The 144,179-nt window shown below is 38.2% G+C and overlaps 1 protein-coding gene and 1 non-coding gene across 7 annotated transcripts; one reads left to right on the top strand and one right to left on the bottom strand.

Annotated features, from left to right (window-relative positions):
- Positions 1-16,121: 16,121 nt before the first annotated feature.
- LOC148871628 (small nucleolar RNA snoR86) lies at positions 16,122-16,241 on the bottom strand. Its single transcript, XR_016108363.1, has one exon. It is a non-coding gene; the product is annotated as a small nucleolar RNA snoR86 (small nucleolar RNA).
- Positions 16,242-43,707: 27,466 nt separating this feature from the next.
- On the top strand, positions 43,708-78,075 carry LOC148871627 (uncharacterized). Of its 6 annotated transcripts, none has more exons than XM_088971379.1 (9): positions 43,716-43,851; positions 43,944-44,126; positions 47,977-48,015; positions 68,052-68,110; positions 68,221-68,426; positions 74,907-75,259; positions 75,331-75,831; positions 76,823-77,323; positions 77,410-78,075. In XM_088971379.1, exons 3-9 carry the CDS (start codon positions 47,989-47,991, stop codon positions 77,956-77,958), a joined length of 2,196 nt encoding a protein of 731 aa, XP_088827505.1. In that variant the 5' UTR covers positions 43,716-43,851; positions 43,944-44,126; positions 47,977-47,988; the 3' UTR covers positions 77,959-78,075. The 6 variants fall into 6 exon arrangements, with proteins under 6 accessions (XP_088827509.1, XP_088827510.1, XP_088827505.1 ...); XM_088971381.1 differs by having other exon boundaries at positions 47,977-48,254; XM_088971380.1 differs by having other exon boundaries at positions 43,944-44,130.
- The last annotated feature ends 66,104 nt before the right edge of the window (positions 78,076-144,179 follow it).

Below are 144,179 nucleotides of genomic sequence, written 5' to 3'. Positions count from 1 at the left end.
AAAATGAGAGTACAGGAGCATAATCTTGAATAAAACCTTAAATATGAATTCATGCATCAGATACCCATTATGGTTAAAGTTTCTTGAGATTTTTATCATTTATTTTAGACCCTTGTCCTAGGCCACGTTTTGTCCTAGTCGGAAGTCCTCCTTGATCCTTGAGAAGTTGGTAATTGACACTAGAAAGACTAAGTGGGCTGGCAAAAAAAGAAAAAGGAAAAAAAGAATGAAGAGAAAAAGTCGAGTCTGGTGATCCTCTAAAACTAGCTCTCATACATTTATAGATCTCAATAATACGTTTTTATTAAGATGTTCACTAGTTCTATTATGTAAACAAAAGCAACAATCATGTTGCACACTTCTAGCTCAACATGATATGTTCCGAATTGGTTACAAGTGTGGTCAATGGTGGACCTATTAATGACTAATCTGGTTTTGGTTCAATTTTTCTTTATTTTTATGTATTTAATACTTACCATGGGTGCACTTAACACAAGTGGCAGCACAACATTGGACCTTATTATACAACCTCCCAGATGAGGCCACCCAAATATCCAATGGATATTTATAAATTGAGCCAACCTTTTCTTCATTTTCATTGTCCCATAACAACAACAAAGTCCAAGACTTCTTAAAAAGATGAGATTTGTTTTAATATTAAATCTTTCTCATTCTCATCACTAGATTAGGTTATTGTGTCACTACAACTTATTTTTATCTATTTTCTAATTACTTGACCTGGGTCTAGGTGGGTGCATGGTTGGAGTCTGAAAAAAAAAAGAGAGAATACAAGAATTATGCAATGGAGACAAGAAGAATAAGAAGCTAGAGAAATATGAGTAGTCCATTGAAGAAAAACATTTTGTTTTTGCAAGATCTAAAGCAAAGAAGGGATGAAGAAAATCAAAGATGCAATGGAACAGAAGCAAGCATCAATAGATCCAAAAAAGTAGAGGAAAAAATCAAAACATTAATCAAGCACCAAGTTTGCAGGAAAAAACAAATCCTACAACCATCTCAAACAAGACAATGGACAACAAATACAAAAGGAAAAATAAACCAGAAAGTATAGTGTTAGACAGCATATGCCCTTAGCTCCAATCAAATTGGTGTACAAATACATTTATTGTAAATGAATAAAGTACATAATTGTTTATTGTTACCATTGGTATGCTTTTGTGTAATAACCCCTTAAACTGGACACTTATGAAACTCGTATTAGTTTAGAATGTTCTCCGTTGTTGGATAGGCTTGGGGAGTTTATCCTGTCAAGACTAACATTAATGTGCTGCTAAAGAAGTTGAACCATCTTGTTTTGTCTACTAGGGTTAGTGGGTAATCATAGTGGTAGGATCTGCCCCTTTGTCGGACAAAGTGAATGATTGGAATTGCACTCTCTCTGATGGAAACCAAAACTTTCGATAGTCAATCTCAACCATGTGTGTGTGTGTGTGTGTGTGTGTGTGTGTGTATGTGTTCTAAGAAAAATCTTTGCAAAAGGTTTTAATTCCGATGACCCATATGAGCAGAGAGAGCAATACCGCACCTTACAGCCTGGGGAGAGGTCCTTTCCTGTCGGACAATGTTTGATCATTGTGGGATAAGAGGTTGAGCGTAAGAGACCATTAAGGGATGTTTACCTGATGGACTATATCATATTTAAGTGCATTATCCTTGGGCCTTCATACGATGGCTGGAGTTGGGAGTCATTTAACTGTAAATGTTGGGCCCATATTGAGCCCATAATGATGGACTCAGGGGTTCACTACATTTAGCAATGAATTCGGCCAGGCCTTTTTACAAAGGCTGGACCGAACCCATATGGGCTTATGTGAGGTCACTGTTGGAGTTCCACGCCATACAAATTGAAATTAAATGGGCCAATAACTATCTTGGGACGTGAGCCACTTGCTTAATGGGCCTAAAGCCCATGATTAATGAGATTATTCAATTTTGTCACATGACTGCTTAAGTTGTCATGTGACTTGTGCGAATATGGGTTTGGAGCACCAATTCTCATAAGAGGATAAGACTTATCCACTAATAGATTCCAGATCCAAATAATGGTTTGGATTATAAACCTCCTAATTCGATCAGGAGTGGTGCTTCTTAAGGTTTAAGAAAATAGATATTGAACTGCTTCAAATCACTCTCTGCTTTCAGTTCTCTCTCTCTGCTCTTGCTGCCCAGAAACCCTAGTTTGATCTCCAGTTTCTTGGACTGATTTTGATCAATTCTACCTCTGATTTTTGCAAGAAAAATTCAGATAATTTTTGTACTCACCTCCCTTGTTCGATCCATACAGTTGGATTGCAGTTTTGCTGAAAACTGCGTTGCTAAACCGGCTTCATTCCAAGCTGTGCCATCTTCAGTGGAAGCTGGTTTTGGGATTCAGTTTGGGCATGAACTACCACTTTGGGAGCTATATCTGTAGAATCCATATCAGGTATACATCTCCCTCCTTTTGGTTTCAAATCTAATTCAGTTTTGGTGCAAGAACAATCGTAAAAAAATGTAATTTTACTAAAACTAGAGAATGTGGTTCCCAAAAGGCTGAAGGAAATTTTTGAAATTCCAGCCAACCATCCTGCGTAGTTTGGCCATCCATATGATGGATCTCACCTTCCTTCATATAGCTCCACATGCCACTGTAAGACCATTTTGCTCTAAAATCGTCTTCTAGAAATGAAACCATTCCTGTTGTTTTCAGCTACTTTTGAACAATATGCACCATTAGATTTGGTAGGTTCTAATTTCCTTCCCCTAAGCTATGATGTCTATTATGCGGAGTCAAGATGTGGCCTCAAAATTTTCAGATTCTATGCAATCCCCAAAATTTATGGTCATCAAAGATCAAGAACTGAAGTGTTCCAATTTTGTTTCCATCCAAACCCAAGGTATGTGACATATCTAATAGAAATGAATGGTTTTCAAGAAGCTACCATAGCCTCATCCACAAAATAACTTTAGAAAGAATGAGGCAAAAGTTGTCACCATCACCAAGATATACCTAGAGATTTTTTTTTCTTTTTGATAAGTCACCAAATTATTCATATCCTAGAGACTTATCCATAAGTAGTTTAGATTAAGCTACAACTAGACCTTATAAAACACTATCAACTTCTTCCCAACACACCAAGAAGCTTCAACAAAATTGTTTTTAACCTACTAACAATATTTATTTTATGCTTGCTATAAAAAAATATTTATTCCATGTATAATTGTCTTTATGATAGAGACCTGGAAGAAAGAGGTAGGGTTGGCATCTTTAGCTCATCAGAACAAGAGAACCAGAAAATGTCCATATGTGGTAGACAAGGGTCACTAGGTGAGAATGAAAATAATCTCAAGCAGATACTCATACAAAGTCAATTGCTCCTTAATGCAGCAGAGGCACTTTACAAACTCCAAATTCCTCTTGGGATCCTACAAGATAGTCACCATAAATGTTGAGATGAAAATAGTAAGCTTGTTTTAGGTTGCAGCTATGAAGTGATGAGACGAAAAGGCAGAAGACGAGCTCACTTTTTATTCTAGCATGAAGATTTCTATTGGTTCCATGAAAAAATTCTTGGATGAACTTGTTCACGAGTAGGATTGGTTTTTTATTGACGTTTCAAAGTATAAAGGGTTTTACCATGTGTATTCTTGTAAAAAGAAGTTTCCTTTTTACTATGAAATTAATATAAATATAGTACTCAAGTTCCATTTTCATTGTGATACTTGACCTATCCCAGCATGAGAGATAATTCTTTTAATTAAGAGTCAACAAAGTGTATGATGATATATAAGGAGGCCCAAAGGCAAAGAATTTACAATATATTACCTCTATAGTCTACACCCAAGACAAACTGCTCTCTATAACCAAAATATGCCTTTCAACCCTTAAACTCATTGAAGACAAGAACCCAATCCATAAAAATAAAAATAAAAAAAAATAAAATATAGAGAATCAGCACATTACTCTTCAAATATTCTCCAATTTTACTCCTTCCACATAGCCCAACAAATAGTAAATGAAATAATAAACCACAAAATGGCCCTATAGAACTCACCAACAATGAAATCCATCATAAGATTGTTTTACACATCAAAACGGGATAAATCCAAAGAAATCTGGAGGGAATAGAAGAACACTAAAAAAAATAAGTGGATGGGCTATTGATTACTCAGATGATCTGCATATAGGACAACAATCTTTTGGGTGGATGAGGAGGGGGTGTTAAAGACCCTCATTGAATGCTATGATCTTATTAGGCTTCTTAAATTTCTTTGCATATTGGCATCCTTGCTGAATGTTGAATGTTGAGCTGACCTTGTAGACCCAGCTTTCAACTAAATTTGCTGCATATTAGCACCCTACTCATGGTTTTATATGATTTACTAGGAGCTTTCTTGTTCTCTTTTTATTGTCCTACCTCTAGAGGGAATTAGCTATGCTTTCTTATTGGGTTGAATGCATGTATTTGTGGTAATATGCATACCTAAACATCCAGCTTCCTTATAAAGGGATGTGAGCTCCAGGATGTTCATGGCCGACTCAAAGAGATGGAGTTTCCACCCATTTTTTTAAAGGAAATGGGCCCTCATTTTTAGACTTTTAACTTTAACTCTTTGACAATGACTCCATTTTCCCTGGGAAAGCACTAAACCGAAAGGTTTTGGGTTTCAGTGATTGGGAGAGGGAAGGTGTTAGGAACCCCTCTCCCCAAACTATTATAGCAGCCCACTACGGGAGTATTTCAGACTCAAACTCTAGTGAAGTACGAATTAATAGAATTACTCAAAGCTCTTGAAATCTGGCAAAAATGTTCCCAACTTCACCCAAAATTCATTTGAGGTGATGTTAATAGGTATTGGTTTTCCTAAGACCCTCGCTTCTCTACCTCTTTTTCTCAATCTGGAGGAAATTGGGAATGCAAATTTCCCAGGATTTGAGGGCTTTGAGCGATTTGAAACTAAACTAAAAGAAAAGAAATGCTGGAATGAGAGGCTTACCTCTCTCGTGGATGAACTTGAAACAAACTTTCCAACAACCAATAGGACTTCAAAAAGAAACTTGAGCAAGGCAGGAGCTGGGCTGAGCATTTCTGGTCTTAAGTTGGAAAACAGGGGATGAGGCTTGAGTTTGGCTTCAGGGATTTCGGGATTTCATGCAAAATAGGTGCATTACAGAAGTTGGGAAACTGCCTCCTTTTTCAAGCTTGAGTTGGGCCTTTATTTATAAGAGGAAAAGGGAGGTAGATGGGTCTAAAACTCACCTAGCTATAGTGTCTTTGATTCAACAGACCTCTTTCACTAAAATAGGCGAAGATTTTAACAAAAAGGGTTTGTAATTGATCGTTCCTTCTTTGTATAACAAAATTTCTCAAATTTGGAAGGCTTCTTATGGATTTTGTGCATTCAATGGGGTATTGGGGCATTCCAGATGTTGCAACCCCGTATTTAGGGCCGATAATGGCAAAAAACATAAATTTGACTAATTTTTAAATGAGGCTTTGTCCTTTCTTATTTCAGGCTTGTTTGGTATTTTTAGTTCTTTAAGCCTATTAGACTCAAATTCATTGGTCCACGTGTTTTGATGGGGTCAAATAAGGAGCTGACACCAATCCCCACTCTCTTAAGATCTTAGGTTGGATAGTTGAAGTGGTGGTTCAATCTGATGCATCAAAATGGTATCTCTCTAATTTAACGATCAAATGGATGAATTGGTCATGAAATTTGGCATGTTGGGTTTTTTAGGTCTCTGAACACAGCGGTGAGATCTGATCAGACAAATAGGGTGGGGATGGTTAAAATCTAGGGCTGACAAGTTCGAATCAATAAGATTTGCTGAAATAGAATATTTGTTTGATGAAGGTCAAACGAGAAAATTTTGGGATGAAATTTGGTGGGTAGGCATTTATCATCATCCCGAATATAATGGAAGTGATGGATCTTTCATCAGAGGTGTAGATCATTGATGAGACTAAAAAGTACCCTATTTTTATCCCTTAATATTCACTCTTTTACATTAATTTATCACTTAAATTGACTCATTACTCTTGTATTTTGATTCAAGGCAAAAAAGAAGGCAATTGGAAGAAAATAGGGCAATTCAGATGATTTTGCACAATTTTGGCAATAGTCAGTAATCTAGGAATAACTATCAGTTCCGGACTCCGAATTGGACAATTCAAGAGGCATCAGAAAGAGGAAAAAATGCCCACAACTTTTATGTTTTGGGTTTTGGCAGATTCATTCCGCATTGAATACAAAACCGAGCCCGAAGTCGGAGCAAGTTTGTAGCCAGGCCCATTTCACAGCTGAAGCCCAACTCGCAGAAGAGCCTTGTAGCAGCCCAAGTTTTTAAAGTAGCCCAACTCAAATTCAAGAGCCAAGAGCCCCAATTTCGAATGTAACCTCCAGAAAGAGAGTCTTATTAGTTTCTTGAATGTAATCCTATCAAGATAAGAAGAATGAATTAGATCACTAGATAAGATATAGGATAGGATTAGTTTAAAACATATCAGGACTTTCTAATTTGAGGTTAATCTCCTAAAGGAGTTGGAGAGAGCCCCTCCTCCTAAAGCTATATAAAGGGGGGGGGGGGGGGGGGGGGGGGGGGGGTGGACCAGCTTTAGGCATCATTGAAGCATCCAAGAAATCATCAAGCAACTCAAGCTACCAAGAAGAGCAGTTCATTCTACTGAAAAGCAAAGCATGGAGGGATCGAAATTCATGAGCAGCTAAGCTTTTCTTTTCTAGTTCAAGGGGGGAGGTTCGATTGTGTCATCATGAGGTTCTATACTTAATTCAAGTTCTTGCTTTTTATTTCAAGTATCCATTGGTTCTTGTGCATATTCTCATTGGATGTTAATGTTAATTAGTCTGACAAATTAATTAATGTTGATTTTCCTACTGCTATCCATAGTTCGGTGATCCGTAGTTGTCACAAATAATGGTACAAGTAGTAATTAGGTTAATATCTTTCTGGGTCAATTGTTCGTGATAGCCTTTGACCAATGTATTGACATGTTTTAACCTAAAGGGAATCGATGGAATAGAATTCGATAATTGCAGTTATCTCAATTATTGTTATTTTGGTTTAATTGTTTTCACAAAGCTTAATGCTATCACTAATTGATATGGAATGCTATCGTACCCAGTTGACTAGTGATAAGTGTTGATCAAATGTTGGGTTTGGTCAGCTAAATTAGGAAAACACAAGGTTTATTATGGCTATCCTAATAAATCTATGGTTAAATGCTTGAATTGCAAGACTATCGAAGTTTACCTATGATCGATGACCAATTGACTAACCCGAATCCTTGAATCAGAATTTGGTAAGACTGATTTTATCTTGTTAGTTGAATTTGCTATTGCTTTCTTGTTCTTTTAAATTTTAGTTATTTAATTTTCCCACTCGGTTATATTATTCATTCGGCTGAGAGATTATTGTTTAGCTCCCTGTGGGATTTGACCTAGTACCACTATTATTACAAAAATTTTATTGTGGGACTAGCATTATTTTTGAGGGCTTTGACAACCCGTCAAAATTTTGGCGCCGTTGCTGGGGAGCTACTTTAATTTCTTAGCTTGTTACCTTCTATTTGTGTTAACCTTGTTTGTTTTATGACTCGTGCTTCTCAAAGAGGTGAACTAGAATACAACCCCAAAATTGAGAAGACTACCCATCATTTAAGGAAGGAGACGAAGCAAAGTAAGGACCGTTCACCTAAAAGGGTGAATTCAGATTTCGATCTACCAACTTGTGATCAACCCATCTTCAAAGAGGAAGAAAGGATGGCTGACAGAGAGAGAACTCTAAGGGAGTTGGCTGCACCAATCATGAACCAACAGCCCCTACGCATAACATATCCCACTTTCGAGGTAGCCTTCGAACTAAAATCTGGTTTGATTCAATTACTTCCTATTTTTCATGGCTTTCTAGGTGAAGACCCTCATAAACATCTCAAAGAATTCTATGTTTTCTGCTCAAGCATGAAACCACAGGGTATGACTGAGGATCAAGTAGAATTAATAGCTTTTCCTTTTACTTTATGAGATAAAGCAAAGAATCGGTTATACATTCTTCCTCCCAGTTCAATACGTAGATGGGATGAGATGAATAGAATGTTTTTAGATAAATATTTTCCCGCATCACGAGTTGCAAATATTAGGAAAGAATTTTGTGGAGTTTGACAGTTTGGTGGTGAGACACTATACGAATATTGGAAAAGATTTAAACAACTTGTTGTTATCTGTCCACACCACCAAATACCCGAACATCTCTTGATTCAATACTTCTATGAAGGACTCTAACCTATGGATAGAAGTATGGTAGATGCAGCTAGTGGAGGAGTCTTGGTAAATAAAACACCTGAAGCGGCCAGGGAATTAATTTCCAACATGGCCAAAAATTCACAACATTTCGGAGCAAGAACAGATGGCACTACTAGGCGTGTTAATGAGGTAAGTCATGTTAATTTAGAAAATCAAATTTCAGATTTAACTGCTTTGGTAAGACAATTGGCTGTAGGGCAATTGTAAACAGCTAGGGTATGTGGTGTTTGTTCGATCCCTAGGCATCCTACGGATATGTGTCCATCACTACAGGATGGATCGATGCAGCAAGTTAGTGCCATAGGAGGATTTATGGGTCAGCCTCAACGCAAGTATGACCCCTACTCCAATTACTACAATCCGGGGTGGAGGGATCATCCAAATTTGAGCTACGGAAACCAAGGAGGACCACAGAGGTATCAGCCCCAATTTTTCAATAGATAGCCCCAATTTTCAACACCTATCACAGCGCAAGGCCAACCCTCAAGTTCAGGTATGTCATTAGATGAAATTTTTAAGGCTCTAGCTACTAACACTCAGCAATTTCAGCAAGAAACAAGAGCCAACATCCAGAACTTGGGGAACCAAATCAGCCAACTTGTTATTTCCATTAGCAAGTTGGAGGTGCAGAACTCCAAGAAACTACCATCACAGACGGTAGTCAACCCCAAGGAAAATGCAAGTGCAGTGGTACTGAAAAGCGGGAAGATGCCATTCGATATGCTCTATTGATACTATTGATTCGATTGTGTAGGAAGTTTTGGAGAAGAGGACATGGATGAGGAACTTGAATTCAGTGCACAATTGGATAGGGAGGAGGAGTTTGATACACCCCATGACACTCCGGAACCGATGCCAGAACAAAAGGTAATAAATTATGATCTTCCATCATCATTTTCTCACAAGAAATTGTTGCCATCTATTTTGAAGGCTTCGGAGTTGGAACTAAAGACCTTACCTGATCACCTTAAGTATGCGTACTGGGGCAAAAAAGAGACACTACCTGTGATCATTGCGAAAGGGTTGACCAAAGAGCAAGAAGAGATGCTCATCAAAGTCCTAAAGGAACATAAGGCGGCGATTGGTTGGACCTTAGCCGACATAAAGGGGATCAACCCCTCGATTTGCAAGATAGGATCCTTTTGGAAGATGGCGCCAAACCAGTTAAAGAACCACAAAGAAAACTCAACCCGGTAATGAAAGAAGTAGTGATGAAAGAAGTACTTAAGTTGTTAGATGAAGGGATAATCTACCCAATTTCGGATAGTAAATGGGTAAGTCCTATACATGTTGTACCCAAGAAAACTGGAATAACCATGGTAAAAAATCAAAATAATGAACTAATCCCAATGAGGGTACAAAGTGGCTGGTGTATTGTAATTGATTTTCGATAACTTAATTTGGCCACTCAAAATGACCATTTTCCCTTACCCTTCATCGATCAGATGTTAGAAAGATTAGCAGGTAAGGCCTTCTTCTGTTTTCTCGATGGATTCTCAGGATATTATCAGATAGTTATTGCCTAGGAGGACCAAGAGAAAATAACTTTCACTTTCCCATTCGGTACCTTTGCTTACAGACGGATGCCTTTCGGCCTGTGTAATGCTCCAGGCACTTTTCAAAGATGCATGATAAGTATATTTTTTTTATTTTATTGAGAAATGCATTGAAGTGTTCATGGACGATTTTACTATTTATGGTGATTCATTTGATGATTGCTTAAATAATTTAAGAAAAATTATGAATCGATGTATAAAGACAAACCTTGTTTTGAATTATGAAAAATGCCACTTTATGGTAAAGGAAGGCATTATGTTGGGACATGTTATTTCGGCTAGAGGAATAGAGGTCAACAAGGCCAAGATTGATTTAATTGTGAGCTTACCTCACCCTACAAATGTTAGGGAAGTTCGTTCCTTTCTTGGACATGCAGGTTTCTATCGTAGGTTCATCAGAGACTTTTCAAAAATCGCCCTGCCATTCTCCAACTTGCTTTAGAAGGATGTGCCTTTCGATTTCAGTGATGAGTGCAAGGAAGCATTTGACAAGCTCAAGAAACTATTAACAATTGCACCCATTATTCAAACCACCTGATTGGAACTTGCCCTTTGAGATCATGAGCGATGCTAGCAACTATGCGGTAGGGGCTCTTTTAGGTCAATGAGTTGATGGGAGGAGCCACGTCATCTACTATGCTTCGAAAACATTGAATGTTGCACAGTGTAATTACACAACTACTGAAAAGGAGCTATTAGCAATTGTGTTTGCTTTAGATAAATTTCAATCATATTTGCTTGGCTCTAAAGTAATTGTATTTTCTGATCATGTAGCTTTGAAATACCTGCTAGCGAAGAAGGAGTCAAAACCGAGGCTGATAAGGTGGATACTCTTGCTCCAAGAGTTTGATTTAGAGATTAAGGACCGAAGGGGAGCTGAAAACTTGGTGGCGGATCATCTAAGTAGGTTGGTGAAAGATGAGGACTCCTCGCCCATCTCTGAGCTATTTCCTGATGAGCAATTGTTTCACATAAAAGGTATGGTCCCTTGGTATGCTGATATTGTGAACTACTTGGTTACCGGAATTTTGCCTAACTACCTTAGCAAATCCATGAAAAATAAAATCAGGTATGAGGCAAAATATTATGTATGGGATGAACCCTATCTATGGAAATTTTGTTCTGATCAAATGATTAGGAGGTGTGTCCCTGAGAATGAACATATGTCTATTTTATGTTTTTGTCATAATTATGCTTGTAGTGGTCATTTTGGGCCAAAGAGAACTGCTCAAAAGGTTTTAGATACTGGGCTGTATTGGGCAACCCTATTTAGAGATGCATACTTATTTTGTAAAAATTGTGAAAGATGCCAACAAACAAGTGCATTATCTCGCAGGAATGAGATGCCCCAAACCCCCATTCTTGCCTGCGAAATCTTTGATGTTTGGGGTATTGATTTCATGGGACCCTTTCCTCCCTCTTATGGTTTTGCTTATATACTTTTGACAGTTGATTATGTCTCAAAATGGGTGGAAGCAAAGGCCACCAGGACTGATGATTCTAAGTGTGTTGTAGGGTTTATCAAATCTAACATTTTCAGTAGGTTTAGCATTCCTCGAGCCATCATAAGTGATCAAGGGACCCACTTTTGCAATAGAGCCATTGAAGTCTTGTTAAGGAAGTTTGGGGTGCATCACTGAATCGCCACTGCTTATCACCCCCAGACGAATGGACAAGCTGAAATTTCCAATAGAGAAGTAAAGTCCATTCTAGAGAAGACGGTGAATCCAGGAAGAAAGGATTGGAACCTACATCTAGATGACGCATTTTGGGCATATCGAACAGCACACAAAACACCAATAGGGATGTCCCCTTACAGGTTGATTTTCGGCAAATTTTGCCACTTGCCAGTCGAAATTGAACATAGAGCCTATTGGGCAATCAAACGCTGCAATATGAACATGGAAGAATCTGGCAAGGCAAGGAAGCTACAATTGCAAGAGCTGGAAGAGTTGTAGTTAGAAGCATATGAGAATTCAAAAATCTACAAAGAGAAGACCAAATTGTTCCATGATAATCTACTTTTGAGAAAACAATTTATAATTGGACAAAAGGTTTTATTGTACAATTCTCGACTCCAACTCATGCCAAGTAAGTTGCATTTTAGGTGGATGGGTCAATTTGTCGTTACTAATGTGTTTCCTTACAGTGCAGTAGAGATCAAAAGTCTCAATACAGGCAAGGTTTTCATGGTGAATGGGCATCGATTGAAGTTGTTCCATGAGGATGCAAATGTCTCCTCTATGATAGACATCTCGTTAGACCTTCCTCGTTATTCATCAAGTTAAAGAAGAAAATGAGGGCATCGAGCATAACGGCATTAAACAATTACGCTTGTGGGAAGCAACCCATTATGTTTAGTTAATTTTGTTATTTTGTTTGGTTTCATTTTTGTGTTTAGCAGTTGATTTTATATCTAAAGGAACCCAACAAGGCGCACAGGGAAGTTCCCCCAAATCCTTCTACTATATGCATAATCACATACATTGGGGACAATGTATAACTTAAGTGTGGGAGGATTAGAGAAATCTTGTGGAATTTGGGATAACCCTAGCATGCTTTGATCATCACTTCTTGACTTTGCCTTTTGAAATTTTTGTTCCCTGGAAACTTATCCTTGAATGATTTCGACTTATCAGGAATCATGTGCTTAGGCTGAATAGATAGGATAGGATGCAAGCATGAATAACTGAATTTTTTTTTTTTACTGCATATGGTACCTCATTATTTTAATCAATCAATAGGCAATATGCATATAAATTGTCCACATAAGGGCCTGATTGATTTTCACATAAATATCTGTCAAAAATGGTTTGATTATTCTAGAACTTGTTGTGTTAGGCATGTTGAGACAATGGTCAATGGGTTCATGGATCAGATGGTGATGCCTTGTGATTTGTTCTTGTGCATCAAAATATTATAATAATAATAATAATAACAATAATAATGATAATAATAATAATAATAATAATAATAATAATATCGTGACTAATGTGAAATCAAGCATAAAATGCACTCACATCTAGAAACGAAAGCAATGGTGAGATGGAGCATAAAATGCACTCACCCTAGAATCCCAACCCCATTCTCACCTTCAAACCCTTAGAATTCATACTAAGTGGTGGAGATGTGATATATAGCAAGCTTATGGCAATAACACACCTTATTTTGACCTAAGAAACAAAGAAAGATAATTGAATCTGGCTGAATTGGTTTGATAAAGCAATGGGAAATTGTTCAGTCCAAGAAGGTCCAACCGGTTGAAGGCTTGTTTCCTTTACTGTCGATTTAACTTGAGACCATGAGAAATGGAGATTTGAGATCACTCTCGAACAAGTTAAAAGGAAAAAAAGAAATGCAAAATGGGAAGGTTACCAAGTCTAGACCAAAGCATGCAGGCCTTATGTTGAGAGAAAGAAAGATTAAAAATCAGTGGGTAGTTTCTTTTGTTATGCTTGAATTTTGCCTTGCCCGAGGACGGGCAAAGTTTAAGTGTGGGGGGATTTGATTAAACTAAAAATGACCCTATTTTTATCCCCTAATATTCACTCTTTTACATTAATTTAGCACTTAAATGAACTCATTATTCTTGTATTTCGATTCAAAGCAAGAAAGAAAGCAATTGGAAGAAAACAAGGCAATTCGGATGATTTTGCACAATTTCGAAAACAGTAAGTAATCTGGGCATAACTCTCAATTTCAGACTCTGAATTGGATAATTCAAGAGGCATCAGAAAGATGAAAGAAATGCCCACAACTTTTATGTTTTGGGTTTTGACAAATTCGTTCGAATTGAATACGAAACCAGGCCCAAAGTCGGAGCAAGTTCGCTGCCAGGCCCATTTCACAACTGACGCCCAACTCGCAGAAGAGCCTTGTAGCAGCCCAAGTTTTTAAAGTAGCCCAACTCAAATTCAAGAGCCAAGTGCCACAATTTCAAATATAACCTCCAGAAAGAGAGTCTTATTAGATTTAAAATTCTTGAATATAATCCTATCAAGATAAGAAGAATGGATTAGATCACTAGATAAGATATAGGATAGGATTAGTTCAAAACAAATCAGAACTTTCTAATTTGAGGTTAATCTCCTAGAAGGAGTTGGAGAGAGCCCCTCCTCCTAAAGCTATATAAAGGGGGGCATACCAGCTTTAGGCATCACTGAAGCATCCAAGAAATCATCAAGCAACTCAAGCTACCAAGAAGAGAAGTTCGGCCTATTGAAAAGCAAAGAATGGAGGGATCGAAATTCATGAGCAGCTAAGCTTTTCTTTTCTAGTTCAAGGGGGGGGTTCGATTGTGTAATCGTGAGGTTCTGTATTTAATTCAAGTTCTTGCTTTTTAATTCAAGTATCCATTGGTTCTTGTGCATATCCTCATTAGATGTTAATGTTAATTAGTCTGACAAATTAATTAATGTTGATTTTTCTACTGCTATCCATAGTTCGGTGATCCGTAGTTGTCACGAATAATGGTACAAGTAGCAATTAGGTTAATATCTTTCTGGGTCAATTGTTCGTAATAGCCTTTGACCAATGTATTGACATGTTTTAACCTAAAGGGAATTGATGGAACAAAATTCGATAATTGCAGCTATCTCAATTATTGTTATTTTGGTTTAATTGTTTTCACAAAGCTTAATGCTATCATTAATTGATATGGAACGCTATCGTACCCAGTTGACTAGTGATAAGTGTTGATCGAATGTTGGGTTTGGTCAGCTGAATTAGGAAAACACAATGTTTATTATGGCTATCCTAATAAATTTATGGTTAAATGCTTGAATTGCAAGACTGCCGAAGTCTACCTATGATCGATGACCAATTGACTAACCCAAACCCTTGAATCAGAATTCGGTAAGACTGATTTCATCTTGTTAGTTGAATTTGCTATTGCTTTCTTGTTTTTTTTAATTTTAGTTATTTAATTTTCCCACTCAGTTATATTATTCATTCATCTAAGAGATTATTGTTTAGCTCCCTGTGGGATTCGACCTAGTACCACTATTACTACAAAAAATTTATTGTGGAACTAGCATTAATTTTGAGGGCTTCGACAACCCGTCTATCATGGTCCTAGCTTATGGTTTTCCAATTAACGAGAGAGCCTGAAATGAAAATTGATGTGTTGGAGTTCTTTGGGTCTCTGAACAAGGTAGCAGGGTCTGGTTGGTCAAATAAGGCTTGGATGATGGATGTTCGTGATAGGTGAGATTTTGATTAATAAGATTCGTTAAAATAGAATCAAAACTTGATATTAGGTCAAACAAGGGAATTTTGGGATAAAATTTGGTGGGTAGGTATGGATTGGGCTTATGAGGCTATTGAAAGGGTTTGATCATGTTAGGTATGTATAGATCATGGGTTTTAGGTTTGAGGAGCGTCGTAATGTTATATGCATCAAAATGGAATCTCTGATGGATGATTGGCTAAATCTAGGATTTTTAGGGTTGAAATTTTGTGTGATTGGTTATTTATGGATTTTGTTTCACGTGATGGAGTTTAGTCAGGGATAAAGTATGGTGATGTGGCATAGTTAAGACAATTGAAAGGAATCATGTAGATTTAACGATGGATTTATGAGCATTTGCGCTAAAATTTGGCTTATTAGCATTTTGGCATGTTTTAAAGTGGCTGGCATGGTCCTATCAAGCATCCAGAATGTAGGAGATGGGTTAAAGAAGGGATTGAGCAAAAATTGGGTGCTAACAAGGAATATAATATGTCAATTCGTGAGACTGCAACAACTAATCAGTGTATGATTACAAGAATTTTTTTATGCACCTGAAATCAATTAGTTCTATGATAACCATGAGGACATATATCAATTTATTTGTATTGTTGCCCATTAGTTTGTTATTTTTAACTATGTAGCTCTCATATGTAATGACAACCAATGATTCATTTTGCTTTTGAAGTACCAAAATTCTATGTTGGGCCATGGACCATCAAATTCCTAACTCCAGTATCAGCCATGGATACCAACAAAGTACTCAATCTCAAAGTTAAGTAGTAGATATGTAAAGGTATCAATGCACCGAACCTGTTTTTCCTTTACAATTTTCTTCTCAAAAGGATATGCTATTTTCATCAATTAATGCTTGTTCTTTTAAATTTTCCTTCATCCAAGAACAATTTCCCAATTCATTCATTTATGCAAAAGTTTACTATTAAATTTCAATTATATTGCATTGCAAATATATCATTTAAACATCTGTTATTGGAAAAAAAGTAACAATATTGAATGTAGCGACTTGTTCGAGGCTATTTTCAAAATGGAGTGGATTTGATAGGCATGGAGAATCGTTGACTGATATTGCCAACTGTAAGTGTCAAAAAATGGCTCATTTGCCACTTGGGCTAGAAATCGAGTCGCAACCCATCAATAATGGAAAAGGAGGTGATGGGATCTCCAATAATGGCATCAAAATCATTTTGGGTAAATAGTAACTCCATTTGCCCGAGGCATTGGCTAACCAGTTTGAGTAAGACTTGGATGGGATAGGAAAATAGTTAGGCACCCTCTCCCGGGTCCAAGAGGTGGGGTCCACATGGGGTCCAAACAAGCATAACAACAATCAATTAATCAAATGAAAACATGCTAATAATCCACTAACTCACACATTAGAAACAACAAGCATCTACACAGTATTTATTTAATTCAAATTCCAATGAACATAAAAACATAAACACGAAATAAGATCTACCTAATCGATTATCAACCTTCATAAGAATATTAACTTTCAATACAGTACAATTTTTATTAATTTAAATGTAATCATCAAAACAAATTGAAAAAAAAAATCAAACTAATTGAATAAAAATTCTAACAGCAAACATAAGAACAAAAGGAAAAAGAAAGGAAATTAGTTTAATCTTAGCAAATTCGACGATAGCTTTGAGAATGTTCATGATGGGAATGGGGAAATTAAGAGATTATAGGAAATTATAGAGTTGGTTATCTGTGGGTACTTTCCCTCTCAACCTCGATTACTCCATTGTGACAAATCAGGAAAACATAATATGTACAGGTTAAGCTTATCTCACCTGATGTTTACTTGAACACGGTTGTTGGGACGGGGGATCTGAGATGCACGTCTAACTTACTTCTCTGATGGAGAACGGTACTAAAGTCTGGCAAGCCGAAGAGGCTGTTTGGGTATGACCTTTGCCTAAAACCGAGAAGAACACAACTGATGATGGTTGCTATGTTCCAAGTTATTCAAGTGGTTGTGAATATGGAGAACTGGGGAGGTTGCGGTCTATCGCTGAATCTGCTAGAAGATGGATATGATACTGATGACCAGTGCTTCGCAGCTGCTACTGCTATACAGGTTTTAATTCACACAGGGAAAGAGTGGAGAGAAGTCAGTGGTGGGTCGTCGCCGCTTCCGGTTTGTACAAGGATGAGATCTGCCGCTTGCGGGGGCAGTGATGAAAACTGGAATAAATGGGAAAGTAGAGGGAAGAGAAGAATAAAAAGAAGGAAGAGAGATTGGCGGTGAGAGGTAGGAGAAGAGATGGCTACTGAGTTCGAATCCACCACTGCAACTAATTGCAACGGAAGAAATGGCATAGAGAAAGGAAAGAACAAGAACAAGAAACTGCTGAAGGGAGAGTTCTCTCGTCAAGTTGCCATCGCCTGATAACTCTATATTTTGATGCCTTAAGGGCATCATTTTAGGGGTATTTTAGACCTTAGACTGACTAATCTATACCCTTTTCTGGTTAATTTCAATGTTGTAACCTCTTATGGTCCCTGTGCAAATTCTAGGTAAAAACTAGGAAATTTATAGAGTTTTTTGCATATTTTGGGAAGATGGTGAGAATTCTAACTGAGAGAGGGGGTGTTTCTATGAATAACTGAGCACAAGAGGGCACCTCCTATCTGCTAAACCCAGAAAGGCGCCCCTCCTACTGTATTAGCATACTCCCCTCTCCTTAGCAAACCGTAGGGCGCCTCCCTACTCATTCTTTTCACCTCTAACAAACCCCAGCCGCCCCTAACAGCTAAATCTTCACCTTCTAGTCCTCCCTAACATATAATCTCTACCATCCAAGCCTTAGCAACCTCTCATACCCTTAGATCTTCACCTTGCAATCTCCACCCTCCATTCTACGGCACCATCTCTTTAGCATTCTAAACCTAGGGCACTACATAACTTCTAATCCCCACCATTCAACCCTAGGAGCTTAAATCCCAGCCCTCCATACTTATAGGCACCCTCTCCTTTTCACTCTAGCCATAGGATCCCTCTAGTTTAATCCAAACCCTCCATTCCTAAACCCTAGGGATGCCCATTTTTTGCGTAAACCCACTAGCCACCCCTCGCTTTTTCTCTAATCCCAGTTTTATCCACCCTTCTCTATAAAATGGACCCCAAGGGCTCTAGAGAAGGGGTTGGTTAGCCCAATTCACAAGGCCAATGCTTCTTAAGGGGTTCAAGGGTTACAGGAAGGAGGATGCCCAATTCTTGTTAGGAGGGATTCCTACAAGCAATTCGTCCAACCTGTAGCTGACGCCATTGGAGCTGATCCACCATTTGTATTTTGTTTTATTTTCTTTCCTTTTGCTATTCAATTTTTCTAACAATTTAATTTCTATAATTTTTTATTTTGGTTTGATTTAATTTCTGTTTTTCTTTGTCTTTTGCAGATCTAAATTCACCCAGTTCAAGGCAAAGGTGTCTCGAGGGGTTCGAGGGATGAGCGGAGGAGGAATAGCATGCAATTTGTCTTCTCGGAAAGCTATCGCCACTACATCCGAATTCAGCATATTTTTATTTATTTTCTTGTTAATTTCAGTTTTATTTAATTTCTGAATTTTATTTCTTGTCTTTTTCAACTCTAAATATTTAATTTCTGCTTTAATAAATTTTATTTTCTTATTTTCTGCAAATCCCAAATATGTTTTCCCTTTCTTATTTGTCCGGAACAAAATAATAATTTTTAACCTTGCTTCCTTGAGGATTCAACCCCTTCCTCACCACTAAACTATGTTCTTTATTAAGTTTCGAGGATTGGAAAAATATAAATTATTAAACAGGTGTCCCATGTGTTTGACGACACATCCCGGGCGCACCACTGCCTCTGTGCTTTTGTTCGAATGGAGGATAGAGTGAATAGTGGATTTGGATTCTTTTTTTATTAGGGTGAACGAAAATGTTTAGATTGAATTTATATGGGAATTAGGGGTATTTTTGTAATTTTAGGAAATCTAAGGGGTATTTTTGTAATTTTGGAAGCATCTAGTCAAATTGGGTCAAAGGGTGGTCGAACCGAGGTTCTAGATGGATGGCAGAGATTTTGGGTCAAAAATGGAGGGTTGAGATGGGTCTGACCGTGGAATAGGATTGTGCAAGTGTGAATCAGCGAGATTGGCCAAACGAAATCTTTTTAAATGAAAGGGTAAATGAGAGTATTTTTGGCTGAAATTTGGTAAGGTGGGGCTTTCGGACATTCTGGATTAATTGGTGTAGTCAAATTGGCCCAACTAGACCTGGATTGGGGTAGATTTGGAAAGGGGTGGATTCGAATAATCAAGGGGTCGAAATGGAACCTTTGTATAATGAATGGGAAAATAAAATAAAGGTGGTTTTGGGTGAAATTTCACAGAGTAGGATTGTTGGGTGGTCTGAGGTGATTGGTAGGGTTAGATTCAGTCTTAGAGTGTCAAGATTGTAGGAATTTGGGTCAATGGGATTTTTCAGAGCAGAATCTTTGTTTGATGGACGATCAAATGAGGGAATATAGTGTTGAAACTTTATCGGCAGGTGTTTTGGGAGGTTATGGGTCTCATGGAGGTGTAAGATCTAATGGTTTAAGAATAAGTTGGGATTAATTGGAGTCGTCAGATAGGTATAGGATAGGTTTAACAGTGGATCTAAGGGTTTTTAGGCTAGAAGTTGGGTTTTCTTGGTTTTTGGGTGTTTCAGAAGGATTAGAAGGGTTTGATTGGACGTTCAAGGTGAAATGGACGTTCAGGTGATGGACCAAGCAAAAATCAAGTGCTAACAACTACCCCTCTTTGTTATAAGGTAGGAAACTACAAAACAACAAATACCAAAAGAAGCACACAAAGATTTTTGCAAAGGGCTTGCTTGGAAGAGGGGCAGGACGAAGAAGGAGGATTAAGACGGAAAGGAGTTCCCATGAAGCATTATTTCATCATGTTCAGGACATTTTATTCTTTGCAAAGTGACCTCTCCTAGATATCAAGAACCTTCGGAATCAGGCTACATTTTCTGTTAGAGAAAACAATAAAAAACAAATGATAATATGAAAACTACTCACTTTGGAAAGAGAGAGAGAGAGAGACCCCTCCTAGGTATCAGAAACCTGGTAGAATCAGGGTACATTTGCTATAAAGGAAGGCAACAAAAGCCAATCACAACACAACATCGAAAGTAATTTAAGAGCAAAATACTTAATCTTATCGCAAAGTACAAACACATATATTGTTTAGAGAGCATTTTAAAACCCTTGGTAAAACATTTCAAAAGCTTGACAGGGGTCCTGTGGTTGATATAGCATAAATGTTGTTTCGATATGCGAGAAACATCCTTCCATATAAGAGCAGTCTATGCTTGAAAACTCGATAAAGCACTTGAAAAATCTAATAAGAGTGTGAAGTGTTGTGCTTTCAAGTGCGTGGCAGTATCCTGTATGATTTAGCACGATTAATATCATATCTTGAGTTATTATTTTCCTTTGCGCTCCTTAGGAAATGATAGAGAATTTCAACACATTAACAAAATCATCAAAGTTTATGAGATTGTTGAACATGCTACCATATGCCTAGAAATGAAGGAGAAGTTGTCATCAAGACTCTTGTTGCCAATTTTTTTCTCTTCTCTTTTTTTTTTCTTCTTTTTCTATTGTGATATGTTATGTTGCATTTTGATTGACAAAAATGTGTGTTATGCCATGGCTCAAATAGTAACTTGCTAAAAATCGGGAGAACAACAAGATTTATGCTATGCAATGACACGAAACAATGTTAATTTCTTTGCCACAAGGGACTTTGGTGTCATGAAGGACTTTAATACCGCAAGGGACTTTAGTACCACGAGGAACTTTGGTGCCACAAGAGACCGAAATGGATTTAACCCAAATGAATGATTTTAACAAAAGATTCTTAAATCTAATGTGCAATAAGCTGCGATGCAATTAGCAGATGTCATGCTATGCCATGATGCAATTATCCACAAAACTTTGATGTTCTACCTCGAGGGACTTTGGTGCTAATGTAGCGCGATCTAGTTGCTCCCCGCTGGAGGTGACCTGGCTTCCAGTCAGATGACGAACGAGGTTGATCAGCAAGGAGACGATTAGAGAACCCAGGGTGGCTAACCCGGTGAGGTCGCTATGATGCTTAAGTTAGTATACTTGTTGCGAGCTAAAATAGCTTGAGAATATGGAGAGCTAGAGAGCAAAGAAATCATGCGTGGAGCAGTTTCGGGATCCTCGTTATGACGAGATCCGTTCCCGCGTTAATTGGTGGATAACATTGCCCATCGATAAGGCTTATCTGTTCCACCTGAACGGGTGGGGAGGAAGATAAGGCTTGTCGTTACAAGGCATGATCCTGTAAGGTTCAAAATCTGATGGCGAGGATTTTGGAGTCGTCAAGTAGTGGTCTGAGTCGGTATCCATGAACCGATGCTCTCCAATCCCGAACTGGAGTGAACCCCGAAGTGCTTTGGGACCGAGATGGTCCTGATGCAGCCTTGTACCGAGGTGACCTCATCCTGAGGTGACCCATGCCGAGGTGGATTGATTATCCAAGTTTGATCTATTGCGGTCTTGGTATGCTGGGCTAAGCTATCATCTATTAGTCAAGTCGTGTCCACATGTCCCCCTATTAATAGGTCAGGCCAAATCGCCCTTCACCAATTTCTCCCCTCTCCAACCAGGGGGTCCCGACCTGGTGTGGGGAGTTCATGACGAGTCCAGGTGGATTTGGCACGAGGTCTAGGTGGTCTACCGAGCGGATCAGCCGGTCAGACTTGTTCGAACCTTCAGTTTAACCAACAGTAGCCCAAGCCGCGTTGGGTGTATGCGCAGACGTCACGCTGTTTATGGACTCCGCGGACGTCAAAAACGCGCTCAACCGATTTCGTCCTCAGGCGTCCTTCAACCAGTTTTCACGAGAATCGTTGGATCAAACAAATCTCAGTCGTTGATTGCCTTGCGATGAACTATAAATAGGGGGTCGAGGGCCCCCTCTTCTTTGCCAAAATATTTTGTGATTGAGCTCTCTCGAGGTCGCGTCAGAGTCTTTTCAGCTCGCTCTTTCTTTGTATTCCAAGGTCGTTCTTCTTTTGGTGAGTTCGTTTTTTCTTAGTTTGTTCTCCTTTGTTATTCTTGTTTTAATCATGTCTAGTGCTAGCATAGATAGGCTCCTAGGTGATTCTAGTGAGCTCGAGGGTGCCGAGGTGCAGTCCTCGGTTCTCGCTGGCGAGGTCAGCTCCTCGCTAGGTAGCTCTCCCCTTCGCCCCTCAGAGGAAACTTCCTTACCTGAAGTTGGGCCATCTCAGAGCACTTCAGCAACCAAGCCTTAGCTCCCAAAGGACAGTATAATGACCCCTCGGCTCGGGCTACTCAAGAGCAAGGATGTCATCTTTCCCACTGAGGTCGTGGAGTGGGCTGACATGCCTACAAGTCAGCTTGTAGGTCAGGCTGCTAGCTATTGCATGGTGGTGAGTACTTTTTACTTTACACTTCATTTCCTTGTCTGCCTTTAAGTATAATTACCTATGTTTCCTTTGTTAGGTGAACTCCGCCATTCATTCGCTGGTTTACCAATTTGAGATCCGCCTGAAGAAAGCTCTGGAGGCCGAAGATAAGGCATAAAAACTTTACCGCGAGATGGATATAGCTCGGGGTGAGGTTCTTCGGGCTAAAAAGGGTGCTCGGAGTCAACAGGAGCTGATCCTAGCGCTGACCGAGGAGAAAGGGAAGCTTCAACGGGAAAATGAGTACCTTGAAACAATGATTCATGAGCACACTGAGTTCTTCGAGACCGCCATACAAGAGGTGCGGGCTAAAGAGAAGAAGCATGCCATCAAAAGCTTCAAGGAGTCTCTGGAGTTCCACGACCTCCAGGTCAAGTACAAATCGAGCTCGTATCATTCTGGCTTCAAGCTATGGAAATATCTTATGCGGCTGAAGTTTCCCAAACTAGACCCCAGGGTTGTTTCCATGTCCGACCTTACTCCCGAGGTGGCGAAGGTGGCAAACGAAGAGTCTAGCTCCTCCGAAGAGGAAAGTGATAATGAAGTCTCGGAGGAGGGTCCGTCAAGTCGGGAGGACATGGAGGAGGATCATATGGAGACCGACCTACCTGGCAGTCTGGATGCTTGATCTTTTCTTTCTCCTTGGACTATTCTGATGTACTCCCCAAGCCTCTAAGCTCGGGTTATAGTGAAAGTTTTTTGCTTTTTCTTCTCTCTTGTACTTAACATCTTTGCATGAAATGATATGAGAACATTTTGACTTTCTATGCAAAATTTTCCAAGTGTGAGCAATTTCCGAACTGGAAAACTAAACCAGACAGAAGTAGGAAAATCTAAAAAGAATTTCTAAGTGTTGGTTACCCCAAACTATCGAGCTACCGAGTTGGACTACTAGTAGGGGTAACTTCGCATGATGTACGCCGAGGTGCGCGGACATTGTAGGGTATATACCCGACCTGTCTGCGCACGGGCTACTCAAATGTCGATTGTCCCTTAGAGCTAGCGGGTTTAACCTATTATTATATGCTGAGCTGGGCTACACATCGTAAGGTTTATACCCAAATTGTCTATGCCTTAGGCGTGGGGAGTGATTTGCCCATGACGAGGAGACGACTATGACTTATTTGTCCATGCCGAGGAGGCGGCTGGGACTTGTTTGCTCAAGCCGAGGAGGTGACTGGGACTCGTCTGCCCATGCCAAGGAGGCGACTAGGACTTATTGTGGTGCCGAGTTCTTGTGTCAGATCAGCATCATGGCCCTTGGGCTTCTAGGAGTGACTCGCAGTCCTCTCTCCAGTTCGGTGATCATAGGTAGCATCGCCTTAGGTTGTCGATGTTTCAAGTTCGAGGTACCTATTTTCCTTCTAAGGTTTCGAGCCCGTGCGTACCTTCCCCGAGTACCCACCTTACTCGGTACGAACCTTCCCAGTTCGATCCGAGCTTATCAACGCCGGGCTCAAGTACCATAACTTTCTGAAGAACCAGGTTGCCGACACGAAAATGTCATTTCTTGACCCGAGCGTTATAGTACCGAGTCACTCTCTACTGGTAGGCTGCGGTCCAAATGTATGCCAGGTCCCGTACTTCTTCCACCAGGTCAAGGTTGGTACGGAGCTCGTCGTCATTTGTTTCCTCATTATAGGTCTCTAAGCATAGTTTTGGCACCTCAATCTTTGTTGGGATCACTGCTTTTGTGCCGTATGTGAGGTTGAAGGGGGTCTCACCCGTGGCGGTCATGACGGTGGTTCGTTAGGCCCATAACATATTGGCCAGCTCGTCTACTAGCTCGGGCTAAGGGAGCCTTCAGTCGACGGAGTATGGCTCTATCCGTGACCTCTGCTTGCCTGTTTTCCTGAGGGTGTGACACCGAGGTGAAGTTCTGTTGTATCCCCATCTCGGCACACCAATTTTGGAACCTTATATCCTTGAACTGTTTTCCGTGATCGGAGATAAGTACCCGAGGTAGCCCGAAGCAACAGACTATATTTCTCCAAAAGAAATTTTGTGTGTTGTGAGCTAAAATCGTTGTTAGAGGTTCCGCCTCTACCCACTTTGTGAAGTAATCCACTGCTACCACCAGGAATCTCCTCTATCCTGTCGCTGATGGGAAAGGGCCAAGAATGTCGATTCCCCGCTGTGAGAAGGGCCACGGGCTGGTGAGATATTTGAGGTCAGCAGCAAGTCGGTGGTGGATGTTGGCATGCCTTTGACATTTATCGCACTTCTTGACGAGTTCAAGTGCATTTACCTTCATTGTGGACCAATAGTACCCCTATCGCAGCGCTTTCTGGGCGAGAGCCCTGCCCCCCAAGTGTCCACCACACAAGCATTCATTAGTGTCGCGGAGAATGAGTTCAGCCTCTGATGGTTGCAAGCAGCGCAAGTAGGGGAGCGTGAAAGACCTCCAGTACAGTTGTATGTCTATAATGGCATACTTCGTTGACTAGTGCTCTACCCTTCGGGCCGCATTGCGATCTGCAAGGAGGGTCCCGTGAAGAAGATAGCTCGCGAGTGGGTCAATCCAGCTCGGCTTTGCTTGTACTATAGGAGCGACCTCTCCTGCCCCCCCCCCCCCCGAGAATGCTAGGCTGAGGCAAGTCCTCTATATGCACGGTCCTCATTGTGTTACTGTTTGTGCTGGCTAACCAAAACTAGGCATCGGCTTCAGCATTCTCAAATCTCGGGATCTGCCTGATGAAGTAAGATAGGAACTGCGTAGAACTTCTCTGACCTTATCCAAATAAGCAACCATGGTGGGGTTGCGAGCTTCATACTTGCCATTGATCTGGTTGACCACGAGCTGGGAGTCACTGCAGATGATGAGATATTTGGCCTTTACTTCTTTTTCTAAGGCAAACTCAGCTATTAATGCCTCATACTCTGCTTCGTTGTTGGACGCTACAAATCCGAATCGGAGCGCATATTCCAGTTTCACCCCGCTTGGTCCGTACAAAAATATGCCCGCTTCGCTTCCTTGTTGGTTGGACGAGTCGTCAACATGGAGGATCCAGGGCTCCTCATCCCAGGTCGGGCTTGCTTGAACCGGGATTGGTGCCGCATTGGTTGATGCTTCCTTCGTGTGCCCGAGCTCGGCCAGTTCGAGGGTTGTGGTGTTGAACGTGCATTCTGCCACGAAATCATCCAAGGCTTGGGCCTTAATCATCGTTCGAGGTTCATACCGGATGTCGTACTCGCTGAGTTCGATGGCCCATTGTGTCAGTCTGCCAAACACTTCGGGCTTGAGTAGGATTTTCCTCAAAGGTTTGTTGGTGAGGATGACAACGGTGTGGGCTTGGAAGTATGGATGAAGCTTCCGAGATGCTATGACCAGTGCGTACGCCAGTTTCTCGATCTCTAGATACCTTGTATTAGCATCCTGGAAAATTTTATTAACATAATAGATGGGTCGTTGGACCCGATCTACTTCCTTTATCAGTACCGAGCTGACCGACTCATCATTCGCAGAGAGGTACAGCTTTAAAATATCCCCTTCCTTGGGTCGAGTCAAAATCGGGATACTAACTAGGTATTTTTTTAGCTCGTCAAAGGTGAGCTGGCACTCTGTGGTCCACTCAAAGTCTTTACTTTTCTTAATAGCCTTAAAGAAAGGCAGGCAGCGGTCCACCGATTTAGATGTGAAGCGGCTCAGAGCGGCTATACGACCGTTTAGCCTCTGAACCTCCTTCAATTTGTGAGGTGGCCTCATATCCAGGATGGACTTTATTTTTTCGGGGTTAGCTTCGATGCCACGTCGGTTGACTATGTAGCACAGGAATTTACCCGAAGTGACACCGAAGTCGCCCTTATTAGGATTTAGTTTCATGTTATACCTACACAAAATTTCAAAGACACTTTTCAAATCATTCATTAAAAATTTTGAAAATTGGGTCTTAATGACCATATCATCTACATAGCATTCAACCTTGTTGCCGATCAACGGCTCAAAAATTCTACTTACAAGTTTTTAGAAGGTCACCCCAGCATTTTTTAGTCCGAAGGGCATAACCATGTAACAGTACAGTCCAAGCTCGGTTATGAAGGCTATTTTTTCCTCATCGGCAGGGTCCATCCTGATGTGGTTGTATCCCAAGTATGCATCCAGAAAACTTAGCAACTTGTAACCTGAGGTTGAGTCCACAAGACAGTCAATCTTGGGCAGCGGGAAACAGTCCTTTGGACAAGCTCGATTCGGGTCGGTATAATCGATGCACATGTCCATTTACCATTGGTCTTTTTTACCAGGACTGGGTTAGCTACCCAGCTTGGGTAATGGACCTCCCTAATGAAATCGGCTACAAGGAGCTTCTAGACCTCCTCTTCGACTATCCTCCAGCGCTCCGAGGTGAGGTTGCATTTTTTTTCTTTTTTGTCTAACGGGCCTGACTAAGTAATCAGTGTTTAACATATGAGTTAAGATTTTGGAATCTATGTCGGGCATTTTCATCGCGGACCAAGAAAATACATCTAAATTTTTAATTAAAAAACTTACTAGCTAAGAGCAGATCAGTTCCTCAATTGAAGCACCGATTTGAAGAGTCTTAGTTGGATCATTTGCTGAGACCGGGATATGGATTGCCTCTTCCATTGGTGTAGCTCGCTCTTCGGTGTACTCCGCAGGTCACTCGAGCTTGATGTCAGTCGCTAGCTTGGCTTTTCCTTTGAGGGCGGCAACGTAGCACTTGCGAGACTCGAACTAGTCGCCTTGCACCCTACTCCATAGTCCATCGGGAACTTCATGGCCAAGTAGTAGGTGGAGACTACTGCGCGTAGTGCGTGGGTAATAAGCCGACCTACTATGGCGTTGTACGGGGAGGGAGTCGCGACTACTAGGAATGTGTGCTTGAACCTTGCAATGTTGGGTCGTGTTGACCTCTATGGGTTCTGAGATTTGCCCTAGAGGTCTGACCTCTTCGCCGCTGAAATCAACTAGGGAAGTATCTATCAACTTGAGATCGCTTTCTTGGAGCTGGAGCTTGTCGTAGGCGTCCTTGAACAGAATATCGGCCAAACTACCTGAATCCACTAAGATGCACTTGACTTCAAAGTTGTTTATCCTTAGCTTTATTACTAGTGCATCGTTGTGGGGATATTGGATCCCACGTGCATCATCTTCTGTGAAGCAAATGGGATCTTCAAGCCTGGGTCACTTTGGTGGATTCTGCTCTTCATGCTCTAGTTCGCGGACTGAAGCTTTACTCATTGCTGAGGTGCAGCCCGTGATAATGGACCTGCCAATAATCATGTTGATTACTCCATGGATCAGCCTTTCTTTCGGTAATAGCCTCTACGGCTGCTCATTCCACTTGCTACTAGACTTGGGAGCATTTCTTCTTTGCTCCTCCTGCCGATCTGCTTGGTTCTTATTTTCTTTTTGTATGAAATTTTTTAGGTATCCGTGACGGATGAGTTCTTCGATCTCGTCGCAGAGGTTTCTACAATTCTCGATACTATGACTGTGATCTTTGTGAAAGTGACAATACACGTTCCTGTTTCTGGTGGCAGGGTCCTCCCTCAATCGAGGTGGCTAATTGACGTAGGAGGAGTCTTTGATTGCCATAAGGATTTCTCCTCGCTTCGTGTTGAGATGTGTATAGCTTGTCCGTTCAACTGGCGGAGTTCAAGAATGCCGACCTAACCTATGAGATTGTGAAGGATATTGGCTCTCGAACTTGTTTCCTCCCCTAGTCGGGGACTTGCTCTTTCTTCGCTTGCTGCCATCGTTACCCACACTGTGACTTTCTCTTTTCCTCTTTTCTACTGGATTCTCGGTCTTTTGGTTCATCTCTTACTCGGTCCTAATGAACTAATTGGCAAGCTTGAGGAATTCCGTGATGTCCTTCGGCTTATTGGACACCACATGCCATTTAAATTCTGTGTGTGTTATACCTTTCTTCGTTGGCATGAGCCTCACTATTGAATCTAGATCGGGGATCTGCAAGCAGGTGTCATTGAAGCGTTTGATATAACTTCTAATTAACTCCCATTCTCTCTGAACTATGTTTAGGAGGCTTTCTTGGGACCTTGAATACTTTTACTGGTGATGAAGTGCGATGTGAACAACTATACGAACTGCACCCAACTTTTGATCGTCCCTGGTGCGAGGTTCCTGTACCACGTGCGAGCTACTCCTTTAAATGTTGTTGAGAAGGCTACGCACATGCAGGACTCATTAGCCCCAGCTAGGTGCATATGGGACTAAAAGGAGTCTACATGACCATCTGGATCGGAGGATCCATCATACTTGTCCAAAGGAGGCATTTTAAATTCTTTTGGCATTGAAGTCGCCAGGAGCTCGAAGGATAGAGGAGACGACCCGGATAGGAGAGGAGCAATCTTAGCGGCTGCCGAGCTCGCCTCTTCTTTACTTGGATGACCCGAACGCAATGTACCAGGTCGTCAAGTTGGGATTGCCCAACTCCAGGGGGAACCACAGATGGTTCAGCGAAGGTCGCGCCAACTACTGGGGGGAGTGGTGTGTTTACCTGTGTAGTCGCTTGAGGCATGGTCAGTGTTGGGACCCCAGCCGCAGTAAGTGGTATGATGAACTGACCAATGCAGACAGACGGGAACTGAGGCTACCCCTCGGAGACGCTCGCTTCATTGTTTTGTCCAGCGTTGTTGGAGGATGCCATGGATTTAATTATGTGATTGATGGTGGAAAAAGGCATTTTTGTAGCATTTCCCACAGACAGCGGCAAATGATGTAGCGCGATCTAGCTGCTCCTCACTGGAGGTGACCTAGCTTCCGGTCAGACGACAGATGAGGTTAATCTGCAAGGAGATGATCAGAGAACCCGAGGTGGCTAGCCCGGCAAGGTCCTTGTGCCCTCGAGGGTTGGAGCCTTTAAATAGTGAAGTCCTCGCGGGTTTCGTGGAGCAATTCTGAGATCCTCATTACAACGAGATCCATTCCCGCATTAATTAGGGGATAACGTTGCCCACCGATAAGGCTTATCTGTTCCACCCGAACCGAGCGGTGAGGAAGATAAGGCTTGCTGTTACGAGGCGTGATCTCGTAAGGTTCAGAATCTAATGACGAGGTTTTCAGGGCCATCAAATAGTGGTCTGAGTCGGTATCCCCGAACTGATGCTCTTCAATCCCGAATTGGAGTGAACCTCGAAGTGCCTTGGGACCGAGGTGGTCCTGATGCGACCTTGTACCGAGGTGATCTCGTTCCGAGGTGACCCATGCATAGGTGGTTTGATTATCCGAGTTTGATCTGTTGCGGTCGGGCTAAGCTGTCATCTATTAGTCAGGTCATATCCATGTGTCCCCCTATTACTAGATCAGGCCAAATCGCCCTTCATCAGGTGTCATGAAGGATTTTAATGTCATAATAGATTTTGATGCCACAAGGGACTTTGATGCCACAATGGACTTTGAAACAGATTTAACTCATATTAGTGATTTTAACAAATGATTTCCAAATCTAATACGCAATAAGCCTCAATGCAATTAACAGATGACATGCTATGCCATGATGTAATTATCCACAAAATTTCGATTTTCATCAACGAGGGACTTTAGTGCCATGAAGGACTTTAATGCCATAACGAACTTTGGTGCCATGAGGGACTTTGATGCCACAAGGGACTTTGAAACAAATTTGATGATCAAACATTGATTTCTATGCCATAGTGCGGGAGATGATATGACTCTATAGAAGCTGGATGATTTTAAAAAGCATAATATGATTAATTGAGAATAAGATTCTTCAAAAAATGAATGGCTTTCAAATGAAATTTTTAATTGGTCGATCAATCAAGAAAACATAATGCATTCTTTTTCTTGTAAGCAACATGAGGTGTGATTTAAAACCCAATACAATAGAAATGATATGCAAAGTGCCAAATTCATATGATTCAAAGTAATGAATTCTCAAAGACAGTTGAATTGGGGAATTTTCCAGGCTTTGATAAGAGATAAAGTAGTCACTTCCACCTCAAAATGAAATGATCAACACATTTCAAATTTGAAAGACATAAACATTGGATATGCAATGATTGTTGATCAAAGATTCACATCAAAAAACACATATTAGAAGGGGGTGCCCCAGTTTGGACCAATTAAGAAGGATGATCCACAAATGAGATAACTGTTCAATTTTGCACATAGGAGATTATGACTCATCAGAATGGGTGTTGACCGCAAGTTTCAAAAGAGGGATGAATCCAAATTTGCTCAACTAGGTTGATTGGTGATCTTGCCACACTTCAAATGATTGATCATTTCACATTCTTTGGTATTCAACTTTTGATGAAGAGTTTTTCTTTGGACTATTTCATCCCTAGTTTTCTAAAGAACACCAGACTCAACTCTTTTTTTTCTTCTTTTTTCTCTTTTTTTTGTGTCAACCCACATAGGTCGGTTTAGTGCTAATTACAAATTTCTTAAGGATCGAGAGGACTTCTGACTAGGACGAAATGTGGCCTAGGACAAGGGTTTTGAAACAATGGATAAAAGGCTCAAGAAACTTAAATTATGATGGGTATTGGATGCTTGAATCCATACTTCAAGCTTTACTCAAGATTATAATCTCGCTCTCATTTTTCTTCAATTAAATACTCTTGCAACCATAAGTGAAACAAAGTGCTCTTCATGTCTTCAAATACTATGGGTCATGCACCCGAGTGATAAAGGAGGATTTTATTACAGGACGAAATGTAAATGGGTAAGGTTAAAATAAAAACTGATCATGGATGTCACCACGGAACAATATCTCATTGGTTTGATCATCACATTTGCCCCAATTTTTTCTTGTTTTCTTCCCTCTTCATTCTTCATAATAATTGGTTGCCCTAGTTCTTCTTGGATACCTCATTTTCCTTTCCCTTTTTTTCATTTTCACTTTTCTCTAAAATTTCTTCTTCTTATTTATTTTTTCTTTTAGAAAGAAAAAAAAAAGAAACTTGTTGAGATTCTCACACAATTAAACATATGACATCCGCCTCATAGGAGGGTTTATCTAAAGGAATGGTTCCTGAAAAGGCTTAAAGGGATAACTAGTGAAATGAATAATAAAGAGGGTTTGACGAAAAGGGACAAAGTAATCGGCCGAAAGAGGGCCTCCCATCATTTCCCCATTAAATGCTTAACCAATAGGAAAGAACTACATATCAAGCACAATTTGAATTCTACTAACTCAGGGGTAGTTATTTCATTTGACATTTTCAAGATTTGAATGTTCTGAGACTACTCAAATGACAATATTTTTTTCTTTTTTTCTTTTTTTTCTATTTTCATTTTTTCTCATTTTTTATTCTCTTTTCCCTCTCTCGTTTTTTAATTTTTTTATAGCCTTTTGGAAAGGATCATATTGGGAATTTGCTCAATTTAACAAATAAGACAGTCCAATGAAATAAGCTCAATGGGCTAACTAGTGATATTATCAATGATTAGGACATCTAGGGAATAAACGGTTGATAATGGCCTCCAGTCCTTTCCTAGATTCATTGGCAAAACACTAGGTAAATACGATGTATGTATTCTATGCTAGCTCAAGAAATAGATAAAAAATGAGTGCATACCCCATCAAAATGACTTCAACCTTATGATCACCCCAGTTTGAGCTATCAATAATGGATTTATTTGTGGATATGGTTAGGAATGGATATTGCTATTTTGAACTAATAGGATTAACCCCACTTTCCTTAGGTATTTCTATCAATGGACCCTTGATTAACAATCATTATTTCACAAAGTTATGCTGTTGAGGCTTATTTTAATTTCATGATTAAAGAAAAACAATATCATGCAATCCCCTCAAAGGAAGTGGCAACTCTGTCTCCTTTCAAGTTTGGGCAATCCCCATTCTTATTAAAGCTTATTACTTTATTATCAAAATGACAAAAAGAACATTTAAGAAACGCTTGAAGCAACAAACCAAGAAAACTGAACTTATCATGCATATAGTGAAATGAGACGATAAAACAATGAATCAAGACCTTTTTTAGGTAAAAATTAATTGAGTCAAGAATTAAGACATTTTCATTATTATAGAGCAATGGCAACATGTCCAGAACCTTTGGCTTAACCTCGTTCGGACTTTTCTTTCTTACATCCCCTTTCCCGCCTTTTTTCTTTTTATTTTCCATCATATGTAGCATCGAATCTCGAATAATAGGTACCACATGCATGAAATAATGTGAAGGGAAACCTTATGTATGTGTGCATGTGCCATTGGTAGAGTGAATGACATTCAAGAAAACATTCTATGAATGGCATGGTTGAGGTAGGGTGGGACCTATCTAGGAGGCAAACTAGGGTTGTTCAATAAGTATGAAGAAGTCTAGGATCGAAAGGTCAGATCAAAGGAAAGATGATTAATTGCAACTTCATTTGATTAAGAGACTTCATTTTTATTTTATTATCTTGGTCGCACCCAAGCGCCACTGCCCAGGCTGCCTACGTACCCCTTGTGAGGGATTAGACTGAGCGTAGTTCAGGTTATTTACAATTTCAAATATAGTTAAGAGGAAAAAAGAGCACAAAAATACATATCAAAACTTGCGGTATATCGCTAAGGCTGAAAGATTCCACTGTTGATAAGATTCTATATTGCAAGCTAGAGAAGAACACACCAGTCAGTGGGATGTCCAGGCATCTAATGATAATCACGGAATTTATTCAATCTGAACCCTCAAAGGAGCGGTTTTGGAATGTAGGCTTCTCTTACATCTAGTTTTGGATAAAGTGGAACCAAATATCCTTCTTGCACCAGCTGAGGAAGTAACTGAGAAAGTGGCATTGGGAGTGGAGTAAACTTTCTCTTAACCTGTTTATCTAATTGAGAGGGATAAGCAGGATGCTTACAACTCGTAAGCCTAACTTGTTGATAAGTAGCTTATACTTCATTCACTTCTTGAGATGGTGGAGGGCTTGCAGTCAGACTACGGCTTCCTGATCGAAAATCATGCTCAATTTTCTTCCCAACGATGACTATGCCATTAAAATCCTTAAAATCCTGATAGTTCATGAATGTGGAAAAGGGTGGCTCTAAAGTCCTTAGAAACAATTCGATCATTTCTTCCATAGGAATGAGAGTTTTCAACTGAGTAGCAATGGATCTCCATTGGTGTGCATATTCTGCAAAACTTTCTCTGAGTACTTTTCACATGCCTTCTAATGTCTCTCCTGTTGGAGCCAGATCTATGCCATAATCAAACCGCTCTAGAAAAATTGTAGCCAACTGATTCCAAGTCTTCTTCTTATCAACCTTAAGCGATGCAAACCATGCTAGTGCTTCACCCTCCAAGCTCCATTGGAAAAGCTAGATGAGGATCTTCTGATCTACTCCAAGTTGAAACATCTCTCCACAGTATATGCTCAAATGCTCCTTAGGACAACTTCAATCATACTTCTCAAATTCTGAGATTTTGACACCTTTTGGCAGCTCCAACCTTTTGGGTATATGCACAACTCATTGAAATCTGGAGCAGGAGGGGACTGAATGTGCTTTAACTTCTGCAAATCTTGCTTTAACTTGGCTATATCCTCATAGATGGGAACTATGCTCAATGGCAATGTTATGCTTGCTGAATGCTAGTATTGATCACCTATCTCAATGTATGATTCTCTGGAATTCTCCAATCTCAACCACATGATGTACTCTGAATCTGATGTCTCAACCTTCTTGGAACTAGATGCCATGGTCTTAAGGAAACTCTCTAGTTCAGAAATTTTATTAGTAATTCTTTTTTTTTTCTTTTTTGCTTTATTTGCTATTTTTGGTTTTTATTATTAAAAATTGGACAACTAAAGGGAATGAGAAAATTGCTAAGGGCTATGTAGTGGAAGGTTTTACTTGAAGCAACTAAGATGGGATATGCAGAATGCTAAATGTATGTGAAAACCATGCAATGCCAACAAAACATCGAGAAAACAATGGTAAAATCGGTCTACCCTTAGTTCAAAACCAGATGGGGTGAACATCAGGGCAGATAAAGAAGTACGCATGAAGCTAGGAGTGGACCGGCCACTTATGCAGAAGGTAGGCTACTATGAGTTGGCTATCTAATCAAAGAGTCTAAGGGTATTAATGGAAAAAATGATGTTAAGGAACTGAGTGTGATGGATGTTGGTTTATTAGGCTCCAGTTGCATTAGAATGGGAATGAGCAAAATAAGAATGGCAAGGAGAAGCAGTTCACGATAGTGGCTCAAGATTGCTCTATGGCTGGAAAAGTTGTTAATGCCTCTATAGTCAACTAAGATGAAGGAAATGCAAAATGCAATACGATGCAAATAAAGTAGATCTCTATCATGAAATGCCTAAAAAAATAGGGAATCATTTTTAAAACACGCCAAAAACTGAGCAAAAACCTGAGATAAAACACTTGCATTAAGCAATTTATTGGATTACCACGAGTTTAACACAAAATTTAGATTATTCTTTCTCAATTATTATTTTAAGAAAGAACACAAGCAATCAACAATAGCACATATATTTCATTCAAGAACCTATGAAGATTCCATTCACCCTAACCAAAGCATATAATATATTATTAACTAATTTTTTTATCTCAATTTATTCTTCTTTCTTCTTCCCTTTGTGTTTTTTTTTTAATCTCATTTTTATATACCTTTTTTATTTTTCTTTTCTTTTGGTTTACTTTTCTTATTTTTTTGCTTTTTATTATTTTTTTTCTTCTTTTTTCTTTTATGTATCCTCTCTTTTTTTCTGCTTTTTAAATTTTCTTCTTTTTGTTTCTCTTTCCTTTTCCTTCATTTATTTTTTATTATTTTTATCATTTTTAGATAATCTTTCACCATTTAATTTTTAATTAATTATTATCTCTTTTTTTTTAATCTTTCATTCTTGATTAACTTGTTTTTTTCTCATTTTTTTACTTTAAGATTTATGATTTCCTTGTTTTCTATTTGTAATTAATTTTTTTATTTGATTTTTTTTTTGCTTTTGCTATAATTAATTATCTAAAAGAAATATAGTTACTTTTATCCAGTTAAATGATTTGTTTTCTCTTTCTCATCTTTTTTTAAATAATTTTCTTTTTGGATTTTTATTTGTTATGAATTTGCACTAAAGTTTTTTTTTTGTTTTTCTTTTGAATTTCTGATTTTTTATTATTTTTACTATATTTGTTATTATCTTTTATTTTTATAATTTCTCCTTTCCCTTTTTCTTATTTTTTATTTTTTTAACTTTCTTTTTCATTTTGATTGTATCTTTATTTTTTGATTTTTTTTAATTCCCTATTTCATTGTTTATTATCTCGATTTTTCATATATTTGTATTTTCATTTTTTTGCTTTTTTCATAATTGCTTATTTTTAACACTTTATTTTTTGATTTCAAGAAATTTTTTATTTATGATTTTATATTATTTTTTTGACTTTTTATTTTTTTTTTGCATGCTTTTTTTAATTCCTAATTTTGTTATTATTTTTATTTTAATATCCACACAATCTTAATTTTCATTGTTATATGCATCTATTTTTTTGTTTTTGTTTTGTTTTGTTTTATTATTTCTTGAAACTATTTTTGTACTTTGGTTTTTTTTTTCATTTTTTTACCTCTTCCCCTTTTGTTTTATATTTTTTAGATTCTACTATTTTTCCTATTTCTCTTTTTATTTCCATTTCTTTTTTTTGTATTTCTATTTTTGTTTTTTTTTCTTATTTTATGTTTTTTTCATTTATTTACAATTATTGTGTTGTAGCTTTTTTTTTTTTTGCTTTTTATTTTTTTTGGTTAACTTTTAAAATTTTTCTTACCCTCTCTCTTTTTTTTAATTTGTTAATTTATTATTTTAATTTTTTTATTTACATTTTTATATATTTTTTACCTTTTATTTGATTTAAAATCTTTGGAAATTTTGATTATTTGATGTGTTTTCTTCTCTCTTTTTTTTTCTATTTTTCTCTTTTCCCCCTTTTCCTTTCAATTGTATTTCTATTTTTGCTGATTTTCTGAATTACTTATTTCATTATTTATTATCCTGATTTTTCATGTATTTGTATTTTTTATTTTTTTTTGCTTGTTAATTGTTTGTTGTTTTTTAACAATTTATTTTTGGATTTCGAGAAATTTGTTATTTTACTCCCTTTTTTTACTTTACTTTTATATATTTTCTCTTTTTCTGCTTTTTTTTTTTAAACTTGACCTTTAATTTTCCTTTTTTTTTGTTTGATTTATCATATATACTTTTTTACTCTTTATATTTTTTAATGGGAATTCTAATTATTTTATTATTTTATTTTTCTTTTTTTACCTTTTTCTCTATTTCAATTTTTTAGAAATTTTGGAATTTTAGGAAATTTGTTATTTTGCCCCTCTTTTTTTTATATATACTTTCTCTTTTCTAATTTTTTTCTCTTTTAAAAACTTGCCCTTTACTTTTTTTCTCTTGTTTTTGTTTTTGTTTTTTACTTTGTTATTACATTTTTTTTACTCTTTATTTGATTTTGATTTTTTTAATGGGAATTTTGGTTATTTAAACTTTTTTACTTTTCTTTTTCTTTGCCATATTTCTTTCATTTTTTTATTTCAAAATCTTTTTTTGAATTTGTTTGTTTTTCTAATTAATCTTACAACCCCTTTTTCATTTTAATTTTTATTGTTTTACCTTTTTTTCTTTTTCTATTATTATTTTTTCTTCCTTTATATTTATTTTTTATTATTTTTTGTCTCTTTGTGTTTTTTTTTTGGCTTATGATTATTTATTATATTTTTTTTTACTTTTACTTGATTTTTTTTGGGATTTTGATTGTTTTGAAATTTTTATCATTTTATTATTTTCTTTGATTTTTTTCTCGGTGTATTTGTGCCTAGTCTTCCTATCCCCTCTTTTTTATTTTTTATGATATTATTATTTCTTTTTTAGTTTTTTTTACCTACACATTTTATCCTATGATCCTATTCCTATTTTATTTTTGTTGGACTCTTTACCTTTTAACCATTTTTTGTTTTGTTTTTATACTTTTTTATTTTATGTTATTATTTTGATTGTGGGCCCCACAAGGGGTATGCAAGCAAACAAATTAGGTGGCTGACATCCTAAATGACTAGGCTGATATGTGGGATGTGATGCATGAGGGGAGGGTTGACACCTGGACTCAAAAGGCTCCAACAAGGTTGCCAGCCTTCAAACGGTCCACCTATTGGACAAATGGGCTTCTCAGGTTAGTGGCTGGTTGAGAACCATCAGTGCAACCAGTAGGTACTTAGATCCTGGGGCTTAAGTCTCTGACCCTCTCCTAATAGGACGATAGGATTGTAGAATCTAATGCAGGATGATGTGCAAAATGTGTATAAGCAAATAAAAGAAAAGCTAAAGAACAATAAAATAAACATCATGAGATAAATAATTATTATTCTAATAGGTAAACAAGCAATATATACCAAAAATGGCAATAAAGCCAAATGGGCCCCATGTGAGCCCCACCTATGGTTCAAGAATTCCCTAGTGGAGTCGCCAATTTGTGAGTATCGAAAAATAGCTCACTTGCCACTTGGGCTGGAAATTGAGTCACCACCCATCAATAATGGAAAATGAGGTGATAGGACCTTTGAGAATGGCATCAAAGTCATTTTGGTTAAATAGTGACTCCATTAGCCCTAGGCACTGGCTAACCAGTCTAGGTAAGACTTGGATAGGAGAGGGAAAAAGTTAGACACCCCCTCCCGGGTCCAAGAGGTGGGGTCCACATGGGGTCCAAACAAACATAATAATAATCAATTAATCAAATGAAAACATGCTAATAATCCACTAACTCATACATCAGAAACAACAAGCATTTACTCAACATTTATTCAATTCAGATTCCAATGAACATAGAAACATAAACACGAAATAAGATCTACCTAATCAATTATCAACCTTCGTAAGAATATTAACCTTCAATGCAGTATTATTTTTATTAATCTAGTTGTAATCATCAAAACAAATTGAAAAAAAAAATCAAACTAATTAAATAAAAATTCTAACAGCAGACATAAGAACAAAAGAAAATAGAAAGAAAAAAAAAAGTAAAAAAAATTAGTTTAATATTAGCAAATTCGAAGATAGCTTTGAGAATGTTCATGATGGGGTTGGGGAAATTAAGAGATTACAGGAGCTTACAGGAGTTGGTTCTCCGTCAGCTCTTTCCCTCTCAACCTCGATTAATCCATTGCGGCAAATCAGGGAAACAATATGTACAGAAGCCAAATTAGCAAGAAACTAACACATGTTAAGCTTATCTCACCTGATGTTGGCCTGAACATGGTTATTGGGATAGGGGATCTAAGACGCACGTCTAACCTTTTTCTTTGATGGAGAACGATACTAAAGTCTGGCGAGCCAAAGAGGTGGTTTGGGTATGATCTCCTAAAACCGAAAAGAATACGATTGATGATGGTTGCTATGTTCCAAGTTATTCAAGTGGTTGTGAATATGGAGAACAGGGGAGGTTTTCGGTCTATCGCCGAATCTGGTAGAATATGGGGATGCCACCGATGACTAGTGCTCCGCCGTTGCTACTGCTATACAGGTTTTACTTCACACAAAAAAAAGAGCGGAGAGAGGTCAGTGGTGGGTCGCCGCCACTTCCGGTTTGTACAAGGATGAGATCTGCCGCTTGCGGGGACAGTGACGAAAACTAGAATAAAAGGGAAAATGGAGGGAAGAGAAGAATAAAAATAAGGAAGAGAGATCGGCGGTGAGAGGTAGGAGAGGAGATGGCTGCTGAGTTCGAATCCGCCGCTGCAATTAGTTGTAGTGGCGGAAATGGCATAGAGAAAGGAAAGAAGAAGAAGAAGAAGAAGAAGAAGAGGAGGAGGAGGAGGAGGAGAAGGAGAGATGGAGATAAGAGAGAGGTAGACTTCTAAGAGAGAGAGAGAGACCGGCGAAGGGAGAGTTCTTTCGCCGAGCTACCGCCGCCTCTGTTCTTTGTTCGAATGGAGGGAAGAGTGAATAGTGGATTCATATTCTTTTTTTTTTTATCAGGGCCAATGAAAATGTTTAGATTGAATTTATATGGGAATAAGTGACAATTTCATAATTTTGGGAATTTTGAGGGGCATTTTTGTAATTTCAGAAAGCATCTCGTCAAAGGTCAAAGGGTGGTCTGGATGGATGATTGAGATTTTGGGTAAAAAATGGAGGGTTGAGATGGGTCTAACCGTGGAATGGGGTTGTGCAAGTCAGCAAGATTGGACAAAACGAAATATTTTTTTATGAAAGTGTAAATGAGGGTATTTTTTGTTGAAATTTGGCAAGGTGGGGTTTTCGGACATTCAGGGCTAATTGGTACAGTCGGATTGGCCCAATTGGGCTTGGATTGGGGCAGATTTGGAAAGGGGTGGATTCAATTAATCTAGGGGTCAAAATAGAATCTTTGTATGATGAAGGGGCAAATAAAGGCAATTTTTGGTGAAATTTTATAGAGTATGATTTTTGGGTAGTCTGAGGTGATTGGTAGGGTTAGATTCATTCAACTGGGCTTGAATTGGGTAAATTTGTAACCTGAACAATCTGGAGCCTTAAAATGAAATCTTTGTGTAATTGAAGTAAATGAAGGTATTTGTGACAAATTTTATAAGTGAGTATTTGTGGGTGTTTGGGATCTGATGATGTGGCCTAATCATTCTCAGAGTGTCAAGATTGTAGGAATTTGGGTCAATGGAATGTTTTGGAACAGAATCTTTGTTTGGTTGATGACCAAATGGGGGAATCTATGTTAAAACTTTATGGGTAGGTGTTTTGGGAGGTTATGGGTCTCATGAATGTGTAAGATCTAATGGTTGAAGCATAAGTGGGGGTTAATCAGAGCCGTCAAATAGGTATAAGATGGATTTAACGATGGATTTGAGGGTTTTTGGGCTGAAAGTTGGGTTTTTCTAGGTTTTTGGGTATTTCAGAAGGATCGGAAGGGTCTGATTGGAGGTTCAGGTGAAATAGAGGTTCGGTTGTGGCGGACCAAGCAAAAATTGGGCCCTAACACCAACCTTCAATACAAATTGCGACATCTAATTTTTAGACACCCTTGCTATGCAAATTGGCTTCGTTTTTTATGGGTTGAATATAAACAAGAGGAGAATTTTGTCTAAAGAAATGTAATCCCACCATGCTATTTAAAGCATGCAATACAAGCATGAAACATAAAAGGTAACACAACACAGGATGCTAGACAAGCATGAAACGTATCATTGAAATTGCAACAAAAATGACACATTCCACCTATGCTAATGATCCTCAATACGTATTGTAAAATGGAAAACCTAATACACATACATTCATCATTAGAGAAGAAGAAGAAAAATTTCACCTTGCTTTTGAAACCTAATACACATACGTATTGTAATTTTAGAATGTTTTAGATTCAAATTTACCTCTGTTTTTCACCTCTAGTTGTTGGAATTTGGTGAATTGATTTACTCTCTATATGCGATTCACCTTTGTTTCTTTAGAGCAGGAAACTCTCGATCGAAGGAGAGGCTCTCGATTTTTTCCCTCATTTTTACTTTCGTTTTTGAGGGAAGTGGTTTCTGGCTGAAATGGAAGGATCTCATTTCCTCATTTTCATGATTTTAAATCCTTCCATTTTCCATTTTTTTCCTCATTTGTGATCAAACCAAACAAGGAAAGATCTGAAATCTTTTGGAATATTCTAAATTTTCCTTTCCTTTCCTTCAAACCAAATATAGACTTATAAGGAAAACGCAGGGAAAGGTCAAAAAACCTTTACAAACCCTATATAGGTTTCCTTTTTTCTCCCTTCCTTTCTCTACCTTTTCCTTCAAACCAAACATACCCTTAATGCCCCTTTTCTCAGTTCTCAATTTTCTTCGGTCATTTGCAAGCCAACCAATGATTGGAACAACAATAAAACTTGCCGGGATTTCATTCAGAATGAACATTTTCCGATTGATTGGGTTTGTGTGGTTGGAAGTAATCGGTTGCATATAGCTCGTTTGTACATTTGAGTAAAGAATACGTACGAAGTAAACATGTTCACTCGTTGTCAATCCATGTAAATGGGTTTTTGTTGGACAGACCAGTTTGTTCTTTGGTCCAACCGGTTTTTCAATCCGTGCTCCCTGTTTTAGTTGACTAAACAAAATTCTAAGGTTCTTAGATAAAAAATTATGGTTTAAAAATTCATTATTACATACAAAATAAAATTCCATTAGAATCAATGCAATTTATTTAATAAAAGTTTTTATTAATAAAAATTAGTACTTAAAAAAAATCTAACTTCATAATTAATATACTTACAAGAACTAATAAAATTAACATTTAATAAAAACTAATCAACCAATAACTAATAAAAACAAATTTATCAATAAAAATAATTAATATTATTAAAGAAACTTCAGTAAGATTTATTAAACAAAATTAGTATTTAATAGAAAAATAATAAAATGTCAATTTATTATTATTATTCCAAAATAATATTAATATAAAATAGAATTAAAATTATTAGTAAAAAGTAATTAATAAACATATGCAAAATTAAATTCCAAAAAAAATCTATTAATTTTATTAAATTCAAATTTATTAAAGTTCCATTAAAAATATAAGCTAACAAAATGTTATGAATAAATATGAATTTTCTTAATAAATTTATTAAAAATCTAAAATAAAATTTAATTTTTGTTAATTTTAAAAATGTTTTTAATTTAAGTTGCATTTAATAGTATTAAAAACTATAAAATTAATAAGAGTTAATAAAAAATCATCAAATTGTATGTAAAAATTATTAATATAAATTTTAATCATTTAAATTCCATTTGAAAACATACAAACTTATCTTACAAAGTAATAATTTTTTCAATTTGATACTAATTCTAAAATGAATTTATTTTGGGGTAAATCCCTTAAACCATCATTGGGTTTTCTGAAAAGGACCCTCAACTTTGACTTGCCCTTAAACCTCCCCTTACTTTTGGGGATAAAGGGACCTATAGATCCCTTCTGTTATTTTGCCATTAAAAATCTAACAACAACTATTGATTTCATGGATTTGAACATATTCTAATGCCAATTTTACCCTTAAATAAAATTATCAAATATTTGATGATTGAAATACCCTTAGATGTGTTTGGTTTGAAGGAAAAAGTAGGGAAATGTAAGGAAATCTTCACAAACCTTGTATATGTTTCCCTACTTTTTTCCTTCCTTTCCCTCTCTTTTCCTTCAAACCAAACATAGCATTAGAGATTGGAAGGGTTTGGGGTAATGATTCACATGAAGAGAAATTTTGAAAAATAAGCAATTCTATTAAAAGTAATTGCATAGGTATTTTGGACATTTTAATGCATTTTTTTAGAAAATTTTACCAAAGGAGGTCTACCGGCAACTATGTTAGAAAGTTGAGGGGAGGTGATTACAATTACCAAACTTTAGGGGAGGATTCAACAGCAACAAAAAATAACCCATTTAAATGAAATATATTGATTTTATTAATTTATAACCCATTTAAATGAAATTTAAATATGTATCTCCTACCTTAAAAAAAACCTAATAAAACAACTTACTAAGTTTTGGAAGAAAGGTTATGCTCATACAAAATTGACCAATCTCACTAAGGGGTGTAACTTGATTGCAATCATTCTACCTGGAAAATATAGTGAGAGTGTAACTTGGGTTGAAATCATACCGGAAATAACCCAAAATATTGTTTGGGTTAAAGTCAGACTTTATTCATTGACAATGTCACAATAATCTTTTATACTTTAATTTCATTTAGGCTCATTTTGGAAGGAATATAAATACAAATATATATAATACAAATACATATAAAATAATATAAAATACATGGTTTTGCACTCTATATATTTGTATATGTACTCCTTCCAAACTGAGTCTTAACAAAACCTGTGAATTGCATGGATATTTATTTAAAAAAAAGCGCATTAGGTTAACACTAGGACAATGACAGAAGGGAGATAAATGCATGGCTTTTCAAAACTATAGGGTAGAATTTTTGTTAAAGTGAAAATACAGGGGAAGATTTTACGATTGTCAGAAAACTTTGGGGAAGTTTTTTATATTTTACCCTTACCCTTTTTTGTCAGAGGCAGCGTTAGCTCTGCAAAAACAAAATAACCGTTAGATTTGGATCTTGGGGTGAATTTAGTAATGCGAGATAATATTCTCAGCAGCAAAAGGCAAAAAGGAAAACTGCTTAGGGGACTTAGGGCTTGTCCGGGAGCACAGATCGGAGAGAAAGGGAAGCTAGCTTGGCCTGCTTGGGCTTGGTCTCTACTTGAGAGTTGAGAAGGCAATCGATCAGGTAAGTCTTTCTCTTTCTTCTTCTAATTCTTCCCCTTTACAGTCTCAAGAACGATCACGGGCTCAACCTCCTCTTCTTGTTCTTCTATGCAGCCTGCAACACAGAGAAGAGGTTTTCTTCTTCTTCTTCTTCTTCACGCAGCCACAGACTTACTGATGTAGATGTTACTGCGTACCCTGCAGAAATTGGAGACCTTCATTGGAGCTTACTAGAAGCTCTCTTTGAAAGATGTGGTGTTCGAATACCAAATAACTGAATCCGCGTAAGGAAACCTGGTAGGTAGGTTTTAGTTGGTTTCCCATTTTTGACTTCATATTCATGGGCTTCTCTCTGCAGTCTATTAGTTGCATTTTCTTTCTGCAGTCTGCAAAACATAACAGGGGATTCTAAAATGGATTTAATTATTTAATATTAGTTGATAAAATTCGTGTATAGTAAGACTTTATTTGCTCTAACATATAGGAATTCAAATGATTCGGTTGTACTAATGTGTTCGGTGGAAAATATCTCCATGAAGATAGACTAAGATGTTCATAGCAATTAATGCTGATAATTATTAATCCACCTAGGCCGTTCAAATTGTTCAGTACCACTTTGGTAGGCCAAATCCAAGAATTCATGCATTTGTATGGTCTGCCAGGAAGAACATAGATTATGGTGGTAGGCAAGAATGAGGACTGAGATCTTAGAGTTCATATAAAAAAATGTCTGAATTGGAAATTGTTGATTCATTCAAATTCAATGCTACCGAGAGACATTTTGTTTGAGGAATAGAGGTAAGAACTTATTCTAATGCTGAGATAATTTTATACACTCTACTAGTGCGCAATAAGACCGTTTTCAATGGCTAAGCGATTTATGACAATGCCATGATAATATTGACAAGTACTGCAGAAATCTGTTTGACTCTTAGGTCCTGGCACCATATTGAATATGAAACACTAATTGATTGAAATGTCAAGGCCACAGCTTGTTCTGAGTTTTAACGTGACAACTGTAGTAGTTGTTGTTCCCTTGAGTAAGGCTGAGAAAGTTCCAGCAAAGATGGCTGAGAAAACTGAAAAACTGCAGAGGGATTTCCCATGGGAGGGGGTGGAGGGTCCTAAGAAAATTCACCAAGTAAGGTGGGGAAAAGTGTGCAGGCCAAAAGAAGCAGGTGGATTGGGCATTAGGAAGATAAGGCTGTGTAACAGAGCCTTATTGGGCAAATGGTTATGGAGGTTTGGGTTAGAGAGGGGAGGGAGAGTCTCTTTGGAGAAGGGTGGTCGCTGGAAAATATGGGGTGGTGAGGTTTGGGTGGGAGACCAGGGAGGCATCGGTTACTTATGGAGTAAGTGTTTGGAAAGGAATTATGAGTTTTAGCCAGACATTTAGAAATTCAGTGAGTTTTAAGGTGGGAGATGGTTCAAGGTTAAGATTTTGTGAGGATGGCTGGTGTGGGGCAGGGAGATTATGTGAGTTGGGTCCTAGATTGTATACACCGACAGAACATCAAATCTTGGTCAGTCATTGCTTTGAGGTAAGGGGAGATCAGGTTGTGTGGTGCCCCAAGTTTAGAATACCTTTACTAGAGCAAAAGTAGAGGAGTGCATTCAACTTCTGGAAAAGCTGCAGCAGACAGAGGTGTTGGCTTCCTCATCAGATGGTATGTGGTGGAAAGAAGCTACAAATGGCAAGTTCACAGTAAAATCTTTCTACATGACTCTAGTTAAAGAGCAGCTGGAAGAAGATCAGGCTAAGTCAATTTGGGGGAATCCGGTGCCACCTAGAGTAGAGGCTTTTGCTTGGTTGGTAGCCTTGGACGGCATCCTCACCTTGGACCATTTGAAATCAGAGGTTTCAGCTTGGCAAGTTACTGCTATTTATGTGAGTCTGTAGAGGAATCAGTTCACCACTTGTTCTTTTCTTGCAAGGTCGCAAACTTCATATGGAATTTCTACTTGGCCCTTTTTTGTGTGACTACTTTTAAGACAAGGTCTCCAGCTGAACTGTTCTCCTGTTGGCCGAAAATAAATGGTGGTAGAAAGGCAAGATTAGTTTGGAGTTGCATTCCTTTCACCGTGTGCTGGGTCATTTGGAAGGAAAGAAATAATGGAGAGAAGGAGCTGGGTCAGCGATGGTTCGAGAGGTCATTGTGGATTTGAGCAAAGGAGCTCTGGAAAGGGTGAAATGGCTAGAGAAATGTCTGGTGGAACGTTTAGTTAAATCCAAACCTGACAAGTTAGAGATTCAGAGCTGGGTTTGATTAGAGTGGAGCTCGAAAGAACTCTAGGTGAGGAAACTAGATGCAGCAAGGAATAGGCAGATGAAGTGCTGGATTGAGTTTCAAGCAGTTTCAGAATGTCTGAACCAGTGTTTTAAAAACGCAAGGCGCAAAAAAGCACAAGGGCCAATTTGCACCTGAGAGCAAGTTAACAAAAAAAAATGCAAAAAAAAAAGCCAAAAAATTTTAAAAAATGCAAAAAATATCGAACATAATGTTAATAAAAAAGACAAACATAAATTTTAAAATAAATGTTTTAAAAACCTATTATCTAAAAATAAATTATATAAACATAACATGTAAAGCGTATTCAAATGAAAATTTAAAAATAAAGGCAAACATATAAAGTAGGGCTGCTCACAAAATATTAAAAACTGACCAAACCGACCACATCGGCCTGACTTGACCCAATCTGGTCGGTTTTCCAAAGTTATCGGTCAGTTTTGGGCCTTAGAAATATAGAACCCAAGTATTCAAGTCGGTTTTGGTTTATAAGCTAAACCGAAAATGAACAGATCTAAGTATTGTAATAAATTGGACAGTTGTTGTCCTTCCCCTTTTTCCCAAAAATGTTTTGCCTTTTCTACCTATCCCTCCCCTTTTCCCCAAAAATAGCCTTTTGATTGCTTGCCCATCTTTTTCATTTCCCAAGGAGTAGTTTTTGGGTTTCCGCCTCTCCTATCCTTCCTCTTTCCCTATTCTGTATTTTCATATTTTGCACTATGCGGTTTTGAAAAGCTTGGTGTTCTTTTAATGGTGCACAACAACCTCCGTGGTGTTTGGTTTGTCTCATAGTTTTCAAGGCGCCAATGTGAGGCTAGGGGATGGGGGGCGCCTTGTCACCTAGTTGCCTAGGTGGGTGCCTAGGCGTTGCCTAGGTGATGGATTTTTTTAAGTAAAAACATGTATCTTAGGGTAGTTCCCTAGGTTCCATAATCATATTTCCTTAATTTTCATAATAAAAGTATAAACTTCATGTTAAAGTATAGAAAATCAACACATTCCAACATATTCATGAGAAGAAAAAGAAGAAAGAAAAGAAAACTAAAAAAAAATTATAGGGGTGAACCCCTATTTCTGTTATAGGAAAAGAAGAAAAGAAAAGGTGGAAGAAGAAGAAGAAGAAATTAGTATATAAACACACAAAATTAGTAAAGAAAAAGAAGAAAATGTTGATTGGACAACATTTTATGTTCTTCCTTACTTGTTGGTTCAGGTTTTGAAGTCTTTGAGAGTTCAATACAGCATTTAGCAATGTTTGTGTTGATTAAATCCTAACAAATAAGAAAATAATAAAAAAGAAATTAGTATATAAACACACAAAATGAATATTTTAGTTTAAAAATGTCTATTTTATAATTATAACCTCAAAATATTAAGAATATAAAAGTTTTTTATAACATGCTATAGAAAACTACTTGGTGATTAGGCGAGGTGAGCCTCCAAGGGCGCCTTGTCGCCTAGGCGTTGCCTTGACAACTATGGTTTGCCTTCGTTGCTTTGAGATGTTTCATTCTAGCCTCCATGTTGATAATGGCATCTAGTTTTCCTTGGATGCGCAACCGAGGTTTCATTCTAACCTTCTCCCACAACACAAACCCTAGATGGTAGATATTCAAAGTTCCCCCTTTTTGCTTTGATTTTTTTATTTGTTTTTTTTTCAAATCATTCATTCAAGGATTTATAGCTTGTTATCTTTACAAGCATTCGTATCATTGATTTAATATTTTTTTGTTCTTTGAAAATTTCACCTTGGATTGCAACTTTTTGATCTTTGAGCATATACAATACGATGCTTAGTTTAATATTTTGTAAATATAGATTCAAAATACATAATTTTTTTCGTTTTCTTGCTTGTGCAGTTTTTCTCTTCTATGAAAAGAAAATCTTTGTCACCCAAGGTAAAGTTGGAAACTTGCAAGAGTTACAATCAACACCTTCCCCAACTTCAACGCTTTGTGGACGAGTATGACCAACCGATCAAACTGAGAAGCCCATTTTGGGTCGGTTTTTAGGTGTTCTTGGTTGACTTCGGGTGGTGAATATTTCAATCTGAGCATGTCGGTTTGGTTGGACAGATCACATGCAACTGAACCAAACCAACCCATGAATTGCCCTAATATAAAGCATTTCCAAGCATGTAAAATCCAGAATCTCTTTTTTTCCTCAATTGCATTACTTCAAGTAGTTAATGTGATGTAAAACATATTGCATTCTTGATTCTATGAGTCACCTTTGTACCATGCCCCTTGAGGCAAGCTTGAACAAGTCCATGGTAGGGTCTTAAATTCTTATTTCACATAAAAAATAATGATTTTATTATTACTTTTATTGCCTTTTAAGGAGATATTTTATTAGAATCAATGAATGAACAACATTAGCCAATAGGGGGTTCTTTGAGCGACAAACAAAGGGATCTATGCTTAAAGGTAATGTTTCAGGAGTCAATTTTCGAAATGAACTTAACATATGTGGGCCCCGTCTCAATAAATTCCTATTGGGAATTCGAAAGGGGAGTTTTAAGAGAAGAGTCAAGAGGAAGCCATGGGTAGTTTGATTTTAGAGGAAGGGTGGTTCGCCTGTTGGCCATTTGGAGGTTGTTGATATTGTTCGAGCAAAAGGGACTTGCTCAGAGGCTAGTGTAGGTGAAGCGATTTCAAGGGAGCTCTCCAATGGCGTGTTGGGTGAGGCATCGATAGACAACCCTACACCCTGTTCCTGTTGTAGCGTCGCAAGACCAAAATCATGGCTCTCCTCTCTCAAAGTTGGGATAGGAGAACAGGGTTTTTGCAGTTAAGTACCTGGAGACACCTCTAGAGAGGGATTTAGGAGAAGAGATTGAAAGTGAGCTTAGGGTGGGGGCGGAGGAAAAGGGGAAAACAAAGAGATCAAGAATTGGGAGTTAAAAAGGTGATGAGGAAAAGGGAGGCAACCTTGAAGGTGAGGGCGAGAAGGTGAAGGACATAAATGGTTTTGATTATTTGGTTTCCAAAGTAATTGTGGGAAGATTGGGAGTTGATGTAGGTAGAAAGGGAAAAGAGCTTATTTTGGCTGAAAGTGGTGATACCCTGAGGTTTCCTACGAAACCAGAACGTCAAGCAAGCTTAATGTAGTTCATGTCACGAAGGTCTTTTCAAGGCTGAAAGATGGTCTGGTGGGAGCAGGGTCGACCAACAAGTATAAAAGAATCTATAAAAGAAGGGGAGTAAAATTTAAAACCCAGTTCCTCCGTCTTCTGGAGGGGCTGCTGATAGCTTGATTGTTTCGGGGGCTCCTCAATGGGAGAATTCGAAAAAGGGTGATTGTTCAGGGTTTTCTTGCAGAGTTGAAACTAATGTAGATGATACCTCTGGTAAGTTGGAGCAGAGGAGAAGGAAATGAAGATAGGAAGTGTGGACTTGAAGACTCTAGTCGATAGGGAGGTGGAAGTTGGCAAGATTTTGGGCCTGTTCTTCCTAGGAGGTGAAAGTTTTGCTAGGAGAGCTTTTGAATGGTTCAAAAGAAAGAGAAGGGAGGAGAGTATGAGAAAGTTTCTTGAAGCCTTAGGGGGAGAAACCTGGGATGAGGAGGGAGGTGTATGAGAATTTGGTGAGGAGGAAGATTGATCTGCTCCCAGTAGTCGTTGCTTGGTGATGGTGCTTTGGTGTTGCATCTGTGGTTTCTTTTCTATTTTTTTTTGATAAATGATTAAAATTTTATTCAATAAAATCAATAGGATATTACAATACAGCCTTCCCAAAGGAGGGGCACAAGCTGGCACGTCTCCACCAATAGCAACAATATACTACCTCAGACTAGTAACAAAAATTTACAAAGCTGCCCAGAATAACTATTCCCTTGATACTCCTTGTTTAGCTAACCCATCCACTATGGTGTTAGCTGTTCTACCCACCCACTGAAAAATAACATTCATGTTCCTTGAGAGCCATTTAGTTTTCCTCACAATACCCCTGTAGCACCAGATCACTGAATCTGGATTTTTTAGCCAACCCACAACAACTTTGGAGTCTCCTTCAATAATCAAATTCCGAACTCCTAACTGATCCACAACCTGAATGCCTTGTACTGCTGCTAGGAGCTCAGCTCTGATAGAGTCTCCTATACCCACAGAGCCTGAGAACAATTTTAGAATGTTACTATCTTTATCTCTCAGCACCCCACCAATCACTGAAGCCACCAATCACTGAAGTCCCCGGATTTCCTTGGTTGCTACCATCAAAATTCAGCTTTGTCCAGTCTTCTGAAGGGGGTACCCACAAATCTAGTACCCTGTTCTTTCTGTTACTGCTGTTAGTCATAGCCTTCCAGTTCCTCCACATGTCATCAAAATAGTATGGTTTGAAGGAATCTAATGATCTCAGCCAGTGGATTGCCCTGGTCAAAATACAACCCTTTACATTCTGCACATTTCTCTCCTTCTCTTGGAATATCCTGCATTTCTTTCTTCCCAAATTATCCACAGAGCAGCATCTCTAGTGGTTCTTCACATTGTTTTACCAGTTTTTGTGGGCCACACAAAGAAGGAAGGATCAAAGATCTGATCTATGGCTGTGGTCATATTCCATCTGCAACCAAACAAAGCAAAGATCCAACCCCAAATAGCATCAGAAAAGGGACAAGTTAAAAGTAAGTGAGAGCAATCCTCACCATTAGCCCTGCAAAGTACACACCAATTAGGAGACAAACACATAGAAGGCCTTTTCTTCTGCAGTAGATCTGAAGTGTTGCTTTTTCTATAGAAAACCTCCCAGCAGAACATAGTAATTTTAGGAGGTGCAGGTTTAGACCAAATCTCCTTAGCTGGGAACCCCAATTGTCCCGAGGGAGAGCAAAGGGACTTGAAAAAGGAAGCACATGTGAAGTAACCTTTTGGGTTTGGAGACCAAAGTCTCACATTAGAACTGGAAAGGTCCAGAAAAACACTTTCAAGCAATGACAACAGGTCTGAAACATAAGATAGTTCATGATCCCTCAAACCCCTACGAAACCCAAAGTCCCAACTCAAAGAAGATGGAGAATTAGGTGATGGGAGAAAATGAGAAATTGTTTTACCCTTGTAGCAAGAAATGGAATAGAGAGAAGGAAAGCTGTCCTTAAGGGCAGGATTGCTCACCCAGATGTCTTCCCAGAACAAAACAGAAGTACCAGAATTGACATCATACCTGATACAGTTGAGGAAAGGAGGAAGAATACTCTGAATTGCTTTCCAAGGATTTGCCATAGTGTCTCGACGCGATACACCAACATTCAATCCATTGCCTAAACTGCCATGTATGCTAGCTATCACCTCATGCCAAAGTCTCTCCCGTTCTAGGGGCCATCTCCACAACCATTTTTCTGAGTGCTTTATTCTTCAAAACTAAATTCCCCAGTCCCAACCCACCTTCCTCTTTCCTCCTACGCACTATTCCCCAATTTATCAAGTGATCTTTTTTTTTTCCTCCCCTGGCTCCCATAGAAAATTTCTCATTAATTTCTCTAGTTTCTTGGCTTCCCTGACCGTCCCAATTTATTTATTTATTTACTTATTTTTGCATTGGTCTAGAGAGTAGTTGGGTAGTTGTTGGGATTATGGGTTGTCTTAACACCTGTCTTTATGATTGTATCCATTTTTTATTTTTAATAAATTTTTATTGTTACATATCAAAAAAAAAAAAGAAGATTGTTTGAAGGCAAATCCAAAAAGAATAAAAGATAGAGGTGCTGGTGGCATCAGTAGGTCATCATGTCTTGGAGTGGGCTCTACTGCTACCCGAATTTGGAAAGATTAGTAGGACAGATTTGGGGGCAACTTTTTGGAATGTACTGGAGATCCAGAATTGTAACAGTCTTTAGTTTTGTCTTGTTGCTGTAGTTGTTGTTTCTGTTGAGGTGCCATCTTGTCACCTCTTTTTGTAATCCATTTTATTTTAATAAATCTTTTTTTATTGCTTTTCCAGAAAAAAGGCAATAGTGAGGTCTGTATTAAAAGGTGTACCTGTTTCTGGGGATTGGAAAGCACTGGTTAAATCATTGGTTGATATAGGGATGGTATGTTATCTATGGCAATGCTTGGTTTAAAGGAAAAAATAGGGAAATGTAGGAAAACCTTTACAAACCTTGTATAGGTTTCCCTACCTTCCTTTCCTTTCCCTACTTTTTCCTTCAAACCAAGCACAGCCTATGCGTGTCTTCCAAGGTCAAGAAAAAGAAGACAATATCCAGGTAAAAAGACACAGAATAATGTCATAATTTGGAAGAAAATATGCAGGTGGTCTATGAAGAAGATTCTATGGTGGAGAAGAGATTAGAAGCATGGAAGTGCAGATATTTATAGTTAGGAGGTGGGATCATGCTCATTAAAAGTCTTCTGTCATGTATACCTTTGCATTTATTGTACTTATTGAAGGTTTTGGAAAAAAGGTTTTAGAGCAGTTGGAAAGAAAATTAAAGAAACTAAAAAAAGAAAAAATAGAAAAAAAAAACATGTAGAAATTCTAAGAAATCGGGAAAATTTCAAAAAACAAAGTTAATTACTTAATTATTAACTCAATTGGTTAGATACTTAGATTGTTAGACATTACTCATTAGAGGTAATGTAATCAGCTTATCAGCAATCTGAAGTTAATCAGGAAAATATGCAATCATCAATGATCAATCTTGAATCTACAGAAATAAAAAGTAGAGATAAACTGATAAAGTATGAAATCAGCAATGATTCAATATTAAAAATTAAGAGATCGGCATTAAATATAAAAGAATTATAGAATATGCAATCAGCATTAAATATAAAAGAATTAAAGAATATTTAGTCAGCAATGATTCAATTGTTTAATCAGGAAAATATGCAGTAAGTACAGAATTAAGAAATCAGCATTAAATAATTAAAGGAGACTAGACTACAAAAAAAAAAAAATAATAACAGAACAGTATAACACATTCAAATTCAATGATTCAATATAAATATATAAAATATAAATATAAAAGAATTAAAGAATATGACATATGAGATTATGAGCACAACCTATACAACATTAAATAATCAACATTAATGAAGTTAACACTTAAAAGACACAAACACTTACCTCTTGGTATCGGTATCCTCTCCATGGCTCACACCGTCACTCACACGTAACAAAATCAATATAAAAATTAAATATTTATTGTAATAAGCAAGTAAAGAATCAGATTTGAAAAATATTTCAAAAAATAAGCTATATATTAAGCATTTAAATATGCAATATCAATTTTCTAATATAAAAAAAAAGGTTCTTTCATCAATCATCATTCACAAAGCACAACCTATACAAAAAGCAAGTTTACTGCCTATACAAAATCTCAAAATCATATATTCTCATATGCCCATTGACTCCATTCATCCATTCTCGATTCTTTTTTCCTCAAGATTCCAGCATTCATTCTTCCTCATCATTTTCCTCTTCTTCATTTGGAAATTCCATATCATCTTCATACTCATCAGATTTGTAATCATCGATATTCTCTTCTTCTGTTTCATCTTCTATGTCAAATTCATCTTCATCTTCCAAATGAAGTTGGGAATTTGATGTGCTAGGTCTTTTGGAATTGGTTTCCTTGGGCCACTTGGCTCGTAACTATGAAATTGAGCGTGAGCCTCTACCAAATCATCTTCAGCCCCATTCATCTCTCCCAATAACCACTCATTACTCTCATCAATATCTTTTAGAGAGATGGGATCGGTGTAGCTGCGTGAATCAAAACTCTCTTTCAGCATCTGGTTGAACTTAATACAACCAAATCATTTAATCGCTTTTGATCCAAGCGGTTCCTCTTTTTAGTATGAATCTGTGAATTCATAAAATAGCATTGAATTACTAAAAAAATTGAAGCTTAAATGTAAAATATAAATATAAGATAAATTATTACACAAGTAAAGTTATTAAAGACGTACATGCTCAAACACACTCCAGCTCCGCTTGCAAACAGATGCACTGCATGTTGAACTTAGAATTTTGATGGCAATTTTTTGTAGTTTTGGAACTGAAGCACCAAATGCTGTCCACCAATCATCTGAAAATATAAATATTAACTAAATTAGCAAATTGACTAAATAAAAATAGCAATTATTAAAATAACTAAACACAAATATTAATTGACTATATTATGAACATTTACCCGGTGCTTTTTTCTTTCTCTGCCAAATAGCCATGTTATTACCAAAGATCCCTTCTACATTCTTATATCTTGATAATTCATCAATGATTGTATTCAGCTTGTTCTTATCACTTTCAAACATCTGGATTACTTTATAAAGGCCATTTATCTCTTCATCTTAATCAATTCTTTCCGCATCATCATAATAAAATTGAGGGATCAAATAGAAACCAGCCGCATGCAATGGTTGGTGGAGTTGACACTCCCATCTCCTATCAATAATCTAAAAAAATTATGAGATCTTTTCCCTTTTACCATCAAATGCCTTCTGAATTGCTTCCTTTGCCTTATCAACAACCTCATAGATGTAACCCATAACCAGCTTGTTTTCATGATCTACCAAGCATAACACACAAACAAGAGGGCTGCACACCTTAAGAATATATACAATGTTGTTCAAAATGAAGGCATCATTGTTGTCTCTGCAACCCTTCTACCCTTGGCTTCTTTTGCCCACTTGCTATCACTCCACTCAATAGAATTGAAAATCTCCCTCAAGTTCCTCTTTTGCTTAAAAATGCTTTGTAATGTAAGATAGGAAGTAGCAAAGCGGGTTTTGGCTTCAATAGGCCTAGCTGGTTGTATATATATCCCGTTAGTGCTATAGCCCTCTCAATAGTCCTCTTGACAATAGGTAACTTGCCAATGTCTTCTAGAATGAGATCCATACAATGGGCAACACATAGTGTCCAAGTCAAATGAGGATACTTAGCCATCAGATATTTTCATAATAGCACAAAAATAACAATTTAAGAAACAAGACAATAAAAACTAAGTAAAAGTTGTAAAGAAAACAAACAAGTTAGAAAATTTACCTGCTAAAACATAGTTTGAAGCATTATCGGTAATCACTTGAATGACATTCTTTTCACCAATCATCTCAATCATCTTCTCAAGTAAATTAAACAACTTCTCAGCTGTTTTTATATCACCCGATGCATCAATGCTTTCTATGAGCATTGTCCCAACACGACTATGGACCAAAAGGTTGGTTAGGGTTCTATTCTTTCTATTGGTCTATCCATCAGACATTAGAGAACACCCCTACTTTTCCCATGCCTCATTATGATGCTACAATAACGTCTTCGTGTAATCAACTTCCATTTTCAAGAAAGGAACCCTCGCTTCATAGTAGCTTGGGATCTTTAATCCAAGCCCAAATTGCCCAATTGCTTCCACTATAGCTTCAAAGCTTTTCAAGCGAATGGTATTTAAGGGAATGCCCGCTTGATATAACCACCTAACAATACGTATACAAACTTGTTTCCTCCCTTCTTTATTATATGTTTCACTGATGGTGGTTTGTTTCATTCTTTTTTGTTCCCTTCTCATCTCTACAACTTGTTCCAGACTAGGTGTTGTAAAAAACTTATCCATAGGCCATTTTTGTCTTTTAATGGGTGGCTTGAAATTTGATCCAATGGATGTAAAAGGCCTAGGACATGAATTAGAACTACCACCAACACCACGAACTTGTACATCATCATCTTATTCAATTTCAATCATATTCTCATGATCATCAAAATCAGGGATCCTATCCCTTTCTTCCATCATCATGTTCTCTTTTACCGCTCTTTTCTTTTGCATATATGCCAAAGTTTCTTCCCGGACTTCTTTAGGGCACTTGGTACTTCCTTTAACATTCTTCCTACCACTAACAATGTGCTCTTTTGCCCTATAGATTCCTCTATTAGTCACTTTTCCATAGAACTTACAAGTGACTGGGTTTGTATTATTAGGGTCTTGTAGAGAGCAATACTTCCATGCTGAATCTCTCCTACTAATTTCATGAGAAGTATTGCCTTCATCCATATCTAGTTGTACTAAAAAAAAGAGGAAAACTAAATTAATATTTAATAATCAATCAAAAAAAAAATATAGAATGAAACTAAAAGTCTAAAACTGAAAATCCAAAAAGAAAGAATGGGGTAGAGCCCTATTTTACTGTTTTTTAAATGAAAAATTGTGACAGTGGTTCAGAGGCCTGTTTTAGTGTAAAAACAGTGATGGGGTGTATTGTGGAGCCCCTGTTTTTAATGTCAAACAATGCAAGAGAAGGGGTGGAACCCTGTTTTACTGTCACAACAAAAAAAAAAGGAAAGAAGGTACTGTTTTCAATGTAAAAAGTGAAGAAAAAATTGGAAGAAGAAGAAGAAGAAGAAGAAGAAGAAGAAGAAGAAGAAGAAGAAGAAGAAGAAGGAACGGGTCGACTGTTTTCAATGTAAAAAGGGAAGAAAAAATTGGAAAAAAAGGTTGGGCGCAGCCCCTATTTTCATATAAAGATGTGGAGAGAAAGAATAGGTTGTTTTACTGTAAAAAACAGTGAAAGAATCAAAGAAAGTAAAAAAAACAAAGAAACAAGGGGCGGAGCCCCTGTTTTACTGTCAAAACAAAAAAGAATGGAAAGAACCTTGTGCGGTTGTGCCGAACTGCTGAAGAAGGTCTGGTCTGAACCTGATGATCGGAACTTGCTGTTCGACTGAGACTGTGCACTGTGGGAGTCCGAGAGTCTGTGAGACATTTGGTTTCCTTCTTGCATGCAAATCTTTTGTTCTCTCGATATGGCATGTCTTTTCTTTCTATCAACTTTGGCATACCATATATAATATTTCGATACAGAAAAAGGAAACTCATGTAAAATTATAATGATATATAAAATTAAATTTAAAAATAAATAAAAAACAATGGACAGCATAAATAGGCGCTCACCTGGGCTGCCTGGCGCCTGGCCTGAGGCGCACACCTTAGGTGCAGAGGCAAGCGCCTTTCTAAAGTCTAGCCACCTTAACCCATGCGAGGCGCCTAGTCTGGAATGTGCCTCGCCTTGCGCCTGAGGTGCACCTTTTAAATCACTACTCAGGAGGCATGGTAGATTGGGACTTGGAAGGGTTATAGAAGTGAACAAACAACAAATTGTTACTTGGAAAATGGTTATGGAGATTTGATATGGAAAGAGATGCACTTTGGAGAAGGGTGATAGTTTGTAAGTATGGGGTGGCAAGATTTTGGTTGGAGTTCTATGGAAGTTACAACATCTGGTGTATGTGTTGAAAGGGATAACGAAGCGCAAGAAGAATTTGCAAAATATTCAAAATTTTTAGTAGGCAAAGGAAGTAGAATGAGATTGGGTCAGTGTAACAAAAGGATTTTCCTCAATAAATGTCAATCTAAGGAAGCTTTTATGGAAACTATCTTGGTAAGGGTGGTAATTGGGTCAAGATTTTGCCAATTTTTGCTTGTTTCTCCTTTAACGATGTGGCTATAAATTGGCAAACCATTGCGAATTATTCTATTGCTAAGCTGAGAGCAAGGATCTCTTGGAGGCTGCCTACCCTATCTCTTATCAAGATGAACTCTGGTGGCTGCAGTATGGGTAACCTTGGGAGGTTAGGTAGTGGAGGTGTATTTCCTTGTTTGAAAAATTCTGGAATTTCCTTGTTTTACAGCCTTGTAATGCATAATCCCTTTCAATTTAAAGCTTTGAGAATGCATTTGGTGTGTCATCTAGACAACCAAGGATGTTAGTATGTAATCTTTTTCTCTTAATGAAAATTTATCTTGATTCTTCAAAAAAAAAAAAAAGCTACAGCAAACAAAGGATACAACTTCTTCAAGGGATGGATTATGGTGGAGAGAGAGTAGGAATGGAAAGTTTACTGTCAAATCTTTCTACCTAGCTTTATTTAAGGATCAGTTGGAAGGAGTTTGGGGGAATCCGGTTCCTCCTAGAATGGAAGCTTTCGCATGGTTGGTTGCTTTGGACAGTATCCTAACCTCTAATCACTTAAAAAGTAGAGGCTTCAACTTGGTGAGTTACTGTTACCTTTGCTGTTCGGACGAAGAGTCTGTTTGCCAGTTGTTCTACTCATGCAAGATTGCAAATTTTATATGGAAGTTCTATTCCCTCCTGTTTGGAGTAAGAGTATTCCAGGCAAGGTCATCATCTGACCTGTTCTCTTCCTGGCCCAGACTCAATCGTAGCAGGAAGCCAAGGATAGTCTGGAGCTGTATCCCATTTGCTATATGCTGGGTCATCTGGAATGAAAGAAACAGAAGATTGTCTGAGGACAAGTTCAAAAATATTGAATTGCTTGGGACCATGGTTGGGAAACATGTGTCAGATTGGGTTTTGGTGCTTCCTGACTTTGATCAAATAAGTAGATCAGATTTGGGGGAGAATTTTTGGAATGTTCTTGAAATGCAGACTTGTAATATTGAACAGTTTTTGTTATCTAGTCTTTAGTCATTTTGTATTGGTGGGGTGCCATCTTGTCACATCTCAGTTTGTATTTCCTTTTCTTATTATTAATAAATTTTTTCCTTTTACTCTTCAAAAAAAAGTTTGTGATCTCTTCCCTATACTCCACAATTGAGCACCAAGAATGTTACAATTAATCAATGTATTGAGAGGACAGATGAGAAGCTATACTGCAGTGATTGGATGCTCTGTCTCTAACTGGCCTTTGAAGTATTTAGGCCTGGCTTTGCATGGAAATCCTAGGTCTAGTGGGTTTTGGGATCCATAGTGGATATATTCACAAAAGGAGTTAGCCACAAGAGGGATTATATTTCTCTAACTTGATGTCTAACAGCAAATAATAAAAAGAAAAATTCAAAAACAAAGTGCTGAAATAAAAAAAAAACTATTGCAGAAAAGTAGAAAGAGAAGGAAGAGGATGTGGAGAAAGAACACTCCAATCGTAGGTCTCAGTGTGAGATCCCACTAACTTTTACATTTTCTTAAAACTGTAAATACAACGACAAATTTTCCAATAATAAGTCAATTGGACAGAAATCAACAATAATAAAAGAATATCAGTCCAAGGCCCACTAACAGCCCAGTAACAAGTAATTGTGGGTGGGTAGAGTGTGAGGCAGATGAGTTGGCAGGGGGGTTGTTAATGATCTGGGATTTGGAGGCTTGGGCAAGGGTTTATTCTTTAAAGGGGCATTTTCGGTGTTGGTGGTGTTGGATCATTTGGAGTCAAAGGGGAGGGTGTTATAAATGTGTAGGAGCTGCATGGGGATGGGAGTAGGGATGAGTTGTGGGAGGAGCTTGAGGGAGCCCATGATGCAAGTGTTTGGGGTAGATTTTAACCTATGTTTGAAAATTAGTGAAATGAAAGGGGGGGGGGGGGGATATTAGAGTGTCAAGAGGAATGAGAAGCTTCAGGGAGTTCATGAGAAGAAATGGGTTAAATGATTGTAGGGTGTTAGCATCAAATTTTTGTGATCGAATGGTCAGGAGCCATCAATTTTAGGAGGCTAGATAGGTTTCAATTCAATGCTAGGTGGGAGGAAATCTTTCCAGAGGTGGTGCAGGAAACCCTTGTTTTCTAAATTTTGGACCATAAACCAATTCTTTTGAAGAATTTCTTGAAGGTGGATGGGCCTAAACCATTTAGATTTGAAAACGTGTGGTTTGGGCATCCACAATGCTTACAATTTGTAGAAAACAAACAGAAAAGTTATCAGATTCAGGGAAGGGCTGGTTGTATCTTGATGAGGAAATTGCAACTATTAAGAGAAGATCTGAAGGGGTGGAACAAAGCTGTATTTGAAAATGCTGAAACCAAAAAATCAGAAATCCTATAGAAGATGGTAGAGTTGGATAGGTTGGAAGAAGATTACTTATCAAGGGAGGGGAGACAAGAAAGAAGGGATACCATGAAAAATAAGGGGAAAAAAAGAAAACAAAAGATGTGGAGTTGAGGACTAGAGGTTGAGGAGAATGCATGTCTTCATCTTCCTCTTCTGTTTCTTCGTCTTCATCTTTGGATTCCTAAAATCCTCGCACAGTCGCACTGCGTCTTTGAGTCTTTGTAGAGTCTTCGAAGTTTCAGGTCGAGGGTTCGAATGACCAATGAACCCTTAAGCCTAAATGTTTTAGTTTATGTTATAAAAGACATGCTACAGTACATGATGGTTTATCTAAGTCTATAGACCATCAGAAAAGCAAGCCTTTAAATGGAATCTTTAAAACATAACTACAAGGATGTTACAATGCAATAGGGTCTATTGTAATACTATAGACCTCCTAATAGAAAACTTATAAAAAGAATCTTTAATATATTCTTATAGTCTTATTTTACAAGTATATGAAGGTCTATAGTAATATTGTAGACCCTCATTATAAATGCCAACAAAAATGAATAAGTAATAAGAAAATTAATATTTAAGATAAAATATAAAATACATAAAAAAATGATTAAACTAACTACTTATTAAAATAAAATAAAATGCATGAATAAAATATTAAATGGTTTATCTAGTTTATATGATTTACTAAATAGTTTATATGGTGATATTTTAGACCCTCATTATAAAAGTAATAAAAAAATGAAATAATAATAAGAAAGTTAATATTTGAGATGAGATTTTCATAAAAACCAAAAAATAGTGAGATATTGGTGTTATTGATAAAAAAAAGTGAGATATTTTATATCATAACAAAAATATTACTTAAACTAATTACTTATTAGAATAAAATAAAATAGTTTTCTTAATAATAAAATATTAAATTGTTTATATTGTTTACATGATTTAATTCTAATTATTTATTCGAACAAAAACATATGCATCATGGAAGATAATAGTTTGGAAAGGTGTATTAATGTTTCTTTTATCATTTTATAGAATATCATATTTCCAAATATTTCATAATATTTCCCCAGTGTCTGTAGTTTTTACATTATTTCCTCCCGACATTTCTGACATTACTGACGTATGTTCTATATTTGGGTAAGCGACATTTCCATCGACATCGACATTTTAAACCTTGCCCTAAGCCTTTGACGTTCCAACATAGGATCTTCATTACCACTTGTTAACAATGTCCTATCCTTTTTCATCCTTTTCCCCTCGAACTATTGACCTCTTTTTTTTCTCCCCCTTCTAGTTCTCACCCCTATCATAATCCACTCCACTAGTTAATTTTTCTATTTCCGTCATCATCCTTTTTCTTTTTCTCTTCTCCCCCTTGCTTCCTCATATAAGCTTTTGGCTTAGTGGAGTCTTTATTAGAACTTCTCTGTTTCTTCCCCTTCCTTTTATTTTGATTATTGTCTATTCCTTTTGTCTCTCTATTTGACCAGGCACTCCTTTCTCTTCCTATTGGTTTTGAGGGAATTTCTCGCCCTTCCACATTTTCCCCATTCTTCTCCAACTCCACTAAATTTGCCAAATGTCTCAAGACTAGGTCCTTGATTTTCTTCTCCGTCACCAGGTTATCATTTCTAGGGTACTTGGGTCATTGTTCACAATAGGTGTGGCTCCAATGGCTTGATCTGCAAGACCAGTAGGAGGAAAAATATCAAAACCGGTAGCAAAGTTAGGAGAAGAAATAAAAGCAGGAGGAACAGAAGCAGGTCAACGGGGGGGGGGGGACAAGATTCCCTGAACCGAAGAAAAACTATCCTTCCTAGAGGCAGGCTTAGATTAGCCAAGCTCCTTTTCTATAACATCCTGTACTGCTAACTGAAAGAATGGTAGGATCCACCGTATGGACGCCAAAAAGGTTGCGGAATGGGTGGGCAAATTTCAAAAATTTCCTACCTTTCTTCCAACTGGGAATCGCATTCCCTTATTTTAGAATCAAATATTCAAGGATCTACTCGAACCAAACCAGACCAGATCTGAATCAAAGATCAGGGGAAGGGTTATACCTGATACAGAGAATCAAAATCTCCCAACGTCGGTGTTCATGCCCAAAGAAAGATCCAAGATCTGCTCCTGCTGAAGATGACACAACGATGGTGGGGTAGAACCAACAGTTTAGGTCTCACGTACCGAACTCTTCACAAGACTGACATCAAGAACAAATTTCTTGATTCTCCCTTCAATGGAGTTCGAACTATGCAGCAAGGTGGCGGCGGCTAGAGGAGATCCCTTAGTCTGAAAGTGGCGTGATTGCAGTTTTTCAGCTTAGGGAAGATGAGATCCTATCTCAGGTTGTAGAGAGTGTTCACTGCAAAACCCTAGGTCGAATTCTTGTAATTCTTGATTAAGGTTTCCTCCTTTCTTAGTGATTAAGAAATCTCATAATTCCATTAGGAGTTATCCCAATCCAAATCTGTATTTGGATAGGGGATAATCTTAATCCTATCTGCAGATTAGGTCAGCCCATTCCTGATCTCATCAGGAGGTTAATCTTAATCCTATCTGCAGATTCGCCTTCTTAAGTGGGTGATCATATCAGCCCAGTTCGAAATGGGCTTTTAGGCCCAATAAATAAATAATGCTCAATAGGTTTCCAAACTGCTACCTAGTTGGGCTTCTTTGTATGGCGTGGGACCCAAGCATTGATCTCCACATCAGCCACATGGGTTCGGTCCAACCTTTGTTACAAGACTTAGCCGAATTCACTAGAAAGCCCAGTGAACCCCCTGAGCCCATCACATGGACCCTATGGGCCCAACACTTACACTAAGTGGTCCCTGGGCCAAGCCATCTTATAAAAACCCAGGGACTGTGGGCAGATGCAAGATTAGCCCATCAGGTATTATCCTAAATGGCCTTACACTTAACCTCTCAGTCCATAATGATCAAGCACTGCCCGACAAGAGAGGACCTCTCCCTCGGCTGCAAGGAACAGTGCTGCACTCTCTACTCACATGGATCCCAGGAATTAAAACCATTTGCAAACATTTTGAAACTGTACATAAATATATATCATATATATAAATTTTGCAAAACAAATTTCCAACAATTGAAATCAACTGCCGCTAGTTTGGTTTCCATTAGAGAGAGTGCGTCCCGATCATTACCTTTGTCCGACAAAGGGGCTGATCCCGCCACTATGATCACCCACTCAGATGAATTCTCAGACTGTCCCAACATACCCAGGTTTTGACCCCTGCTAAGGATCTCACTGATTGGCATATCAAAGACAATCCAATCCGACATCTAGTGTAGTATCATAATCGAGTCTAGGGGTCAGGTGTAACTTTCCAGTTTTGCCCATCAATCTCCAAGGTCCAGGGCAATACTGGAAATCTGGTCCGGTTCAAGGATTCAAGTAATCATACACTGCATGTGCCTTGGGTCTCACCTTGGCGACTGAGACAAACCACCCCAACACTTGGCAGCACACCAGTGTCAGCCTTGGCAGGATAAATCTCCCCAGATTTATCCAACAACCATGAATGTTCTAAACTAACACGAGTCTCAGATTTATCCAACAACCATGAATGTTCTAAACTAACACGAGTCTCATTAAATATCCAATTTAAGGGTCTTACACAGAAGCATACCACACAACATGAATCAAACATGTACTTTATTTATTTACATTAAATATCAAAAGTACATCAAAACTGATTGGAGCTAAGGGCATACAAAACTGTCCAACACTAACTGGATATGTTCCTTGTGTTCCTAAGCTTGGTTCAATGTGGACCTGCATACCCCAATTGTGGACATTTTGTTCTTGTGTCTAAATTGTTTCCACCATCTCTTCACTTTGTGGTTCCTCTAAGGATTCCCCATAGTCAGCGGTGACTTCTTCCACTCCCGTCTCTTTCTGCTTCAGAATTTCCATTCCCGAGTAATCTTCAAAGAGGAGTTCTACCAAACTTTTCTAACTCCATGAAATTATAACCCCTTGTTGAATCCACACTTCCAATGCTTGACGGCTGGTTTACTTTCTCCTCTTCTAAGCCCCTTAAATCCTCCCAATCAGTCTCTTCCTCAGAGTCAGAGCTTTGTTCTATGATATAGCGTGGGTTAGGTAGTTAGGTGTATCTGGAGTGGTTGAGTTTTTCACTATTACCTTCTTACATTGCATGTTCTTCCTTGGAGATCTGGAGCGAGGACAGCTTTCAACTTGGACTGGTTTTGCTTCAAGAATCGAAGGGCTGCTTGGAGGTGTGGATGGGGACGATGGTAGATCACAATTGTCATCCCAACCGAAGGCACCTAAGAGGGCACATGCCTCTTTAAAATACCACCTTGCTCTGACCGCCAAGTAATGGTTGGTTTTGGTCTTGCTTCAGATTTGTCGCTTGGCTCAGTTTGGTCTGGTGATAGATTAGACCATTGGATTAAATTCAAAATAGTTTGAAAAGTTAGCCTTTTTAAGGAAACTGGCTCGTTCTTAATTCCTCCAGCTTTTCAGTTTCCAAGTTTTTGGTGTCGCTTTGACTCTTTTTACAATCCACCCAACTCATGCCACATGGTTGCCAGTCATCCACATCATCTCCATCTTGAGTAGCATCCATCCTCTTCTCTTCTTTAACCGGTATGTCCTGTTCTGTGTTCGCTTGAACTTCCTTCCCATTATCCTTGGTGTTTCCTGTTCCCATAGCCGCCTCAAAATTTTCCAGGAACTCTTCCAAGGCCTTGGCCATCGATAACCACCCGTCTTTTTGTCTACCTTCTGGTAGGCAAATTAGTTGTTTTCTTCCTTTTGCAAAGATTTCTAGTTTTCTACTAAGGCAATAAACCAGCCACTGCTGTTTCTTTTGCTCTCTACTATAAACCTTTTCTCCCTTTCACTGATGTCATTCCTCCAACCTTGTGTCTTCACCAAGTAAATTTATCCATCTATAAAGCCTTTCAACCATTGCAGCACCTCCAGGTTCTGATAAAATTTTGCTTGTTTATCTTCTCTAAGTTTCAAACTTATTTCTCCTCTTTTGGATTCCTCCAGTAGCAGTTTTTCCTTCTCCACCTTGTCGCTGTGACGAAGTTCTCCATGTTTCTCTCTTTGCTTGGCTTAGTTTTAGCAATAGGTTCCCATATTGATATGGATAATTAGATCGACATATTTATGAGAAAAAAAAGAAATGAATGAAGACATACAAAACGTAAGGGCTGGGCCCTTGTTTTGGAAATGTTGCATATAACGAATGCTCCCACATACACGCAAAGGAACAGGAAATAAATCTTCATCAAGATAAAGAAGAATAAAGGGTGTCTTGTAGCCTAAAATACAAAAGGGCATGCATGTGGTTAATGAGATAAACAACTGTATTAATGGCAACACTGCAAAAACAAGTGGCACATTACAACTGAACGTCATGTTTCTATCACTGCAAGATGTCTATTTTTCCTCTTAGCTACACCATTTTGCTGAAGGGTCTAGGCGTGTGCCTTTTTGAAACAACTCACAGTCTCTTTTTTTTCCTCAATTTCATTACTTCAAGTAGCTAATGTGATGTAAAACATATTGCATTCATGATTCTACAAGCCACCTTTGTGCCATGCCCCTCGAGGCAAGGGCAAACAAGTCTATGTTAGGGTCTTAAATTCTTAATTTCACACAAAAAATAATGATTTTATAGTTTTAATTGCCTTTTAAGAAGATATTTTATTAGGATGAATGAATGAATGAACAACATTAGCAAATAGGGGGTTCTTGGAGCTTTGGTAAGTGAGTGAATTAAGAATTTAAGACCCTAACATAGGCGAGGTGCATACCCTAAAATTCGCCTCGCCTTAAATCAAATTACAAAGAACTATCCACAGCATCATTTGAAGATAGAATCAGATTCCATGTGCTGGAGAAATGATGAAACTTCAAACCTGCAAATTCTTGTTCATGCTTGGCCATTGGATTATGGTCCTCTTGATGGGGATTGGTCCAGGCATCATAAGTGATAAGACCTAGTCTTGTAAGAAGGTGAACAAACAGGTTCTGATTTGGCATGGGGAAGACTCTTGGGACCTGGATTGACCTGTTCAGGGGTATTTTCATCATTTTGACTAGTCTTATGTGGGCTTGGGCTATAGCATCTTGTTCCTCTAGCTTAGTAGTGCTTCTCTTTCAATTTTCAGCTTATTTGCATTAGTAGGTAGAAAGTTATTATGTTTCTTGATGCACAAGACAAGGAGTGGCTTTTTTTTTTTTTTTGTAATTATGGTGAACAGTATCCCGGGCCACACAAGTCTCTCTATAAATAGATGTCTTCTCTTCCTTTTGAAGCTAATGAAGATTTCTTTAGATCACTTTTGCAAGTTTGCTGTATAGAGTGATTTCTACAAACCCTAGAGTGATTCTAGGATCCCGTGGAGTTACTCCTTGGGATTTCTCTCTCTTTTCTCTTTCTCTATCTTTTCTCCTCTCTCTTTCTGCCTTGTGATAGTTTGTTCCAGCCCTACTGCATCACCGCTCCACCTTCCCAAGTTCAGGTTTAATAGGAGAGGCCTTGTTATTGAAGATCCTTTTGTTTCTTTCTGACCATAGGGACTGGCATAAGGCCAAAGGGAACCAATGGTCAGAAAGAAGGCTATTCACAAGACAGACCCACCACGTCTCTTGGAGTTACCCAATGGATACCAAACAGCTTCACAAAATGAGCCCAAATTGTAAAAGAGGATGAGCTGTGTATTAGCAGATTCTCTACACTTTCACTGGCACCCCTGCACAGTTGACAGGAATTCTCTAAAGCTGTTTCGATAGTAGGTTATTTATGGTGAGTAATCTCTCGTTGATAGAATACAAGAAAAGAAGACCACCTTAGATGGAACCCACAAAGTCCATTAGTGACCTGTAGAATGATTTCACTATGTTGGTACCATTCCTACTACCCGGCCACCACCTTCTGTCCTCCCTTTCTTGGTTAGGAACCTGTCGTTTTAGAATCTCCATTAGCGATAGCTGGTGATTCTTTATTGATAAAAAAGCTTCTCTGCTTCCCAATCAAAGATGTCTTTTGAGGTATGGTTTCCAAGTGATGACCCCTGTCAACATCATCTCAGTCTTGGATAGTTGCGTGTTTGTTTTCAGCAATGTCATATATGCTGGAATAAGAGATGCATGAAGGACTGGGGCCACACCACACACATCCATTCAGCAATCTGAATGGGATCCTTGTCAATTTCAAATTAGCAATATCTCCACTAGCATGGATCCTTTGTCCCTGTTCCTTCCATATCCATCATACACAGTAATGCTCTTTATTACACCATTCTCTGTGTTTCCTACTGTTGTCATATGGTAGGTTGAGATGGAGGGGACTGTTTTTATTTTATCCCTTTCAAAATTACAGGAAAATGGTATAAACAGATAAGAAACAATCAAATGGTAATCAACATGTAAATGGGCCGGCTAAGGTACATAAAAGAAAAAGAATGGAAGAAATATAGCAAAATGGAGCTGAGTAAAGAGGCCACACTTCCTTGAAAACAGAAAAGGTTTGGTGGTCATCCTTCTTAAAAGACTCTTTTGGGCCAAGAGCAAATTATTTTTGGAATTTGTGGGACTTATTCTATTCTTCTTTTTGTGTACAGCTTATATGCATAACCATGTGCATGGTCTTGATTAGGTAAAGGTATTGTAATTTGTGGGACTTGTTCTATCTTCCTGTCATATTGATTCATGAGGGTTTACCCATAAAAGAAAGAGGCATCACCATGCAAACCCAACTCTCTATGCATAAAGTGTTAGATGAAACCCCGCCCAGAAAACCACACATACAACTAGTTGGATTCGGATACCCATTTGTTCTAAACAAATCTAACCAAATTGGGAAACCTGATCTGTTAACTAAATGGATCAAATTCAGATATAGGCCGATTTGATCTCTTAGTTATATAATATATAGTTATATGTAAATTTTGATTTCTTTTCTACTTATTAGACATTTATTATACCCTTGTCAACTGTTTTTTTTTTTTTTTACTTTTGTGTAGAAGTATTGTAATTTGTCATCTTAGACAGACCTAGATATGTAAATCAAGTTTATAATATTTTTTTTCTCATCTCTTTTTCTTCTGGTGAAAAACACTAATACCATTCGTCTCTTCTCTTTTCTCATCTTTAAAGGCAAATCCCTCAACATCTGATGCTGATGCTGAATGCCGTATGCCCGAGACTTGCTGCAAGTAGCCTTTTGTCTACTCTCTCATTTTTTATAATCTTGTATTTTCTCTAGTTTTCAGTTCTGAGATCTTTGGTAGATTTCAAACTAAAAGATCAACTACATGAACTGTAGGTATGAGAGCACCTGCAATTTCTGGGTTTTCAATGCCATTGTCAGAGAAGTTTTCTTTGGGGCTGTTGGAGAAGATAGTGACCGTCAGAGGAGCACTCTTCTTGCAGTTACTGGTCTGCAATTTCTGGGTTTTCAACACCATTGCAGTAGAATTATAACCAGTGTAGAGAAGGGTCAAATACAGATTTGGTTTCAGATCAAAACAGGTTTGGTTTGAACTTTTTACTAAATTTAAAAACAGATTTGATTTCAATGTTGGCTATTATAATTGCTGTACCTCTCCTTTTTTACATCCTTTTTCTGTTACATATTTTTTCCTTCAATTCTTTCAAGTTTCATGTTGGGAATCCTTGTAAGATATACCACCATGTCATATTGAGATTTTCAAATTTCACTGTAATTGAATTTGAATCGGTTTTGCATCAGATATCTGATAATGCTATCAAATTGAATTTGAATCTTAATCTTAAAAGATCTGCTGGGTTCTTATAGAATTAGAATCCAGAGGATATCTTATCGAATCAAATTCAGATATACTCCTATTTGAATTCAATTCGATTTATTTGTATTCCTATATACAACCTGAACTGAAGATTAATATCAGTCCTCAATTATCTATGTAGCCACAGATAAACTCATCAGAAAAAAAAGTGGCCAAAAGGTACAGACCCACATCAATTACACCCTTAAAAGAAAAATGGCGGCCAACCCTCAGCCTTTGGGCCATTGAAAATTTAACAAATTCCTAATCCAGTGAGACCCAATTTGTACCCCAAGATTCCCAAGGAACAGAGTACTGGTTGATGATCATGCTATGCTATCCCTCACTAATTTTTTTTTTTTTTTGCTTTAGAATGGAGCTCCATTAGTATATCTTGTACAGCATTTTCATCCTCTCATGTACATCATTTTGCAGTCTCATTATTTAATTTATGCAGTTACTTAAAAGGAAAATTAAAAGACAGATTACACCAGAAGGTACTTCAAAAGAGGAGCAGACCACAAATACACCACGGGTCTAAGCTCTGCTACTCATCTTTCCTCTCTGTCACATTTACGTCTACTGATCATACTATTTTTACGTCTTCCAGTCTTATTCCTGGTCACCCAAGGGTCTCCATGTCCCAGTTCAGCTGGTTGTTTGCCTCTCTAACGTTTAGATCAGCTACTTCAAAGCAACAGTTTCATGCATAGGGACGATCTCTTGATCAAACTTTCTGGGAGCATGATCTGCATCTTCCTCATCAATGTAATCAGCATCCACATCAACCTCTGTGTCCTCCAGGCTCAACCAGGGTCAAGTTCTAATTCTATATCCACTATTTTGGTGTGAAATGTCCTACTGGGTAGCTTCATATCTTCTCCAACTCTGACTTCTACCATCTTCTCACCAATTCCATATCACCTTTCTATCTGACCACCTCTCCCACAACCAATGAGGTGGAGTTATGGAGTTGCGATGAAAGGATGTGTGAATCAAGCAGAGATAAACATGAAGAAGGTGGTGATTATTTGTGGGCAATCACATGATACACAAATGGGGTTAAAAATAAGAAAAAGGCCATACCCAATGTTGCTCCCAGCTATCTGGGGTCTTGGAAGGGCTAGACTGTTACAGTCCTACTCTTTGGCATTTTTTGCACCAAGTGGCTGCTCACAGACTCAAACCCGCGTTTTCACACATTCCAGCCTGCTATTTTAACATTGCACCAAGTGCTGGCCCCTAAATGGGGTTAAAAATGATGAGTAAAAAACAGGAACAGTGGGTTGACAGGAAGTTCTGACCAGCATCAACAAAGAGATCATGTTGATGGAAGAAAGAAGAAGTTAACATTGGTGGGTTGTGCAGCAAAAATCCTTGCCCCTGCAAGTACTCGTTGCCTAAGAATCAGGTGGAGCTCCCCATTATAAGGTGAAGGATTAAAATGGTGGGGGAGGGGGCGGAGGTATCTGTTGTGTTGGGAGCTGAAAGAGGTTCTGATGAGGCAAATAAAGGTGGTATGGAGGAGAAGAAAGAGGAGCTCTGGAGCTGTATCAATTCAAACTTAAATGTTCATCTTCAAGTGGAGACATGAAGCAAGGGGATGTTAGATTCTATTGTGTCAGAGGAAGGTTCATCCAACAGAGGTATTGGAAGAAGGGATGTTTCTGACAGGGTTCATGGCAAGCACGTGGGAGGCAAAGATATAGAAACCAGATGTCATTTGGGGTGAATAAGGACAAGAGAAATCACAAAACAGAGGTTCAGGGGCATTCAAGTGTGTAAGCATATACGTGAGAAGGATTATATAGAACAAAACCTGTCCTTGAAGATATTGAAGAAACAATTATAGACTCCTCATGAATGATATCCTGATGCAGATATTGGAGCTAGGAAAGAATAAATTGGAGAATAAATCAGTTTTTTCCTTTCCTGTACCAATTTCAGAATTTTTGATAGGGAGGGATCTCTTCCCTGACTGCAGGATGTAGTGTCACATCCTCCACTCAGATGGATCCCGAGATTAAAACCAATTTACAAATTCTTTATCAAAATAAACTATTTATAATATAAATATATTTTGCAAGACGATTTCAAAACAAGTTGAAATCCACTGCCAACAGTTTTAGGCTTCCATTAGAGAGTGTATACCAAGATATTCTCTTTGTCCGAAAAAGTGGCTAATCCTATCACAATGATCACTTGCTCAAGTATTTTCTCGGTCTACTCCAACATATCCAAGTATTTGACCCCAAAAGAATCTTTTTGGTTGGCATATTAAAAGAAGGCTAGTTCAGTTACCTAGTGTAGTATCATTATCAAGTCAGGGGATTAAATGCAACTTCCCAATTTACCCCTCTCTCTCCAAGGTCTAGGGTCTAAACACCCATTCACTATTATCTCAGGTCTAACCTGAGCAGTTGATACAACATACTCCAATTTGATAGTACTTGAGTATTGACCTTGACATGATAACATAAGTCTAATAAATGCATAGTTAAGGAGTAATTCGCAGAAACACACTATAACACACATGAAGCAATAATGCACTGAATTTATTCAATAACAAATATCTGTTTACATCAGCCTTATTGGAGCTGAGGGCATGCACTGTCTAACAGATGTGCCTACAAATCAATGTTTTATTATCTTTCTGAGTTGGGCTCTTAAGCACATGTCAGAATTTAATTCTTGTGCTTGTCTATGCAACATTGAGAAATCATAATGGAATTGTTGTCATGAGCTTCACTGGGCCATTGGGGCTGGAAACTCCTTGAGAACTCAAATTCTTGCACTCATACATGGCCTGAAAATAGTTGATTCTTTGGGATAGTCGAACTTGATTGTGGGAGAGGACTGTAATGCTTAGTTGGTTGGAGAAGAAAAATGAGGGCCCCTGGGTACTTCATCAGATGATTATAGAAGCACTACCTTTGACAGCCAAACAGCTCATTCAAATGGATACCAAATTAAATAATACCTTAGAACTAATGGAGTAACCAGGGACCAACTTCTTTGGGGAGCACCAGGCCCAGGAATTGATGTAAATCCAACTTAGTGCAATCCTGAAACATTTGTATGGAAGCCAAAGATGAATTGTGTTGTCTTCTCTCTATCCTATTTGGAGATTGAGGAGTTTTCTTTTAGTCATTAATGAAATTCATGGTTAATGACAAAAAATGTAAGAAAAAGAAAAGGATTAAAACTATGAAGAAGATTTCAGATTAGACAGAACTAATGTTTGTAAAGTATTGGGTTTTGTGTTTCTTGGTCAAGAAGATTTTGCAAGGAACTTTTGAAGAATCTGGAAAAGAAAGAAAGGGAGGAAAGAGGATAGTTTAGCTATATAATCAAGATGAAGAGAGGGACAGGGTGTTGGGAAGATTTTCCACATGGAAAAGTGGAAACAAATGAGGAACAAGTGAGAGGATTCATTGAAGTTCAGGAAAGAGAGGTAATAGGTGTTAGTTGTGATATAGAAACATGGGAGTATGAAGATTCTTTCATGAAAGAGCAGAAATCTCAGGGTCATAGAGAGGTAAGGACAACGGATAAAGGGTTCAGATTTGCAGAATGGAGTTTGTGTTGAAATTCAAATTTGTAGGGTTGAGGTGGTGCTAGGCAGAAGAAAATTTGATATACAATAGAATACCTCAGTGATTCATAATCACAAGGATAAGGAGTCATAGGAGATAGAGAAGGAATCTACTGCTGCTAGGCATTTCAAGGGGCAGAAGAACCTAAGAATTGTACAAATTTCACAGATCTTTGCTTGACAAAGAGGGTGTCTGTTCAGTATTGGTTCCAATAAGATGGCTAAGAAAGTTAATATTAAAAGAAGGTTGAAGGACACAACTATGAAAATAATCAAGTTGATGTGCAAAGATATGCAGAGCATTCAAATTGATTTGTCTTTGTTAGACAATGCTTTTGAGGATTACCAGAGGTGAGAAGTCGTTGAAAAGGGGAGGAGATATCTGGTAGCATAATAAATACTGACAAGTATGTTGTGTGGGTTTGCAAATGAGGTGGCAGTGAACTCCCAAGAAGAGGTGGGAATTGGAAGTGGAGAGAATGGTTAAATTTGTTTTCTGTATCCTCCTTTATGGGGTTTACGTTAGGACTTAGGAGGTGGCTCAGGGAGGGGTAGGCATTCTTGTGAGGGTTTATGGACACTGTGCCAGCATCAAGTTTGATTTTATTTTAATGAACTTTATTTTATTACAAAAAAAAAACTTCCCCCACATAAAAAAAGCTTCCTCTTCCAATCTCAGAGATAAACAAATGTGGTTGGACTGAGAACGGCAGGAATTTATGTATTATTGTCAAAGGCATTGCCTAGGTGACAAGGTGTTTGGGGGGGGGGCGGGGGCTTCACTTAAATGAATGCCTGGAACAATCTAAGAAAGTCTCTTGCTTTGTATAGAAGGTGACCATTTAGATTATTAGATGCTTGCTTAGGTGCCAAAAATGACAAGGATAGTGCCTTATTACAACATAATTTCATTGGTTCATGCTATGCACCCCGTTCCCCTACATAAAAAAAAACTCCCTCTTCCAATCTCAGAGAAAAACAAATGTGGTTGGACTGATTATGAGATGCTTGCCTAGGTGCCAAAAATTACAAGGATAGTGCCTTATTACAACATAATTTCATTGGTTTATGCTATGCACCCCTTCCTTTATCACCTTTATCATAAATATTAGCATGGATTTTACCTTTGGGAGAATTTACAAAAAAAAAAATTAATGTCAATATTATGCTCCCCTTTTTCGAATGTCTTCGATATATTTGCCTCCACCTAAAAATGCATAATGACCCACCACTTGGGATGTTGACCTTACCTTCTGTAGTGGGACCACAGACTGTCTTAGAAAGGTTTCAGGAGTGGACTATGTGGCTCATCCTAAAGGGCCCACCCTGAAAGTTCAATCCCCTATATGACACACAAACCAGGGTGTGACAGGTTGTGTGCTGATCAAGACAGAGGTTGGTCGTCGGTATCTTGGCCACCCCATGTTCCACCCTAGGATGTGTCAGTTCAAGTTTTGCTCGTTATAAATTTTAGGGTAAATTACTAAAACCTCCCTTGAAGTTTTTGGTTGTTGCTGAAACTCTCCCCTGAAGTTTGGTAATTGCAGTCACCTCCTGGACTTTCTCTGACAGTTGCATGTAGATCCCCTTTGTTAGAGTCTTCTAAAAAGACATTATAATGTCCAAAATACCCATGCAGTACTTTCAACTAAAATGTTTTTTTTTTTTTTTTTACAAATTTTCTCTTCATATGAATCCTAGCCCAAATCCTTCAAATCTCTTTTCTGAAATTGATTTATTTTCCAAATTTGCCCTTCATGTCAATCATTCAAAGGCAAAGCTGCAAATTTAAATTCTCTATTTCTTTGTTGTTTATAAAATTTATATTGTTTTTTTTTTCTGTGGAAACCAGGCTCAATAATAATTGTATTGGGTATTTTGGACATTTTTATGCCTCTTTAGAAGATTCTAAAGAAGCGCTTGCAACTATATCAGAAAGTTCAGGGGAGGTGATTGCAATTGTCAAACATCAGGGAAGATGTCAGCAATGGTCAGAAACTTCAGGGGAGGTTTCAGCAATTTACCCTAAATTTTATGGCTATTGATGTTTTTGTTTATTCAATACATAAAGTTTGTGTCCTAAAGTCTCAGACTCCTATTTTAAACCTAAAAATGGAAAATGAAAAGGCAAAGGCAAACAATAATATTCTTCTTTCAAGAATATGTCATCTTTTGGCTTCAACTTGGTCGGGCAAACTGACAACGTTCGGTTTTCTATTTCACGAGGAATATATGAATGGGAGAAAAGTGAAATTGATACCTTGATGAAAGTATATTGTAACTGCTTATTCGTAAATGGATTTGATAAATCTTGTATTGTATAAGCTTCCTCTGTGGGCACATGCTTTGTGTCTTTGGTAAGGTAAACTAAAAGTTAAATTGTAGTTCATGATATGTAAGCTCCCATTTCTCTTCGCTTTAGGTACACTATTTGAAGCTTTTGTTGTTTTTGAGGTACAACTTATGCCTCACCTTTTTGATAGGTTTGCTGAGATACAAACATAAATCTCTAGTCTGATCATTGAACTACATGATCTCATTGTCTTATTTTATGCTGAATTTATTTTGTAATAAACACAATATTTACCGTACTTAATATTGAATTGCCAGGAATGGATCCCAATGTGTCTCAAATTCGAAATGGCAACACAAATGAGAAAGGAAAAAATGTAATGTGGAGGAATGAAATGGATCGTTGTCTGACAAAAACACTTGCAGAGCAAGTGAAAAAGGGAAATAAAATAGATAAAAATCTAACTTCTTCTGCATATACAGCTGCAGTTTCTGCATTAAACAAAAAATTTGGACTTGATTTGACAAAAGAGCACATTAGGAATCGGCTCAAAACTTTGAAGAAACAGTATGGTATTTTAAAGGATCTGCTTTCTCAAAATGGTTTTGAGTGGGATGAGAAAAGGAAGATGGTGATTGCAAATGATTCTGTATGGAATGACTACATCAAGGTATATTTTCTACTCAATTTGAATTCGTAGAATCTTTTATGATACTGCTTGCTAAGTTATGTTTCTTTCAGGTGCACCCAGATGCCAGGGCTTTCCGAGCAAGATTCATTGAATATTATAACGAGTTGTGTATTATCCTGGGCAATGATTATGTTCCTGTAACCTATTACAGAACCAATGTGGATGTTGTGGATTTGAGTGCTGACAACGAGGGTATAGTGGCCACTGATACATCTCACATTCATAGTAGCAAAACAAAGGACAAAGGTAAATACATTGTGTGGACAGATGAAATGGATCATTGCCTTTCTAAGATTCTTGTAGAGGAAGCAAAAAAACAGGGTAACATAAAAGACCAAAATTTGAGGCACATGGCATATGAGGTTGCTCTTATGGCTTTAAATGAAAAATTTGCACTTGACTTGACAAAGGACCACATTAGGAATCGGCTTAAAACTTGGAAGAAACAATATGGAGTCCTAAAAGAACTACTTTCTCATAGTGAGTTCAAATGGGATGAGACACGAAAGATGGTTTTTGCAAGTGATTCTGCTTGGAATGATTACATCAAGGTACGTCACACGTTCGATTAACTTGGTTAATTTCTGTCATCAAATGCTTCAAAGGAAAAAAAAAGTTTGCTAGATGCTAACAACTTCTGATTTTATTTTTGAAAAAAAGATTTCTTTTTTAATCAGTCGAAGTAGGATCTTCCTGACATAACCTTCCTATTTCAGCCACATGGAGGGATCTAGATGATATGCAAGTTCCCAAACTATCGACCAGATTTGGGAACCTCTGGATGGCCATATGTTCAATCTCATCTTGCATTGGTGGTTTTCTAAAATTAATATTTTAGATGTTGCAAAATTAATGCTTTTAATATAAAACTTTCCCAGAAATAAGGGTGGATTGTTTACATGTGGCTAGTTCTCTTAGGTTGAAATTTACCCCATGAATAGAGGTTGAAATTTGCCCCATGTTAGGTTCTTTTGGGCTCCTAACTAGGTTGCTGTTGGAAGATTCCTGGGTCACTTAGTCTTCCCCACTAAATGGCCCTCTCATATTATATTATTATTTAAATAATTTGAAATGTTGTTTTTCATTTTATTGTATGTACTTAGATTCCTAAATTTCATTAATTTTAATACAATAAAATGGAATATATTAATTATAATAGAAATTTGGCATCCTTGCCACTACTTCAGGTATTTCTATGCCAGATAAGTAGCCCTATCAGGGGTTTCATATGATTATACAGTGGCAAGGACCATCATTTTTTTTCCATTAAAGGTCTGGTAAAGTGTTCCTGAATATGTTGCTCAATTAATTGATACAATGTGATGTAATCTATTCTGTTTTTCAAAGGAATTCTCTGCGGTTCGTATATATATTACTCAAAATGATTGAAAGTTAAGATGCTTTCAGAATTTGTAACTCAATCTTCCATTTAAGTAATGCCCACATAGGCGTGAGAGTGCTTTTTCACGTATGCGATTGTTTATATACGTTCATTGTCATAGTTCCTTTGATACATTTTAGATTAACATGTATTACTCACAGATACACCCTGATGCCAAAGCCTTCCGAGCAAGGCACATTGGAAACTATAATGAGTTGTGCATTATCATGGGCAATGAGCAGGCGGTTGAAAGTTGTTCCAAACCCAATGAGGAAGTTGATATGGACTTTGCTACTGATTATGAGGGTATTGAGACAGTTGATGCATCTCAGACTCACAGTGAAGATGCAAAAGAGAAGGGGCGGTACTTAGTGTGGACTAATGAAATGGACCGCTGTCTGGCTGTGACACTTGCAGACCAAGTTAAACAGGGGAATAAAAGGCATAAAGTTTTAAAACATGCAGCATATATGGCTGCTGTTAGAGCTTTAAATGAAAGATTTGCACTTGACCTGACAAAAGATCATGTTAGGAATCGGCTTAAAACTTGGAAGAAACAGTATGCTGTTCTGAAGGAACTGCTCTCTCAGAGTGGCTTCCACTGGAACGAAACACAGAAGATGGTTGTTGCAAATGACTCTGTTTGGAATGACTATATTAAGGTACATTTATATTTGACAAAAGTTTCGCTGTATGAGTTACAAATGTGACATAATGATTTTACTTAATCAACCTATGTCGATTGCAGGCACACCCAGATGCCAGGTATCTCCGAGCAAGATCCCTAGAAAACTATGATGAGTTGTGCATTATCTTTGGCAATGAGCAAGCAAATGGAAATTATTCTAGGGATATTTCCAAAGTTGATGTGGGCTTGAGTCCTGACAGTGACGAGCTGGAGATACCTGATCGGTGTTTGTCAGCAGATGATGATGTCAGTAATGACAACATAGATGAGGGAATGGAAGTTTCGTCTCAGCAGACTAGAGCTCGACCAGATTTATTGTCACGATCCAAAAGACCTGTAAAGAGGAAACGGACTGTTGATACGATGGTAGAAACAATGAATGCTATGGCTACAAATATTGGTCGGATAGCTGATGCTCTAGAGCAAAGCAGCAAGACTGTAGGTTTGGATGAGTTATTTGAGTTGGTCAAGAAAATTCCAGGTTTTGGCGATGATCTCATTATTGAAGCTTGTGAATTTCTGGCTTTTGATGAGAGGAGGGCAAAATTGTTCCTCAAACTTGATGAGAGGTTGAGAAAAATTTGGCTGTTAAAACGTTTACGTGGTTAGAATGGTTTTGATAATTCTGTATGGGCTGGTTTATAATGTTGGAGATGTATGTTCGGCTTTATTAAGTTGATATCTCGAAGGCCCTCTAAACAGGTGCTACCTTTTTTTCCTTGTCTCCATCAATGTTTTAAGATTCGGATGGGACAGAAAACCGGAATGCTTCTTGGGTCATGGGTCAAATGGTTTGATCGCAATTCACATATATTTAAAACTTGTAAAATGTCTCATGCATTGGCACTTTGGCAGTATGGTTTTATTTTTAGGTACTTAACACAATAAACACCAACTTTTCAACATAAGTGGTATTAGCAGGATTTGAATCCGCGGCTCCGCTGGGATTATCCATCTAACATACCAATTGAGCCACCACTCGGTTAATTAGTTGTTTTTAACATAAATTGTATAGGGTTCAAATCTTGCCATTTACATTTTATGTGAATATATAGATGATAGGTTGGAGTTTGAGTCTTGAGATTTGCATATTAATCTCAGTTAATACAAATTTGTAGAATGTAAAACCTTGCATTTTGTATTGTTTTGTATGTATTTATATTGTAGATATTTGTATTTGTACTCTTATAAATACAAATTTGTAGAGCAAAATAGAAATTTGTAGAGTGCAAAATCTTGTATTTTGTATTATTTTGTATGTATTTGTACTCTATATATTTGTATTTGCGTTCATTCCAAACTGAGCCTTTGGTTTCAGAGCATTGAAAGCGGAAAAAGTAAAATGCACATTGATATATGTGCTCATAAGGTCATCATCATTAACATCATCCAAGTCTTATCTCAAGTATATGGGTTCAGCCATGTGAATCTTATTTTGTTGTTTAATGCCATTGATATTGTTAAATTATTGCCTATATCATTTCTTAGTTCTTACTATTACTACCTAATGCCCTTTTTGGTTACCTCTAGTCTTTTTAGTCCTTTCTATTTGCAATGGATTAAATTGTGTGTATGCATAAAAAAATACATATTTTAATGATTTATGTTAAGTGTTAATTGTAGGGTCTTTGATGCTTCCCTTCCCTTGAGGCTTCATTGTTTATAGTTTCTGAGACAAAAATGGCCACAAGATTGAATTTACCCTGAAAATGAGTACAAAGTTTGCTTCCAAAAAATTGAATCAAACTATTGCTTTCATCGATGGTCGATGTAAATGGAAGAGATTCCTCTCATCGACCAACAAGCAACTAACTTCTTGTGCCATCAATAGCCATTTGCAAAACATTACCAGCTTTTGGAAGAACATTTTCATTCCATTATTTTGGCACTTCATAGAGGGAGTGGCTCTTGTACAGTGATTATTATGATGATGGGGCTTTTATTTCTTATAGGAGGATGGATCTTCCTCCTTTTACAAAAATCTAATCTAAAGAATGTATTGATTTTGTATGGCTTGCAATAGGAAGATCTGTGAACTGATAAATAGATCTAATCTAATCAACCTAATCAACAAAAAGATTTGAGAATATACTTTATCAATGAAAGAATATGACAATAATAGATCTACAAAATGGAAACAATATTTTCACCTATTATTTTTTCCTTGCTAGATGAATCACAAATCCGAGAATCATAAATCGAAAAAAGGTATTGGGAAAGTTTTTAGTCATCGTTTCTTCCCTATTAGATGAATGATACTTTCATATCTTGAAAAAAAAAAAAAACTAGAACATTACAGATCTAGAGCCAATTGGGAAATGTTTCTAGCTATTATTGTTTCCTAATGTAGATCTAGAGTTGATTAGTTAGTGTTTGCAGTAGTTTGAAGTTAAATGTTTCTTTTTTTAGTTTTTTTGGATCTGATAATATACCTATGACATCTTTTTATTTGGAGTTTATTTATCTTTTTCCTTTCTTAGAGACAACGAACCGTGAATCATATTGCCACAAGACTGATTTATCGTTTTGTTGCTAAAGATCTAATATCATCTCCAAGATTGCACTACCCTGGACATGTGTTAGGCAGTCTATGCCCTTAGATCCAATCAGATTGATGTATTCTAAGTTTTATGAAATTAGAGTATTATTATTTTATATTTGTAATTGATATGTTTTTTATATGTTATCTTATAAACTGGATATTTATGAGACTTATGTTAATTTAGAATGTTCTCAACCATTGGATAAACTTGAGGAGTTTATTTTGACAAAATTGATATTGATGTACTACCAAGTTGGTGGAGTAATTTGTCTCATTTTCTAGGGTTAGACCAAAGGTATAGTCAATGGGTGTTTATGAAAAACATTGAACATGGAGCAATTTCTAATTATGCCTTGTACCTTAGAGACAAATGGACAAAATTAAAAAGTTGCAATTACCCTAATGATATTACAACTTTTGGACTAAATTGCTTTTGCTATGTGAATTAGTGAGATAAGGGTCAAATAATTTGGTATATTAGAGCAATTTAGAATACTGTCTGAGTGGGTGATTGTTGTGATAGGATTGACCCATTTGTTAAACAAAAAGAATATTAGAGTTTATGCTCTCTGATGGAAATCTAAAATTGTTAGTAGTGGATTTCAATATATTTTTGAAATCGTTTTGCAAAATACATTTATATTTATAATATGTTAATTTGTGAAAGAGTTTACAAAAGGTTTTCAATCACAGGATTCGTCTTAGTAGAGGGTGTGACACTACATTTAGTAGTTAGAAAAGAGGTTCTTCTCTATGTGTGGTGATTGATTATTTTGGACTAAGAGGTTAAGTGCAAAAGGCCTTTAAGGGCTGAAATTTGAAGGACTTTTATCTTAACATTAATCCATTGTCCTTCGGCTTCATAGGGTGATTGAAACCAATGATCACTTACACATAAGTGCTAAGCCTATATTAAACCCAATTTGATTGGCTCAGGGGTTCACTAGGTAAACCTTTATGGACTGATATGAAAGCTTTGCGTGTTCCATGCTATACATTATTTAGGCCCAGTTGACTTGCAACTCATGTAATTAAGAAATTACTTGGTAATGGGCCTAATCCCATTAGTTAGTTAGACTAGTCACATGAAAACTTAAGTTGTCATATGCATTGGGTCAAATATGGATATGGGTTTTGGGTATGGATCTCTCTAATTACTCAAGTAATTAGAAGTCTAACCAAATCAGATTTGGATAGTTCTAATCACATTAGAATTAGCAAGTCTATATAAGAGGAAAGTAGAAATCAATGCATAATTTTTGCGCATTATTTTGCACATTGCTTTCTACTCTCTAACACCCAAAACCCTAGTTTAACATAGCCTTGAGAAGCCTATTTTGCACTTTTTTGCGTTTTTCTTTTTTTTTACAAAAACTCAGATTGAAAGTGATCCACAGTTGGACATTATTCACGCCAGTTAGTATGCAATTTGGTTCTAGTTTTGTTGCAAGATAGAGCTTTTGATAGAGCTACACCATCTTCAGTTTGGAGCTTGGTTTGGGTTTGAATTTTGGGTGTGAACAACCACTTTAGGAGTTGTGTTTTATGGTCTTTGTATCAGGTACACTTAATTTAAGTATTAAAATCAAAATTGGGCCATTTTAGGGCTGGATTGATCATGGGGGAATTGGATTCTCCAATGAGAATTTGATTCTCACATGCTTGGATTGTCAGAATTTTAAATTCTAGTCTTGAAATCCTACCAAGGTTTGGTCTTTAAGGAGTTTTTGCAGTCCAAACAATGGTTTTGATCAATTTTCTAATAAATTTTTATTATGTATCTCTTTCATTTCTAAAACACTATATTCAGCTTTTTCCTTTTTTTCTTTTACTTTTTCAATCTTATAGCCAAATATATATCTGATTTTGGTTTTATTTGATGATAAGCAATTGATTTTCATGGAACCAATTCCTTGAATGGAATGTGTTAACTTTTTTCATGCCTTGCAACGATTTGTGTTTCCAATCTCACATTTCTTAGCAGGGCCATTTGAGATGCCTTTTTTTTCTTACAATGGTTTGAGATGCCTGATGGAAAACTGGATTAAATGTTGAGCTCATTATGGATATCAGTAGAAAATTAGATTAATGATCTACCACTATTCTATGCTTTTATGAACCAAACACTTGCAAAAATGTGTTTTGGCTTTATGCCCTTTACAACCAAACAACATTGATATGTTTGTACATGTAAAATTGACCCAATTTTGATTTCTTGTTAATCATACTTTTTGTATTGGGTAAATTATAAAGACCCCCTCGTACTATGGTGTTAGTGACAAATATTCCTAAGCTTTCATTTGCTTCAAAGACCCTATAAACTTTCACTTTACAACAAAAACCCCTTCATTTGAGTTATGTTAGTTAACTTTGAAAAAGATTCTCCTTTAGCTGTTTAAATTAAATCCCCAATCTACCAATTTTTTATTTATTTGAACAGTTATGATTCGATTCATTTTCTAAGTATAACATTGTAGCCCTCTCAATTGCTTCAATAGATCCTTGAGATTTCTGGTTGCATTCAATATTCATAATGAAATGGTAGAGTTTTTTTTTTTTTTAATGATAGATATGAATTTATGGTTTCATTTAGGTTTTCTTGATTTATTAGAGAAATGAGTGGATCATTTTTATATTTTAAGATGAAGAAAACATTCTTGTGAGTGAAATGAATCGAGAATAAAAAAAAAACTTTTTTCTATGCCAATGAAATGATTCTTGTTATTTCAGATGCTTTGGTTTGGAGAAAATGGGGATATTTTTGGTTAATTATTTTTTAAGAGAAAAGTATGAAGAAAAGAAAATAAGGAACGTTGAGGTGGGAATTTTTGTAATTTTATGCATTTCATCATCTATGATTAGTTAAAATATATTGTTAAATGTAAGATTAACCACTCCTTTGTTAATTAAATTAATTACTCAACCTGCTGGCCTAAGATGATCCATTACCCAACCAGAAGCGTCTCATAGAGGTTCAACTCACTCGCTCACTTTCTCTGTCTTATCTTCTTTCTTCTTACCTAACTTTGGTGGGGAATACAGAACAGAGTAAGGATTAATGGAAGAAGAAAGTAGGCCAGTGTTAGTAAGCAATAAAGGTTGATTATAGACATGCCATTTTTCATACGTAAGCTATAAGATATAGAGAAGGTCGTGTGGGCACTAATAAAACATAGTTCAAATGGGTTCCATTGCAACCGGTTTTTATCTTTGTGTGACAAAGAAAGAATTCCACTTCATTTTCTCTTAAAAGTTAAAACCAAAAACAATTAATTACATAACTTACTTCCTTTAAGTAACCAAATGTTGGGAAGCCATATTTATTTATAGGAAGAAAACAGAAGTAAAAGGAAATCTAAGCACAATGAAGAGTCATCATTAATAAAATCAACTAATAAATTAAGCATCGACAAGCATCAGTAAGGTTGATGGTGATTGCCTGATTGGGTTTTCATTAAGACCGGGCTGAGCTTGGTCCGGTAAAAATATGGCTCCTGAAAAGGAAGAACCCAACAGCATGACCAGCGACTGCAACAAGAAATACTCCTCCATTGAAGGACATGACAGAGAGCATGACTAAGTAAGCCAGACCCATGCGAAGAACGTACACGCTGGTACGAGCGAGCCTAGCTACTCTTGGGTTCATCCCTGGCCTGAAGCTCCAAGTGACGCTTAACAACTCCACAGCTACCGCAAGGAGAAAAACGAAACAGAGAGCCAAGAAGTACATGCCAAGCCGGCTTTCAGGCCAACCAGGGAAGAGAATCTCCACATTTCTGCCCCAGAAGAAACTCATTTGCCGCATAGACTTCTGGGTAGCCACGGCCATACTCAACCCATCTTTCGGCATCAACTGAGGCGACACCGCCTTGTCTATACCACCATCACTCATCCCATGATCCATGTGTTTGTATATCAGAGAGAAACAGAGAGAGAGAGGTTGCTGCAGAGAAGAGGAAGAAACTAGAAAGGGAGAAAACCCTCAGAACCCTCGCATTAAACGACAAAATTTTGGAACCACTTTCCTTCAACACAGACCTTGTTTTACGTAGTCCCAGTACTTTACCACTTTATTTATAATACAGTTATACATATAAAAAAGCAAAAGGAATCAAACAAAAAGTTTAAATGGAATTAGCCCACAAGTGGGCGTCTCACAAGTACATCCACCCTGTATTGGGAACATCTGCCGTGAATATTTATTAATAAGTATAAGATATGTTTCCAAGATGTACATGTGAGCCCCAGTTGTGAGGAGCAGATCATCTGGTCTCTTTTTCAACATTGGGATCTTACAACATGTCTTGGCTGCATAGGGTAGAAGATGTTTCCCAACATCTCCATACTTCTATTTATTATTTATAGAGAGATGTTCCCAATTCGTGATCTACCATTTAATTATTTAATTGGGTATTTTGCTTTTGCTTTTTGATTTTTCTTTTATCCTTTCATATTATATAACACACTGCAAGAGATTCATAGGTGCAGGGGTGCATGGAGACACGATGAACACTGAGGTTTCATTATCTTGTGGGCCCAATGGAGAAGATGAACCGAACCGATCAAGTGATGAAAAATAAACCCAACAGTTTTGTTGCTTATTTTTCTAGTTTTGGTGGAGATGTCAGATGCTCAAAAAATCACATTAATTATCAGAAGTCAATATAAATAGCAAAAAAAAAGTCAACAAATTATCATAAATTAGTAAAGATTACCAGAAAAGTATGTTCACTATTATCTATTTCTATTATTTCACTTTCTTTAAAAAAGTCCTAAGGTTCCGCTAGTTTCCATTATAAAAAGTAATGGAGATAAAAGAAACCCAACAGTTATTTTTGCTTTTTATTTTTAGTTTTGGTGGAGAAGTGTCAGATATGGGGGCCAAATCTCACCTACATTGCTTGGCATTTACTAGTTAATTTTATTGGACAGTGCATGGGAATGTAATTTTATGAGAGAATCAATCGGACATAGGCTACCTACCGTAGGCTGCAAACGGGTAGGATCGAATTAGGTATTGAATATCATTAATAAATTAGACTAATAAAAATAATAAGAATGCTATATTTAATAAACAAACTTAAATATTAAGTCCTTTTTGATGGATGAAATAAAGGACTTAAAGAAATATACAGAGTTCAATACATATAACCAGTGGCCTGCCCCACCAAATACTTTACAAAAGCTTTAGCCTTTTGAGATAAAGGCATGGGCAGCCATATTATAATGTCTTGGAATATTCTTAAAATAAACAGCTTCAAGAAAAAAAAAGTTAATAGAGAGGATTTAGTATATCCAGGAATTAGGGTTCAAAGGAAAAAAAACAGGACTGAGAACTTAACACTGTGTTTAGTTGTAATGCAAATTTATTTGTAGCAAATGATTTCAATGCAAATTATGATTTATTTTTATTTGGAAATTTATCTTATTTTATTTGATTGTAATATAAATGAATTAAAATAAGACCTCAAACAAAACAAAATAAAACCCAAAACAAAATTAAACCAAGATTTACATTATTTTGATTTGCACTCCCAAGCATTTGTATTAGTGCAAATATAATTGCATTGCAACCAAACAAAGCCTACAGATTCTATTACAGATTTGGCATCAGAAAAAATTATGACTGAATTTCATTGATTCTCCTTAGCAAGAAGAAGAGCTTTTTTCAAAATTGCACCCCAGCTCAGCCTCAACTGGATCTTTGGACATATCATTACTACCTCGTGTAGCCATAATAAAATTCTTGTTATAGTGAAAAACATATATAACCAATAAGTCACTCTACCATTACTATCTATACCGAGTTCGGCTTCTGTCAGGGCAAGTTGGTGCTCGAGCAGCCCCTTGCAACCTTGCCTTGGGAATATTCTCCATGAAATAAATCACATAAGTACAGAGATATTCCCAACGTAAGGCTGTAAAGGCTGTTGGAATGGGCTTTGCCTTGACCGAAGCCAGATTCATCTACACCACCATCACAGCTTATGATAAAATCCTGCTTAACAGGGCTCATAATATCATTGAGAGAAACACTTCTATCACCACAACTATCATAAGAAATAATCTCCTCTCAACTAGCATGCCTTAAAATATTGTTGACAGAATTCATAGTTGTCGGAAAAAAGTAAAGAAGGCAGAATAGAACTTATCGATAATCGCTTTCCAAACCAAGAACTTGTGAAACTGTAGCATTGCAGAACTACGAAATGGAGAACTTGCAGAGAGGAGGGCTGAGTCGTGCTACTTGGTCACTTTCCTTAAAACCACATTCTCCCCTACGGTGCAGCCGGGTGATTGCAAATCGGTTGTCAAGATAAAACAGTCCACAAGCCATTGGAAGGCATGCACTCGCTTACCAGACCTCCGCAAACCACCAAGAATGATGCTTAGAAAATCGACACTTGACAGAGAGAGAAAGATGTGTTGTGTGCAATGATCTGTGTTTCTGTGTCGATCAACACTCCTTTTATAGAGTGTTCTCACTCACCCGAATGGACATAGAAGTGTCATTTCAGAGAGTTACCTCTTCAGAACAGTGCACATGTTCGAAGAGACACAAAGAAGAAGAGACACGGAAAAGAAGAAGAAAACATTTTAAAAATAAATTTTGAAATTCAAAAGTCAAATTGTTTAAACCAGTCAAAATTAAAATGATTCGGTGTAGTGCATGTATACATGTACACACACTCTTACCCACGCCCCGTTCCAGTGCATGAGTGTAAAAATCACCCCAACCCCCTCACATACATGTAAATATCTATAATGCTTTCCTCCTATGGATCCCTACCCATAGAGAGAGCAAATCTATAGATAAACTACAACTCAACTTCCTTCCCAAGCAATGTGGGACAAGGGAGTTTTCCCATGCACTCAAATAAGCAAAGAGGAAAAGACAAAACTCAAAGAGTACAAGGGAGGGAGGAGAGATTCTTGAAATTTTGAATCTCCCTCCAACAATCCTTACAAGATTCAAAATTACAAGAAGATCGAACAATTTGAGCATCGTGGTGAGAAAAAATATTCATGGTGATGTCTTTTGGAATTCAATCAACACTTAGTTATGATAGGCTATGTTACAAAGTACGAGTGGAGTCAGACTCTTTCAATCTTTCCTCTTTGTCGTAACTAGCTAACCTGCCAACCAACTCTACTCACCAATTCTTTAGTGGTTCTTTTGTTTTGAAACATTTCGGCCTTGTTCCCCTCTTGGAATCATGAATATTGTAGAGAGTTAGCCCTAAATCTCTCTTAGAAGGGGCTATACTTTACACTCACTTAGGTCAATTATTTAGCATACACTACACACACTATTCTTAACTGATTAAGAGACTTATGCTCAACTTGCTCAAACTAAAGTGAGCACTATCTTACTTCGGCATCTGAAATGAGACAAAAAAATGATAGTGCTTTCCCAAGTCATCTAGCGACTCTTTTTTACCCATTCAACCTAATTTCAGGGATCTCCTTTCACATAGGTTGGGTGTCCATCACTAATGACTTATGTAACGAGCTTCAGCCCCATTCTTACCGATACCTCATAAACCACTTTAGAAGTCTGTGGTTTGGTTAACGTTTTTGCTGTTAGATAGTTTTGTATGCCCTTAGCTTCAATCAAAATTGATGTACTTTATGAGTTTATTGTAAATGAGTAAACATGCATATTTGATTCATGTTCCCTTGGTATGTTTCTGTGTAATACCTTTAAACTGGACACTTATTGAGACTCGTGTTAGTTTAGAAAGTTCACAGCTAGTGGGTCGGTCTGGGGAGACCTATCCTGACAAGGCTGACACTGTGGTGCCATCAAGTCGGTTGAGGTGTCTTGTCTCAGCTACCGGGGTGAGACCCCAGGCACATACAGTGTGGGATTAATTGAATCTTTGAACTGGATCAGATTTCCAGTATTGCCCTGGACCTTGGAGATTGATGGGCAAAACTGGAAAGTTACACCCGACCCCTAGACTCGATTATAATACTGCACTAGGTGTCGGATCGGGGTGTCTTTGATGTACCAATTAGTGAGATCCTTAGCGGGGGTCAAAACCTGGGTATGTTGGGACAATCCGAGAATTCATCTGAGTGGGTGATCATAGTGACAGGATCAGCCCCTTTGTCGGACAAAGGTAATGATCGGGGATGCGCTCTCACTGTTGGAAACCAAGACTGCCAGCAGCCGATTTCAACTGTTGAGATTTGTTTTGCAAAGTATATTTTATATGAGATATAAAAGTATATATATTATAGTTTCTAAAATGTTTGCAAAAGGTTTTAATTCCCGGGATCCATATAAGTGGAGAGTGCAACACTGTTCCTTGCAGCCGAGGGAGATGTCCTCTCTTGTCGGGCAGTGTATGATCATTAAGGGCTGAGAGGTTAAGTGTAAGACCATTGAGGATAATACCTGATGGGCTAATCTTGCATCTGCCCACAGTCCCTGGGTGTTACAAGGTGGTTTGGCCCAGGGACCACTTAGGGTAAGTGTTGGGCCCATAGAGCCCATTTGATGGGTTTCAGGGGCTGCACTGTCTTTAACAGTGTATTCGACCAGGCCTTGTAACAAAGGCTGGGCCGAACCCATGTGGCTGATGTGTAGATCAATGCTTGGGTCCTACGCCATACAAGGAAGCCCAACTGGGCAGCAGTTAGGAAGGTTGAGTGAGCACATGAGCTTAATGGGCCTAAAGCCCATTTCGAACTGGGCTATTTATTTAGTTAATTAAAGGGGCGAATTCTGAGATGGATTACCAGATAGGATAGGGTCTTAATCCTATCCACTCAGAGAGTCCAGATCTGAATGCGATTCAGATCTAGAAACCTTCTAATGGGATTAGGATAAAGCTAGTCTAATATGCAGATAAGATAAGGGTTTATCCTTATCACTAGAAGAGAAGGCTGATCCAAATATGATTTGGATAAGCACCTCCTAATGGGATTAGGAGCTGATCTTTTAAGTTAAGAAAAAGAAGGAGGGGGCGGCAGCCTTGAGAGAGACCAACAAGAAACACATAAGATCCTCTTTAGTGCTGAAATCAAGAAGAGAGAATTCTGCAGCCTGCGAATACTCTCTTGCCGCCTCCCTGCTCTTGTCGCCCTGTTTGCCAGTTCGATCTCCAGCTATGGGAGAAGTCAAGATTGGATCTTGACATCAGTTCTTTGAGAAAGGATTGAAAAGGAAGCTGTGCTCACGTTGCATTCTACTGTTTCTTGCGAAGGACAGAGTTCTTGGGGAAGAACAATGCTGATTCTGCTCCATCCTGCATTGCACCATCTTCAGTGGGAGCAGTCTTTGGATCCTTCCTTGGGCGTGAACACCTTCGTTGGGAGATATTACTTCTCCGTATCAGGTATTATTCTCTCCCATTCCTTTTGGTTCAGATCTGGTTCAGTTTAAGGTTCAAGATTTATCCTTGAAAATATGATTTTCTAAATAGGGAATGTGATTCCCAGTTGATGGGAGAAGAAATTTTTTTGAAATTCGCCCCTTATTCCGCAATCTTTGGGCGTCCATGTGATGGATCTCTCATCCTTTCATTTGCAAGGTTGTTTTCAAGCCTCACAAAATTCAGAGTGATTGTACCTTCGCCGAGGTGTTGTCTTACTAGGTTATGCCTTAAGTGGATATGCCTTCTTTTACCGTTGTAAGTTTTGTTCTTGGCTCTGGCTATTTCTCATTGGCTATCACAATGGAGAGATATAGACAGAACCAACATGGCCAAAGTAGTATTTTTGCCAATAAGTTCCTCAATCACTTTTCCTCGGACCCTGCCAATTATAATGCAATGAATTCGACATCCATTATTGAGCTGGTATTATAGGATTGCTTTATCGATTTCCATGGTACTGCTCCTCCACCTAGGGTAAAAACATATCCACTAGTGGAAGTACTATCATTTGAATCTGAAATCTAATTCGCATAAGTAAAGCCTTTTTAAACAAGAAGAAAACATGAGTAGTGTAAACCAAAATTTATAGTTCATTTTAAATATTTTAATAACCTTACTAGAGCTTCCTAATATCCATTTCCAGGATTATGAGTATGTTGACTTAATTTTCCAACAGCTATAGCTATATTTGCTATTGTGCAATTCATTAAGTAAGAAACAAATCCAATTGTACTTGCATACCCCTTTTGTGAAACAGGTTCTCCTACATGTTTCCTTAAATGAATATTACAGTCAAGAGGTGTTTTAACAGATTTACAGTCATAGTGTCCAAATTTTCTAAGAATACTCTCTACATAGTGTGATTGGAAGAGAACAAAATTTCCTTGTTGTGTTTATGGATTTTAATCCCCAAGATTACATCAACCTCACTCAAGTCCTTTGTATCAAATTTGAACATTAGAAATTGTTTTGTTTCTTTTACTGTCTCTAGATTTGTTCCCATTATTAGCATATGATCAACATATAAATAGATCATGACTCCTTATCATTTTCAAACTTATTATAGATGCATATATCAGAATCATTTTTGTTATATCCATTTGTTACTAATACATTATCAAAATTTTCATGCCATTATTTGGGAGCTTATTTTAAGCCATACATAGACTTAATTAGATTGCATACTTTATTTTCTTATCCTAGCATTATGAAGCCTTTAGTTGCTAAATATATACTTTTTCCTCTAATTCCCCATTTAAGAAGGTTGTTTTTACTTCCATTTGATGAACTACTAGTTTATAAATGGATGCTATAGCAAATAAGGCTCTAATTGTCGTTAACCTTGCAACCAGGGAGTAAGGTTCAAAGAAATTTACATCTTTCTTTTGTTTGAACCCTTTAGCAACTAATATGGCTTTGAATTTATCTATTGTACCATCTGGTTTTATTTTTTTCTTAAAAATCCATTTACAATCCAGTGCCTTAGTTCCAGGAGGGTTCCCAAGTGTGATTAGTGACTAAAGAATCTATTTCACTTTTTATGCATTCTTTCCAAAATATTGCATTAGGTGAGGTTACGACTTCCTGATAGGTTACTAGGTCCTTGTCCACAAGAAATGTGAACATTCCGTGAAGTATTGACTAAGTGAAGTACGACTTCTCTCCTTTGTCTTTTACTTTTCCTTAAGTCTAGTTCTTGATTCCTAGAATAAATGTTTTATTGACTAAGTGAAGTACTGATTTCTTGAACACTCAATTGTTCTTGGTTTCTCTTATGGATTTGGGAGGGTTCCTTATTTATTGTTTCTTTTCTCCTGTGAAAAATGTGCTTAAAGAATTTTGCATCTTGAAACTAAATTGTTGTGTTGTTCTTTACAACATTATCAATTGTTTTAATTATAAGGAACTGATAAGCCACACTATTTTGTGCATATCCAATGAACACATAGTCACAAGTTTTTGGCCCCGATTTCTTTCTTTTAGGTTAAGGTATTCCAACATTTGCTAAGCAGCCCCAAACTTTTAGGTAGTTTAAACTAGGTTTCCTGTTATGCCACGGTTCAAAAGGTATTTGTCCTTTCTTCTTAGGTGGTATTTTCTTATATAATTGACAAGCCATTAGGATTTCTTCCCCCCATAAGTTCAGTGGTACACCTGAACTAATTAGCATAGCATTCATCATTTCTTTTAATGTTTTGTTAAGTCTTTTTTCAACTCCATTAAATTCAGGTTGATAAGGGGTTGCAGTTTCATGTATGATTCCATTTTCTTCAAAGAATTTTTTGATAATTTCTCCATTATATTCAGTCCCTCTATCTGTTCTAAGTCTTTTTATTTTCTTTCTTAACCGATTTTCTACTTCAGTCTAATAATTTATAAAGGTTTGTTCAACCTCATCTTTTGATCTAAGTAAGACTAATTTTTTTATATCTAGAAAAGTCATCTATGAAAGTTTTATAATATCTTTTTCCTCCCTCCTCTAGCTTCATGATACTTAAGGTCTCCTAGATTATCGTGTATAAGTTGTAATAATTCAGTTTTTCTTGGTACATTTTTATAAGGTTTCTTAGTGAATTTTGCTTCTACACATACTTGTCATTTTTCATTTGTAAAATCAATAGGAACATTTAAAACTCCTAATTTATATAATTGTTTTAAAAAAGTAGTGCTAAGGTGTTCTAATCTAGTATGCCAAATATCAAACAATTCAACGATATAAGCAGAAGAAGAAGCATTCTTATTCATAATAATATTAGAAATGTTCAGTACAAATAGTCCACCAGCATTGTATTGTTTTTCAATAAATACATTATTTTTAGTCATCACAGACTTATCTGCTTCAAATGTGAGCTTTAGTTCTAGTTTGTTGAGGAGTGCTCCCAACACTAAATTTCGTCTGATCTCTACAACATGCAGCACATCATTCAACATTAGGATTTTACTCAAAGTCAATTTCAAGAGCACCTTTCCTTTGTCGATGACCTTCAAAGTTTGTGAGTTTCTCATGAAGACTTGCTCTAACTCAGACTGAGTTGTGTATTCATAGAAGGAGCTACGGTCCCCACATATGTGCTTAGTAGCACTAGTGTCCAATGCCCACTCCTTCGATTTATCAACCAAGTTTGCTTCAGTTACCATGGTTGCAATAACATCCTTAGCCAAATTGACCTTTGCCACATACATAGCATTTTCCTTTCTTTTATTGCTTCTTGAAATTCTAATCATTTTTTTACACATATTCTTTTTGAATTTTCTAGTCATTTCCTCAACCAGATTGGTTTTGGAAATCTGATTTTTCTCATCATCATCTTTCTTTCTATTCTTTTCTTATATTTTAAATCGGACCATTACTTGATACAAAGTAGTGTCCTTCCTCTTATGATTCATACTTGTTTTGAAATCATTCCATGTATGTGGCAATTTCTATATGAGAGAACTAACAATAAATTCATCTAGTACTATCATGCCTTCCTTTTTTAGTTCTCCCACAAGCACTTGAAACTTATCTATTTGGGTAGACACATCCATGTCTTCTTTCATGATAAAATATAGTTAGTTTGACATGAGTGAGAGAAATGGTGATGGTGATGGGTTTGAAGATTATGAGCAATTTTTGAATTCGAAAAACAAAAGATTCAAAGTGAAAAAACTTAGTTGAACCTTTACTTGGAGGAACAAAACCTTGATATCAAGGCAGATGTTGATGTTTTGGAGTAAGAGTTCACTTAGGTATCCTAAATTGGCATCAATGGCTCGAGATATTTTGACTATTCATATTTCCACAGTTGCATCTAAATCTGCATTTAGCATTGGAAAGAAGGTGATCAATCCTTGGAGAAGTTCACTTAAATCCAAGACAGTTCAAGCTTTGGTTTGTCTTAAAGATTGGCTCCATGCACAAGGCTTTGTATTAGGTAATTTATTTATTTATTGTTTATTAAAATATATGATTCATTGAATTTTTTCTAATAGAGTTTCCAATTGTATGCAGGGGGATCAAGCTTGTTAGGGGTTTTTTCAGGATCAAGCTTGTTAGAAGAGGATGAAGGATCAAATAGAAGTGATGATGATAATGATAATGCTGAACTTGATGATATGTTTTAGGTATTATAATAACATATATTTCCGTTATTTATTTGTCATTTGACATGATAACAAATTACATATGTGATATGGGTACTGAATTTATCTCTTATTTTCTTTTGTAGGATGGCTTAGAACTTGGAATTTGGAATGTTCAATCTAAAGGGATAGGAAATCCATCACATGGATGCCCAAAGATTGCGGAATAAGGGGGCAAATTTCAAAAATTTTTCTCTCCCTTCAACTAGGAATCGAATTCCCCATTTAGAAAATCATATTTTCGAGGATCATTCTTGAACCATAAACTGAATTAGATCAGAACTAAAAGGAGTAGGGAGGGATAATACCTGATGCAGAGAAGCAGTATCTCCTAATGGAGGTGTTCATGCCCAAGGGAGGATCCAAAATCTGCTCCCACTGAAGATGGCACAGTGCAGGGTGGAGCAAAATCAGCAGTGTTCTTCCAAAAGAATTTGACCCTTCGCAAGAATCAACTGGACGGCTTGTGAATACAACTCCCACCAATATTTTCTCCAAAAGATTGGTATCAATATCAAATATTGATTTCTCCCAAGAACTGGAGATCAAACTACTATAGGCGGCGGCTACAGGAAGGAGGCGACAAAAGAGTATTTGCAGGGTGCAGAATTCTCTCTTCTAGTAATCTCAACTCTGAAGACAAGGATGTGTGTCTTGCATGTTTAAAGGCTGCCGCCCCCTTCTCCTTTTATAATCTTAAAGGGATCAGCTCCTAATCCCATTAGGAGTTGCTAACCCAAATCATATTTGGATTAGAAGTCCCTTTAAGATATGGGATAACCCATCAGCCATCTCCTAATCTGATTAAAAGGCTTCTAGATCAAAATCTCATTTAGATCTTAGACTCTCTAAGTGGATAGGGTTTGGCCCCAATCCTATCAGCTGATCCATCTTAGAATTCGCCCCTTAAGTGACTAATCAAATTAGCCCAGTTCGAAATGGGCTTAAGGCCCATTTAAGGTTATGTATTCATTTAGCCTTCCAAACTGCTGCCAGTTGGGCTTCCTTGTATGGCATGGGACCCAAACATTGATCTACACATCAGCTACATGGGTTCAGCCCAGCATTTGTTACAAGACCTGGCCGAATACACTGTTATGGATAGTGCACCCCCTGAAACCCATCAGATGGGCTCAATGGGCCCAACACTTACCCTAAGTGGTCCCTGTGCCAAGCCACCTTATAACACCTAGGGACTGTGGGCAGATGCAAGATTAGCCCATTAGGTATTATCCTCAATGGTCTTACACTTAACCTCTCAGCCCATAATGATCATACATTGCCCGACAAGAGATGACCTCTCCCTCGGCTGCTAGGAACAGTGTTGCACTCTTTGCTTATATGGATACCGGGAATTAAAACCTTTTGCAAATCATTTCAAAACCATAATATATATACTTTTATATCTCATATAAAATATATTTTGCAAAAACAAATCTCAACGATTGAAATCGACTGCCGGCAGTCTTGGTTTCCATCAGTGAGAGTGCATCCTCGATCATTACCTTTGTCCGACAAAGGGGCTGATCCTGTCACTATGATCACCCACTCAGATGAATTCTCAGACTGCCCCAACATACCCAGGTTTTGACCCCCGTTGAGGATCTCACTGATTGGTATATCAAAGACATCCCAATCCAACACCTAGTGCAGTATCATAATCGAGTGTAGGGGTCGGGTGTAACTTTCCAGTTTTGCCCATCAATCTCCAAGGTCCCGGACAATACTGGAAATCTGGTCCAATTCAAAGATTCAATTAATCCTACACTATAAGTGCCTAGGGTCTCACCCCGGCAGCTGAAACAAGCCACCCCAACCGACTTGGTGGCCCCACAGTGTCAACCTTGTCACGATAGGTCTCCCCAGACCAACCCATTGGCTGTGAACATTCTAAACTAACACGAGTCTCATTAAGTGTCCAGCTTAAGGGTTTTACACAGAAACGTACCAAGGGAACATGAGTCAAATATGCACTTTTATTCATTTACAATAAACTCATAAAGTACATTATTTCGATTGAAGCTAATGGCATACAAAACTGTCTAACACAATCTTGTTGGTGAATTCAAGAATGAATGGAGATGGCTAAAACATGTTTTGTTTGATATGGGCAATGAAGTGGTCTTTTACTTTATTTTTTAGAACGGCTTGGAACTTGAGAGTAGGAATATTCCATCTTGTTGGTGAATTCAAGAATGGACGGAGAACATGTTTTGTGGATTTTGTTTGTCTTATTTAGATATATTTTTTTTTATGATTTTGGAGGAACATGAACTTGAAGTTATATGAATTTAGTTTTAGTGTGTAATGCTATTTGTAGGAATATGAAGCTATATGATTTGGTCTCATGTGTTTTATTTTTAGGTTTTCCTTGTCTCATATGTTTTATTTCAGGTTTGCCTTGGTTGTATAGAAATAACCAAACAACAAAGAATATATTAAATAACCTTAAAGAAGGATGTTGATTCACTTGATTGTAAGAAAAACATGGAGTTAAAATGGATTCTTTGTAGGAGTTAAAATGGATTACCATATGTTTTATTTCAGGTTTGCCTTGGTTGTATAGAAACAACCAAACAATAGGGAATATGTTAAACAACCTTAAAGAAGGTTGTTGATTCACTTGATTGTAAGAAAAAAAATGAAATTAAAATGGATATGTCCATTTGAATAGATTTTTTGATTTAAGAATGTAAAACTGTGCTTGAAAACGTAAAAGAAAGGAAAAAAACCATCTTGTAGGCCTGTTGCTCATTTGAATAGGGAAAAAAAACCATCTGAATTAAAATAGATAATGTCCATTTGAATAGGGAAAAATCCCAATCTTTCTATTAGGTCGGGATTCTAGCTCGGACTCGGGCCCAAGTTGTAGGCCCATTGTTCGGGCCAGGCTTGGGCTTGAGCCTAAGAAATTTATATTTTGAAGAGTAAAAGCCCGACCTGAGCCCGGCCCGGCCCCGCCCATGTATAGGTCTAGTCGGCCATAGTCCACTATTCTACAATAATAGAACAAGTTGGTTCCTCCATGTTTAGTGGGTTCGGTTTAGTCAAAGAAAAGGCTAACCCTAACTACTCTAAGGAAAATAGAAGGCATTGTCTCCAACGCTTGTAGTTGGTTCCATTGAAAGGTTCAATCTTAGAGAAATCAGGAACTGTTGACAGTATCTGATTCCTCATGAAGGGGTTAGCAGAGATGGGTTCCATAAATGCGGTTTTAAGATTGTTGAAAAATACTAAAGAAGGCAGAATGAAACTTATCAGTAATCTCTTTCCAAACTGAGAACTTGCAAAATTGCATTATTGCAAAACTATGAAACTGAGAACTTGCAGAGAGAAGGAGGGCTGAGTCATGCCACTTGGTCACTTTCCTTAAAACTACATTTGCCCCTACAATGTAGCTAGGTGATTGCAAATCAGTTACCTTGATAAAACAACCCACATGTCACTGGTAGGCATGCACTGGCTTACTAGACCTCCACGAATCACCAAGAATGATGCTCAGAAAATTGACACTTGATAGAGAATGTAAGTTTGGTGGTGAGGCTACGTACGAGGGTCTCCTTGAAAGATGAAGGAAGATCGGATGTAGGAGGTAGGCTAAAGGCTAGGGCAAATGTGAATAATAGGATGATTCCTTCGTTATGAGATGAACCCCTATTTATTGGGAGGGATCCCGAGGTCCTGCAAGGAAGGAGCTAAAATAATTTGATTCCCACTAGGAAAGGGAATATTGGTTTCGCTGTCAGTTGTTAGGGAACACTGCCAGAGTTTCGCCATGTGTCTTATGAGATATCTCCGGGACTGACTTTCCTTTTGTCTGAGGATTCTCATAATCCGCATGTGCTACTTCTTTCATGACCATTTAGGGTGGAGCAGAATTAGTAGGTGGTTCTTTACAAGAACCGAATCTTTCAGCAAGAATTCGATGGTGGGTATGTGAATACGATTTCAGATCAGTTTTTTTCTCCAAAAACTGATATAAAGAACCCTTCTGGATTGCTCCTACAGTGGAGAACAAACTGACAATGGCGACAGCAGGAGGAGGGTGCAAGAGCAGAAGATGGAGTAGTCTTACTGTTGCTGTCTTCTCTCTTTCTGTGATCTGAGATCTGATTGAATTGTTGTATTCTAGAGCTTCACCCTCCTCCTTTTGTAGCCTTAAAGAGATCAGCTCCTAATTTCATTAGGAGTTTCCTAATTCAAATCCTTATTTGAATTTGGACTCTCTTTAAGAAATAAGGATAAGCCCTTATCTTATCTGTAGATTAGATCAGTCTTCCAAATCTTATTAGGAGTTTCCTGATATAAATCCTTATTTGGATATGGACTCTCTGAATGGATAGGGATAAGTCCCCATCCTATCTGTTTATCCAAAACCCAGATCCGCCCCTTTTTAATTAAACTAATTAAACAAATTCGAATTGGGCTTTAGGCCCATTAAGTCCATGTGCTCACTAACCTTCCAAACTGCTGCCTAGTTGGGTTAACTTGTATGGTGTGGGATCCAAACATTGATCTACACATCAGCCACATGGATTCAACCTAGCCTCTATTACAAGGGCTCTTCACTGTAATGGACAGTGAACCCCTGAGTCCATCACCATGGGCTCTTAAGGGGCCCAACACTTACACTAAGTGGTCCTTGGGCCAAGCCACGTTATAAAAACCCAGGGACTGTGGGAAGATGCAAGATTAGCCCATCAGATATTACCCTCAATGATCAAACACTGCCCGACAAGAGAGAACCTCTCCCTCGGCTATAAGGAACAGTGTTACTCACATGGATCCCGAGAATTAAAACCTTTTGCAAACATTTTGATACCATAATATATAAGTATATCTTTATATAAATATATTTTGCAAAAACAAATTTCAATGATGAATTACCGACATCTTTGGTTTTCATCAGAGAGAGTGCATCCCCGATCATTATATTTGTTCAATAAATGGGCTGATCCTATCACTATAATCACCCACTCAGATGAATTCTTGAACTGTCCCAACATACCTAGGTTTTGACCCCCTGTAAGGATCTCATTAATTGGCATATCAAAGACAGTCCAATTCGACATCTAGTGTAGTATCATAATCAAGTCTAGGGGTCAGGTGTAACATTCTAGTTTTTCCCATCAATTTCCTAGGTCCAGGGCAATACTGGAATTCTCGTCCGGTTCAAGGTTTCAAGTAAATCTACACTGCATGTACCTCGGGCCTCACCCTGGCAACTGAGACAAGCCACCCCAACCAACTTGGTGGCACATTAGTGTCAGCCTTAGTAGGATAAATCTTCCCAGACTTACCCAATGACTGTGAACATTCTAAGCTAACACGAGTCTCATATGTGTCTAGTTTATGGGTATTACATAGAAACACATCATAATAACATGAATCAAATATTAACTCTATTCATTTACAATAAATGTCATAGTATACATCATTCTAATTGGAGTTAAAAGCATACACTGTCTAACAACTCCCACTTGCACTTAGGTCCAATCTGGTATAAGCTGAAGTCCCATACTTTCCACGTGTTTGTCAAACACTTTTTGCGTTAGTGGCTTAGTCAATGGGTCTGCTACATTTTCTGCTGATGCAACCTTTTGAATCATGATGTTCCCTCTTCCAACTATCTCCCACAGTACGTGGTACTTCCTCTCGATGTGCTTTGACTTCGAGTGGGCTCTTTGCTCCTTAGCCTGAGCAATAGCTCCATTGTTGTCACACAATAACGGAATGGGTGATGTACTGTATGGAACTACTCCCAATTCATGAATGGACTTCTTGATCCATATGTCTCTTTTGGCAGCCTCACTTGCGGCAATGTATTCGGCTTCGGTTATGGAATCTGTCGTGGACCCCTGTTTGCCTCTTTTCCAACAAATAGCACACGATCCTATAGTGAAAACATACCCTGATGTAGACTTTCTATCATCTGGATTTGACTGGAATTCGACATCAGTATACCCCTGGATCTGTAGTGAGCTACTATCGAAAACCAAACAAAACTCTTTTGTCCTTCGAAGGTACTTAAGTATATTTTTCATAGCAGTCCAGTGCTCTTGCCCTGGGTTTGCCTAAAATTTGCTTACCACACTCACTGCATGAGCAATGTCAGGACAAGTGCACAACATGGCATACATGATGCTCCCTACGGCTGAGGCATAGGGAACGTTCTTCATGCCCTCAATCTCCTCGGGAGTCTTGTGCTTGGAGAGAGTGACTTCATGCCTGAAAGGAACATTTCCTTTCTTGGAGTCTTCAAGATCTTTCATGTAGAATTGTTGTGAAAGCCATACCTTCACTGTAGTCAACATTTCTACATCATTCCCAATGAGCAGAATGTCATCTACATACAGAACCAAGAATGTAACCTTATCCCCACTGGATTTTTAGTAAACATAGGGTTCATCCGGATTCTGCTCAATGTCAAACCTTTTGATAGTAGAGTCAAACTGGATGTTCCAACTCCTAGAAGCTTGCTTATGTCCATATGTGGGTCTATTTAATTTACATACCATGTGTTCTTGACCCGCAGCTATGAAACCTTACGGTTGTTGCATATAGATATCTTCAGTAAGATCTCCATTCAGGAACACAGTTTTGACATCCATTTGCTAAATCTCATAGTCATGGTATGCTGCTACAGCTAGCATGATCCTAATGCATTTAAGTATGGCTACCGACAAAAAGGTTTCCTCATAATCGATGCCCTCTTTCTGAGTGTACCCTTTTGCCACCAGACGAGCCTTGTAGGTCTCAACCTTACCATCGGGGCCCTTCTTCCTCTTATAGATCCATTTGTAACCAATTGCTTTTAACCTGGGGGAAGGATCCACCTGAGTCTAGACTCTATTGGTTTCCATTGAGTCCATCTCAGCTCTCATGGAATCTACCCACTTCAAGGAATCTATGTCCAACATAGCTTCTGTATAAGTCACGGGATTCTCCTCATAAGTCATAGCTTCCACTAGGTAACTATCCTGGTCGTAGCCAAAATGAACTGGAGGCTTGGAAACCCAGGTAGATCTTCTTGGTTGGTTACTACCTGGAACTTGTGGGACACCTCCCACTACTCCTTAGCTCTCATCATCAAGAACAACTTCCTGACGATGATTATTCAGGATGTAACCATCTTACAAGAAATGGGCATTTCGGCTACAGAACACCTTCTGTTCACCTGGGTCATAGAATAGGTAACCCACAAAGCACTTGGGGTAGCCTATGAATAGGCAATGACTGGTCTTGGTTTCCAATTTGTCCGGACTCATTCTTTTAACATGTGTCGGACAACCCCAAATCTTCAAGTGTCTCACACTTGGTTTCTTTCCAGTCCAAAGCTCGTAAGGAGTCTTTGGAACTGATTTGGTTGGAACCCGATTTAGCACGTATATCGTAGTCTCCAATGCGAAACCCCAAAAGGATGTGGGTAGTTCTGAGTGTAGGAGAAGTGACAGAACCATATCCAATAAGGTCCTGTTCCTCCTCTTTGAAACACTGTTAAGTTGTGGTGTAGCAGGAGGAGCTAACTTTGATACTATCGCGTTGACCTTTAAGTAGTTCCTGAATTCATCAAAGAGATACTCATCACCTCGTTCTGATCGAATGGTCTTAATTTCTCTCCCTAATTGTTTCTTGACCTCTTGTTTGAACTCCTTGAACTTTTCAAAGGATTCAGACTTATGTCTCATTAGATACACGTAACCGTACCGAGAATAATCATCAATGAATGTTATCAAATAAACATGCTGGTTACGTGTCCTAACACTCTGGGGACCACACACATCAATATGTATAAGGTCAAGCGTGCTTGTACATCTTTCAGGCTTACTGTTAAATGGCCGTTTCGTCATCTTACCCTGAAGGAAAGGTTCACAGATGGGAAGATCTTCTATAGTTAGAGAATCCAAAGGACCATCCTTTACCAAACTTGTGATACGACCAATGCTGATATGGTCAAGTCGGTAATGCCACAGGCACGTGGGATTAACTGTATCATGGGTTCTTTTCTTGGGGATATCAACTGACGTAGTTTCGGCTATGTTAGTTTATAGAGAAGGATGGAGAACATAGAGACCATTCTCAAGTTCTCCATATGCGATGGATTTGTTATTTCTTTTAACAGTAATCGTATTACCAAAAAGAATAGAATATCCATCCGCACACAATTTTGTAATAGAAATCCAATTTCTTCTCAAATTCTATACATAAAGACAATCTTTTAGTACAATTATTCCTTCTCTGAAAATTAACTCTATGGTTCCTATAGTCGTAGTTGCAACACTTGCAGAAGTCCGCAAGTAAAGAGTTACTTCTCCGTCACTCAGTCTTTTGCTTATTGTGAACCCCTGTAGTGAGTTATACACATAGTCGATGCCTCAGAGTCAATACACCAGGAAGTAGACGTTACCAACAAATTGGTTTCTATGACACTGGATTCAAAATTATCTTTCTTGGATTCCAGGTATTGAGGATAGTTCCTCTTTCAGTGGCCGATTTGTTTGTAGATGTGACAAGCATCTGATGTTCTGTCCTTCTTCTGCTTCTTGGACTTGGTAGCCTTCTTCTAGGGCTTTCTCTTAAACTTTCTCTTTTTTTTGCCCGACTTGCTAGTTTCAACAAGCATAGCAAGAGGCTCATCCTTCTTTATTAGTTCTTCGGCCCTCTACAACATATTGCTGAGTTCCTGAATGTTGACATTCAGCTTGTTCATGTTATAGTTCATGATGAACGGATTGAAAGAAGGAGCAGAGAATTCAGGATGGCATCTACCTTCATGACATGATCAAGCCCGGATCCAAGAGCCTCAAGTTCATTGATATAGTCCATCATCTGAAGATAATGGTCATGAACCTGCTGGTTCTTGGACATTTGTGCGGTCATGAACTGTTTCAAGACCTTTTGGCGAGTAGAATGGTTCTGCTCCTCATACATTGTCTTTAGACTGTCCAATATGTCCTTGGCCAGCTCGATCTGATCGAACTGCCTCTATATTGGATTGTCTAGGGAGGCAATGATGTAACATCGGGCCAGGGAATTTTTCTCTTCCCATTCTTGGTAGTCCCTCCTGCGGGTCTCAGAAGCCCTATCTCTCGAACGCTTCGGGGTAGGGTTTTTAGCCACCTTGTTCAACTTCTCAAAAGTTAGGACTAGCATAAGGTTATGGTACTGGTCAACATAGTTTGGTCCTTTCAGTTTGTTGTCATCCAACAGCTTTGTAAATTGTCCGCTTTCCATTTCTGGTAAAAAGAAAACATTAGTCTACAACCTAATTTGATTCATGTTACCTACATAGATATGGCTCCTAATGACTTTCATGAAGCCAGATTTCGGTGGGCCCTAAATAGTTGGGGTTCTGCACAGATCCTCTTCAGGGAGGTGTGGGGCCCACCACAAAGGGAGATCATCCAATGATCTTTAGGGACACCATGGCAATGATGTGCATTCAGCCATGGTCTGCGCAAGAGCCACTATCGTATCTGCATGGGCCAAGTGCTTATGGTCCATGAACGTTGCACATCACACATCCATGCAGCACATGCAAGGATAGAGTTGATCCAATCAATTAATATCTATAAAGCGCATCATTAAAGCCCAATTTAATCCATAATATTATTGATTAATATTATCTAGGTATATGGGTTGAATAGCATTAAGCAGTTCGGCCCATATAGCTTTTCTACAGTTAGTGGGCTTAAGCAGTTTTAACATTTAAAACTGAGCCGAATTAGGTCTTGCAATCAACTATCAATCCCTTGACCCAAGAGTGAAAAATTAGGGCTGAGAACAACCCCCATCGAACCACAGATTCGGTCCAACCAGTTTGGTCCAATCTGGTTCGAATGGGTCTAGGGTTTGATTTTTAATTCAAGAATTAATTCAAGAAATTGATCTAAAAACTTAAATCACTAATTAAATACAATAAAAAATCAGAACTAGGGCTGTTCGTACATCTGCAACCTACAAAACAGATGTTAGATCACAATTTGCAGTTTCACAAACTGCAAATAGCTGATAGCGATTTCTCTATCTGTGAAATCTCCTTCTCTTGCACATCCAACTTCGATCTTGAAATAAATTAAAATAGAAAACCCTAACTTTCTATTAATATTACATCAGATCGAATTCCTATACATTCAGTCTAGAAATTATATAAAAAAAAATTATAGACGAAAATTTAAAGAACTGCAAATCGTAGTTTTCCTGCGCCATTAAAGAATTTGATCTCCACCGTACGAACAACCCAAAAATCAAGAAAAATATAAAGAACTATTCTAAATATCATTCAGATTTATAAAGATTTAATTTCAGATCAACAACCCTTAATCTGGGAACCGATTTCCCAGAAAATCAGTTATCTGTGCAAATCGGGTAGAACGCCTTTTGCCCAGTTGCACAAGTTCAGATATGATCTATTTCGGTTCAAGATTTGAACCATGGCTCTAATATCGCTGAAGGGATGAGAGATCCATCATATGGATGGCCGAACCCTATAGGTAGGTTGGGAAAATTTTAAAAAATTTCTCTCTCCCATGTGGGAATCACATTCCCTATTTTAGAAAATCAACATTTTGAAGGATCAATCTTGAACCTAAACCGAACCGGATCTGAAACCAAAAGGTAGAAGAGGGATATACCTGATACAGAGTAGCAGTAACTCCCAATGAAGGTGTTCACACTCAAGGAAAGCTCCAAAGACTGCTCCCACTGAAGATGACATAGCGTATGGTGGAGCAGAATCGGTAGGTGGTTCTTCACAAGAACTGAATCCTTCAGCAAGAATTCGATGAAGGGTATGTGAGCACGAATTCAGATCGGTTTTTCTCCAAAAACTAATATCAAGAACCCTTCTTGATCGCTCCTACAATGGAGAACAAAGTGGCAATAGCGGCAGCAGGAGGAGGGTGCAAGAGCAAAAGATGGCGCAGTCTTATTGTTGTTGTCTTCTCTCTTTCTGTCATCTGAGATCTGATTGAATTGTTTTATTATGGAGCTTCACCCTCCTCCTCTTTTTATAGACTTAAAGAGATCAGCTTGTAATCCCATTAGAAGTTTCCTAATTCAAATCCTTATTTGAATCTGGACTCTCTTTAAGAGATAAGGATAAGCCCTTATCTTATCTGCAGATTAGATCAGCCTTTCTAATCTTATTAGGAGTTTCCTGATCCGAATCCTTATTTGGATATGGACTCTCTGAGTGGATAGGGATAACTCCCCGTCCTATCTGCTGATCCAAAACCCAGATCCGCCCTTCTTTAATTAATCTAATTAAACCAGTTTGAATTGGGCTTTAGGCCCACTAAGTCCATGTGCTCGCTAACTTTCCAAACTGCTGCCCAGTTGGGTTTCCTTGTACGGTGTGGGACCCAAACATTGATCTACACATCAGCCACATGGGTTCAGCCTAGCCTCTGTTACAAGGCCCTGGCTGAATTCACTGTAATGGATAGTGAACCCTTGAACCCATCACCATGGGCTCTTAATGGGCCCAACACTTACACTAAGTGGTCCCTGGGCCAAGCCACATAAAAACCCAGAGACCGTGGGCAGATGCATGGTTAGCCCATCAAGTATTACCCTTGATGGTCTTACACTTAACCTCTCAGCCCAAAATGATCAAACACTGCCCGACAAGAGAGGACCTCTCCCTCGGCTGCAAGGAACAGTGCTGCACTCTCTACTCACATGGATTCCGGGAATTAAAACCTTTTGCAAATATTTTGAAACAGTAATATATAAGTATATCTTTATATAAATATATTTTGCAAAAACAAATTTTAATGATTGAAATCGGCTGCCGGCAGCTTTGGTTTCCATCAGAGAGAGTGCATCCCTGATCATTACCTTTGTCCGACAAAGGGGCTGATCCTGTCACTATGATCACCCACTCAGATGAATTCTTAGACTGTCCCAACATACCCAAGTTTTGACCCCCTCTAAGGATCTCACTGATTGGCATATCAAAGACAACCCAATCTGACACCTAATGTAGTATCATAATCAAGTCTAGGGGTCAGGTGTAACATTCCAGTTTTGCCCATCAATTTCCAAGGTCCAGGGCAATACTGGAATTCTGGTACGGTTCAAGGTTTCAAGTAAACCTACATTGCATGTACCTTGGGTCTCACCCTGGCAGCTGAGACAAGCCACCCCAACCAACTTGGTGGCAGATCAGTGTCAGCCTTTGTAGGATAAATCTCCCCAGACTTACCCAACGGCTGTAAACATTCTAAACTAACACGAGTCTCATATGTGTCTAATTTAAGAGTATTACATAGAAACACACCATAATAACATGAATCGAATATGTACTTTATTCGTTTACAATAAATGTCATAATGTACATCATTCTGATTGGAGTTAAGGGCATACACTGTCAAACAAGGAGATGCACCATAAAATTGGGCTATCCATTTTCTATTTGGTCTGATAGATTTTTTGATAAGATGATAGGGGTGTCATAGATCGATGTGGGAGGGGCCTTTCCTAAAATGGAAGACTCTCTCATGGTACCTTGACGTTCACGAATATGATGGGTAAGCACTTACTGGACAGAAAGGTTTAGCCTAAAATGACAATGAACCTTGTCTGATAGAGGCCAAAGGGAAAGCTCATAAGATGAGTGGGTATGATCCTTCACAGAAGGAGGTAAGGTTATGCAATTGAAATAGTTGGCTCCATGCACTGTATGCGATTTCCCACATTTCTAGAGACATACTTCGCAATCTTCGTCACTAAGAAAGGAAGGAAATCTCAGAGATGAACAAATGGAAATGGAACATAGATTAAAAGTCATATCAAACAAGAATTAATTTAGGTTGTGGACTAATAATCTTCTTCGCCTTTTATCAGAAATGGCAAATGGACAATTCACCAAGTTGTTGGATGATAACAACCTTAAGGGCCCAAACTATGATGACTGGTTTTGTAACCTTAAGCTGGTGTTAATGTCTGAGAAATTGGGCAAGGTTGCTAAGAATCCTACTCCAAATCATCTAGGTGATAGGACTTCTGAGGCACGTTGGAGAGAGTATCAAGAATTGGAAGATAAGAATTCTCTTGCCCGGTGCTAGATCATAGCCTCCCTCGACAATCCGATGTAGAGACAATTCAATTAGATTGAAGTGTCCAAAGGATATTTTGGATAGTCTAAGGACCATGTATGAAGAACAAAATCGTTCTACTTGACAAAAGTTCTTCAAACTGTTTATGACCGCTAAAATGGCTGAGAGCCAGATGGTTCATGACCATTGTTTTAAGATGATGAGTTACATCAATGAACTAGAGGCACTCAGGTCAAGGCTAGATCATGTCACCATAGTTGATGCCATCCTAAACTCTTTGCCTCCCTCCTTCAATCAGTTTATCATGAACTACAACATGAATAAGCTAAATGTTAGCCATTAGGAACTCAACAATATATTGTAGAGGGCTACAGAATTGATTAAGAAGGATAAATCGATAGCCATGCTTGTTGAAGGTGGCAATTCGGATAATAAGAAGAGGAAGGCAAAGAAAAAGCCTCAGAAAAAGACTAGCAAGTCAAAAAAGCAGAGGAAGGACAAGGCATTAGATGCATGTCACTTTTGCAAGTAGACCGACCATTGGAAGAGGAATTATCCTCAATATCTGGAGACCAAGAAACACGGTAATTTTGAATCCTTTGTCATAGAAACCAATATGTTGGTTACTTCTGCATCATGGTGTATTGACTTCGGGGCTTCTAGTCATGCGTGTAATACACTGCAAGGGTTCAAGACAAGTAGAAGGCTAAATGATGAGGAAGTGATACTTTACTTGGGGACTTCTACAAGTGTTGCAACTATAGTTATAAGAACTATAGAATTGTATTTTAAGAAGGAATTATTACATTAAAAGATTGTCTTTATATATCCAATTTGAGAAGAAATTTGATTTTTGTTTCAAAACTATGTGTGGATGGTTATATTGTTCTTTTTAGTAATGTGATTACTATCAAAAGGAATAACAAATTTCTCGCATATGGAGAGCTTGAGAAAGGTCTCTATGTACTCCATGCTTCTCTAGAAACAAATTTAACTAAAACTACATCGGATAATGTCCCCAAGAAAAGAACACATGAAATAGTTAATCCCATGTGCTTGTGGCATTACTGACTTGCCCATATTAATTTAGAACGTATCACAAGATTGGTAAATGATAGCCCTTTGGATTTTCTAACTCTAGAATATCTTCTAACTTGTGAACCTTTCCTTGAGGGTAAGATGATTAAATGGCCATTTACGGGAAAGCCTAATAGATCTATAGGCACACTTGACCTTATACATACTGATGTATGTGGTCCCTTGAATGTTAGGACACGTAACCAACACGTTTATTTTATAACTTTTACCGATGATTACTCATGGTATGGTTATGTGTACCTAATGAAACACAAGTTTGAGTCATTTGAAAAGTTCAAAGAATTTAGACAAGAGGTTTAGAAATAGTTAGAGAGAAATATTAAAGCCTTTCGATCAGACCGAGGAGGCGAATATCTATCCGACGAATTCAGGGGTTACTTAAAGGATAATGGGATTGTTTCACAACTGGATCATCCTGCTACACCACAATAAAATAGTGTATTGGAGAGGAGAAATTGGACCCTGTTAGATATGGTCTGATCACTTCTCATCCACTCAGAATTGTCTACATCCTTTGGGGGTATGTATTGGAGACTGCAATATACGTGTTGAATAGAGTTCCAACCAAATCCATTCCTAAGACTTCCTATGGGCTATGGACTAGAAATAAACCAATTCTGAGACACTTGAATGTTTGGGGTTGTCCGACACATGTTAAAAGAACAAGTGCTGACAAATTGGAATCCAAGACCAGCCATTGTCTATTTGTAGGTTACCCCAAAAGATCTGTAGGCTATTTATTCTATGACCCTAAGGAGCAAAAGGTGTTTTACAGTCAAAATGCCCATTTCTTGGAGGAAGATTACATCCTGGATGATCATCTTCAGGAAGTTGTTCTTGATGAGGAGAGCCTATGAGTAGTGGGATATGTACCACAAGCTCCATAATTAACCAACCTATAAGATCTACCTGGGTTTCCAGGCCTACAATTCGTTACGACTATGATCAAGAAAGTTGCTTGATGGAAGCCATGAACAATGAGGAGGACCTCATGACTTATACGGAAGCTATGTTAGACATAGATTCTTTGAAATGGGTAGATGGCATGAGAGCTGAGATGGACTCAATAGAGGCTAATGGAGTCTGGACTCTAGTAGATCCACCCCTTGGGGTCAAAGCAATTGGTTGCAAATGGATTTATAAGAGGAAGAAGAACCCCAATGGTAAGGTTGAGACCTACAAGGCTCATCTTGTGGCGAAAGGGTATACTCAGAAAGAGGGAATCAACAATGAGGAAACCTTTTCGCCTATGGCCATGCTTAAATCCATTAGGATCCTACTAGTTGTAGCAGCATACCATGACTATGGGATTTGGAAAATGGATGTCAAAACTGTGTTCCTGAATGGAGATTTTATTGAAGATATCTACATGCAACAACCATAAGGATTCATTGCTGTAGGTCAGGAAAACATGGTATGTAAACTTAATCGATTCATATATGGACTTAAGCAAGCTTTTAGGAGCTAGAACATCCGGTTTGACTCTACTATCAAACAGTTTGACTTTGAGCAAAATCCGGATGAGCCCTATGTTTACAGGAAGACCAGTGGGGATAAGGTTATATTCTTGGTTCTATATGTAGATGGATTCTACTCATTGGGAATGATGTAGGAATGTTGACTATGGGGAAAGTATGACTTTCATAGCAATTCTTCATGAAAAATCTTGGAGAAGCCTCCTATATATTGGGACTTTAACTCTATAGAGATAGATTGAAGAGGATAATAGGATTATCCCAGTCTACTTACATTGACAAAATTGTCAAAAGATACAATATGAAAAACTCCAAGAAAGGAAATGTTCCTTTCAGGCATGGAGTCACTCTCTCCAAGGGTATGTCTCCCAAGATTTTTGAAGAGATTGAGGGCATGAAAGAGATTCCCGATGCCTCAGTTGTAGGGATCATCATGTATGGCATGCTGTACTCTCATCCTAACATTGCTCAGGTAGTGAGTAAGGTAAGTAGATACCAATCAAACCCAGGTCTGGAGCACTGGACCGCTATGAAAACCATACTAAAATACCTTTGAAGGATAATAGAGTTTTGTCTGGTATTCAATGGTAGTTCACTATAGATCTAAGGGTTTACTGATGCCAATTTCCAATCAGACCAAGATGATTGAAAGTCTACATCTGTTTATATCTTCACGATGGGATTGTGTGAAGTTAGATGGAAAAAACAGCAAACAGGGGTCCACCGTAGATTCCACAACCGAGGCCAAGTACATTGCCGCAAGTGAAACTGCCAAAGAAGTTGTATGGATGAAGAGGTTGATTAAGGAATTAGGAGTAGTTCTATCCAGCACATCACCCATTCCACTATTGTGTGACAACATTGGAGCCATTGCTCAGGCTAAGGAGCCACGAGCCCACTCGAAGTCGAAGCACATCGAGAGGAAGTACCATGTTCTGTAAGAGATAGTTGGAAGAGGAAGTGTCCTAATTCAGAAGGTAGCATCAACGAAAAATGTAGCAGACCCATTGACTAGGCTACTAACACAGAAAGTGTTTGAGAAACACGTGGTTAATATGGGACTCCGGCTTATACCCGATTGGACCTAAGTGCAAGTGGGAGTTGTTAGACAGTGCTCCAATCATATTGATGTATTTGTTGTCATTTATTGTAAATGAATAGAAGTCCATAATTGATTAATGTTATTATGAAGTGTTACTGTGTAATACCCTTAAACTAGACAATTATAAGACTCCTATTAGTTTGGAATCTTTACAGTCGTTGGATAGATCTGGGGAGATTTATCCTACCAAGACTGACATTGATGTGCTGCCAAGTTGGTTGGGGTGGCTTGTCTCAGCTGCCTGGGTGAGACCTGAGGTACATATAGTGTGGGATTTCTTGATACCCTAAACAGGACTAGATTCCAGTAGTGCCCAGGACCTTGGAGATAGATGGGAAAAATTGGAATGTTACACTTGACTCCTAGACTCGAGTTTGGTATTGCACTAGGTGTCGGATTGAGATGTCTTTGATGTGTCAGTGAGAGAGATCCTTAGAAGGGGTCAAAACCTGGGAATGTTGGGATAGTTTGAGAATTCACTTGAGTGGACAATCATAGTGACACGATCAGCCCCTTTGTCGGACAAAGTGAATGATCGGGGAATGCACTCTCTTTGATGGAAGCCTAAACTGCCAACGGTGGATTTCAAATGTGTTTAAAATTTGTCCTGAAAAATATATTTATATAAAGATATGCATAAATATATTATGGTTTCAAATTGTTTGCAAAAATGTTTTAATTCTCGGGATCCATGTGAGTAGAGAGTACAACACTGTACCTTACAGTCGAGGGAGAGTTCCTCTCTTGTCTGGTAGTGTATGATAATTAAGGGCTGAGAGGTTAAATGTAAGACCATTTAGGGATAATAAACCTGATGGCCTAATCTCACGTCTGCCCACAGTCCTTGGGCATTCATAAGATGACTGGACCCAAGGACCATTTAGTGTAAACATTGGACCCATTAAGAGTCCATATTGATGGACTCAGGGGTTCATTGTATTCAGTAGTGAATTCAGCCAGGCCTTGTAATATAGGCTAGGCTATGGCTGATGTGGAGATTAATGATAGGGTCCCACACCATACAAAGAGAACCAAATTAGCTAATAGTTAAAGGAAGTGAGCCTCAAAGCTTAATGGGCCTTAAAAGCCCACATCGAATTGGGCATTTAATTAGATTAAATAAAAGGTGGTGAATTGGATTTTTAATTAGAATAGAATAAGCTGATGGGTAAGATAAGTATTATCCATTTAAGAGTCCATATTCAAATACATATTTGAATCAAAGGAATTCTTCCCTAATCAGATTAGGAAGCTGATCCAAAAGAAGATTATAAATAGGAGGGCGAATTCTCTTTATAGGGCACTCTATTCTCGGTTCTGTTTTTTTCTCTTTGTTGTTGCTAGAAGAAATAATCTTGAAGCTGTGCTCACATCATTGGTGTGATTCTTGCTGAAGAATTGGGGTTCTTGCTGAAGAACCTCCTTGCTGATCCTACCTCATCCTAAGCTATGTCATCTTCAGTGGAGGACGGATTTGACACTCTCTTTGGGCATGAACACCTACATTGGGAGTAGTATTTGCATGGATTCCATATCAGATATCTCTCTCCTTAATCTTTGGTTTAGATTTGGTCTGGTTTGTTTCAAGAATGATCCTTGAAGAATGCGGTTTTTCTAAAACTGGGAATAGGATTGCCCAAAGGGAAAAGAGATTTTTAAAATTTTGGCTAGCCTTCCTACATGGTTCGGCCTTCCATATGATGGATCTCCCTTCCCTTCAGTGGTGACATCATCAGAGGCCCCTTTGGTTAATTAAATTACACAAAAGGAAGTAGCACACATGAGCAATGAGGAATCTTGGGGAAAAAGAATGCCGATCCTCGAGGGAATCCTCATGAGACATGTAGCGAAACCCTTGTAGTGCACTTTATAATTAACAGCAAATCAAATATTCTCTTTCCTGATACATCATAAATGCCTTTATCCTAATACCTTTTAGGATCTCAGGATCTCCTCCATAAATAGGGATCCTCCTCGTACTGGAATTCATCCAATCTTGAGCATTTTGTTACCGAGCACTCGCAAAATACTCCCCAATTCTCCCATTCTTAGGCCATTAATCCTGAGACCCCATTTCCCTACTCATATGCCTTTCTCTGTCTTTCAAAGAGATTGTCTTCCAACCAAGCCTCTCCCCTTCTACAGTAGAATCTTTTGTTTCATCTTTGATCATAGAGAAATGGCCTTGAGAAGATACAACCTCACCACCATTCCTGAGGAGTAGAGCAGCACTCAGGATAATAGCAACCTTGGAATCGAAAACCAGCCTAAGATGGAAACACCCATCCTAGCTGATATCGAGATACTATCAAACAAGGTCTGCAGGTTTGAGGCGCTCTTCAAAGACCGATTCAGGAAACTTAAGAAGAGCCAAGAGGAAAAAAGAGCGCCCTCTAGATCCTACTCAACCATTCAGCTTAAAATGAACAAACTCCCGCCACCATGTCTCCAACCCTACACCCGTTGCCCCAAAGCAGCTCGATAGTACCAACCCAACCCCAACCCAGACCGACCACCAACTTGCCCACTAGTTTCATGCCTTTCCCCTACACTTACCCAATAGCAGAGACCCCTCTCAATTGAGACGAGCTGAGGGAATACGTCCAAGGGCTAGTGGTTGAAAGCCACAGCCAAGCCTAGGATTCAGTTGTCTTACAAAAGTCTTATTCTAATCGTATTCTATACAAGCCCTACCCCATTGGGTACACTCCTACTTGGCAATGGCCACAATACAATGGACAGAGAGGTAGCCTGCAGGAACACATCAACAAGTTCGAGGACATCCTCAGTTCCTTTGCTCTTGATGGGGACTTCAAGGTATGCGAGTTCCCAAAATCTTTAACCGCCCCAGCATATACATAGTTCATAAGTCTCACCCTCGGGATAATCGATTTATGGGGTAAACAGGCCAAAATGTTCCCATCAAAATGGTTCACCCTAGAGAGAAAGCTGACAATGGTCGACCTACGGAACGTAGTGCAAGGGCTAGGGGAATATCTTCTGGCCTATGCTATGAGATTTCAGAAGCTCAAGCATTCCGTCTTTGATGAACACGTTACCAAGAAAAGCTTCATCGAGCAGTGCATACAAGGCATGCGCTCTACTTTTAGGATCGGTATCGAGAACGTTGAAGTCAAAACCTTCAGCCAACTCTGGAGGTGCATGGAGAGGATGGCACGAACCATCAAAGACACCTCCCCATATAATGGAAAGAGGCGTATGTAGTTGACAGGAGACCCAAGAACAACGGAGGAACTAGGCAAGGGCCATATCAGCGCGATAATGCCCAAGGAAAGAGGATCGTACCCCCTTCCCTTGTATGAGGGAGGAGGTGGTCATGATAATGATCAACCTACCACCACCATCACTAGGAGTAGACCCAGAGAAAGATAAGCGCAGTAGGAGATGGTGTAATTGCCACCAAACTCCACACCATGATCTGATGGACTGTTTTACACTGAGAAGGTTGTTCGTAGAGAAGGTGAAGTTAGACCAATTCATGAAAAAGGATCCAACTCGTATGGAAACCAATCCCCTCCTAGCCCATGCCCAGGGAGGAAGTGTCAACGTGGTCAGAGAAACTAGTCAGTACCAATATGACGAACTAATAGAGAAATTAGAGCAGAGTGAAGAACTACAACTGATAGCTATAAATATATAACCCTAGCAAGTGTACTAGTTATTAAGTAGTATAATAATATCGTTCTCACGGGGATTTAACAAAATAAGTATTAGAATCACAATTTTCCCTAATTATTTGGACAATCAAAATTTAGGATTGAGCAAGAACTACCGAAAATAAAATTGGAACATAGAAAATAAAAACAAGGGTGATCACTTAATCGAATTTGCAAATGATGAAATTGCTAGGGCTTTTGGTCCACCTAACCAATGTAATGAATATTGTTGGGTCCAATTATCCAAGACTAATTGTCCTTCCCATAAGCTGAGATTTTCCCAAATTTATTTAATATTCTCTCTCGAGATATACTAAACCTACGCCCATCAGGTAACCCTTCAATCTCTCGAGTAGAGCTCTCAAGATGGAAGTGCATTAAGTCCAAGAAAACCATTAGATTCAGATGAATCATGTATATATATTTCTATATACCATTCAATTCACACTATGAATTATTCAGTCGATTATGTGAATTCCTCTCTCGATTCATTCACATAACTCAAATCAATTAAGAGGTGGCCAAGCTCTTAATTGCAATAAGCACAATAATTCATAAACTATATGAAAATCACAATATTGAATAAATCATAAAGATAAAAATATATTCATTAACATGATTAGGCTTTCCTCAGCCCTAGCAAGAAACAAATCAGTTCATGATGGAAGAATTAAAGCAAACAAAGGGGAAGAAAGAACTCTTGAATTCACCCATGGTACTGAGATTTCCTCTTCTTGCCGCCACCTTCTTCTTGAAGTTTCTTGAATTCTTGAACCTTTCTTGAACCCTTCTTGACTGATTGCTCATTGCTTCTTGATCTAAATCAGAAATTGAGTGATTCAATGATCAAGTGATCCCTAAATCTGGTCCGCCCCCTCCTTTATATAGATTAAAGGGGAGGGGGTGGTCTTGAAGTTGATCTTTACAAGAAATAGAAAGTCCTATCCTAATTCTAATCTTATCTCTTTATCTCTTGAACTCAATCCCTTTTTCACTCTAAGATTACATCAAGAATTTGGATCTAGAAGGATTCTTCTTAGTTTCTTATTCTTGGATTCGTAATAGACCTCCTTTGCGAATTGGGCTTTAGCCAGGCTTTTCTGCGAGTTGGGCTTCAACTGCGGATTGGGCCTTCCTGTGAATTTTCTGCGACTTCGGGCCCAGAATTGACTTTGATTCAGGCCGAATCTGCAAAAGCACAAAAAATGAAAGTTGTGACTTTTTCTCTTATCTTTGAAGTGGATCTTGAATCAGCCCATTCGGAGTTCAGAGACGCGAGTTAGGCCCAGATCATTGAACAATATCGAAACTGTAAAAAGTCATCCGATTTGTCTTTCTTTGCTCTTGATGCCTTCTTTCATACCCTGGATCAAAATACAAGAAATATGAGTCCAATTATATACTAAATTAGTATAAAAGACAGAATAATTGGGGATAAAAATATGATAAATTCTACTCTCATCAACAACAGTTCCTCACCAATCTTGGGGCCAACACAACAACGCAAAAGCTGGCCACCAGGGCACTGACGGAAGTATTCCAATATCCACTACAACCCTCTAGCCATGATCACAGTGGTGCAGAATTCACGACAGAAGACATTTGGCCGCTGACCCCCATCACAATCGGCCCCTGTTCATAATGGCGAAAATAGGGGGCTTTGACATGAAAAGAATGATGGTTGACCAGGGAAGCTCCGTCAATCTCATTTTTGTCCACACGCTAGTGCTGATGAACGTCCGTAAAGAGGATATCAAGGGATTACCGTTAGAGGTGATAGACTTCAACAAAAACCCGTCCATCATCGATGGATCAATTGAGCTACCAATAGCAATAGGCCCGCTCAACATCTCACAAGAGTTCCGGGTAATCACAGGAAGGACTTCCTATCATTGATAAGAATCTTAGCCACCTAAGCACCTTTTGACAAATCCGAGATGCACCTATAGGTGGCCATTTTCTTCACAGAGCTGGGAGATGATGGTGAGACAAAGATAGCCAAGGAAGAAGGAATCGTGTTGCCTCATCCACCAGAGAATAAGCTCGTGGAAACCTCAGAATGTAAGAAGAGAAGTAGATGCATACGAGTAACAGGAAGCAACGGGAACGATTACTACACCATAGTCGAGGACCATGAGGGCGACAAACCACCGACAACCAAGAAGGTGAACCCCGAGGTATGATTCTACAATATATAATGATTTGCATGACTTTATCGCAGCATAGCATAAATCTTGTTTTTCAAAAAAAAAAAAAAGAGAATTGCCACCTAATGTATGATCAGTTATTAATATTTTTCAAAATCAAATACATATTTATCTAGTTGTTGTAACTTTCTAACAAAAATCATGAGTAATGTTTTAACCAGTACCATTTTACTACATCGCAAAACAATGTCGCAATGGTCCTACCATCACATAAAAGTCCCACCACTAGGCATGACACAAAGGTACAATATTTAACCAAAACCCTTTTAAACACAAATAAATAAATATGGAACATATAGTGACATGTACAACAACAGGTGCCACGAGATGATGTCTTGGAATATTGCGATGAAGCCAGAGCACCTCCCAGGTGCATAACAGATTCTATTGACACAATAGAGGAGCCACTGGAAGAAATCAACCTAGCAACCGACGGAACAGACAAAAGGCCTCTATTCATATCTGCCAAGTTGGCAGCTAAAAAGAGGAAAACTCATCACACTTCTAACAGGTAAGGAAGTAAACTTATCACAAAAAAAATGAAAAACCTTAGAACCATGAAACCGGCCTAACCAACATTTTCTCGTAGAGTTTCAGGATGTATTCGCCTAGTCATATGACCAGATGCCAGGGTTAGATTTGGATCCATTAGACATTCCTTATGTATAGACCCTAAATTTCAGCTAGTAAAACAACCACAGAGAATCTTTGAGCCAGAGGTAACCGTGAAGATCAAAGAGGAAATAGAATGGATTTTAAGAGTAGGCTTCATTGAGCCTATAACACACCCTCAGTGGCTAGCCAACATAGTCTCAGTGAAGAAAAAGAATGGATAGCTATGGTTAGTAACATCACACCTAGCCCTTTAGAGATAACACATCACCAAAGTACTTACCCCGCCTCATCGCAGGTGTTGTGTCGATTTTAGAGATTTAAACAAAGCATGCCTGAAAGATGAATTCCCTCTACTCAACATGAAGGTATTGATAGACTCCATTGCAGGTTACAAACTCTTCTCCTTCCTAGATGCTTACAGTAGGTAAAATCAGATCTTTATGCATCCTGTGGATGCACCTCATACAACCTTCAAGGCACTGATAGGAAACTTTTACTACAAGATGATGCCTTTTAAACTGAAGAATGCGGGAACAACATACCAGAGAACCATGACTAGCATCTTCCATGGTATGATGCACAAAGAAATCAAATGTTATGTGGATGACATAGTTGTTAAGGCAAGGAAGAAAATAAACCAATCTGAAGTCTTGCAAAAGTCTTATCCCGGTGCATAGAATTTAAGTTGAGACTAAATCCATTAAAATGTGCATTTGGGATGCAGCAAGGAAAATTTTTAGGCTACCGAGGAGATCAGATAGGGATACATCTAGACAAAAGCAAAGTTAAAGCTATCCTAGACCTCCCACCATCGGTCAATGAATCCTAGCTAAAAACAATCCTAGGAAAAGTTTCTTACTTATGGAGATTCATCCCCAGTCTTGCACACACAGCACTGCCACTAATGAAGTTAGTCAAGAAGTCTATCGAGTTTAGGTGGACCCAGGAGCATCAGGAGACTTTTGAGCAATTAAAAGTAACCCTTGCTAAGGCCCTAACCATGTCATTGTTAGACAGTGTATGCCCTTAGCTCCAATCAGAATGATGTACATTATGTCATTTAATGTAAATGAATAAAGTACATATTTGATTCATGTTATTATAGTGTGTTTCTGTGTAATACCCTTAAACTAGACACATATGAGACTCATGTTAGTTTAGAATCTTCACAGCTATTAGATAGATCTGGGGAGATTTATCCTGCCAAGGCTAACATTGATGTGCCTCCAAGTTGGTTGGGGTGGTTTGTCTCAGCTGCCAGGGTGAGACCTGAGGCACATGCAGTGTGGGTTTTCTTGAAACCCTAAACCAGATCAGAATTCCAATATTGTCCTGGACCTTGGAGATAGATGGGCAAAACTAGAATGTTACACCTGACCCCTAGACTCGATTATGATACTGCACTAGGTGTCGGATTGGGCTGTCTTTGATATGCCAATCAGTGAGATCCTTAGAGGGGGTCAAAACCTGGGTATGTTGGGATAATCCAAGAATTCATCTGAGTGGGTGATCATAGTGATAGGATCAGCCCCTTTGTTAGACAAAGTGAATGATCAGGGATGCACTCTCTCTGATGAAAACCAAAGCTTCCGACAACCGATTTCAACCATTGAAATTTGTTTTGCAAAATATATATATATATATATATATATATATATATATATATATATATATATATATATATATATATATATATTATGGTTTCAAAGTGTTTGCAAAAGGTTTTAATTCTCGTGATCCATGTGAGTAGAGAGTGCAACACTGCACCTTGTAGCCGAGGGAGAGGTCCTCTCTTGTCAGGCAATGTTTGATCATTATGGGCAGAGAGGTTAAGTGTAAGACCATTGAGGGTAATACCTGATGGTCTAATATTGCATCTGCCCATAGTCCTTGGGTTTTTATAAGGTGGCTTGACCCAAGGACCATTTAGTGTAAATGTTGGGCCCATTAAGAGCCCATGGTGATGGACTCAGGGGTTCACTGTCTCCTACAGTGAATTCGGCCAGGCATTGTTACAAAGGCTGGGCTGAACCCATGTGGCTGATGTGTAGATCAATGTTTGAGTCCCACGCCATATGATGTGTGCAAAATTTACATATAAATTCTAGTGTTTGTGCATGGTTTTGATGCTGATTTGTGTGAATTATTACCCCTATTGAACTTGATTTTAAGAAATTGTCAAAGGGGACAAGTCTAGGGAAAAATAACATAAAACCATGGTAAAAGAAGCCAAATTGAAGGTAATACAGCCCAGCTAGGAGCAAGGCCCAGCCGAGAGGTCAAAAGAGGGTTATTCGGCCCTTAAAGCTCATGCAACACTCTTTGGGAGGGCCGAAAGAGAGAGCCCAGCCGCAGCCTTCCAAGTGAGCCTATTCCACCCAGCAAGGAAGATGCCCATTTGTAGCTTAAGAGCAGCCCAAATTGCATTCCAAGAGAAGCTAGGGGTGACAACTTGTAGAAAGTTCAAAAGAGGCAAGGGGCAGCAAATTCTAGAAGGTTCAAGAGAGGCTAAGGATGGCAGCTTCTAGAATTCTTGGAGAGGTGAAGGAAAAACTATTTAAGGGGATCTCTTGGAGGAAAAAGATGTTCAGCACCTTGTGGTTCAAGACCTTTGGGGAGAAAACTCTTTGAGTCGAATTTTGAAGGGAGAAGAGAGAGATGGGCGCAAGAGAGGAGAAGAAAGGAGATTCAAGCAACTTCAAGAGAAGAAGAAGTTGAATTCGAAAGGAGAAGAAGAAATTGGAGATCTAGGTTATTTCTTCATTGATTTCTACACATTTGGTAATCGAATTCAGCTAGGAATTATGTGTAATTTTTCCATTAATTTTTCTTTCTTGCTGTAATGAAAGCATGAATTCTGTAATTTCAGATCTATAATTAGTTTTTGAGGTCCATTCGAATAGATTAGATGCAACCTTGATGTTTCTTGATTAGAAGTTTAATTGTAGAATTGCTAGCCGAATTAATCTTGATCTTTGTAATGTCTGAATTGCTTGAGAAAGAATTCAGGCACTCTTAATTCTGTTTGGCCGAACTGTTCTTCATTCTTGGAAGGTCTAGAGTGCTTGAGAAAGACTATAGGATTTCGGATATGCTAATCAAGAACTAAATTGAGTGCAAGGTTAGAGATAACTTGCACAATTCGGTTGGTGATCATTCAATCTGAAATGTTGCCCTAGAATTTTTAGATCTTAATGCATACACGGGGATTAGATTCTTGCGAGAGATAGAAGAATCATCACTCATGCATAGAATGAACATGCACTTGAGAGAGGCTGTTTATTGCCTTGGGGTTTCACCAAACCAAGGATGAATCCTAATCTAATCGAATGACCTAGAGATCTAATTGTTGAATCAATTCTGTGCATAGTTAGCTTGTCTTCTCAATTTGTTTGCAAGGTGTTTGATCCAATTCCTTAGAGATAGTTTTGTAGTTATGATTTCAGATTTGCATTAGATATTCAATTCAACTAATCAAACAAGAGTAGGCTGATATACTACTAGTAGTTGCTGCATATGTGGGAAATGACACTCTATTCATCACTCTATTACTTGTCTGGTTAGTTGACTTGCTAGTGTAGCAAATATGCACCAAGTTTTTGGCGCCGCTGCTGGGGACTTATTGCAGCAATATTAGGAACTATTAGCCACCTTTAATCTGATTTTAACTCTGTGCATTATAGTTCAAATTTGTGTACATTAACCTCTGTTGCTGATTTAGGTAGTTTTATTTCTTATAGCTCATTGTCTCTAACATAGATTGCTGTTCTAGTTCAGTAGTGTAGTTGATCTTCTTGCTGAATGCTTCTAATTCTGTACTAGGTAATCTAATTTTTTTTTTGTATATTAGGTTCAGATCTGTAGTTAGAGTAACTTCCCTTGCTGATAGAAGTAGTTTTCTTGCTTATTGTTAATTGTCTTTATCTTAGTTTGTTGTTCTAGTTTCAGTAGTTTCAGATTTCTTTTTCCTTGCCGAATGCATCTAGCTTAGGTTGTTTTTCTTGTTTTTGTAGAATGTAGCTTATTGATTCTATAGGTTATTTTGCTGATTTGGTAGATTTTAGATCTGTTTTTTGTAGGAAGAATTCTATAGCTTGCTATTATAGATTACATTTCTGATTTGGTAGACTTCTGACTTGATAGATTTCTAACTTAGTAGTTTTCTTCCCTATTGCTGATTTGCTTAGTTTTTGGTTGCTGTTCTAGTCTTGGTAGTATAGCTAAATTTGTATTCTGTATACTCTATAAAAATAGTGTAGTTCAGATCTATACACATTAACCTTCATTGTTGAAATCAGAAATCAGATCTGTGCACACATAAAAGAATAGCTGATTCTTGTTTTCGGTAGAGTGTAGTTTCTTGATACTATAGGTTACTTTGCTGATTTCATAGAATTCAGACCTGTGTTTTGTAGGTAGAACTCAATAGGTTGCTGTTATAGATTCCAAACCCGAGTTGATAGATTGATTCGATAGAATTTTTTAGGTTGCTTGTCTTGTTAGTTTTGTTAGTCTTGATAGAAGTAGTTTTATTTCCTATTGCTAAATTGCTTAGTCTTAGGTTGTTGTTCTAGTTTTATTAGTGTAGCTGATTTTTAGTTTTGTATATTTTATAAAAAATCTTATAGTTCAGATCTGTGTGCATTGTCCTTCATTGCTGAAATCAGAAATCAGAAATCTTTAGGCTGTTGTTCTTGTTTCGGCAGTGTGCAGTCTTCTTGATTTGATAGGGTACTTCTCTAATTTCAATCTTGTATATCAGATTTCAGATCTGTCTATATTAGCTTTCAGCTTGCTGATTGTTCTTTTTCTTCAGGTTTTTCTTTTTAGGTAGATTGATGTTCCCTTTGTTTTGTAGATTGCTGCTATTTTAGTGTTTAACAATCTCTATTTCATAGGATTGTTGATTGTTTGTTTGATTGCTTTCTTTGATTAGTGTACTTTAGTTTCTTTAGTACTTTGATAGAGGAAATGGCTGCAAACAAATATCAATGGCATTCAGAGAGAGTACAAGTTAGAAAGCAGCAAGGTTTTCACAATGTGGACACATATACAACTATATCTGCGCAAATAGGTGCAATCAGCAAGAAAATAGATGGGATGCAGATGGCAGCCATGCATGTGCAGTCCATGACTTGTGATTAGTGTGGGGGAGGCTCTATTAGTACTGAATACCAAGTTGGCAATCAGTTTATGTAGCCTCCAGAATAGGTAAATTTTGTTGGCCACTTTCCAAGGCAGCAATACAGTTAGTACCCTTGTGCCTTTAACCCCGGATGGGGAGGATACCTGAATCAGTCATGGCCAAATCAGCATGTGTCGAAGCCCTTCCCCCAAAACTTCTATCGGTCGGAAAAAAAATCTAACCTAGACGAGCCAATGACCAAGTTCATAGCTAGTGCTGAAACAAGATTTCAGATACAAGAAGTAGCAATAAAGAACTTGGAGAAGCAAGTCGGGCAGTTAGCACAAATGATTTCAGCAAGAATACCAGATACTCTACCAGGTAATACTGAATTGAATCCAAGAGGTGGTGAGGAGCTGCCAGAGGTGGAGGAGAAGGCAAGGGCTAAAAACAAGGTTAGCAGGTTGGCCAACACCCTTGAACTTGGCATACAAGAGGGAGGAGTTGCAAGGGAAGAGAATGAAAAGATGCAAGGAATGGCAGCATACTTGAATGCCAATCCACAATTTCAAGGCTTGGATACCTCGCCAATACCAATAAGCAAGCCTTCAACCCAAAATCCACCCTCCCTTGAGCAGAAGCAACCCCCTCCACATCTAGAGTATGCTTTCTTAGAGGCTCCATCATCACTATCAATAATCATCTCAGCATATTTGAGCCCTTTGCAAAGAGAAAAACTATTGAGGGTGTCTCGGGAATACATGACAGCTTTAGCTTGGAAGGTGTCATTGATGATGAGGTTGGTGGATGTTTTTAGGCCAGCAATCAGCACTTCACTAAAAGATCGAGCTTTAGACAAAAAGCGAGCACTTGTTGGGAGGCAACCCAATTCAGATTTTTAGACATAAACTCTCTTGTTTTTGTTTTTTGCTTTTCTTATTCATATCAGTTGAGTTTTTATGTAGGATGATAATTAAATAAGTTGTTGATCTCTTTCTCTCTCTAGTTTTATGTGATTCTTAGCAGCTAGAGGATTCCCATTACAAGAGCTATTGTAGGATTCAGAAGGAACTTCAGAGAAGTCCTCTAACCCCTCTCATTGATTGATAATGCTATTCATGCAATTACCTTCATTGCTTGATTTATTTATTGTTCTCTCTAACACTAGGAACATTGATGACAATGTTCATCTTAAGTGTGGGGGAGTTAGGCTGAGGCTATGCACCTCAATCATCCCAACACTTATATACATACATTGATAACCAAATAAACTAAAAATCCCCTTAAGATCATTGTTGTTTATTAGGCGAATTCAAAGAGAGAATAAAATGAGTTGAGGAAGACCACTGTATGTGTCAGTTTTTATTCTTGTGAATGATCCAACTTAGCACAATGCATAAAGTTAAGGGAGCTGAATATGACTTTCATCATGACCAGCCCTAATTACCTTCATGTGTATGATGCACTTGATTGAATTATTAATGATCACTCAAGGTAGTCCATATCTGAATTGCTAATGCATGAGGTTCAACATCTGTAAAAGAAGAAAAAAAAAGAGTGTAAGATGGAGCGTAAAATGCACTCACACCAAAAGAAAAAAAGAGAGTGTGAGATGGAGCATAAAATGCACTCACACCAAAATAAAAAAAAAGAAAAAAAAAGAGTGTGAGGTAGAGCATAAAATGCACTCACACCAAAAGAAAAAAAAGAAAAAGAAGAAAGAAGAAAATACCCCGTGTGAGATGGAGCATAAATGCGCTCACACTAAAAAAATTGGGGGAAAGAAAAGAAAAGAATTCAGTGACGGCTGAGGTTCAAAGGGAAAAAATGCAGTTGAACACTCAATGAGGTGTAGTTACAGATTTGAGACCTAGCTCAAAGTGATGGTTAATTTTGGTGGTCAAGGAGCTGATTTACATGTTGAATGGGAGTGAAAGTTGGAACTTGAAGAATCTCATATTTTCCCTTTCCTTGGCTCTTATGTACAAGATAAGAATGGTAGTTCATAGGAATGGAGCAGAATACTTACACAAGTTTCTCGACCACTCAATGCATTTTTCTACTAAAAATTCATCTGACAAATGGTGAGAATAAGGGGGGATGATCTGTTTATGGGTGATGTCTTTGCTTGAGGACAAGCAAAAGCTTAAGTGTGGGGTGTTTTGATGTGTGCATAATTTACATATAAATTTTGGTGTTTGTGCATGGTTTTGATGCTAATTTGTGTGAATTCTTACCCCTATTGAGCTTGATTTCAGGAAATTGTCAAAGGGGACAAGTCTAGGGAAAAAGAACATAGAACCATGCTAAAAAAAGCCAAATTAGAGGTAATATAGTCCAACTGGGAGCAAGGCCTAGCTGAGAGGTCAAAAGAGGGCTATTCACCCCTTAAAGCCCATGCAACACTCTTTGGGAGAGCCCAAAGAGAGAGCCCAAACACAGTCTTCCAAGGGAGCCTATTCATCCCAGCAAGGAGGAGGCCCATTTGTAGCTCAAGAGCAACCCAAATTGTAGCCCAAAAGAAGATAGGGGTGGCAACTTCTAGAAAGTTCAAGAGAGGCTAGGGGCAGAAAATTCTAGAAGGTTCAAGAGAGGCTAAGGATGGCAGCTTCTAAAATTCTTGGAGAGGTGAAGGAAAAACTATTTAAGGAGGTCTCTTGGAGGAAAAAGATGTTCAGCACCTTGTGGTTCAAGCCCTTTGTGGGGAAAACTCTTTGAGTCGAATTCTTGAAGGGAGAAGAGAGAGATAGGTGCAAGAGAGGAGAAGAAAGAAGATTCAAGCAACTTCAAGAGAAGAAGAAGCTGGATTCGAAAGGAGAAGAAGAAACTGGAGATCTAGGTTATTTCTTCATTGATTTTTGCATATTTGGTAATCGAATTTAGCTAGGAATTGTGTAATTTTCCATTAATTTTTCTTTATTGCTGTAATGGAAGCATGATTTTTGTAATTTCAGATCTGTAATTAGTTTTTGAGGTCCATTTGAATAGATTAGATGCAACATTGATGTTTCTTGATTAAAAGTTTAATTGTAGAATTGCTAGCCGAATTGATCTTGATCTTTGTAATGTCTGAATTGCTTGAGAAAGAATTCAGGCACTCTTAATTTTATTTGGCTGAACTGTTCTTCATTCTTGGAAGTTTTAGAGTGCTTGAGAAAGACTCTAGGATTTCAGATATGCTAATCAAGAACTGAATTGAGTGTAAGGTTTGAGATAATTTGCACAATTTGGTTGATGATCATTCAATCTAAAATGATGCCCTAGAATTTTTAGATCTTAATGCATACATGGGGATTAGATTCTTGCTAGAGATATAAGAATCATCACTCATGCATAGAATGAACATGCATTTGAGAGAGGTTGTTCATTGCCTTGGGGTTTCACCAAACCAAGGCTGAATCCTAATCTAATCGAATGACCTAGAGATCTAATTGCTGAATCAATTTTGTGCATAGTTAGCTTGTCTTCTCAATTTGTTTGCAAGGTGTTTGATCCAATTCCTTAGAGATAGTTTTGTAGTTAGGATTTCAGATTTGCATTAGATATTCAATTCGGCTAATCAGATAAGAGTAGGCTGATATACTACTAGTAGTTGCTACATAAGTCCTCATGGAAAATGGCACTCTATTCATCACTCTATTACTTGTGCGGTTAGTTGACTTGCTAGTTTAGCAAATATGCATCACCATACAAAGATATCCAACTAGGCAGCAGTTTGGAGGATAAGTGAGCACATAGACTTAATAGGCCTAAAGCCCAATTTGAACTGGCTTTATTAGATTAAATAAAGAGGGACAGTTCTAGGATTTAGATCAACAGATAGGATAAGGGACTGTCCCTATCCACTAAGAGAGTCCAGATCTAAATAAAGATTTGGATCAGGAAACTCCTAATTAGATTAGGAGGGATGATCTTTATCTACAGATAAGATAAGGGGTTATCCATTTTCTCTTAAAGAGAGTCCAGATCCAAATACAAGATTTGGATTAGGAAACTCCTAATGGGATTAGAAGAATCCATCTTTAAGGTTATAAATAGAGGATGAGGGCGAACCCCAATTGATTAATTAGATTACTGATACAAGAGAGAAGACAACATATAGTTAGACTGACGCCATCTTTTTCTCTTGCCATTTCTTGCTATTTCCGCCATTACCAATTCGATCACCACCTTTAGGAGAGATCAAGAAGGGTTCTTGATATCACCTTTTGGCAGAAAAGGTGATCTGAAGTCGTACTCATTTGCCATCCATCAGATTCTTGGTGAAGAATTAGGTTCTTGCTGAACAACCATCCTGCTGATTCTGCTCCACCCTACGTTGTGTCATCTTCAGTGGGAGTAGTCTTTGGTAATCTCCTTGGGCATGAATACCTTCGTTGGGAGTTACTATTACTCCGTATCAAGTATATCCCTCTCCTACCTTTGGTTTCAGATCTAGTTCAGTTTAAGTTCAAGATTGATCCTTGAAAATACAGTTTTCTAAAATAGGGAATGTGATTCCCACATGGGAGAGAGAGAAATTATTGAAATTTAGCCCAACCTACCTGTAGGATTCGGCCATCCATATGATGGATCTCTCATCCCTTCAATCATCGCCCAAGGATAGGTGAGAATTCAGGATATACATTGCAATAGGCTTAGAGGCCATAAAATGCTTATTAGCGTAGGAAGGAGATGGCAAGGTGGAACTCCCGATATACTATGCTAGTAGAGCCCTCAAACCAACTGAGAGAAATCACTATATGTTGCAGCAAAGTCTTGCACTGGCTTTCATTACACAAAAGTTTAGACATTACATCCTAGGACAAAAAGTGAGGCTCATCGCACAGAGTGACCCAATCAAGTTCTTCATGGACAGACCTCCACTATTCGATAGACTTGTTAAGTGAATGGTGTAGGTCAATGAGTACATGATAGAATACATGGTGTATCCAGAAACGTGTCATTAACCACTTCAGAACACTAGTTTCAATATTTATAAATTTTTCGATTCTCAAAATAACTACGAAATGCAGTTAGTGGTGAGAAAGGGGTCGTAACCATAGGTAAGCGAGGAAAAATTGTTACATACTTCAATCTAGACAAAATATCAAGATTTGAGATTGTAGAAATACAAAATTTAATTAACTGAACTAGAATCCATAAAAATAAAATTCTAACAATGCTGAAAGTAAAAATGACAGAAAAGTAAATAAATAACAGAAATAAAAAAGTAAATAAAAAATCTATAACTCGGTCAGAGGTAGTAGTCTCCGAATCTATCCTTTAACCCTCAAACTCCTCAAGCTGGGCCTTCCATCTTACCTGACCGAATTTCAAATGTGCAGAAAGGAAGACAAAAATAAATTGCAGAAGTAAAACAAAAATTGGAATTTAAGGAACGAAAAACAAAAGTATGCGTAAAAAGTAAATCTAAAACTATGAGAAACTGGTTGGGATCCAGATATAGAGGTGGCAGTAGTGGTTAGGCGAACTGCAAGCAGGAACCCCTCCTCTTGCCTGGGTGTTCTCCTCTTCCTCTACCCTTTAACTTCTCAAGAACAACCTTCCATCTTACATGGGAGCAGAATCCAACCTAAAAGAAAATAAAGAAAGCAAAAAGGATGGTTAATCAAATCCAGTTGCGGTAGTTGCATATTGGCTGGATTGCTTGCAGGAACCCCTCCTGACAAGATCTAGGAGTCCTTCCCTTCTACAACCCTTGAACTCCTCAAGAAACCATAGCCTTGTGAACTGGGTAAATTGACCAACCGCTTCTCTAGGGCCCTTGGGGTCCTTTTAATATAGAAGGGCGGACAAAACTAGGATTAGAGAGAAAGAGAGGGGTGGCAGCTTGGTTTTTGTAGAGATATGGGTGCCCTAGGGTTGAGAATGGAGGGTTAGGATTGTTCAAAGGTGATCCTAAGGTTGAGAAGAGAATGAGAGGGCACCCAATATTATGTAGGGATGAGATTTGGGCACCCAAAATGGAGGGAGCAGATTTGGGCACATAGAGCCGGAGAAATGTGATTGGTTGGTGTGATGTGGCGCCCTAAGTTGATTGGTTGAGGTTTAGGGAGTCAGGTGTAAGGCTGGGATGCTGTCTAGGGAGAGATCTATGGGTATGAAGGGCTGCTAAGGCTTGGATGGTTGATATTAGAGGTTAGGAGAGAGTGGAGGGTGGAGATTTGATAGCCTAGGGCGGCTAGGGTTTGTTAGAGATGAAAAGAAAGAGTGTAGAGGTGCCTTAGGGTTTGCTAAGGAGAGGGGAGTATGCTAATATAGTAGGAGGGGCACCTATCTGGGTTTGGCAGATAGGAGGTGCCCTCCTGTGTTCAGTTTTTCATAGAAACACCCCCTCTCTTAGCTGGAATTTACACTAACTTCCCCAAAACTGCATTTCGGCCCTAGAACTTCCCCAATTTTTCTCAGGATTTGCATAAAGACCCTCAGAGGTCATAATATTGAATTTAACTATGAAAAGGGCTCATTTTGACTATTCCTAAGCCTAGGCAGCCCTAAAATAGTGCCCGTTAATGCATAAAAATACAGAGTCATCACACCCCCAACTTAACCATTGTGAGTCCCTTGGCAATGCAGCCTTAAAATTACACTGAGTAAAAAGATTATTCCCATTGCAAGATCATCCCAAACAAAATCAGCCATGTGACTCCTATCACTTGCTACCAATTTCTACAAAATTCAATGTTCTTTTATCAATTTCCTCAACTTTTTCCATTTGGGAATCTCTTTTATTGGAAAATTTTTAAAATTTGACAATAAAATTTTTGGTTATGCATTTCTAAAGGCTTAGCTTTTATTATTATTTTTTTTCAAATTTTCTCTCTCTTTCCTCAACCCCAACTTAAATGCCATTGTCCCCAATGGCATGACTAGAATGATGCAAAAGAGACTTGGGCCAAAGGGAACAATCAAGAGGTTTTTTCCAAGGGGTTCAAGGTCTGCAAACTAGTCTCGAATCAAGAAAAGAAACAAAATCTCTAATCCTAAAAACAAAAACAAGGGTTGCCTCCCAATCAGCTTTAAGTTTAACATCTTCAGCCAGACGCAATCACTCACTTCTCACATTCCAGACTTGCTTTCTTCTTTACACAGACAGGGGTCAAATTGGGCTAACCAAAGGGTAGACAGGGCATCTACAAGGTCGTCCACTACATATACCTTGAACTCATCTTCCCCTGGGTTTGGATACTTAGTGGCACTAAATACATTTAATCGAACTTTTTTTCCCCAAATGAAATGTCCATTTTTCCTGATTTACAATTGATGTTTGCATTGGTAGTTGTTAGAAACGGATGTCCTAAGATTATCAGGTTATGGTTCAGTTCCTCAGTTGGAGTCATGTATAGGAGGATAAATTCCATTGGGAAGTAACAATCCTCTACTCTGACAATGAAGTCCTCAATAACACCTCAAGGAGTCTTGACAGACCGATCAACGAGTTGCAGAATTACCGGGGTAGGTTTTAACTCGCCAATCCTGAATCTTTTATAAATAATAGAGGGGAGCAGATTTACACTGTTCCCAAGATCCAATAGGGCCCGATCGAAAGTGATTCCAGAAATGACAACTTATTAGAGGAGCACCAGGTCTTTCATTTTTCGAGGGAGTTGGTTTAGGAGAACCACACTAACATCTGCCAAGAGCATCACTTTTTATGGGGCCAATCGTGCCTCCCTCTTTTGAGTACACAGCTCTTTCGAGAACTTGGCATAGGCTGGGACATGTTGGATTGGGTTGAGGAGAGGGATGTTAATATGGAGTTGCTTGAATAACTCCCTAATCTCCTCGTTGTGAGTCTCTTTCATCTTTCACAACGACTTGGCTGTAAGTGTGGTTGGAAAGGGAACTACAGGTCAGTTCACTATAGGTTCTTCTTCTAAATTTTCCTTTCCTTTTTCTCCCCCCCCCCCCAACTTATGGTCTTCTTGCTCCTTTTCTTCTTTACTGATGTTTTCAAATTTCTTTTTCTCATACGGGTCCTCTAAAATCCCCCCACTCCTTAAAGTCGTAATAGTCTTGGCATTTTCAAATTGAGGGTTCTTAGGAGGTGGTTGAACCTGCTGTAGAGGAAAACCCGGTGGCTGATTTCTAGGATTCGCAATTTGTTGACTCGGTAGTTGTCCTACTTTTCTCCTTGCATTGGTTTCGGCTAGCTGTCCTATTTGGCTCTCCAATCTAGCGGTGAACTACTACTAAGTTAGATTCAGCTGCTGAACCTGCATGAAATTGTCATCAACTTTACTGGTCTAAGGAGGTTATGGGTAAACCTGATAAGGTTGGACCGGCTGGTTTCTAGGGTAAGTTAGCTGCAATTGGCTCTGCACTTGTGGCCTCTGAAATTGCTGGGTCATGAAGTTAGATGGATGGTATTGCTAGGACTTGTGTTAGGTTGATGTGTCCTCCAAGAAAAGTTAGGGTGATTTCTCCACCCAGGGTTGTAAGTTTTTGAAAATGGGTCATTATTAGGCCTTAAGAAACTCTGGGCTGCCTTAACCTGCTCTTGGCTAAATGGTGGAAACTGGGCTGCCATTGGACAATCATCAACTTGGTGGGCTGGGATAGCACAAATGGAACATGTTAAGTAGGATGACAAGGTTGGGTATGGGTCAATTTATTGACGAAATGCAAGGAATTGATCAAGTCTTTGGGCCATCCCATTAATCTTATCCAGCTGTTGAGACACATGGTTCCAATCTATCCGTGGCTCAGGTTGGAAGTAGTTTCTCATTCCACAAACTCCGGCCATTGAATTCATTTTGTTTTATTTTAATTTTTTTTCTTCTTTTTTAATGCAAGCAATTCAAACACACAACCTACGAGCTGAACTAAGGTTTCCTAAACTAGTAGTTCAACCAAAGTGAATCCTCTTAGGTTCACTTGGAATTATGCCACTTCTTTTGGTTAGCCAAGTAAGAGGTGGGGAACTGGGAGGCTCCCCTTGCTCTCGCAAGGACCTAATTAAGTAACCACAAAACCCGCTTAGGCTTAGCCAGTTAACCTCTTTTCTTACACACCAATTGTCGGTAATGGAAAGTAATCACAAGCTTAGCACACTTTTGAACCAAATGTGTGTGTCTCCCTAAAGGATCTTGCCATCCAAATTTTAAATTAAGGTTTAGGGTGAACCACACGTGAAAGGGTGGTAGTTTTTGGGCCAAGGAAGGGTGATGAAATCCCCACCTTATCTTATTTAAATTGGATTGCCCTTAAATGGATTAACGGAAAAACACAATAAACAAAATAAATGCAACTAATTACAATGCATGAACAGTTATCTATAATATGCAATTCAGCAATTTAACATAAAATAATAAAGCAAACTAATTCAGCAAAAGGAGCAATTAAAAATGAAAAACCCTAACACATTAACAACTAACAAGATAATTTCAGCAATTAAATATTCCTATATAATGCATGCTCTAGAACATATCAACCCTAAATGTTGGAATGCAATATGCAAAAAAAGAAAATTTCTTTTTTCTTTATTTTTTTTTAAATTCAAAATTTGAAATTTAAATTCAAATTCTGATTCAAATTAAAATTCAAATTTTGAAATTTAAACTCAAATTCAAAATTTGCACAATTTCCTAATTAACAATCAATTATTCAATTAAACCACTAATTAAGAGAGTAATTAATACTATAGAAATGGAGATTAAGAAGGAGTTTGCTACTCTAAAGATTAAATAGAAAAAAAATAAGAGTATGCAACAATAAAAATCCATAAAATGAAATGAGTTTTAATCTGAAAATAAAGAAAAACAGATCCTAACAATCCTAAAATAAATAAAACTATGAACGAAACAAAAATTAATCCTAAAAAATGTAAATCAGATCTATCAAGAAATAAAAATAATTAACTAAGTATTAAAAAACACTACTTTACCAAAAAGAATTTGAAAATAAAAACAAAAAAATAGGATTAAATTGGGACAACTACACTTGAATCACAATCCCAATTTCTCTTTTCTTCTCTTTTCTTTAGCAGTCCAGCAACGTTCTGGTACCCCATCTTTTGCTATTACGTCCTGCAAAATCAAAGGAAAACAATAATGAAAATGAGATTACAAATCAAGTAATCAAACGAAAATAAAAAAAAATGATGAAACAGATCCGAACAAAGCAAATAAAAATTTTTTCTCCGTTCCTTTCCCGACAATGGTGCTAAAAACTTGGTGTGTTTGGAAGTGTGTCGTTAACCACTTTGAAACACCAGTTTCAATATTTATAAACTTTTTGATTCTCAAAATAACTACAAAAATAGTTAGTTGTGAGAAAGGGGTTGTATCCATAGGGAAGCGAGGGAAAAATTGTTACGTACTTCAATCCGGACAAAATAACAAGATTTGAGATTGCAGAAACACAAAATTTAACTAACTGAACTGAAATCCATTAAAATAAAATTCTAACAATGCTAAAAGTAAAAATTGAAAAAAATAAATAAATAACAGAAATAAAAAAACTAAATAAAAAATCTATAACTCTACCAGAGGTAGCAATCTCTGGATATATCTTTTGACCCTTAAACTCCTCGAGCTGGGCCTTCTGTCTTACCTGGCCAAATTTCAGATCTGTAGAATGGAAGACAAAAATTAAATTTGATAAAAATAAATTGCAGAAATAAAATAAAAACTAAAAATTAAAGAACAAAAAATAAAAGTACGCATAAAAAGTAAATCTAAAACTATGAGAAATTTGTTGGGATCCGGATCTAGAGGTGGCAGTTGTGGTTAGGTGAACTACAAGCAGGAAACCCTCCTCTTGCCTTGGTGTTCTCCTCTTCCTCTACCCTTGAACTTCTCAAGAACAGTCTTCGATCTTACCTAGGGGCAGAATCCAACCTAAAAGAAAATAAAGAAAACAAAAGTGATAGTTGATCAAATCTAGTGGTGGTAGTTGCAAATTGGCTGTACTACTTGCAGGAACCCCTCCTGACAAGATTTGGGCGTCCTTCCCTTCTACAACCCTTGAACTCCTCAAGAAACCTTAGCCTTGTGAACTGGGTGAATTGACCAATCCCTTCTCCAGGGCCCTTGGGGTCCTTTTTATATAGAAGGATGGACAAAACTAGGATTAGAGAGAAAGAGAGGGGCAACATTTGGTTTTTTGTAGAGATATGGGTGCCCTAGGGTTGAGAATGGAGGGTTAGGATTATTATATGGAGATCCTAAGGGTGAGAAGAGAAGGAGAGGGCACCCAATATTATGTAGGGCTGAGATTTGGGCGCCCAGAATGGAGGGAGCAAATTTAGGCACCTAGAGCTGGAGAAATTTGATTGGTTGGTGTGATGTGGCGCCCTAAGTTGATTGGTTGAGGTTTAAGGAGTGAGGTGTAAGGCTAGGATGCAGTCTAGGGAGAGATCTATGGGTATGAAGGGCTGGATGGCTGGGATTAGAGGTTAGGAGAGAGTGGAGGGAGGCGCCCTAGGGTTTGTTAGAAATGAAAAGAAGTGGGGAGGCACCCTAAGGTTTGCTAAGGAGAGGGGAGTATGCTAATACAGTAGGAGGGGCGCCTATCTGGGTTTGGCAGATAGGGGTGCCCTCCTGTGCTCAGTTTTTCACAGAAATACCCCCTCTCTCAGCTGGAATTCACACTAGCTTCCCAAAACTGCATTTCGGCCCTAAAACTTCCCCAGTTTTTTTTAGGATTTGCACAGGGACCCTCAGAGTTCTTAATGTTGAGTTTAACTGAGAAAAGGGCACATTTTGACTAGTCCTTGGCCTAGTTAACCCTAAAATATGCCTGTTAAGGCATCAAAATATAGAGTCATCACATCCCACAACTTAACCATTGCTAGTCCCTTAGCAATGCACCCTTAAAATTACACTGAGTAAAAAGTTCATTCCCATTGCAAGATCATCCCAGACAAAATCAGCCAAGTATCCTGATTCTAGAATTCCCAAACTTTTGTATAGATCAGTAAGGGGTAAAACTGTGTTGCTTTGAATATTTCAGAAGCTTTGCTTAAAAATCTTGTGTACTCTTCCATTTGTAGTTTGTCAAGAAAATCTGAGATTGATTTGCATAGGGACCCTCAGAGGTCACAATATTGAATTTAACATGGAAAAGGACACATTTTGACTATTCTAAGGCCTAGGTAACCATAAAATGATGCCTGTTATGGATGTGATGCTTGGGGAAATCCGAGGCGCATGCAGTGCTAAATGGGGCACACAAGACAAATTGTGGGTATTATTGGCCTGCGATGAAGTGGGATTCCATCAAGGTGCAAAGAGAATGCGATAAGTCTATTCGATAGGTAGACGGTAAGGAATGTCTCACAGTCTGCGAAGAGGACTGGAGAATGATATATATAGAATACTTAAATGAGCACATGTTGCCCATTGACATTTTACTGAGGAGGAGACTGCTATCTAAAGTCAAGCGATTCTACCTCCAAGACGGAATGCTATATAGGAAATCCTGCACAGGAAAACCCTTGCAATGCTTGGTTGGCGAAGAGATTGACAAGGTGCTGGAGGTATCTCGTAGTTTTGAACCTATAGCCCATCAAGGTCAACTGAAGTTACACAATCACATCCTACAGTTAGGGTCTTATTGACCAACAATGATGGAAGATACCCAAAGACACGTACACAGATGTCACAAATGCTAGATACATGGGGAAATGATACATAGACCTGCCAACAACCTCCACCTAGTCATCATGCCCTGGCCATTCCATACTTGAGGGGTAGACCTAATAGGCACGATATACCCACCTTCTAGAGGGTACTATTTCATCATAGTAGCTACAGACTATTTCACCAAATGGGCGGAAGCCATTCTCTTGCGATGGATATGCGTAGACAACCTAGCAAAGTTCCTAAGGCAGAATATAATCCACAGATTTGGTCTCCCAATGTAGAAACTGATAGATAATAGCCTGTCCATAAAAAGTCAAGAAGTTCATTACCTCCTAGGACAATACGGTGCAAGACTAAGAATGTTTACAACATACTACCCATAGGGAAACATGCAGGCAGAGGCCACTAATAAAATGTTACTCAGGATGTTGAGCAAAACTATGGCCGATAATCAAAAAGATTGGGCAGACAAGTTGTCAGAAACTCTTTGGGCCTACCACACATTTATTAGAAAGAGTACACTGGCGACGTCCTACTCTTTAGTATATGGTTAAGAAACAGTACTCCCGGCAGAGATAAGAGCCATATCCACCAAAATATCCTTCACGATGGGCAAAAAGATTAGGTCAGAGGACATGGACCAATTGCTTGTAGACAAGCTCAAGGTAATCGGCGAAGCTAGAGACATTCTCACAAAAATAGAGCAAGTACAAGCAAGCCTTATCCATAAATTTCCATAGAGGGGAATAAATTACTAAAGACAACTCTCAACATTCAGCAAGGCAAGTCTATTGGAAAGTTTGCCCCAACATGGGAGGGGCCATACCTAATAAAAAAGGCCCATACTTCGGGCTACTATGTATTAAAAACTATAGGAACGAGCGAAGAGGATGAAACCATTAATGGATACTGGTTGAAACCTTACTTTGCTTAACTCAGTGTTTCTGTAATTCAACAAATACATGTACATCTCTTACAAATAAATCTGAAATGTTTTATTATATAGGAGTCTCTATTCACTACCCATTTGCTCTACAATAAAGTCCATTCACTTCCATAAAGATTTCTGATTGCGATAAAGTTGTTTTTCTTTCACCCTTCAATTAATACTACATGTACTTGTCCACTTTGATAGTAGTTAAATGAATGTTACACTACAATTTGTTCCAATATGTTCCACATACTTGTTTACATACATATCTTGTTTATGATTCTATAACCTATTTAACTATGCTCTCAAAGCCTCGGCAACCCCAAGCACTCCAATAAGCCCTGGCAACCCCGGGCACTCTAATAAGCCTCAACAACCCCGGGCACACTAATAAGCCTCGACAACCCCAAGAACTCTAATAAGCCTTGGCAACCCCAAGCACTCTAATAATCCCTAGCAACCCTGGGCACTCTAATAAGCCTCGGCAACCTCGGGCACACTAATAAGCCCCGGCAACCTCGAGCACTCTAGTAAGCCTCGACAACCCTGGGCATTCTAATAAGCCCTAGCAACCCCGGGCACTCTAATAAGCTTCGACAACCCCAAGCACCCTAATAAGCCCTGGCAACCCTAGGCACAGATAAGCCTTGACAACCCCAAGCACAAACAATGCCTTGACAATCCTAGGCATAGATAAGCCCTGGCAACCCTAGGCACAGATAAGCCCTGGGAACCCCAAGCGCAAACAAAGCCTTGGTAACCACAAGCACAAACAAGCCCTGGTAACTCCCAGGTAGAAACATTCATCCGTGCAAGCATTGGGGGACTTCATTGGTAGGGAGTATGATCTTACCAAATCCACAAACGAAGAGACTCTTTTAATAGTAACTAATCCTAGGAGGACACACTTCACCCACCCTAGCATCAACAATGACACTCCACTTACATCCCCAAAATTTGGTTGTGATAAATAGAGTGCCCATGGCAAAACTCATGAAGGACCTCACTCTTTTAAGACAGACAACACATAGTCCTAGAAAGGATAATAAAACTACATTTCCACACAGTAGCCGCAAGTTCATTACAAGACATGGGCAAGTCTCACACTTCGCCTCTTCTACTTAGTGATCTTTTCATGCCTAATAATGTTCCGAGACAGGCACAATCCCTTGATTAACTTCTTCACATAAGATTATCAGGGACAACCCCCCTGGTCGTGCCTCAGGGGGAAAATTCATAGCGCTCATGTTCTTGATGAACTGCGATAAGGCGACAATATGCCCGCCTAATCATGGGAAAACCAAACAGAGGATTCGTCAACCAACATCTCCTGATCCCACCATTCCACGCAGGGATCACCAAAGGCAACATGTTGTGAATAGGTATTTTATCATTTTTGGGTCACAGTCTATGCCAACCCATGTGACAATATCTCACAAAAGCATCACTTGACTACCCAACGCATTGCGACAAAGTATACTACACTCATGCCATGATATGGACAACACACAGTGCGATTAATCTGAAACTTTTTTTTTCACGAGATTGTCCAAAACATTAAGTTGCTTTATATTCCATCAATATTAAGATTACAAAATTGTCACACATGCACATTACATCATAGAAGACTCCAGAATAGCCCATTACAATTCAGCATAATCAATGGTCACTTGGCCCACTCTTCGCAGATATACTCTCTAACACCTAGCTGGTCTCTTTAAGTTTCTTTAGACTATCCAACTCTGCCTCATAATCTGCTAAGATCTGTTTTTGCCGCGCACATTCACCCTCAAGGTTCTGAAGCTTATCTGTGACTCTAGTAACGCTCGCTTTAACTACCTTTCAATGCTGATGAATGTCCATCAAACAAAACAAATCAGATTGCGGTATGTCCCGACCAGCCTTTTAGAAGGCATGGGCTAACGTGACAACACACACACTCTTCAATCTGTGTCATGAAGAAACCCATTGACGAAAAACCTCAGCAAGCCTCTTGCTAGCAAGCAAAGTTAGACCATGATAGCTCCTCCACCAGGTAGGTCATCACCTGGCTCATCAGCATGGCGATGGTGTTCAATGTAGGACCCATGATCTTAGGGTGCAGTTTCCCCTTCGGCAACCACGCAATGCATATAAAAGTTGATGCAAACTTTGCCACTATACTGGAAATTTTATATTGAACACTCTTGTGATCACCCTGAACCACAACTGGGTCTATAACTAGGAAGTGAAGAGTCGGGATGTCATGATTATCGCAATACTCTAGGAGCTCCCACTATATCTGAACCAATCCCTCTTTAGAAGTCAGGTTCTCGGGGGGGGGGGGGAGACAATCCCAAGCTCTGTAACAAAGGGGTCCTTAGGCTCAATAGCTGGTTCAACCTCAGGCATCACATTAGTGTTTCTAGACTGATCACTTGAAGGGATGAGAGATCCATCATATGGATGGCCGAACCCTGTAGGTAGGTTGGGCGAAATTTCAAAAATTTCTCTCTCTCCCATGTGGGAATCACATTCCCTATTTTAGAAAATTTGCATTTTCAAGGATCAATCTTGAACCTAAACTGAACCAGATCTGAAACCAAAAGGTAGAAGAGGGATATACCTAATATGAAGTAGCAGTAACTACCAATGAAGGTGTTCACACCCAAGGAAAGCTCCAAAGACTACTTCCACTGAAGATGACACAGCATAGGGTGGAGTAGAATCAGCAGGTGGTTTTTCACGAGAACCGAATCCTTCAGTAAGAATTCGGTGGAGGGTATGTGAGCACGACTTCATATCAGTTTTTCTCCAAAAACTGATATCAAGAACCCTTCTTGATCACTCCTATAGTGGAGAATGAACTGGCAATGGCGGCAGCAAGAGGAGGGCACAAGAGCAGAAGATGGTACAATCCTACTATTGTTGTCTTCTTTCTTTTTATGATCTGAGATCTGATTGAGTTATTGTTTGGAGGTTCACCCTCCTCCTCCTTTTATAGCCTTAAAGAGATCAACTCCTAATCCCATTAGGAGTTTCCTAATTCAAATCCTTATTTGAATTTGGACTCTCTTTAAGAAATAAGGATAAGCCCTTATCTTATCTACAGATTAGATCTGCCCTCCTAATCTCATTAGGAGCTTCCTGATCCAAATCCTTATTTGGATCTGGACTCTCTGAGTGGATAGGGATAACTCCCTATCCTATCTGCTGATCTAAAACCCAAATCCGCCCCTCTTTAATTAATATAATTAAACCAGTTCGAATTGGGCTTTAGGCCCATTAAGTCCATGTGCTCACTAACCTTCCAAACTGCCCAGTTGGGTTTCCTTGTATGGTGTGGGACCCAAACATTGATCTACACATCAGCTACATGGGTTCAACCCAACATCTATTACAAGGCCTAGCCGAATTCACTGTTATGGACACTGAACCCCTGAGCCCATCACCATGGGCTCTTAATTGGCCCAACATTAATACTAAATGGTCCCTGGGTCATGCCACCTTATAAAAACCCAAGGACTGTGAGCAGATGCAAGATTAGCCCATCAAGTATTACCCTTGATGGTCTTACACTTAACCTCTTAGCCCAAAATGATCAAACACTGCCCGACAAGAGAGGACATCTCCCTCGGCTACAAGGAACAGTGCTGCACTCTCTACTCACATGGATTCCGGGAATTAAAACCTTTTGCAAATATTTTGAAACAGTAATATATAAGTATATCTCTATATAAATATATTTTGCAAAATAAATTTCAACGATTGAAATCTACTGCCGGTAGTTTTGGTTTCCATCAGAGAGAGTGCATCCCCGATCATTACCTCTGTCCGACAAGGGGCTGATCCTGTCACTATGATCACCCACTCAGATGAATTATTGGATTGTCCCAACATACCCAGGTTTTGACCCCCTCTAAGGATCTCACTGATTGGCATATCAAAGGCAGCCCAATCCAACTTCTACGGTAGTATCATAATCGAGTCTAGAGATCAGGTGTAACATTCCAATTTTTCCCATCAATCTCCAAGATCCAAGGCAATACTAGAATTCTGGCCCGGTTCAAGGTTTCAAGAAAACCCACACTATATGTACCTCAGGCCTTACCCTGGCAGCTGAGACAAGCCACCCCAACCAACTTGGCGGCACATCAGTGTCAGGCTTGGCAGGATAAATCTCCCCAGATCTATCCAATGGCAGGATAACACGAGTCTCATATGTGTCCAGTTTAAGGGTATTACACAGAAACACACCATAATAACATGATTCAAATATGTACTTTATTTATTTACATTAAATGTCATAATGTACATCATTCTTATTGGAGCTAAGGGCATAGACTATCTAATATCCCTAGGGGCACCACCCATTACGATGGGAGATGTTGGTTCAACCGGAGCTCTACACTATGCATTCCCAGAGGATTCAACATCGACAATAACAGCAACAGTAGATTCTGTACATTGCGATGGCGACCCCACAACCAGCTGATGTACCGGTTGCACCCCTTGCACACAAGCATCAGGGACGATGTTGTCCATCATAATGCCTTTAACAACCCTCAGACTAAGGCTGGGTGGCTGCATTGCCCTCAATTCCTCAGTTAGACTCCTAAAGAAAGGCGTGTCTAGCACCCCGGGAGGATACTCAACGAAGGGTACCTACGATAAAGTCCGGGTGGATACTCAACGAAAGGTACCTGCGATAAAGTCAAACACATACGATCAGTCATAACAAGTTTTGGCTATGAACAAGACGACAAAATGGATAATGAAAAACAAGCAACCTACCCCTTGTCCTGATTCATTGACCCCCATGATATCCTCATCGTGTCAAGTCTCATTGCAGTCCACTTACTTCAAAACAAAAGTCTGTTTAACAGTTAGTCCTCACAACATGTAATGATCACAATACTTTAAATAAATATACGCACTGTGAGTGTAAAAAAAAAAATGGCTCACCTGCTACTTGGACTGAAAATAGAGTAGCTACCCATCAAATTAGGAAATTGGAGGTGATGGAACCTCCAAGAATGATTTGTTTTTCTAAAACAAATTTGGTTCAATAGTGACTCCTGTAGCCCAAGGCATCGGTCTAACCAATCTGGGTAGTTCTCGAATGGGAGAGAGAAGGGTTTAGGCACCCCTCTGCCAGGTCCAATAGGTGGGGTCCACATGAGGTTTTAAAATGAACATAATCACAATTGTTTAATCTAACTAAAACATAAAATATATTGAAAGCAAAGGTAAACTACAAAAATTATCTTGCCAAAAATTATTAGATCAAACTCTAAATAAAGCATTAACATTTAATACAACCAAAAAACATACCAGTAAATAATAATAATAATCAACCAAATAAAAGGATTATTAATATTCCTAGCTGCAACTAAAAGATTGATCTAATAATGAGAAAAATTTAGAAAATAACTCAGGTTGCGAGCTGCAACTAGTTTTGAATGAAATTTCATGGTGTGGGGTTTTTGGATATTTTGGGTTGATTGGAGAGGTCAGATTGGCCCGACTGGGCCCGGATTGGGCAGATCTGGAAAGGGTTCGATTTGGTCGATCTAAGGGCTTGAAATGGAGTCTTTGTGTGAAGAAGGGGAAAATAAAGGCAGTTTTTGGTGAATTTTCTCTAGATAGGATTTTTGGGTAGTTTCAGATGATTGGTACAATCAAATTGAGCCAATTGGGCTCGGATCAGGCTGATCAGTAATCCGGTCATTCTGGAACCTTGAAATGAAATCTTAGTATGATTAAGGGTAAATGAAGGTATTTTGGGGTGAAATTTTATAGGTATCTATTTAGAGGTGTCTGGGATCTAACGATGGGGTCTGATCAGTCTTAGAAAGTCAAGATCATAGGAATTTGGGTCAATAGGATGTTTTGATATTGACTTTTGGTTTGATGGTGGGTTAAATGAGGGAATCTAGGGTTAAAACTTAATGGGAAGGTGTTTTTGTGTGTCCGGAGTCTAAAAGTGTGGTCTGATCGGTTTGGGTGTGTCAAGATCAGGGTAATTTGGGTTCTGAGTGTTTATGCTAATGAGGGAGGTTGAAATGCATTCTTCGTTTGATAAGGGGGTAAACAAGGGAATATTGAGTTAAAATTTTATGGGTAGGTATTTTGGGAGATCTCGGGTCTAATGGTTGTGTCTGATCTAATGGTTGAGGTGTGAGTGGGGTTGATCGGGGCCATCGAATAGGTTTTGAGTAGGTTTAACAATGGATCTGAGGGCTCTCGGGGTGAAACTTGGGTCTTCTAGGTTTTTGGTTGCTTCAGAGAGGTCAAAAGGGCCTGGTTGGGTGTTTGGTCAAAATGGAGGCTCAAGCGGTGGACCGAGCAAAAATCGGGTGCTAACAGTTGCCCCTCTTTGTTGTGAGGTAGGAAACTAATAAACAAAGACAAAAAAAAGCACACATAGATTTTTGCGAAGGGCGGCTTGGAAGAGGGGCAAGACGAGGATCGAGGAGTGGAACAAAAAGAGTTCCCATGTAGCATCATTTCATCATGTTCATGCCATTTTATTCTTGGCTAAGTGACCCTTTCTAGGTATCAAGAACCTTTAGAATCAAGGTACATTTTCTGTAAAGAGAAGCATTAAAAACATGTAGAAAACAATGACAAAACCAACTCAATGTATAAAATCTATTTAACTTTTTTATTAGTTAACTTTCCAATAAGTGATAGATGATCTTGTGGAGTGAGGTTAGTTATTTTCTGTAAGGTGAGAAACATAAAATTAAAAACCATAATGTGTCATGTAGTGATGAAAATAATGATAAAGCCTTGATTAAAAGTGTGATATGCTAGTGTAGCAAAAAATACTTATGCTATAAAGTGAAAAAAATTAGTGATTTATGATGTGCCAAGGTGGCGATAAGAAAACTATGTGCTATGCAATGGAACTCATGTGCTATGAAGTGAGAAAATCGGTGATTTATGATGTGCCAGATGGCGGAAAACGTATGTGCTATGTGATAACTCTGTATTTTAATGCCTTAAGGGCATCATTTTAGGGGTATTTTGGACCTTAGATTGACTAATATGTACCCATTTTTGGTTAAATTCAACGTTGTGACCCCAGAGGGTCCTTGTGCAAATTCTGGGTAAAAACTAGGAAATTTACAATGTTTTCTATAGATTTTGAGAAGCTTGTAAGGATTCTAGCTGAGAGAAGGGGTGTTTCTGTGAAACATTCCGCATAGAAGGGCGCCTCCTATTTGCTAAACCCAAAAATGTGCCCCTCCTACTGTATTAGCATACTCCCCTCTCCTTAGCAAACCCTAGGGCACCTCCCTACTCATTCTTTTCACCTCTAGCAAACCCTAGCCGCCCCTAACTACTAAATCTTCACCTTCCACTCCTCCTTAACATCTAATCTCAACCATCCAAGCCTTAGCAACCTCTCATACCCTTAGATATTCACTCTCTATCTCAGCCACTCACCCTAAGGTGCCACCCACTCCTTTTAATCTCTACCGTTCAGCCCTAGGCACCCAAATCTCCACCATTCAATCGTAGAAGCTTAAATCCCAGCCTTCTATACTTATAGAAGCCCTCTCCTTTTTACTGTAGCCATAGGATCCCTCTAGTTTAATCCTAATCCTCCATTACGAAACCCTAGGGGTGCCCATTTTCTGCATAAACCCACTAGCCGCCCCTCTCTTTCTTTATAATCCCATCTTTGTCCACCCTTCTCTATAAAAAGGACCCCAGGGGCCCTTGAAGGGGTTGGTTTGCCCAGTTCACAAGGCCAAGGCTTCTTGAGGGGTTCAAGGGTTACAGGAAGGAGGATGCCCAGTTCTTGTCAGGATGGGTATCTACAAGTAGTTCGTTCAACCTGCAACTACCGCCACCAGAGCTAATCCACCATTTTTTATTTCGTTTTATTTTCTTTCTTTTTGTTACTCAGTTTTTCTAGCAATTTAATTACTTCAATTTTTTTATTTTGGTTTGATTTAATTTTTGTTTTTCTTTGTCTTTTGTAGATCTAAATTCGCCTAGTTCAAGGCTAAGGTGTCTCGAGGGGTTCGAGGGCTGAACGAAGGAGGAATGGCTTGTCGTTTGTCTTCCCAGAAAGCTACCACCACTAGATCCGAGTTTTAACATATTTTTGTTTATTTTTTTTTTAATTTCAGTTTTATATATTTTCTGATTTTTTTCTTGTCTTTTTCAATTTAGAATATTTAATTTCAGCTTTAATTAATTTTATTTTCTTATTTTTTGCAAATCCAAAATCTGTTTTCTTTTTCTTATTTGTCTAGAACAAAATAATAACTTTTAGCCTTGCTTCCTTGAGTATTCGACCCCTTCCTCACCACTAAAATACATTCTTTATTTAGTTTTGATGATTGGAAAAATATAAATTACTATACTGGTGTCCCGATTGTTTGATGACGCATCTTGGGTGCACCAAGTTTTTGGCGCCATTGCCAGGGAAGCAACGGATTGAAAATTTATACTTTTTTGTTTCAGATCAATTTACATTATTTTTTCTTATTTTGTTAGTTTTCTGATCTATGAAAATACAACTCTCATAATTCTTCTTTGCTTTTGTAGGACGTAGAAGCCAAAGGCGGGGTGTCGGAACACTACCAAACCGCACACAAGAAAGAAAGAAAAGTATTGGGTAGCGATTCAAGTGTGGTCGTCCCAACTTATTTTTTGATTTTTCTTTTTATTTTCGAATTTATCTTGGTAGATTAGTGTTTTCCAATGTTTGGTTATTTATTTTTATGTTTATTTCTTAATAGATTCGACTATATTTTTTTTAGGATTAATTTTTTCTTTTGTTGTGTCTTTAGGTCTAATTAGTTATTTAATTGAGTAATTAATTGTTAATTAGGAAATTATTCATTTTTTTGAATTTGAGTTTAAATTTCAAAATTTGAATTTGAATTTGAATTGCAAA

This window comes from Nelumbo lutea, chromosome 2 (genome assembly GCF_056320005.1).
Source record: "Nelumbo lutea isolate HS-2025 chromosome 2, American lotus-T2T, whole genome shotgun sequence".
Classification (NCBI taxonomy): domain Eukaryota; kingdom Viridiplantae; phylum Streptophyta; class Magnoliopsida; order Proteales; family Nelumbonaceae; genus Nelumbo; species Nelumbo lutea.
Note: the sequence above shows the minus strand (reverse complement) of the source record. Positions and strands in the feature narration are given on the sequence as shown.

Excerpts from the sequence above, each read along its gene's own strand:
- LOC148871627 (XM_088971379.1), top strand. The coding sequence starts at position 47,989 with ATGAAAAGAAAATCTTTGTCACCCAAG. Across the intron at positions 48,016-68,051 it reads GAAAATCTTTGTCACCCAAG|GCAAATCCCTCAACATCTGA; the intron begins GTAAAGTTGGAA and ends TCATCTTTAAAG. Across the intron at positions 75,260-75,330 it reads TATGGAATGACTACATCAAG|GTGCACCCAGATGCCAGGGC; the intron begins GTATATTTTCTA and ends TGTTTCTTTCAG.